Below are 144,179 nucleotides of genomic sequence, written 5' to 3'. Positions count from 1 at the left end.
ATTTAATACGACTCCAAGTGTTATGCCCCAACGCGCAACTATAAGTGTTGCAACGTGACGCGCAACTGCAAGTTTGGTAACCTGACATGTAACTGCAGATGTTGTACCTTGATATGCAACTGCAAGTGTTGTAACCCGGCGCGCAACTGCAAGTGTTTTAACTTGACGCGCAACTGCGAGTGTTATAACTCGACATGCAACTGCAAGTGTTGTAACCCGACACGCAACTTCAAGAGTTGTAACCCGACGCGCAACAGAAACTGATTTAATACGACTCCAAGTGTTATGCCCCAACGCGCAACTATAAGTGTTGCAACGTGACGCGCAACTGCAAGTTTGGTAACCTGACATGTAACTGCAGATGCTGTACCCTGATATGCAACTGCAAGTGTTGTAACCCGGCGCGCAACTGCAAGTGTTTTAACTTGACGCGCAACTGCGAGTGTTATAACTCGACATGCAACTGCAAGTGTTGTAACCCGACACGCAACTTCAAGAGTTGTAACCCGACGCGCAACAGAAACTGATTTAATGAGACTCCAAGTGTTATGCCCCAACGCGCAACTATAAGTGTTGCAACGTGACGCGCAACTGCAAGTTTGGTAACCTGACATGTAACTGCAGATGCTGTACCCTGATATGCAACTGCAAGTGTTGTAACCCGGCGCGCAACTGCAAGTGTTTTAACTTGACGCGCAACTGCGAGTGTTATAACTCGACATGCAACTGCAAGTGTTGTAACCCGACACGCAACTTCAAGAGTTGTAACCCGACGCGCAACAGAAACTGATTTAATACGACTCCAAGTGTTATGCCCCAACGCGCAACTATAAGTGTTGCAACGTGACGCGCAACTGCAAGTTTGGTAACCTGACATGTAACTGCAGATGCTGTACCCTGATATGCAACTGCAAGTGTTGTAACCCGGCGCGCAACTGCAACTGTTTTAACTTGACGTGCAACTGCGAGTGTTATAACTCGACATGCAACTTGAAGTGTTGTAACCCGACACGCAACTTCAAGAGTTGTAACCCGACGCGCAACAGAATCTGATTTAATACGACTCCAAGTGTTATGCCCCAACGCGCAACTATAAGTGTTGCAACGTGACGCGCAACTGCATGTTTGGTAACTTGACATGTAACTGCAGATGCTGTACCCTGATATGCAACTGCAAGTGTTGTATCCCGGCGCGCAACTGCAAGTGTTTTAACTTGACGCGCAACTGCGAGTGTTATAACTCGACATGCAACTGCAAGTGTTGTAACCCGACACGCAACTTCAAGAGTTGTAACCCGACGCGCAACATAAACTGATTTAATACGACTCCAAGTGTTATGTCCCAACGTGCAACTATAACTGTTGCAACGTGACGCGCAACTGCAAGTTTGGTAACCTGACATGTAACTGCAGATGTTGTACCCTGATATGCAACTGCAAGTGTTGTATCCCGGCGCGAAACTTTAACTGTTTTAACTTGACGCGCAACTGCGAGTGTTATAACTCGACATGCAACTGCAAGTGTTGTAACCGGACACGCAACTTCAAGAGTTGTAACCCGACGCGCAACAGAAACTGATTTAATACGACTCCAAGTGTTATGCCCCAACGCGCAACTATAAATGTTGCAACGTGACGCGCAACTGCAAGTTTGGTAACCTGACATGTAACTGCAGATGTTGTACCTTGATATGCAACTGCAAGTGTTGTAACCCGGCGCGCAACTGCAAGTATTTTAACTTGACGCGCAACTGCGAGTGTTATAACTCGACATGCAACTGCAAGTGTTGTAACCCGACACGCAACTTCAAGAGTTGTAACCCGACGCGCAACAGAAACTGATTTAATACGACTCCAAGTGTTATGCCCCAACGCGCAACTATAAGTGTTGTAACGTCACGCGCAACTGCAAGTTTGGTAACCTGACATGTAACTGCAGATGCTGTACCCTGATATGCAACTGCAAGTGTTGTATCCCGGCGCGCAACTGCAACTGTTTTAACTTGACGCGCAACTGCGAGTGTTATAACTCGACATGCAACTGCAAGTGTTGTAACCCGACACGCAACTTCAAGAGTTGTAACCCGACGCGCAACATAAACTGATTTAATACGACTCCAAGTGTTATGTCCCAACGCGCAACTATAACTGTTGCAACGTGACGCGCAACTGCAAGTTTGGTAACCTGACATGTAACTGCAGATGTTGTACCCTGATATGCAACTGCAAGTGTTGTATCCCGGCGCGAAACTTTAACTGTTTTAACTTGACGCGCAACTGCGAGTGTTATAACTCGACATGCAACTGCAAGTGTTGTAACCCGACACGCAACTTCAAGAGTTGTAACCCGACGCGCAACAGAAACTGATTTAATACGACACCAAGTGTTATGCCCCAACGCGCAACTATAAGTGTTGCAACGTGACGCGCAACTTCAAGTTTGGTAACCTGACATGTAACTGCAGATGCTGTACCCTGATATGCAACTGCAAGTGTTGTAACCCGGCGCGCAACTGCAAGTGTTTTAACTTGACGCGCAACTGCGAGTGTTATAACTCGACATGCAACTGCAAGTGTTGTAACCCGACACGCAACTTCAAGAGTTGTAACCCGACGCGCAACAGAAACGGATTTAATACGACTCCAAGTGTTATGCCCCAACGCGCAACTATAAGTGTTGCAACGTGACGCGCAACTGCAAGTTTGGTAACCTGACATGTAACTGCAGATGCTGTACCTTGATATGCAACTGCAAGTGTTGTAACCCGGCGCGCAACTGCAAGTGTTTTAACTTGACGCGCAACTGCGAGTGTTATAACTCGACATGCAACTGCAAGTGTTGTAACCGGACACGCAACTTCAAGAGTTGTAACCCGACGCGCAACAGAAACTGATTTAATACGACTCCAAGTGTTATGCCCCAACGCGCAACTATAAGTGTTGCAACGTGACGCGCAACTGCATGTTTGGTAACCTGACATGTAACTGCAGATGCTGTACCCTGATATGCAACTGCAAGTGTTGTATCCCGGCGCGCAACTGCAAGTGTTTTAACTTGACGCGCAACTGCGAGTGTTATAACTCGACATGCAACTTCAAGTGTTGTAACCCGACACGCAACTTCAAGAGTTGTAACCCGACGCGCAACAGAAACTGATTTAATACGACTCCAAGTGTTATGCCCCAACGCGCAACTATAAGTGTTGCAACGTGACGCGCAACTGCATGTTTGGTAACTTGACATGTAACTGCAGATGCTGTACCCTGATATGCAACTGCAAGTGTTGTATCCCGGCGCGCAACTGCAAGTGTTTTAACTTGACGCGCAACTGCGAGTGTTATAACTCGACATGCAACTGCAAGTGTTGTAACCCGACACGCAACCTCAAGAGTTGTAACCCGACGCGCAACATAAACTGATTTAATACGACTCCAAGTGTTATGTTCCAACGCGCAACTATAACTGTTGCAACGTGACGCGCAACTGCAAGTTTGGTAACCTGACATGTAACTGCAGATGTTGTACCCTGATATGCAACTGCAAGTGTTGTATCCCGGCGCGAAACTTTAACTGTTTTAACTTGACGCGCAACTGCGAGTGTTATAACTCGACATGCAACTGCAAGTGTTGTAACCCGACACGCAACTTCAAGAGTTGTAACCCGACGCGCAACAGAAACTGATTTAATACGACTCCAAGTGTTATGCCCCAACGCGCAACTATAAGTGTTGCAACGTGACGCGCAACTGCAAGTTTGGTAACCTGACATGTAACTGCAGATGTTGTACCTTGATATGCAACTGCAAGTGTTGTAACCCGGCGCGCAACTGCAAGTGTTTTAACTTGACGCGCAACTGCGAGTGTTATAACTCGACATGCAACTGCAAGTGTTGTAACCCGACACGCAACTTCAAGAGTTGTAACCCGACGCGCAACAGAAACTGATTTAATACGACTCCAAGTGTTATGCCCCAACGCGCAACTATAAGTGTTGTAACGTGACGCGCAACTGCAAGTTTGGTAACCTGACATGTAACTGCAGATGCTGTACCCTGATATGCAACTGCAAGTGTTGTATCCCGGCGCGCAACTGCAACTGTTTTAACTTGACGCGCAACTGCGAGTGTTATAACTCGACATGCAACTGCAAGTGTTGTAACCCGACACGCAACTTCAAGAGTTGTAACCCGACGCGCAACATAAACTGATTTAATACGACTCCAAGTGTTATGTCCCAACGCGCAACTATAACTGTTGCAACGTGACGCGCAACTGCAAGTTTGGTAACCTGACATGTAACTGCAGATGTTGTACCCTGATATGCAACTGCAAGTGTTGTATCCCGGCGCGAAACTTTAACTGTTTTAACTTGACGCGCAACTGCGAGTGTTATAACTCGACATGCAACTGCAAGTGTTGTAACCCGACACGCAACTTCAAGAGTTGTAACCCGACGCGCAACAGAAACTGATTTAATACGACACCAAGTGTTATGCCCCAACGCGCAACTATAAGTGTTGCAACGTGACGCGCAACTGCAAGTTTGGTAACCTGACATGTAACTGCAGATGCTGTACCCTGATATGCAACTGCAAGTGTTGTAACCCGGCGCGCAACTGCAAGTGTTTTAACTTGACGCGCAACTGCGAGTGTTATAACTCGACATGCAACTGCAAGTGTTGTAACCCGACACGCAACTTCAAGAGTTGTAACCCGACGCGCAACAGAAACTGATTTAATACGACTCCAAGTGTTATGCCCCAACGCGCAACTATAAGTGTTGCAACGTGACGCGCAACTGCATGTTTGGTAACCTGACATGTAACTGCAGATGCTGTACCCTGATATGCAACTGCAAGTGTTGTATCCCGGCGCGCAACTGCAAGTGTTTTAACTTGACGCGCAACTGCGAGTGTTATAACTCGACATGCAACTTCAAGTGTTGTAACCCGACACGCAACTTCAAGAGTTGTAACCCGACGCGCAACAGAAACTGATTTAATACGACTCCAAGTGTTATGCCCCAACGCGCAACTATAAGTGTTGCAACGTGACGCGCAACTGCATGTTTGGTAACTTGACATGTAACTGCAGATGCTGTACCCTGATATGCAACTGCAAGTGTTGTATCCCGGCGCGCAACTGCAAGTGTTTTAACTTGACGCGCAACTGCGAGTGTTATAACTCGACATGCAACTTCAAGTGTTGTAACCCGACACGCAACTTCAAGAGTTGTAACCCGACGCGCAACAGAAACTGATTTAATACGACTCCAAGTGTTATGCCCCAACGCGCAACTATAAGTGTTGTAACGTGACGCGCAACTGCAAGTTTGGTAACCTGACATGTAACTGCAGATGCTGTACCCTGATATGCAACTGCAAGTGTTGTATCCCGGCGCGCAACTGCAACTGTTTTAACTTGACGCGCAACTGCGAGTGTTATAACTCGACATGCAGCTGCAAGTGTTGTAACCCGACACGCAACTTCAAGAGTTGTAACCCGACGCGCAACAGAAACTGATTTAATACGACTCCAAGTGTTATGCCCAACGCGCAACTATAAGTGTTGTAACGTGACGCGCAACTGCAAGTTTGGTAACCTGACATGTAACTGCAGATGCTGTACCCTGATATGCAACTGCAAGTGTTGTATCCCGGCGCGCAACTGCAACTGTTTTAACTTGACGCGCAACTGCGAGTGTTATAACTCGACATGCAACTGCAAGTGTTGTAACCCGACACGCAACTTCAAGAGTTGTAACCCGACGCGCAACATAAACTGATTTAATACGACTCCAAGTGTTATGTCCCAACGCGCAACTATAACTGTTGCAACGTGACGCGCAACTGCAAGTTTGGTAACCTGACATGTAACTGCAGATGTTGTACCCTGATATGCAACTGCAAGTGTTGTATCCCGGCGCGAAACTTTAACTGTTTTAACTTGACGCGCAACTGCGAGTGTTATAACTCGACATGCAACTGCAAGTGTTGTAACCCGACACGCAACTTCAAGAGTTGTAACCCGACGCGCAACAGAAACTGATTTAATACGACACCAAGTGTTATGCCCCAACGCGCAACTATAAGTGTTGCAACGTGACGCGCAACTGCAAGTTTGGTAACCTGACATGTAACTGCAGATGCTGTACCCTGATATGCAACTGCAAGTGTTGTAACCCGGCGCGCAACTGCAAGTGTTTTAACTTGACGCGCAACTGCGAGTGTTATAACTCGACATGCAACTGCAAGTGTTGTAACCCGACACGCAACTTCAAGAGTTGTAACCCGACGCGCAACAGAAACTGATTTAATACGACTCCAAGTGTTATGCCCCAATGCGCAACTATAAGTGTTGCAACGTGACGCGCAACTGCATGTTTGGTAACCTGACATGTAACTGCAGATGCTGTACCCTGATATGCAACTGCAAGTGTTGTATCCCGGCGCGCAACTGCAAGTGTTTTAACTTGACGCGCAACTGCGAGTGTTATAACTCGACATGCAACTTCAAGTGTTGTAACCCGACACGCAACTTCAAGAGTTGTAACCAGACGCGCAACAGAAACTGATTTAATACGACTCCAAGTGTTATGCCCCAACGCGCAACTATAAGTGTTGCAACGTGACGCGCAACTGCATGTTTGGTAACTTGACATGTAACTGCAGATGCTGTACCCTGATATGCAACTGCAAGTGTTGTATCCCGGCGCGCAACTGCAAGTGTTTTAACTTGACGCGCAACTGCGAGTGTTATAACTCGACATGCAACTGCAAGTGTTGTAACCCGACACGCAACTTCAAGAGTTGTAACCCGACGCGCAACAGAAACTGATTTAATACGACTCCAAGTGTTATGCCCCAACGCGCAACTATAAGTGTTGTAACGTGACGCGCAACTGCAAGTTTGGTAACCTGAGATGTAACTGCAGATGCTGTACCCTGATATGCAACTGCAAGTGTTGTATCCCGGCGCGCAACTGCAACTGTTTTAACTTGACGCGCAACTGCGAGTGTTATAACTCGACATGCAACTGCAAGTGTTGTAACCCGACACGCAACTTCAAGAGTTGTAACCCGACGCGCAACATAAACTGATTTAATACGACTCCAAGTGTTATGTCCCAACGCGCAACTATAACTGTTGCAACGTGACGCGCAACTGCAAGTTTGGTAACCTGACATGTAACTGCAGATGTTGTACCCTGATATGCAACTGCAAGTGTTGTATCCCGGCGCGAAACTTTAACTGTTTTAACTTGACGCGCAACTGCGAGTGTTATAACTCGACATGCAACTGCAAGTGTTGTAACCCGACACGCAACTTCAAGAGTTGTAACCCGACGCGCAACAGAAACTGATTTAATACGACTCCAAGTGTTATGCCCCAACGCGCAACTATAAGTGTTGCAACGTGACGCGCAACTGCAAGTTTGGTAACCTGACATGTAACTGCAGATGTTGTACCTTGATATGCAACTGCAAGTGTTGTAACCCGGCGCGCAACTGCAAGTGTTTTAACTTGACGCGCAACTGCGAGTGTTATAACTCGACATGCAACTGCAAGTGTTGTAACCCGACACGCAACTTCAAGAGTTGTAACCCGACGCGCAACAGAAACTGATTTAATACGACTCCAAGTGTTATGCCCCAACGCGCAACTATAAGTGTTGTAACGTGACGCGCAACTGCAAGTTTGGTAACCTGACATGTAACTGCAGATGCTGTACCCTGATATGCAACTGCAAGTGTTGTATCCCGGCGCGCAACTGCAACTGTTTTAACTTGACGCGCAACTGCGAGTGTTATAACTCGACATGCAACTGCAAGTGTTGTAACCCGACACGCAACTTCAAGAGTTGTAACCCGACGCGCAACATAAACTGATTTAATACGACTCCAAGTGTTATGTCCCAACGCGCAACTATAACTGTTGCAACATGACGCGCAACTGCAAGTTTGGTAACCTGACATGTAACTGCAGATGTTGTACCCTGATATGCAACTGCAAGTGTTGTATCCCGGCGCGAAACTTTAACTGTTTTAACTTGACGCGCAACTGCGAGTGTTATAACTCGACATGCAACTGCAAGTGTTGTAACCCGACACGCAACTTCAAGAGTTGTAACCCGACGCGCAACAGAAACTGATTTAATACGACTCCAAGTGTTATGCCCCAACGCGCAACTATAAGTGTTGCAACGTGACGCGCAACTGCAAGTTTGGTAACCTGACATGTAACTGCAGATGCTGTACCCTGATATGCAACTGCAAGTGCTGTAACCCGGCGCGCAACTGCAAGTGTTTTAACTTGACGCGCAACTGCGAGTGTTATAACTCGACATGCAACTGCAAGTGTTGTAACCCGACACGCAACTTCAAGAGTTGTAACCCGACGCGCAACAGAAAATGATTTAATACGACTCCAAGTGTTATGCCCCAATGCGCAACTATAAGTGTTGTAACGTGACGCGCAACTGCAAGTTTGGTAACCTGACATGTAACTGCAGATGCTGTACCCTGATATGCAACTGCAAGTGTTGTAACCCGGCGCGCAACTGCAAGTGTTTTAACTTGACGCGCAACTGTGAGTGTTGTAACTCGACAGGCAACTGCAAGTGTTGTAACCCGACACGCAACTTCAAGAGTTGTAACCCGACGCGCAACAGAAACTGATTTAATACGACTCCAAGTGTTATGCCCCAACGCGCAACTATAAGTGTTGTAACGTGACGCGCAACTGCAAGTTTGGTAACCTGACATGTAACTGCAGATGCTGTACCCTGATATGCAACTGCAAGTGTTGTATCCCGGCGCGCAACTGCAACTGTTTTAACTTGACGCGCAACTGCGAGTGTTATAACTCGACATGCAACTGCAAGTGTTGTAACCCGACACGCAACTTCAAGAGTTGTAACCCGACGCGCAACAGAAACTGATTTAATACGACTCCAAGTGTTATGCCCCAACGCGCAACTATAAGTGTTGCAACGTGACGCGCAACTGCAAGTTTGGTAACCTGACATGTAACTACAGATGCTGTACCCTGATATGCAACTGCAAGTGTTGTAACCCGGCGCGCAACTGCAAGTGTTTTAACTTGACGCGCAACTGCGAGTGTTATAACTCGACATGCAACTGCAAGTGTTATAACCGGACACGCAACTTCAAGAGTTGTAACCCGACGCGCAACAGAAACTGATTTAATACGACTCCAAGTGTTATGCCCCAACGCGCAACTATAAGTGTTGCAACGTGACGCGCAACTGCATGTTTGGTAACTTGACATGTAACTGCAGATGCTGTACCCTGATATGCAACTGCAAGTGTTGTATCCCGGCGCGCAACTGCAAGTGTTTTAACTTGACGCGCAACTGCGAGTGTTATAACTCGACATGCAACTTCAAGTGTTGTAACCCGACACGCAACTTCAAGAGTTATAACCCGACGCGCAACAGAAACTGATTTAATACGACTCCAAGTGTTATGCCCCAACGCGCAACTATAAGTGTTGTAACGTGACGCGCAACTGCAAGTTTGGTAACCTGACATGTAACTGCAGATGCTGTACCCTGATATGCAACTGCAAGTGTTGTATCCCGGCGCGCAACTGCAACTGTTTTAACTTGACGCGCAACTGCGAGTGTTATAACTCGACATGCAACTGCAAGTGTTGTAACCCGACACGCAACTTCAAGAGTTGTAACCCGACGCGCAACATAAACTGATTTAATACGACTCCAAGTGTTATGTCCCAACGCGCAACTATAACTGTTGCAACGTGACGCGCAACTGCAAGTTTGGTAACCTGACATGTAACTGCAGATGTTGTACCCTGATATGCAACTGCAAGTGTTGTATCCCGGCGCGAAACTTTAACTGTTTTAACATGACGCGCAACTGCGAGTGTTATAACTCGACATGCAACTGCAAGTGTTGTAACCCGACACGCAACTTCAAGAGTTGTAACCCGACGCGCAACATAAACTGATTTAATACGACTCCAAGTGTTATGTCCCAACGCGCAACTATAACTGTTGCAACGTGACGCGCAACTGCAAGTTTGGTAACCTGACATGTAACTGCAGATGTTGTACCCTGATATGCAACTGCAAGTGTTGTATCCCGGCGCGAAACTTTAACTGTTTTAACTTGACGCGCAACTGCGAGTGTTATAACTCGACATGCAACTGCAAGTGTTGTAACCCGACACGCAACTTCAAGAGTTGTAACCCGACGCGCAACAGAAACTGATTTAATACGACTCCAAGTGTTATGCCCCAACGCGCAACTATAAGTGTTGCAACATGACGCGCAACTGCAAGTTTGGTAACCTGACATGTAACTGCAGATGTTGTACCTTGATATGCAACTGCAAGTGTTGTAACCCGGCGCGCAACTGCAAGTGTTTTAACTTGACGCGCAACTGCGAGTGTTATAACTCGACATGCAACTGCAAGTGTTGTAACCCGACACGCAACTTCAAGAGTTGTAACCCGACGCGCAACAGAAACTGATTTAATACGACTCCAAGTGTTATGCCCCAACGCGCAACTATAAGTGTTGTAACGTGACGCGCAACTGCAAGTTTGGTAACCTGACATGTAACTGCAGATGCTGTACCCTGATATGCAACTGCAAGTGTTGTATCCCGGCGCGCAACTGCAACTGTTTTAACTTGACGCGCAACTGCGAGTGTTATAACTCGACATGCAACTGCAAGTGTTGTAACCCGACACGCAACTTCAAGAGTTGTAACCCGACGCGCAACATAAACTGATTTAATACGACTCCAAGTGTTATGTCCCAACGCGCAACTATAACTGTTGCAACGTGACGCGCAACTGCAAGTTTGGTAACCTGACATGTAACTGCAGATGTTGTACCCTGATATGCAACTGCAAGTGTTGTATCCCGGCGCGAAACTTTAACTGTTTTAACTTGACGCGCAACTGCGAGTGTTATAACTCGACATGCAACTGCAAGTGTTGTAACCCGACACGCAACTTCAAGAGTTGTAACCCGACGCGCAACAGAAACTGATTTAATATGACTCCAAGTGTTATGCCCCAACGCGCAACTATAAGTGTTGCAACGTGACGCGCAACTGCAAGTTTGGTAACCTGACATGTAACTGCAGATGCTGTACCCTGATATGCAACTGCAAGTGTTGTAACCCGGCGCGCAACTGCAAGTGTTTTAACTTGACGCGCAACTGCGAGTGTTATAACTCGACATGCAACTGCAAGTGTTGTAACCCGACACGCAACTTCAAGAGTTGTAACCCGACGCGCAACAGAAACTGATTTAATACGACTCCAAGTGTTATGCCCCAATGCGCAACTATAAGTGTTGTAACGTGACGCGCAACTGCAAGTTTGGTAACCTGACATGTAACTGCAGATGCTGTACCCTGATATGCAACTGCAAGTGTTGTAACCCGGCGCGCAACTGCAAGTGTTTTAACTTGACGCGCAACTGTGAGTGTTGTAACTCGACAGGCAACTGCAAGTGTTGTAACCCGACACGCAACTTCAAGAGTTGTAACCCGACGCGCAACAAAAACTGATTTAATACGACTCCAAGTGTTATGCCCCAACGCGCAACTATAAGTGTTGTAACGTGACGCGCAACTGCAAGTTTGGTAACCTGACATGTAACTGCAGATGCTGTACCCTGATATGCAACTGCAAGTGTTGTATCCCGGCGCGCAACTGCAACTGTTTTAACTTGACGCGCAACTGCGAGTGTTATAACTCGACATGCAACTGCAAGTGTTGTAACCCGACACGCAACTTCAAGAGTTGTAACCCGACGCGCAACAGAAACTGATTTAATACGACTCCAAGTGTTATGCCCCAACGCGCAACTATAAGTGTTGCAACGTGACGCGCAACTGCAAGTTTGGTAACCTGACATGTAACTGCAGATGCTGTACCCTGATATGCAACTGCAAGTGTTGTATCCCGGCGCGCAACTGCAACTGTTTTAACTTGACGCGCAACTGCGAGTGTTATAACTCGACATGCAACTGCAAGTGTTGTAACCGGACACGCAACTTCAAGAGTTGTAACCCGACGCGCAACATAAACTGATTTAATACGACTCCAAGTGTTATGTCCCAACGCGCAACTATAAGTGTTGCAACGTGACGCGCAACTGCATGTTTGGTAACCTGACATGTAACTGCAGATGCTGTACCCTGATATGCAACTGCAAGTGTTGTATCCCGGCGCGAAACTTTAACTGTTTTAACTTGACGCGCAACTGCGAGTGTTATAACTCGACATGCAACTGCAAGTGTTGTAACCCGACACGCAACTTCAAGAGTTGTAACCCGACGCGCAACAGAAACTGATTTAATATGACTCCAAGTGTTATGCCCCAACGCGCAACTATAAGTGTTGCAACGTGACGCGCAACTGCAAGTTTGGTAACCTGACATGTAACTGCAGATGCTGTACCCTGATATGCAACTGCAAGTGTTGTAACCCGGCGCGCAACTGCAAGTGTTTTAACTTGACGCGCAACTGCGAGTGTTATAACTCGACATGCAACTGCAAGTGTTGTAACCCGACACGCAACTTCAAGAGTTGTAACCCGACGCGCAACAGAAACTGATTTAATACGACTCCAAGTGTTATGCCCCAATGCGCAACTATAAGTGTTGTAACGTGACGCGCAACTGCAAGTTTGGTAACCTGACATGTAACTGCAGATGCTGTACCCTGATATGCAACTGCAAGTGTTGTAACCCGGCGCGCAACTGCAAGTGTTTTAACTTGACGCGCAACTGTGAGTGTTGTAACTCGACAGGCAACTGCAAGTGTTGTAACCCGACACGCAACTTCAAGAGTTGTAACCCGACGCGCAACAAAAACTGATTTAATACGACTCCAAGTGTTATGCCCCAACGCGCAACTATAAGTGTTGTAACGTGACGCGCAACTGCAAGTTTGGTAACCTGACATGTAACTGCAGATGCTGTACCCTGATATCCAACTGCAAGTGTTGTATCCCGGCGCGCAACTGCAACTGTTTTAACTTGACGCGCAACTGCGAGTGTTATAACTCGACATGCAACTGCAAGTGTTGTAACCCGACACGCAACTTCAAGAGTTGTAACCCGACGCGCAACAGAAACTGATTTAATACGACTCCAAGTGTTATGCCCCAACGCGCAACTATAAGTGTTGCAACGTGACGCGCAACTGCAAGTTTGGTAACCTGACATGTAACTGCAGATGCTGTACCCTGATATGCAACTTCAATTGTGGTATCCCGGCGCGCAACTGCAAGTGTTTTAACTTGACGCGCAACTGCGAGTGTTATAACTCGACATGCAACTGCAAGTGTTGTAACCGGACACGCAACTTCAAGAGTTGTAACCCGACGCGCAACAGAAACTGATTTAATACGACTCCAAGTGTTATGCCCCAACGCGCAACTATAAGTGTTGCAACGTGACGCGCAACTGCATGTTTGGTAACTTGACATGTAACTGCAGATGCTGTACCCTGATATGCAACTGCAAGTGTTGTATCCCGGCGCGCAACTGCAAGTGTTTTAACTTGACGCGCAACTGCGAGTGTTATAACTCGACATGCAACTTCAAGTGTTGTAACCCGACACGCAACTTCAAGAGTTATAACCCGACGCGCAACAGAAACTGATTTAATACGACTCCAAGTGTTATGCCCCAACGCACAACTATAAGTGTTGTAACGTGACGCGCAACTGCAAGTTTGGTAAGCTGACATGTAACTGCAGATGCTGTACCCTGATATGCAACTGCAAGTGTTGTATCCCGGCGCGCAACTGCAAGTGTTTTAACTTGACGCGCAACTGCGAGTGTTATAACTCGACATGCAACTGCAAGTGTTGTAACCGGACACGCAACTTCAAGAGTTGTAACCCGACGCGCAACATAAACTGATTTAATACGACTCCAAGTGTTATGTCCCAACGCGCAACTATAACTGTTGCAACGTGACGCGCAACTGCAAGTTTGGTAACCTGACATGTAACTGCAGATGCTGTACCCTGATATGCAACTGCAAGTGTTGTATCCCGGCGCGCAACTGCAACTGTTTTAACTTGACGCGCAACTGCGAGTGTTATAACTCGACATGCAACTGCAAGTGTTGTAACCCGACACGCAACTTCAAGAGTTGTAACCCGACGCGCAACATAAACTGATTTAATACGACTCCAAGTGTTATGTCCCAACACGCAACTATAACTGTTGCAACGTGACGCGCAACTGCAAGTTTGGTAACCTGACATGTAACTGCAGATGTTGTACCTTGATATGCAACTGCAAGTGTTGTAACCCGGCACGCAACTGCAAGTGTTTTAACTTGACGCGCAACTGCGAGTGTTATAACTCGACATGCAACTGCAAGTGTTGTAACCCGACACGCAACTTCAAGAGTTGTAACACGACGCGCAACAGAAACTGATTTAATACGACTCCAAGTGTTATGCCCCAACGCGCAACTATAAGTGTTGCAACGTGACGCGCAACTGCATGTTTGGTAACCTGACATGTAACTGCAGATGCTGTACCCTGATATGCAACTGCAAGTGTTGTATCCCGGCGCGCAACTGCAAGTGTTTTAACTTGACGCGCAACTGCGAGTGTTATAACTCGACATGCAACTTCAAGTGTTGTAACCCGACACGCAACTTCAAGAGTTGTAACCCGACGCGCAACAGAAACTGATTTAATACGACTCCAAGTGTTATGCCCCAACGCGCAACTATAAGTGTTGCAACGTGACGCGCAACTGCATGTTTGGTAACTTGACATGTAACTGCAGATGCTGTACCCTGATATGCAACTGCAAGTGTTGTATCCCGGCGCGCAACTGCAAGTGTTTTAACTTGACGCGCAACTGCGAGTGTTATAACTCGACATGCAACTGCAAGTGTTGTAACCGGACACGCAACTTCAAGAGTTGTAACCCGACGCGCAACAGAAACTGATTTAATACGACTCCAAGTGTTATGCCCCAACGCGCAACTATAAGTGTTGCAACGTGACGCGCAACTGCATGTTTGGTAACTTGACATGTAACTGCAGATGCTGTACCCTGATATGCAACTGCAAGTGTTGTATCCCGGCGCGCAACTGCAAGTGTTTTAACTTGACGCGCAACTGCGAGTGTTATAACTCGACATGCAACTGCAAGTGTTGTAACCGGACACGCAACTTCAAGAGTTGTAACCCGACGCGCAACATAAACTGATTTAATACGACTCCAAGTGTTATGTCCCAACGCGCAACTATAACTGTTGTAACGTGACGCGCAACTGCAAGTTTGGTAACCTGACATGTAACTGCAGATGCTGTACCCTGATATGCAACTGCAAGTGTTGTATCCCGGCGCGCAACTGCAACTGTTTTAACTTGACGCGCAACTGCGAGTGTTATAACTCGACATGCAACTGCAAGTGTTGTAACCCGACACGCAACTTCAAGAGTTGTAACCCGACGCGCAACATAAACTGATTTAATACGACTCCAAGTGTTATGTCCCAACGCGCAACTATAACTGTTGCAACGTGACGCGCAACTGCAAGTTTGGTAACCTGACATGTAACTGCAGATGTTGTACCCTGATATGCAACTGCAAGTGTTGTATCCCGGCGCGAAACTTTAACTGTTTTAACTTGACGCGCAACTGCGAGTGTTATAACTCGACATGCAACTGCAAGTGTTGTAACCCGACACGCAACTTCAAGAGTTGTAACCCGACGCGCAACAGAAACTGATTTAATACGACTCCAAGTGTTATGCCCCAACGTGCAACTATAAGTGTTGCAACGTGACGCGCAACTGCAAGTTTGGTAACCTGACATGTAACTGCAGATGTTGTACCGTGATATGCAACTGCAAGTGTTGTAACCCGGCGCGCAACTGCAAGTGTTTTAACTTGACGCGCAACTGCGAGTGTTATAACTCGACATGCAACTGCAAGTGTTGTAACCCGACACGCAACTTCAAGAGTTGTAACACGACGCGCAACAGAAACTGATTTAATACGACTCCAAGTGTTATGCCCCAACGCGCAACTATAAGTGTTGCAACGTGACGCGCAACTGCATGTTTGGTAACCTGACATGTAACTGCAGATGCTGTACCCTGATATGCAACTGCAAGTGTTGTATCCCGGCGCGCAACTGCAAGTGTTTTAACTTGACGCGCAACTGCGAGTGTTATAACTCGACATGCAACTTCAAGTGTTGTAACCCGACACGCAACTTCAAGAGTTGTAACCCGACGCGCAACAGAAACTGATTTAATACGACTCCAAGTGTTATGCCCCAACGCGCAACTATAAGTGTTGCAACGTGACGCGCAACTGCATGTTTGGTAACTTGACATGGAACTGCAGATGCTGTACCCTGATATGCAACTGCAAGTGTTGTATCCCGGCGCGCAACTGCAAGTGTTTTAACTTGACGCGCAACTGCGAGTGTTATAACTCGACATGCAACTTCAAGTGTTGTAACCCGACACGCAACTTCAAGAGTTATAACCCGACGCGCAACAGAAACTGATTTAATACGACTCCAAGTGTTATGCCCCAACGCGCAACTATAAGTGTTGTAACGTGACGCGCAACTGCAAGTTTGGTAACCTGACATGTAACTGCAGATGCTGTACCCTGATATGCAACTGCAAGTGTTGTATCCCGGCGCGCAACTGCAACTGTTTTAACTTGACGCGCAACTGCGAGTGTTATAACTCGACATGCAACTGCAAGTGTTGTAACCCGACACGCAACTTCAAGAGTTGTAACCCGACGCGCAACATAAACTGATTTAATACGACTCCAAGTGTTATGTCCCAACGCGCAACTATAACTGTTGCAACGTGACGCGCAACTGCAAGTTTGGTAACCTGACATGTAACTGCAGATGTTGTACCCTGATATGCAACTGCAAGTGTTGTATCCCGGCGCGAAACTTTAACTGTTTTAACTTGACGCGCAACTGCGAGTGTTATAACTCGACATGCAACTGCAAGTGTTGTAACCCGACACGCAACTTCAAGAGTTGTAACCCGACGCGCAACAGAAACTGATTTAATACGACTCCAAGTGTTATGCCCCAACGTGCAACTATAAGTGTTGCAACGTGACGCGCAACTGCAAGTTTGGTAACCTGACATGTAACTGCAGATGCTGTACCTTGATATGCAACTGCAAGTGTTGTAACCCGGCGCGCAACTGCAAGTGTTTTAACTTGACGCGCAACTGCGAGTGTTATAACTCGACATGCAACTGCAAGTGTTGTAACCCGACACGCAACTTCAAGAGTTGTAACACGACGCGCAACAGAAACTGATTTAATATGACTCCAAGTGTTATGCCCCAACGCGCAACTATAAGTGTTGCAACGTGACGCGCAACTGCATGTTTGGTAACCTGACATGTAACTGCAGATGCTGTACCCTGATATGCAACTGCAAGTGTTGTATCCCGGCGCGCAACTGCAAGTGTTTTAACTTGACGCGCAACTGCGAGTGTTATAACTCGACATGCAACTTCAAGTGTTGTAACCCGACACGCAACTTCAAGAGTTGTAACCCGACGCGCAACAGAAACTGATTTAATACGACTCCAAGTGTTATGCCCCAACGCGCAACTATAAGTGTTGCAACGTGACGCGCAACTGCATGTTTGGTAACTTGACATGGAACTGCAGATGCTGTACCCTGATATGCAACTGCAAGTGTTGTATCCCGGCGCGCAACTGCAAGTGTTTTAACTTGACGCGCAACTGCGAGTGTTATAACTCGACATGCAACTTCAAGTGTTGTAACCCGACACGCAACTTCAAGAGTTATAACCCGACGCGCAACAGAAACTGATTTAATACGACTCCAAGTGTTATGCCCCAACGCGCAACTATAAGTGTTGTAACGTGACGCGCAACTGCAAGTTTGGTAACCTGACATGTAACTGCAGATGTTGTACCCTGATATGCAACTGCAAGTGTTGTATCCCGGCGCGCAACTGCAACTGTTTTAACTTGACGCGCAACTGCGAGTGTTATAACTCGACATGCAACTGCAAGTGTTGTAACCCGACACGCAACTTCAAGAGTTGTAACCCGACGCGCAACATAAACTGATTTAATACGACTCCAAGTGTTATGTCCCAACGCGCAACTATAACTGTTGCAACGTGACGCGCAACTGCAAGTTTGGTAACCTGACATGTAACTGCAGATGTTGTACCCTGATATGCAACTGCAAGTGTTGTATCCCGGCGCGAAACTTTAACTGTTTTAACTTGACGCGCAACTGCGAGTGTTATAACTCGACATGCAACTGCAAGTGTTGTAACCCGACACGCAACTTCAAGAGTTGTAACCCGACGCGCAACAGAAACTGATTTAATACGACTCCAAGTGTTATGCCCCAACGCGCAACTATAAGTGTTGCAACGTGACGCGCAACTGCAAGTTTGGTAACCTGACATGTAACTGCAGATGCTGTACCTTGATATGCAACTGCAAGTGTTGTAACCCGGCGCGCAACTGCAAGTGTTTTAACTTGACGCGCAACTGCGAGTGTTATAACTCGACATGCAACTGCAAGTGTTGTAACCCGACACGCAACTTCAAGAGTTGTAACCCGACGCGCAACAGAAACTGATTTAATACGACTCCAAGTGTTATGCCCCAACGCGCAACTATAAGTGTTGCAACGTGACGCGCAACTGCAAGTTTGGTAACCTGACATGTAACTGCAGATGCTGTACCCTGATATGCAACTGCAAGTGTTGTATCCCGGCGCGCAACTGCAAGTGTTTTAACTTGACGCGCAACTGCGAGTGTTATAACTCGACATGCAACTGCAAGTGTTGTAACCCGACACGCAACTTCAAGAGTTGTAACCCGACGCGCAACATAAACTGATTTAATACGACTCCAAGTGTTATGCCCCAACGCGCAACTATAAGTGTTGCAACGTGACGCGCAACTGCATGTTTGGTAACTTGACATGTAACTGCAGATGTTGTACCCTGATATGCAACTGCAAGTGTTGTATCCCGGCGCGAAACTTTAACTGTTTTAACTTGACGCGCAACTGTGAGTGTTATAACTCGACATGCAACTGCAAGTGTTGTAACCCGACACGCAACTTCAAGAGTTATAACCCGACGCGCAACAGAAACTGATTTAATACGACTCCAAGTGTTATGCCCCAACGCGCAACTATAAGTGTTGTAACGTGACGCGCAACTGCAAGTTTGGTAACCTGACATGTAACTGCAGATGTTGTACCTTGATATGCAACTGCAAGTGTTGTAACCCGGCGCGCAACTGCAAGTGTTTTAACTTGACGCGCAACTGCGAGTGTTATAACCCGACATGCAACTGCAAGTGTTGTAACCCGACACGCAACTTCAAGAGTTGTAACCCGACGCGCAACAGAAACTGATTTAATACGACTCCAAGTGTTATGCCCCAACGCGCAACTATAAGTGTTGCAACGTGACGCGCAACTGCATGTTTGGTAACCTGACATGTAACTGCAGATGCTGTACCCTGATATGCAACTGCAAGTGTTGTAACCCGGCGCGCAACTGCAAGTGTTTTAACTTGACGCGCAACTGTGAGTGTTGTAACTCGACAGGCAACTGCAAGTGTTGTAACCCGACACGCAACTTCAAGAGTTGTAACCCGACGCGCAACAGAAACTGATTTAATACGACTCCAAGTGTTATGCCCCAACGCGCAACTATAAGTGTTGTAACGTGACGCGCAACTGCAAGTTTGGTAACCTGACATGTAACTGCAGATGCTGTACCCTGATATGCAACTGCAAGTGTTGTATCCCGGCGCGCAACTGCAAGTGTTTTAACTTGACGCGCAACTGCGAGTGTTATAACTCGACATGCAACTTCAAGTGTTGTAACCCGACACGCAACTTCAAGAGTTGTAACCCGACACGCAACATAAACTGATTTAATACGACTCCAAGTGTTATGCCCCAACGCGCAACTATAAGTGTTGCAACGTGACGCGCAACTGCATGTTTGGTAACTTGACATGTAACTGCAGATCCTGTACCCTGATATGCAACTGCAAGTGTTGTATCCCGGCGCGCAACTGCAAGTGTTTTAACTTGACGCGCAACTGCGAGTGTTATAACTCGACATGCAACTTCAAGTGTTGTAACCCGACACGCAACTTCAAGAGTTATAACCCGACGCGCAACAGAAACTGATTTAATACGACTCCAAGTGTTATGCCCCAACGCGCAACTATAAGTGTTGTAACGTGACGCGCAACTGCAAGTTTGGTAACCTGACATGTAACTGCAGATGCTGTACCCTGATATGCAACTGCAAGTGTTGTATCCCGGCGCGCAACTGCAACTGTTTTAACTTGACGCGCAACTGCGAGTGTTATAACTCGACATGCAACTGCAAGTGTTGTAACCCGACACGCAACTTCAAGAGTTGTAACCCGACGCGCAACATAAACTGATTTAATACGACTCCAAGTGTTATGTCCCAACGCGCAACTATAACTGTTGCAACGTGACGCGCAACTGCAAGTTTGGTAACCTGACATGTAACTGCAGATGTTGTACCCTGATATGCAACTGCAAGTGTTGTATCCCGGCGCGAAACTTTAACTGTTTTAACTTGACGCGCAACTGCGAGTGTTATAACTCGACATGCAACTGCAAGTGTTGTAACCCGACACGCAACTTCAAGAGTTGTAACCCGACGCGCAACAGAAACTGATTTAATACGACTCCAAGTGTTATGCCCCAACGCGCAACTATAAGTGTTGCAACGTGACGCGCAACTGCAAGTTTGGTAACCTGACATGTAACTGCAGATGTTGTACCTTGATATGCAACTGCAAGTGTTGTAACCCGGCGCGCAACTGCAAGTGTTTTAACTTGACGCGCAACTGCGAGTGTTATAACTCGACATGCAACTGCAAGTGTTGTAACCCGACACGCAACTTCAAGAGTTGTAACACGACGCGCAACAGAAACTGATTTAATACGACTCCAAGTGTTATGCCCCAACGTGCAACTATAAGTGTTGTAACGTGACGCGCAACTGCAAGTTTGGTAACCTGACATGTAACTGCAGATGCTGTACCCTGATATGCAACTGCAAGTGTTGTATCCCGGCGCGCAACTGCAACTGTTTTAACTTGACGCGCAACTGCGAGTGTTATAACTCGACATGCAACTGCAAGTGTTGTAACCCGACACGCAACTTCAAGAGTTGTAACCCGACGCGCAACATAAACTGATTTAATACGACTCCAAGTGTTATGTCCCAACGCGCAACTATAACTGTTGCAACATGACGCGCAACTGCAAGTTTGGTAACCTGACATGTAACTGCAGATGTTGTACCCTGATATGCAACTGCAAGTGTTGTATCCCGGTGCGAAACTTTAACTGTTTTAACTTGACGCGCAACTGCGAGTGTTATAACTCGACATGCAACTGCAAGTGTTGTAACCCGACACGCAACTTCAAGAGTTGTAACCCGACGCGCAACAGAAACTGATTTAATACGACTCCAAGTGTTATGCCCCAACGCGCAACTATAAGTGTTGCAACGTGACGCGCAAGTGCAAGTTTGGTAACCTGACATGTAACTGCAGATGTTGTACCTTGATATGCAACTGCAAGTGTTGTAACCCGGCGCGCAACTGCAAGTGTTTTAACTTGACGCGCAACTGCGAGTGTTATAACCCGACATGCAACTGCAAGTGTTGTAACCCGACACGCAACTTCAAGAGTTGTAACCCGACGCGCAACAGAAACTGATTTAATACGACTCCAAGTGTTATGCCCCAACGCGCAACTATAAGTGTTGCAACGTGACGCGCAACTGCATGTTTGGTAACCTGACATGTAACTGCAGATGCTGTACCCTGATATGCAACTGCAAGTGTTGTAACCCGGCGCGCAACTTCAAGTGTTTTAACTTGACGCGCAACTGTGAGTGTTGTAACTCGACAGGCAACTGCAAGTGTTGTAACCCGACACGCAACTTCAAGAGTTGTAACCCGACGCGCAACAGAAACTGATTTAATACGACTCCAAGTGTTATGCCCCAACGCGCAACTATAAGTGTTGTAACGTGACGCGCAACTGCAAGTTTGGTAACCTGACATGTAACTGCAGATGCTGTACCCTGATATGCAACTGCAAGTGTTGTATCCCGGCGCGCAACTGCAAGTGTTTTAACTTGACGCGCAACTGCGAGTGTTATAACTCGACATGCAACTTCAAGTGTTGTAACCCGACACGCAACTTCAAGAGTTATAACCCGACGCGCAACAGAAACTGATTTAATACGACTCCAAGTGTTATGCCCCAACGCGCAACTATAAGTGTTGTAACGTGACGCGCAACTGCAAGTTTGGTAACCTGACATGTAACTGCAGATGCTGTACCCTGATATGCAACTGCAAGTGTTGTATCCCGGCGCGCAACTGCAACTGTTTTAACTTGACGCGCAACTGCGAGTGTTATAACTCGACATGCAACTGCAAGTGTTGTAACCCGACACGCAACTTCAAGAGTTGTAACCCGACGCGCAACATAAACTGATTTAATACGACTCCAAGTGTTATGTCCCAACGCGCAACTATAACTGTTGCAACGTGACACGCAACTGCAACTTTGGTAACCTGACATGTAACTGCAGATGTTGTACCCTGATATGCAACTGCAAGTGTTGTATCCCGGCGCGAAACTTTAACTGTTTTAACTTGACGCGCAACTGCGAGTGTTATAACTCGACATGCAACTGCAAGTGTTGTAACCCGACACGCAACTTCAAGAGTTGTAACCCGACGCGCAACAGAAACTGATTTAATACGACTCCAAGTGTTATGCCCCAACGCGCAACTATAAGTGTTGCAACGTGACGCGCAACTGCAAGTTTGGTAACCTGACATGTAACTGCAGATGACGTACCCTGATATGCAACTGCAAGTGTTGTAACCCGGCGCGCAACTGCAAGTGTTTTAACTTGACGCGCAACTGCGAGTGTTATAACTCGACATGCAACTGCAAGTGTTGTAACCCGACACGCAACTTCAAGAGTTGTAACCCGACGCGCAACAGAAACTGATTTAATACGACTCCAAGTGTTATGCCCCAATGCGCAACTATAAGTGTTGTAACGTGACGCGCAACTGCAAGTTTGGTAACCTAACATGTAACTGCAGATGCTGTACCCTGATATGCAACTGCAAGTGTTGTAACCCGGCGCGCAACTGCAAGTGTTTTAACTTGACGCGCAACTGTGAGTGTTGTAACTCGACAGGCAACTGCAAGTGTTGTAACCCGACACGCAACTTCAAGAGTTGTAACCCGACGCGCAACAGAAACTGATTTAATACGACTCCAAGTGTTATGCCCCAACGCGCAACTATAAGTGTTGTAACGTGACGCGCAACTGCAAGTTTGGTAACCTGACATGTAACTGCAGATGATGTACCCTGATATGCAACTGCAAGTGTTGTATCCCGGCGCGCAACTGCAACTGTTTTAACTTGACGCGCAACTGCGAGTGTTATAACTCGACATGCAACTGCAAGTGTTGTAACCCGACACGCAACTTCAAGAGTTGTAACCCGACGCGCAACAGAAACTGATTTAATACGACTCCAAGTGTTATGCCCCAACGCGCAACTATAAGTGTTGCAACGTGACGCGCAACTGCAAGTTTGGTAACCTGACATGTAACTGCAGATGTTGTACCCTGATATGCAACTGCAAGTGTTGTAACCCGGCGCGCAACTGCAAGTGTTTTAAGTTGACGCGCAACTGCGAGTGTTATAACTCGACAGGCAACTGCAAGTGTTGTAACCCGACACGCAACTTCAAGAGTTGTAACCCGACGCGCAACAGAAACTGATTTAATACGACTCCAAGTGTTATGCCCAACGCGCAACTATAATTGTTGTAACGTGACGCGCAACTGCAAGTTTGGTAACCTGACATGTAACTGCAGATGTTGTACCCTGATATGCAACTGCAAGTGTTGTAACCCGGCGCGCAACTGCAAGTGTTTTAAGTTGACGTGCAACTGCGAGTGTTATAACTCGACAGGCAACTGCAAGTGTTGTAACCCGACACGCAACTTCAAGAGTTGTAACCCGACGTGCAACAGAAACTGATTTAATATGACTCCAAGTGTTATGCCCAACGCGCAACTATAATTGTTGTAACGTGACGCGCAACTGCAAGTTTGGTAACCTGACATGTAACTGCAGATGCTGTACCCTGATATGCAACTGCAAGTGTTGTAACCCGGCGCGCAACTGCAAGTGTTTTAACTTGACGCGCAACTGCGAGTGTTATAACTCGACATGCAACTGCAAGTGTTGTAACCCGACACGCAACTTCAAGAGTTGTAACCCGACGCGCAACAGAAACTGATTTAATACGACTCCAAGTGTTATGCCCCAACGCGCAACTATAAGTGTTGTAACGTGACGCGCAACTGCAAGTTTGGTAACCTGACATGTAACTGCAGATGCTGTACCCTGATATGCAACTTCAAGTGTTGTAACCCGGCGCGCAACTACAAGTGTTTTAACTTGACGCGCAACTGCGAGTGTTATAACTCGACATGCAACTGCAAGTGTTGTTACCCGACACGCAACTTCAAGAGTTGTAACCCGACGCGCAACAGAAACTGATTTAATACGACTCCAAGTGTTATGCCCCAACGCGCAACTATAATTGTTGCAACGTGACGCGCAACTGCATGTTTGGTAACCTGACATGTAACTGCAGATGCTGTACCCTGATATGCAACTGCAAGTGTTGTATCCCGGCGCGCAACTGCAAGTGTTTTAACTTGACGCGCAACTGCGAGTGTTATAACTCGACATGCAACTTCAAGTGTTGTAACCCGACACGCAACTTCAAGAGTTGTAACCCGACGCGCAACAGAAACTGATTTAATACGACTCCAAGTGTTATGCCCCAACGCGCAACTATAAGTGTTGTAACGTGACGCGCAACTGCAACTTTGGTAACCTGACATGTAACTGCAGATGCTGTACCCTAATATGCAACTGCAAGTGTTGTAACCCGGCGCGCAACTGCAAGTGTTTTAACTTGACGCGCAACTGCGAGTGTTATAACTCGACATGCAACTGCAAGTGTTGTAACCCGACACGCAACTTCAAGAGTTGTAACCCGACGCGCAACAGAAACTGATTTAATACGACTCCAAGTGTTATGTCCCAACGCGCAACTATAACTGTTGCAACGTGACGCGCAACTGCAAGTTTGGTAACCTGACATGTAACTGCAGATGTTGTACCCTGATATGCAACTGCAAGTGTTGTATCCCGGCGCGCAACTTTAACTGTTTTAACTTGACGCGCAACTGCGAGTGTTATAACTCGACATGCAACTGCAAGTGTTGTAACCCGACACGCAACTTCAAGAGTTGTAACCCGACGCGCAACAGAAACTGATTTAATACGACTCCAAGTGTTATGCCCCAACGCGCAACTATAAGTGTTGCAACGTGACGCGCAACTGCAAGTTTGGTAACCTGACATGTAACTGCAGATGTTGTACCCTGATATGCAACTGCAAGTGTTGTAACCCGGCGCGCAACTACAAGTGTTTTAACTTGACGCGCAACTGTGAGTGTTGTAACTCGACAGGAAACTGCAAGTGTTGTAACCCGACACGCAACTTCAAGAGTTGTAACCCGACGCGCAACAGAAACTGATTTAATACGTCTCCAAGTGTTATGCCCCAACGCGCAACTATAAGTGTTGTAACGTGACGCGCAACTGCAAGTTTGGTAACCTGACATGTAACTGCAGATGTTGTACCCTGATATGCAACTGCAAGTGTTGTATCCCGGCGCGCAACTGCAACTGTTTTAACTTGACGCGCAACTGCGAGTGTTGTAACTCGACATGCAACTGCAAGTGTTGTAACCCGACACGCAACTTCAAGAGTTGTAACCCGACGCGCAACAGAAACTGATTTAATACGACTCCAAGTGTTATGCCCCAACGCGCAACTATAAGTGTTGCAACGTGACGCGCAACTGCAAGTTTGGTAACCTGACATGTAACTGCAGATGCTGTACCCTGATATGCAACTGCAAGTGTTGTAACCTGGCGCGCAACTGCAAGTGTTTTAAGTTGACGCGCAACTGCGAGTGTTATAACTCGACAGGCAACTGCAAGTGTTGTAACCCGACACGCAATTTCAAGAGTTGTAACCCGACGCGCAACAGAAACTGATTTAATACGACTCCAAGTGTTATGCCCCAACGCGCAACTATAAGTGTTGCAACGTGACGCGCAACTGCAAGTTTGGTAACCTGACATGTAACTGCAGATGCTGTACCCTGATATGCAACTGCAAGTGTTGTAACCCGGCGCGCAACTGCAAGTGTTTTAAGTTGACGCGCAACTGCGAGTGTTATAACTCGACAGGCAACTGCAAGTGTTGTAACCCGACACGCAACTTCAAGAGTTGTAACCCGACGCGCAACAGAAACTGATTTAATACGACTCCAAGTGTTATGCCCAACGCGCAACTATAATTGTTGTAACGTGACGCGCAACTGCAAGTTTGGTAACCTGACATGTAACTGCAGATGTTGTACCCTGATATGCAACTGCAAGTGTTGTAACCCGGCGCGCAACTGCAAGTGTTTTAAGTTGACGCGCAACTGCGAGTGTTATAACTCGACAGGCAACTGCAAGTGTTGTAACCCGACACGCAACTTCAAGAGTTGTAACCCGACGTGCAACAGAAACTGATTTAATACGACTCCAAGTGTTATGCCCCAACGCGCAACTATAAGTGTTGCAACGTGACGCGCAACTGCAAGTTTGGTAACCTGACATGTAACTGCAGATGCTGTACCCTGATATGCAACTGCAAGTGTTTTAACCCGGCGCGCAACTGCAAGTGTTTTAAGTTGACGCGCAACTGCGAGTGTTATAACTCGACAGGCAACTGCAAGTGTTGTAACCCGACACGCAACTTCAAGAGTTGTAACCCGACGCGCAACAGAAACTGATTTAATACGACTCCAAGTGTTATGCCCCAACGCGCAACTATAAGTGTTGTAACGTGACGCGCAACTGCAAGTTTGGTAACCTGACATGTAACTGCAGATGCTGTACCCTGATATGCAACTTCAAGTGTTGTAACCCGGCGCGCAACTACAAGTGTTTTAACTTGACGCGCAACTGCGAGTGTTATAACTCGACATGCAACTGCAAGTGTTGTTACCCGACACGCAACTTCAAGAGTTGTAACCCGACGCGCAACAGAAACTGATTTAATACGACTCCAAGTGTTATGCCCCAACGCGCAACTATAAGTGTTGCAACGTGACGCGCAACTGCATGTTTGGTAACCTGACATGTAACTGCAGATGCTGTACCCTGATATGCAACTGCAAGTGTTATATCCCGGCGCACAACTGCAAGTGTTTTAACTTGACGCGCAACTGCGAGTGTTATAACTCGACATGCAACTTCAAGTGTTGTAACCCGACACGCAACTTCAAGAGTTGTAACCCGACGCGTAACAGAAACTGATTTAATACGACTCCAAGTGTTATGCCCCAACGCGCAACTATAAGTGTTGTAACGTGACGCGCAACTGCAAGTTTGGTAACTTGACATGTAACTGCAGATGCTGTACCCTGATATGCAACTGCACGTGTTGTATCCCGGCGCGCAACTTCAAGTGTTTTAACTTGACGCGCAACTGCGAGTGTTATAACTCGACATGCAACTGCAAGTGTTGTAACCCGACACGCAACTTCAAGAGTTGTAACCCGACGCGCAACAGAAACTGATTTAATACGACTCCAAGTGTTATGTCCCAACGCGCAACTATAACTGTTGCAACGTGACGCGCAACTGCAAGTTTGGTAACCTGACATGTAACTGCAGATGTTGTACCCTGATATGCAACTGCAAGTGTTGTATCCCGGCGCGCAACTTTAACTGTTTTAACTTGACGCGCAACTGCGAGTGTTATAACTCGACATGCAACTGCAAGTGTTGTAACCCGACATGCAACTTCAAGAGTTGTAACCCGACGCGCAACAGAAACTGATTTAATACGACTCCAAGTGTTATGCCCCAACGCGCAACTATAAGTGTTGCAACGTGACGCGCAACTGCAAGTTTGGTAACCTGACATGTAACTACAGATGCTGTACCCTGATATGCAACTGCAAGTGTTGTAACCCGGCGCGCAACTACAAGTGTTTTAACTTGACGCGCAACTGTGAGTGTTGTAACTCGACAGGCAACTGCAAGTGTTGTAACCTGACACGCAACTTCAAGAGTTGTAACCCGACGCGCAACAGAAACTGATTTAATACGTCTCCAAGTGTTATGCCCCAACGCGCAACTATAAGTGTTGTAACGTGACGCGCAACTGCAAGTTTGGTATCCTGACATGTAACTGCAGATGTTGTACCCTGATATGCAACTGCAAGTGTTGTATCCCGGCGCGCAACTGCAACTGTTTTAACTTGACGCGCAACTGCGAGTGTTGTAACTCGACATGCAACTGCAAGTGTTGTAACCCGACACGCAACTTCAAGAGTTGTAACCCGACGCGCAACAGAAACTGATTTAATACGACTCCAAGTGTTATGCCCCAACGCGCAACTATAAGTGTTGCAACGTGACGCGCAACTGCAAGTTTGGTAACCTGACATGTAACTGCAGATGCTGTACCCTGATATGCAACTGCAAGTGTTGTAACCTGGCACGCAACTGCAAGTGTTTTAAGTTGACGCGCAACTGCGAGTGTTATAACTCGACAGGCAACTGCAAGTGTTGTAACCCGACACGCAATTTCAAGAGTTGTAACCCGACGCGCAACAGAAACTGATTTAATACGACTCCAAGTGTTATGCCCAACGCGCAACTATAATTGTTGTAACGTGACGCGCAACTGCAAGTTTGGTAACCTGACATGTAACTGCAGATGTTGTACCCTGATATGCAACTGCAAGTGTTGTAACCCGGCGCGCAACTGCAAGTGTTTTAACTTGACGCGCAACTGCGAGTGTTATAACTCGACATGCAACTGCCAGTGTTGTAACCCGACACGCAACTTCAAGAGTTGTAACCCGACGCGCAACAGAAACTGATTTAATACGACTCCAAGTGTTATGCCCCAACGCGCAACTATAAGTGTTGTAACGTGACGCGCAACTGCAAGTTTGGTAACCTGACATGTAACTGCAGATGCTGTACCCTGATATGCAACTGCAAGTGTTGTAACCCGGCGCGCAACTACAAGTGTTTTAACTTGACGCGCAACTGTGAGTGTTGTAACTCGACAGGCAACTGCAAGTGTTGTAACCCGACACGCAACTTCAAGAGTTGTAACCCGACGCGCAACAGAAACTGATTTAATACGACTCCAAGTGTTATGCCCCAACGCGCAACTATAAGTGTTGTAACGTGACGCGCAACTGCAAGTTTGGTAACCTGACATGTAACTGCAGATGTTGTACCCTGATATGCAACTGCAAGTGTTGTATCCCGGCGCGAAACTTTAACTGTTTTAACTCGACGCGCAACTGCGAGTGTTGTAACTCGACATGCAACTGCAAGTGTTGTAACCCGACACGCAACTTCAAGAGTTGTAACCCGACGCGCAACAGAAACTGATTTAATACGACTCCAAGTGTTATGCCCCAACGCGCAACTATAAGTGTTGCAACGTGACGCGCAACTGCAAGTTTGGTAACCTGACATGTAACTGCAGATGCTGTACCCTGATATGCAACTGCAAGTGTTGTAACCTGGCGCGCAACTGCAAGTGTTTTAAGTTGACGCGCAACTGCGAGTGTTATAACTCGACAGGCAACTGCAAGTGTTGTAACCCGACACGCAATTTCAAGAGTTGTAACCCGACGCGCAACAGAAACTGATTTAATACGACTCCAAGTGTTATGCCCAACGCGCAACTATAATTGTTGTCACGTGACGCGCAACTGCAAGTTTGGTAACCTGACATGTAACTGCAGATGCTGTACCCTGATATGCAACTGCAAGTGTCGTAACCCGGCGCGCAACTGCAAGTGTTTTAACTTGACGCGCAACTGCGAGTGTTATAACTCGACATGCAACTGCAAGTGTTGTAACCCGACAGGCAACTTCAAGAGTTGTAACCCGACGCGCAACAGAAACTGATTTAATACGACTCCAAGTGTTATGCCCCAACGCGCAACTATAATTGTTGTAACGTGACGCGCAACTGCAAGTTTGGTAACCTGACATGTAACTGCAGATGCTGTACCCTGATATGCAACTGCAAGTGTTGTAACCCGGCGCGCAACTGCAAGTGTTTTAACTTGACGCGCAACTGCGAGTGTTATAACTCGACATGCAACTGCAAGTGTTGTAACCCGACACGCAACTTCAAGAGTTGTAACCCGACGCGCAACATAAACTGATTTAATACGACTCCAAGTGTTATATCCCAACGCGCAACTATAACTGTTGCAACGTGACGCGCAACTGCAAGTTTGGTAACCTGACATGTAACTGCAGATGTTGTACCCTGATATGCAACTGCAAGTGTTGTATCCCGGCGCGCAACTTTAACTGTTTTAACTTGACGCGCAACTGCGAGTGTTATAACTCGACATGCAACTGCAAGTGTTGTAACCCGACACGCAACTTCAAGAGTTGTAACCCGACGCACAACAGAAACTGATTTAATACGACTCCAAGTGTTATGCCCCAACGCGCAACTATAAGTGTTGCAACGTGACGCGCAACTGCAAGTTTGGTAACCTGACATGTAACTGCAGATGTTGTACCCTCATATGCAACTGCAAGTGTTGTAACCCGGCGCGCAACTGCAAGTGTTTTAACTTGACGCGCAACTGCGAGTGTTATAACTTGACATGCAACTGCAAGTGTTGTAACCCGACACGCAACTTCAAGAGTTGTAACCCGACGCGCAACAGAAACTGATTTAATACGACTCCAAGTGTTATGCCCCAACGCGCAACTATAAGTGTTGTAACGTGACGCGCAACTGCAAGTTTGGTAACCTGACATGTAACTGCAGATGCTGTACCCTGATATGCAACTGCAAGTGTTGTAACCCGGCGCGCAACTGCAAGTGTTTTAACTTGACGCGCAACTGTGAGTGTTGTAACTCGACAGGCAACTGCAAGTGTTGTAACCCGACACGCAACTTCAAGAGTTGTAACCCGACGCGCAACAGAAACTGATTTAATACGACTCCAAGTGTTATGCCCCAACGCGCAACTATAAGTGTTGCAACGTGACGCGCAACTGCAAGTTTGGTAACCTGACATGTAACTGCAGATGCTGTACCCTGATATGCAACTGCAAGTGTTGTAACCCGGCGCGCAACTACAAGTGTTTTAACTTGACGCGCAACTGTGAGTGTTGTAACTCGACAGGCAACTGCAAGTGTTGTAACCCGACACGCAACTTCAAGAGTTGTAACCCGACGCGCAACAGAAACTGATTTAATATGTCTCCAAGTGTTATGCCCCAACGCGCAACTATAAGTGTTGTAACGTGACGCGCAACTGCAAGTTTGGTAACCTGACATGTAACTGCAGATGTTGTACCCTGATATGCAACTGCAAGTGTTGTATCCCGGCGCGCAACTGCAACTGTTTTAACTTGACGCGCAACTGCGAGTGTTGTAACTCGACATGCAACTGCAAGTGTTGTAACCCGACACGCAACTTCAAGAGTTGTAACCCGACGCGCAACAGAAACTGATTTAATACGACTCCAAGTGTTATGCCCCAACGCGCAACTATAAGTGTTGCAACGTGACGCGCAACTGCAAGTTTGGTAACCTGACATGTAACTGCAGATGCTGTACCCTGATATGCAACTGCAAGTGTTGTAACCTGGCGCGCAACTGCAAGTGTTTTAAGTTGACGCGCAACTGCGAGTGTTATAACTCGACAGGCAACTGCAAGTGTTGTAACCCGACACGCAATTTCAAGAGTTGTAACCCGACGCGCAACAGAAACTGATTTAATACGACTCCAAGTGTTATGCCCAACGCGCAACTATAATTGTTGTAACGTGACGCGCAACTGCAAGTTTGGTAACCTGACATGTAACTGCAGATGTTGTACCCTGATATGCAACTGCAAGTGTTGTAACCCGGCGCGCAACTGCAAGTGTTTTAACTTGACGCGCAACTGCGAGTGTTATAACTCGACATGCAACTGCAAGTGTTGTAACCCGACACGCAACTTCAAGAGTTGTAACCCGACGCGCAATAGAAACTGATTTAATACGACTCCAAGTGTTATGCCCCAACGCGCAACTATAAGTGTTGTAACGTGACGCGCAACTGCAAGTTTGGTAACCTGACAAGTAACTGCAGATGCTGTACCCTGATATGCAACTGCAAGTGTTGTAACCCGGCGCGCAACTACAAGTGTTTTAACTTGACGCGCAACTGTGAGTGTTGTAACTCGACAGGCAACTGCAAGTGTTGTAACCCGACACGCAACTTCAAGAGTTGTAACCCGACGCGCAACAGAAACTGATTTAATACGACTCCAAGTGTTATGCCCCAACGCGCAACTATAAGTGTTGTAACGTGACGCGCAACTGCAAGTTTGGTAACCTGACATGTAACTGCAGATGTTGTACCCTGATATGCAACTGCAAGTGTTGTATCCCGGCGCGAAACTTTAACTGTTTTAACATGACGCGCAACTGCGAGTGTTGTAACTCGACATGCAACTGCAAGTGTTGTAACCCGACACGCAACTTCAAGAGTTGTAACCCGACGCGCAACAGAAACTGATTTAATACGACTCCAAGTGTTATGCCCCAACGCGCAACTATAAGTGTTGCAACGTGACGCGCAACTGCAAGTTTGGTAACCTGACATGTAACTGCAGATGCTGTACCCTGATATGCAACTGCAAGTGTTGTAACCTGGCGCGCAACTGCAAGTGTTTTAAGTTGACGCGCAACTGCGAGTGTTATAACTCGACAGGCAACTGCAAGTGTTGTAACCCGACACGCAACTTCAAGAGTTGTAACCCGACGCGCAACAGAAACTGATTTAATACGACTCCAAGTGTTATGCCCAACGCACAACTATAATTGTTGTGACGTGACGCGCAACTGCAAGTTTGGTAACCTGACATGTAACTGCAGATGCTGTACCCTGATATGCAACTGCAAGTGTTGTAACCCGGCGCGCAACTGCAAGTGTTTTAACTTGACGCGCAACTGCGAGTGTTATAACTCGACATGCAACTGCAAGTGTTGTAACCCGACACGCAACTTCAAGAGTTGTAACCCGACGCGCAACATAAACTGATTTAATACGACTCCAAGTGTTATGCCCCAACGCGCAACTATAAGTGTTGTAACGTGACGCGCAACTGCAAGTTTGGTAACATGACATGTAACTGCAGATGCTGTACCCTGATATGCAACTGCAAGTGTTGTAACCCGGCGCGCAACTGCAAGTGTTTTAACTTGACGCGCAACTGCGAGTGTTATAACTCGACATGCAACTGCCAGTGTTGTAACCCGACACGCAACTTCAAGAGTTGTAACCCGACGCGCAACAGAAACTGATTTAATACGACTCCAAGTGTTATGCCCCAACGCGCAACTATAAGTGTTGTAACGTGACGCGCAACTGCAAGTTTGGTAACCTGACAAGTAACTGCAGATGCTGTACCCTGATATGCAACTGCAAGTGTTGTAACCCGGCGCGCAACTACAAGTGTTTTAACTTGACGCGCAACTGTGAGTGTTGTAACTCGACAGGCAATTGCAAGTGTTGTAACCCGACACGCAACTTCAAGAGTTGTAACCCGACGCGCAACAGAAACTGATTTAATATGTCTCCAAGTGTTATGCCCCAACGCGCAACTATAAGTGTTGTAACGTGACGCGCAACTGCAAGTTTGGTAACCTGACATGTAATTGCAGATGTTGTACCCTGATATGCAACTGCAAGTGTTGTATCCCGGCGCGCAACTGCAACTGTTTTAACTTGACGCGCAACTACGAGTGTTGTAACTCGACATGCAACTGCAAGTGTTGTAACCCGACACGCAACTTCAAGAGTTGTAACCCGACGCGCAACAGAAACTGATTTAATACGACTCCAAGTGTTATGCCCCAACGCGCAACTATAAGTGTTGCAACGTGACGCGCAACTGCAAGTTTGGTAACCTGACATGTAACTGCAGATGCTGTACCCTGATATGCAACTGCAAGTGTTGTAACCTGGCGCGCAACTGCAAGTGTTTTAAGTTGACGCGCAACTGCGAGTGTTATAACTCGACAGGCAACTGCAAGTGTTGTAACCCGACACGCAATTTCAAGAGTTGTAACCCGACGCGCAACAGAAACTGATTTAATACGACTCCAAGTGTTATGCCCAACGCGCAACTATAATTGTTGTAACGTGACGCGCAACTGCAAGTTTGGTAACCTGACATGTAACTGCAGATGTTGTACCCTGATATGCAACTGCAAGTGTTGTAACCCGGCGCGCAACTGCAAGTGTTTTAACTTGACGCGCAACTGCGAGTGTTATAACTCGACATGCAACTGCAAGTGTTGTAACCCGACACGCAACTTCAAGAGTTGTAACCCGACGCGCAACAGAAACTGATTTAATACGACTCCAAGTGTTATGCCCCAACGCGCAACTATAAGTGTTGTAACGTGACGCGCAACTGCAAGTTTGGTAACCTGACAAGTAACTGCAGATGTTGTACCCTGATATGCAACTGCAAGTGTTGTAACCCGGCGCGCAACTACAAGTGTTTTAACTTGACGCGCAACTGTGAGTGTTGTAACTCGACAGGCAACTGCAAGTGTTGTAACCCGACACGCAACTTCAAGAGTTGTAACCCGACGCGCAACAGAAACTGATTTAATACGACTCCAAGTGTTATGCCCCAACGCGCAACTATAAGTGTTGTAACGTGACGCGCAACTGCAAGTTTGGTAACCTGACATGTAACTGCAGATGTTGTACCCTGATATGCAACTGCAAGTGTTGTATCCCGGCGCGAAACTTTAACTGTTTTAACTTGACGCGCAACTGCGAGTGTTGTAACTCGACATGCAACTGCAAGTGTTGTAACCCGACACGCAACTTCAAGAGTTGTAACCCGACGCGCAACAGAAACTGATTTAATACGACTCCAAGTGTTATGCCCCAACGCGCAACTATAAGTGTTGCAACGTGACGCGCAACTGCAAGTTTGGTAACCTGACATGTAACTACAGATGCTGTACCCTGATATGCAACTGCAAGTGTTGTAACCTGGCGCGCAACTGCAAGTGTTTTAAGTTGACGCGCAACTGCGAGTGTTATAACTCGACAGGCAACTGCAAGTGTTGTAACCCGACACGCAACTTCAAGAGTTGTAACCCGACGCGCAACAGAAACTGATTTAATACGACTCCAAGTGTTATGCCCAACGCGCAACTATAATTGTTGTGACGTGACGCGCAACTGCAAGTTTGGTAACCTGACATGTAACTGCAGATGCTGTACCCTGATATGCAACTGCAAGTGTTGTAACCCGGCGCGCAACTGCAAGTGTTTTAACTTGACGCGCAACTGCGAGTGTTATAACTCGACATGCAACTGCAAGTGTTGTAACCCGACACGCAACTTCAAGAGTTGTAACCCGACGCGCAACAGAAACTGATTTAATACGACTCCAAGTGTTATGCCCCAACGCGCAACTATAAGTGTTGTAACGTGATGCGCAACTGCAAGTTTGGTAACCTGACATGTAACTGCAGATGCTGTACCCTGATATGCAACTGCAAGTGTTGTAACCCGGCGCGCAACTGCAAGTGTTTTAACTTGACGCGCAACTGCGAGTGTTATAACTCGACATGCAACTGCAAGTGTTGTAACCCGACACGCAACTTCAAGAGTTGTAACCCGACGCGCAACAGAAACTGATTTAATACGACTCCAAGTGTTATGCCCCAACGCGCAACTATAAGTGTTGTAACGTGACGCGCAACTGCAAGTTTGGTAACCTGACATGTAACTGCAGATGTTGTACCCTGATATGCAACTGCAAGTGTTGTATCCCGGCGCGCAACTTTAACTGTTTTAACTTGACGCGCAACTGCGAGTGTTATAACTCGACATACAACTGCAAGTGTTGTAACCCGACACGCAACTTCAAGAGTTGTAACCCGACGCGCAACAGAAACTGAATTAATACGACTCCAAGTGTTATGCCCCAACGCGCAACTATAAGTGTTGCAACGTGACGCGCAACTGCAAGTTTGGTAACCTGACATGTAACTGCAGATGTTGTACCCTGATATGCAACTGCAAGTGTTGTAACCCGGCGCGCAACTGCAAGTGTTTTAACTTGACGCGCAACTGCGAGTGTTATAACTCGACATGCAACTGCAAGTGTTGTAACCCGACACGCAACTTCATGAGTTGTAACCCGACGCGCAACAGAAACTGATTTAATACGACTCCAAGTGTTATGCCCCAACGCGCAACTATAAGTGTTGTAACGTGACGCGCAACTGCAAGTTTGGTAACCTGACATGTAACTGCAGATGCTGTACCCTGATATGCAACTGCAAGTGTTGTAACCCGGCGCGCAACTGCAAGTGTTTTAACTTGACGCGCAACTGTGAGTGTTGTAACTCGACAGGCAACTGCAAGTGTTGTAACCCGACACGCAACTTCAAGAGTTGTAACCCGACGCGCAACAGAAACTGATTTAATACGACTCCAAGTGTTATGCCCCAACGCGCAACTATAAGTGTTGTAACGTGACGCGCAACTGCAAGTTTGGTAACCTGACATGTAACTGCAGATGCTGTACCCTGATATGCAACTTCAAGTGTTGTAACCCGGCGCGCAACTACAAGTGTTTTAACTTGACGCGCAACTGCGAGTGTTATAACTCGACATGCAACTACAAGTGTTGTTACCCGACACGCAACTTCAAGAGTTGTAACCCGACGCGCAACAGAAACTGATTTAATACGACTCCAAGTGTTATGCCCCAACGCGCAACTATAAGTGTTGCAACGTGACGCGCAACTGCATGTTTGGTAACCTGACATGTAACTGCAGATGCTGTACCCTGATATGCAACTGCAAGTGTTGTATCCCGGCGCGCAACTGCAAGTGTTTTAACTTGACGCGCAACTGCGAGTGTTATAACTCGACATGCAACTTCAAGTGTTGTAACCCGACACGCAACTTCAAGAGTTGTAACCCGACGCGCAACAGAAACTGATTTAATACGACTCCAAGTGTTATGCCCCAACGCGCAACTATAAGTGTTGTAACGTGACGCGCAACTGCAAGTTTGGTAACCTGACATGTAACTGCAGATGCTGTACCCTGATATGCAACTGCACGTGTTGTATCCCGGCGCGCAACTACAAGTGTTTTAACTTGACGCGCAACTGCGAGTGTTATAACTCGACATGCAACTGCAAGTGTTGTAACCCGACACGCAACTTCAAGAGTTGTAACCCGACGCGCAACAGAAACTGATTTAATACGACTCCAAGTGTTATGTCCCAACGCGCAACTATAACTGTTGCAACGTGACGCGCAACTGCAAGTTTGGTAACCTGACATGTAACTGCAGATGTTGTACCCTGATATGCAACTGCAAGTGTTGTATCCCGGCGCGCAACTTTAACTGTTTTAACTTGACGCGCAACTGCGAGTGTTATAACTTGACATGCAACTGCAAGTGTTGTAACCCGACACGCAACTTCAAGAGTTGTAACCCGACGCGCAACAGAAACTGATTTAATACGACTCCAAGTGTTATGCCCCAACGCGCAACTATAAGTGTTGCAACGTGACGCGCAACTGCAAGTTTGGTAACCTGACATGTAACTGCAGATGTTGTACCCTGATATGCAACTGCAAGTGTTGTAACCCGGCGCGCAACTACAAGTGTTTTAACTTGACGCGCAACTGTGAGTGTTGTAACTCGACAGGCAACTGCAAGTGTTGTAACCCGACACGCAACTTCAAGAGTTGTAACCCGACGCGCAACAGAAACTGATTTAATACGACTCCAAGTGTTATGCCCCAACGCGCAACTATAAGTGTTGTAACGTGACGCGCAACTGCAAGTTTGGTAACCTGACATGTAACTGCAGATGTTGTACCCTGATATGCAACTGCAAGTGTTGTATCCCGGCGCGCAACTGCAACTGTTTTAACTTGACGCGCAACTGCGAGTGTTGTAACTCGACATGCAACTGCAAGTGTTGTAACCCGACACGCAACTTCAAGAGTTGTAACCCGACGCGCAACAGAAACTGATTTAATACGACTCCAAGTGTTATGCCCCAACGCGCAACTATAAGTGTTGCAACGTGACGCGCAACTGCAAGTTTGGTAACCTGACATGTAACTGCAGATGCTGTACCCTGATATGCAACTGCAAGTGTTGTAACCTGGCGCGCAACTGCAAGTGTTTTAAGTTGACGCGCAACTGCGAGTGTTATAACTCGACAGGCAACTGCAAGTGTTGTAACCCGACACGCAACTTCAAGAGTTGTAACCCGACGCGCAACAGAAACTGATTTAATACGACTCCAAGTGTTATGCCCAACGCGCAACTATAAGTGTTGTGACGTGACGCGCAACTGCAAGTTTGGTAACCTGACATGTAACTGCAGATGCTGTACCCTGATATGCAACTGCAAGTGTTGTAACCCGGCGCGCAACTGCAAGTGTTTTAACTTGACGCGCAACTGCGAGTGTTATAACTCGACATGCAACTGCAAGTGTTGTAACCCGACACGCAACTTCAAGAGTTGTAACCCGACGCGCAACAGAAACTGATTTAATACGACTCCAAGTGTTATGCCCCAACGCGCAACTATAAGTGTTGTAACGTGACGCGCAACTACAAGTTTGGTAACCTGACATGTAACTGCAGATGCTGTACCCTGATATGCAACTGCAAGTGTTGTAACCCGGCGCGCAACTGCAAGTGTTTTAACTTGACGCGCAACTGCGAGTGTTATAACTCGACATGCAACTGCAAGTGTTGTAACCCGACACGCAACTTCAAGAGTTGTAACCCGACGCGCAACATAAACTGATTTAATACGACTCCAAGTGTTATGTCCCAACGCGCAACTATAACTGTTGCAACGTGACGCGCAACTGCAAGTTTGGTAACCTGACATGTAACTGCAGATGTTGTACCCTGATATGCAACTGCAAGTGTTGTATCCCGGCGCGAAACTTTAACTGTTTTAACTTGACGCGCAACTGCGAGTGTTGTAACTCGACATGCAACTGCAAGTGTTGTAACCCGACACGCAACTTCAAGAGTTGTAACCCGACGCGCAACAGAAACTGATTTAATACGACTCCAAGTGTTATGCCCCAACGCGCAACTATAAGTGTTGCAACGTGACGCGCAACTGCAAGTTTGGTAACCTGACATGTAACTGCAGATGTTGTACCCTGATATGCAACTGCAAGTGTTGTAACCTGGCGCGCAACTGCAAGTGTTTTAAGTTGACGCGCAACTGCGAGTGTTATAACTCGACAGGCAACTGCAAGTGTTGTAACCCGACACGCAACTTCAAGAGTTGTAACCCGACGCGCAACAGAAACTGATTTAATACGACTCCAAGTGTTATGCCCAACGCGCAACTATAATTGTTGTGACGTGACGCGCAACTGCAAGTTTGGTAACCTGACATGTAACTGCAGATGCTGTACCCTGATATGCAACTGCAAGTGTTGTAACCCGGCGCGCAACTGCAAGTGTTTTAACTTGACGCGCAACTGCGAGTGTTATAACTCGACATGCAACTGCAAGTGTTGTAACCCGACACGCAACTTCAAGAGTTGTAACCCGACGCGCAACAGAAACTGATTTAATACGACTCCAAGTGTTATGCCCCAACGCGCAACTATAAGTGTTGTAACGTGATGCGCAACTGCAAGTTTGGTAACCTGACATGTAACTGCAGATGCTGTACCCTGATATGCAACTGCAAGTGTTGTAACCCGGCGCGCAACTGCAAGTGTTTTAACTTGACGCGCAACTGCGAGTGTTATAACTCGACATGCAACTGCAAGTGTTGTAACCCGACACGCAACTTCAAGAGTTGTAACCCGACGCGCAACATAAACTGATTTAATACGACTCCAAGTGTTATGTCCCAACGCGCAACTATAACTGTTGCAACGTGACGCGCAACTGCAAGTTTGGTAACCTGACATGTAACTGCAGATGTTGTACCCTGATATGCAACTGCAAGTGTTGTATCCCGGCGCGCAACTTTAACTGTTTTAACTTGACGCGCAACTGCGAGTGTTATAACTCGACATACAACTGCAAGTGTTGTAACCCGACACGCAACTTCAAGAGTTGTAACCCGACGCGCAACAGAAACTGATTTAATACGACTCCAAGTGTTATGCCCCAACGCGCAACTATAAGTGTTGCAACGTGACGCGCAACTGCAAGTTTGGTAACCTGACATGTAACTGCAGATGTTGTACCCTGATATGCAACTGCAAGTGTTGTAACCCGGCGCGCAACTGCAAGTGTTTTAACTTGACGCGCAACTGCGAGTGTTATAACTCGACATGCAACTGCAAGTGTTGTAACCCGACACGCAACTTCAAGAGTTGTAACCCGACGCGCAACAGAAACTGATTTAATACGACTCCAAGTGTTATGCCCCAACGCGCAACTATAAGTGTTGTAACGTGACGCGCAACTGCAAGTTTGGTAACCTGACATGTAACTGCAGATGCTGTACCCTGATATGCAACTGCAAGTGTTGTAACCCGGCGCGCAACTGCAAGTGTTTTAACTTGACGCGCAACTGTGAGTGTTGTAACTCGACAGGCAACTGCAAGTGTTGTAACCCGACACGCAACTTCAAGAGTTGTAACCCGACGCGCAACAGAAACTGATTTAATACGACTCCAAGTGTTATGCCCCAACGCGCAACTATAAGTGTTGTAACGTGACGCGCAACTGCAAGTTTGGTAACCTGACATGTAACTGCAGATGCTGTACCCTGATATGCAACTGCAAGTGTTGTATCCCGGCGCGCAACTGCAAGTGTTTTAACTTGACGCGCAACTGCGAGTGTTATAACTCGACATGCAACTGCAAGTGTTGTAACCCGACACGCAACTTCAAGAGTTGTAACCCGACGCGCAACAGAAACTGATTTAATACGACTCCAAGTGTTATGCCCCAACGCGCAACTATAAGTGTTGTAACGTGATGCGCAACTGCAAGTTTGGTAACCTGACATGTAACTGCAGATGCTGTACCCTGATATGCAACTGCAAGTGTTGTAACCCGGCGCGCAACTGCAAGTGTTTTAACTTGACGCGCAACTGCGAGTGTTATAACTCGACATGCAACTGCAAGTGTTGTAACCCGACACGCAACTTCAAGAGTTGTAACCCGACGCGCAACATAAACTGATTTAATACGACTCCAAGTGTTATGTCCCAACGCGCAACTATAACTGTTGCAACGTGACGCGCAACTGCAAGTTTGGTAACCTGACATGTAACTGCAGATGTTGTACCCTGATATGCAACTGCAAGTGTTGTATCCCGGCGCGCAACTTTAACTGTTTTAACTTGACGCGCAACTGCGAGTGTTATAACTCGACATACAACTGCAAGTGTTGTAACCCGACACGCAACTTCAAGAGTTGTAACCCGACGCGCAACAGAAACTGATTTAATACGACTCCAAGTGTTATGCCCCAACGCGCAACTATAAGTGTTGCAACGTGACGCGCAACTGCAAGTTTGGTAACCTGACATGTAACTGCAGATGTTGTACCCTGATATGCAACTGCAAGTGTTGTAACCCGGCGCGCAACTGCAAGTGTTTTAACTTGACGCGCAACTGCGAGTGTTATAACTCGACATGCAACTGCAAGTGTTGTAACCCGACACGCAACTTCAAGAGTTGTAACCCGACGCGCAACAGAAACTGATTTAATACGACTCCAAGTGTTATGCCCCAACGCGCAACTATAAGTGTTGTAACGTGACGCGCAACTGCAAGTTTGGTAACCTGACATGTAACTGCAGATGCTGTACCCTGATATGCAACTGCAAGTGTTGTAACCCGGCGCGCAACTGCAAGTGTTTTAACTTGACGCGCAACTGTGAGTGTTGTAACTCGACAGGCAACTGCAAGTGTTGTAACCCGACACGCAACTTCAAGAGTTGTAACCCGACGCGCAACAGAAACTGATTTAATACGACTCCAAGTGTTATGCCCCAACGCGCAACTATAAGTGTTGTAACGTGATGCGCAACTGCAAGTTTGGTAACCTGACATGTAACTGCAGATGCTGTACCCTGATATGCAACTTCAAGTGTTGTAACCCGGCGCACAACTACAAGTGTTTTAACTTGACGCGCAACTGCGAGTGTTATAACTCGACATGCAACTGCAAGTGTTGTTACCCGACACGCAACTTCAAGAGTTGTAACCCGACGCGCAACAGAAACTGATTTAATACGACTCCAAGTGTTATGCCCCAACGCGCAACTATAAGTGTTGCAACGTGACGCGCAACTGCATGTTTGGTAACCTGACATGTAACTGCAGATGCTGTACCCTGATATGCAACTGCAAGTGTTGTATCCCGGCGCGCAACTGCAAGTGTTTTAACTTGACGCGCAACTGCGAGTGTTATAACTCGACATGCAACTTCAAGTGTTGTAACCCGACACGCAACTTCAAGAGTTGTAACCCGACGCGCAACAGAAACTGATTTAATACGACTCCAAGTGTTATGCCCCAACGCGCAACTATAAGTGTTGTAACGTGACGCGCAACTGCAAGTTTGGTAACCTGACATGTAACTGCAGATGTTGTACCCTGATATGCAACTGCACGTGTTGTATCCCGGCGCGCAACTACAAGTGTTTTAACTTGACGCGCAACTGCGAGTGTTATAACTCGACATGCAACTGCAAGTGTTGTAACCCGACACGCAACTTCAAGAGTTGTAACCCGACGCGCAACAGAAACTGATTTAATACGACTCCAAGTGTTATGTCCCAACGCGCAACTATAACTGTTGCAACGTGACGCGCAACTGCAAGTTTGGTAACCTGACATGTAACTGCAGATGTTGTACCCTGATATGCAACTGCAAGTGTTGTATCCCGGCGCGCAACTTTAACTGTTTTAACTTGACGCGCAACTGCGAGTGTTATAACTCGACATGCAACTGCAAGTGTTGTAACCCGACACGCAACTTCAAGAGTTGTAACCCGACGCGCAACAGAAACTGATTTAATACGACTCCAAGTGTTATGCCCCAACGCGCAACTATAAGTGTTGCAACGTGACGCGCAACTGCAAGTTTGGTAACCTGACATGTAACTGCAGATGCTGTACCCTGATATGCAACTGCAAGTGTTGTAACCCGGCGCGCAACTACAAGTGTTTTAACTTGACGCGCAACTGTGAGTGTTGTAACTCGACAGGCAACTGCAAGTGTTGTAACCCGACACGCAACTTCAAGAGTTGTAACCCGACGCGCAACAGAAACTGATTTAATACGACTCCAAGTGTTATGCCCCAACGCGCAACTATAAGTGTTGTAACGTGACGCGCAACTGCAAGTTTGGTAACCTGACATGTAACTGCAGATGTTGTACCCTGATATGCAACTGCAAGTGTTGTATCCCGGCGCGCAACTGCAACTGTTTTAACTTGACGCGCAACTGCGAGTGTTGTAACTCGACATGCAACTGCAAGTGTTGTAACCCGACACGCAACTTCAAGAGTTGTAACCCGACGCGCAACAGAAACTGATTTAATACGACTCCAAGTGTTATGCCCCAACGCGCAACTATAAGTGTTGCAACGTGACGCGCAACTGCAAGTTTGGTAACCTGACATGTAACTGCAGATGCTGTACCCTGATATGCAACTGCAAGTGTTGTAACCTGGCGCGCAACTGCAAGTGTTTTAAGTTGACGCGCAACTGCGAGTGTTATAACTCGACAGGCAACTGCAAGTGTTGTAACCCGACACGCAACTTCAAGAGTTGTAACCCGACGCGCAACAGAAACTGATTTAATACGACTCCAAGTGTTATGCCCAACGCGCAACTATAAGTGTTGTGACGTGACGCGCAACTGCAAGTTTGGTAACCTGACATGTAACTGCAGATGCTGTACCCTGATATGCAACTGCAAGTGTTGTAACCCGGCGCGCAACTGCAAGTGTTTTAACTTGACGCGCAACTGCGAGTGTTATAACTCGACATGCAACTGCAAGTGTTGTAACCCGACACGCAACTTCAAGAGTTGTAACCCGACGCGCAACAGAAACTAATTTAATACGACTCCAAGTGTTATGCCCCAACGCGCAACTATAAGTGTTGTAACGTGACGCGCAACTACAAGTTTGGTAACCTGACATGTAACTGCAGATGCTGTACCCTGATATGCAACAGCAAGTGTTGTAACCCGGCGCGCAACTGCAAGTGTTTTAACTTGACGCGCAACTGCGAGTGTTATAACTCGACATGCAACTGCAAGTGTTGTAACCCGACACGCAACTTCAAGAGTTGTAACCCGACGCGCAACAGAAACTGATTTAATATGACTCCAAGTGTTATGCCCCAACGCGCAACTATAAGTGTTGCAACGTGACGCGCAACTGCATGTTTGGTAACCTGACATGTAACTGCAGATGCTGTACCCTGATATGCAACTGCAAGTGTTGTATCCCGGCGCGCAACTGCAAGTGTTTTAACTTGACGCGCAACTGCGAGTGTTATAACTCGACATGCAACTTCAAGTGTTGTAACCCGACACGCAACTTCAAGAGTTGTAACCCGACGCGCAACAGAAACTGATTTAATACGACTCCAAGTGTTATGCCCCAACGCGCAACTATAAGTGTTGTAACGTGACGCGCAACTGCAAGTTTGGTAACCTGACATGTAACTGCAGATGCTGTACCCTGATAAGCAACTGCACGTGTTGTATCCCGGCGCGCAACTGCAAGTGTTTTAACTTGACGCGCAACTGCGAGTGTTATAACTCGACATGCAACTGCAAGTGTTGTAACCCGACACGCAACTTCAAGAGTTGTAACCCGACGCGCAACAGAAACTGATTTAATACGACTCCAAGTGTTATGTCCCAACGCGCAACTATAACTATTGCAACGTGACGCGCAACTGCAAGTTTGGTAACCTGACATGTAACTGCAGATGTTGTACCCTGATATGCAACTGCAAGTGTTGTATCCCGGCGCGCAACTTTAACTGTTTTAACTTGACGCGCAACTGCGAGTGTTATAACTCGACATGCAACTGCAAGTGTTGTAACCCGACACGCAACTTCAAGAGTTGTAACCCGACGCGCAACAGAAACTGATTTAATACGACTCCAAGTGTTATGCCCCAACGCGCAACTATAAGTGTTGCAACGTGACGCGCAACTGCAAGTTTGGTAACCTGACATGTAACTGCAGATGCTGTACCCTGATATGCAACTGCAAGTGTTGTAACCCCGCGCGCAACTACAAGTGTTTTAACTTGACGCGCAACTGTGAGTGTTGTAACTCGACAGGCAACTGCAAGTGTTGTAACCCGACACGCAACTTCAAGAGTTGTAACCCGACGCGCAACAGAAACTGATTTAATACGACTCCAAGTGTTATGCCCCAACGCGCAACTATAAGTGTTGTAACGTGACGCGCAACTGCAAGTTTGGTAACCTGACATGTAACTGCAGATGTTGTACCCTGATATGCAACTGCAAGTGTTGTATCCCGGCGCGCAACTGCAACTGTTTTAACTTGACGCGCAACTGCGAGTGTTGTAACTCGACATGCAACTGCAAGTGTTGTAACCCGACACGCAACTTCAAGAGTTGTAACCCGACGCGCAACAGAAACTGATTTAATACGACTCCAAGTGTTATGCCCCAACGCGCAACTATAAGTGTTGCAACGTGACGCGCAACTGCAAGTTTGGTAACCTGACATGTAACTGCAGATGTTGTACCCTGATATGCAACTGCAAGTGTTGTAACCTGGCGCGCAACTGCAAGTGTTTTAAGTTGACGCGCAACTGCGAGTGTTATAACTCGACAGGCAACTGCAAGTGTTGTAACCCGACACGCAACTTCAAGAGTTGTAACCCGACGCGCAACAGAAACTGATTTAATACGACTCCAAGTGTTATGCCCCAACGCGCAACTATAAGTGTTGTAACGTGACGCGCAACTGCAAGTTTGGTAACCTGACATGTAACTGCAGATGCTGTACCCTGATATGCAACTGCACGTGTTGTATCCCGGCGCGCAACTGCAAGTGTTTTAACTTGACGCGCAACTGCGAGTGTTATAACTCGACATGCAACTGCAAGTGTTGTAACCCGACACGCAACTTCAAGAGTTGTAACCCGACGCGCAACAGAAACTGATTTAATACGACTCCAAGTGTTATGTCCCAACGCGCAACTATAACTATTGCAACGTGACGCGCAACTGCAAGTTTGGTAACCTGACATGTAACTGCAGATGTTGTACCCTGATATGCAACTGCAAGTGTTGTATCCCGGCGCGCAACTTTAACTGTTTTAACTTGACGCGCAACTGCGAGTGTTATAACTCGACATGCAACTGCAAGTGTTGTAACCCGACACGCAACTTCAAGAGTTGTAACCCGACGCGCAACAGAAACTGATTTAATACGACTCCAAGTGTTATGCCCCAACGCGCAACTATAAGTGTTGCAACGTGACGCGCAACTGCAAGTTTGGTAACCTGACATGTAACTGCAGATGCTGTACCCTGATATGCAACTGCAAGTGTTGTAACCCCGCGCGCAACTACAAGTGTTTTAACTTGACGCGCAACTGTGAGTGTTGTAACTCGACAGGCAACTGCAAGTGTTGTAACCCGACACGCAACTTCAAGAGTTGTAACCCGACGCGCAACAGAAACTGATTTAATACGACTCCAAGTGTTATGCCCCAACGCGCAACTATAAGTGTTGTAACGTGACGCGCAACTGCAAGTTTGGTAACCTGACATGTAACTGCAGATGTTGTACCCTGATATGCAACTGCAAGTGTTGTATCCCGGCGCGCAACTGCAACTGTTTTAACTTGACGCGCAACTGCGAGTGTTGTAACTCGACATGCAACTGCAAGTGTTGTAACCCGACACGCAACTTCAAGAGTTGTAACCCGACGCGCAACAGAAACTGATTTAATACGACTCCAAGTGTTATGCCCCAACGCGCAACTATAAGTGTTGCAACGTGACGCGCAACTGCAAGTTTGGTAACCTGACATGTAACTGCAGATGTTGTACCCTGATATGCAACTGCAAGTGTTGTAACCTGGCGCGCAACTGCAAGTGTTTTAAGTTGACGCGCAACTGCGAGTGTTATAACTCGACAGGCAACTGCAAGTGTTGTAACCCGACACGCAACTTCAAGAGTTGTAACCCGACGCGCAACAGAAACTGATTTAATACGACTCCAAGTGTTATGCCCAACGCGCAACTATAAGTCTTGTGACGTGACGCGCAACTGCAAGTTTGGTAACCTGACATGTAACTGCAGATGCTGTACCCTGATATGCAACTGCAAGTGTTGTAACCCGGCGCGCAACTGCAAGTGTTTTAACTTGACGCGCAACTGCGAGTGTTATAACTCGACATGCAACTGCAATTGTTGTAACCCGACACGCAACTTCAAGAGTTGTAACCCGACGCGCAACAGAAACTGATTTAATACGACTCCAAGTGTTATGCCCCAACGCGCAACTATAAGTGTTGTAACGTGACGCGCAACTGCAAGTTTGGTAACCTGACATGTAACTGCAGATGCTGTACCCTGATATGCAACTGCAAGTGTTGTAACCCGGCGCGCAACTGCAAGTGTTTTAACTTGACGCGCAACTGCGAGTGTTATAACTCGACATGCAACTGCAAGTGTTGTAACCCGACACGCAACTTCAAGAGTTGTAACCCGACGCGCAACAGAAACTGATTTAATACGACTCCAAGTGTTATGTCCCAACGCGCAACTATAACTATTGCAACGTGACGCGCAACTGCAAGTTTGGTAACCTGACATGTAACTGCAGATGTTGTACCCTGATATGCAACTGCAAGTGTTGTATCCCGGTGCGCAACTTTAACTGTTTTAACTTGACGCGCAACTGCGAGTGTTATAACTCGACATGCAACTGCAAGTGTTGTAACCCGACACGCAACTTCAAGAGTTGTAACCCGACGCGCAACAGAAACTGATTTAATACGACTCCAAGTGTTATGCCCCAACGCGCAACTATAAGTGTTGCAACGTGACGCGCAACTGCAAGTTTGGTAACCTGACATGTAACTGCAGATGTTGTACCCTGATATGCAACTGCAAGTGTTGTAACCCCGCGCGCAACTACAAGTGTTTTAACTTGACGCGCAACTGTGAGTGTTGTAACTCGACAGGCAACTGCAAGTGTTGTAACCCGACACGCAACTTCAAGAGTTGTAACCCGACGCGCAACAGAAACTGATTTAATACGACTCCAAGTGTTATGCCCCAACGCGCAACTATAAGTGTTGTAACGTGACGCGCAACTGCAAGTTTGGTAACCTGACATGTAACTGCAGATGTTGTACCCTGATATGCAACTGCAAGTGTTGTATCCCGGCGCGCAACTGCAACTGTTTTAACTTGACGCGCAACTGCGAGTGTTGTAACTCGACATGCAACTGCAAGTGTTGTAACCCGACACGCAACTTCAAGAGTTGTAACCCGACGCGCAACAGAAACTGATTTAATACGACTCCAAGTGTTATGCCCCAACGCGCAACTATAAGTGTTGCAACGTGACGCGCAACTGCAAGTTTGGTAACCTGACATGTAACTGCAGATGTTGTACCCTGATATGCAACTGCAAGTGTTGTAACCTGGCGCGCAACTGCAAGTGTTTTAAGTTGACGCGCAACTGCGAGTGTTATAACTCGACAGGCAACTGCAAGTGTTGTAACCCGACACGCAACTTCAAGAGTTGTAACCCGACGCGCAACAGAAACTGATTTAATACGACTCCAAGTGTTATGCCCAACGCGCAACTATAAGTGTTGTGACGTGACGCGCAACTGCAAGTTTGGTAACCTGACATGTAACTGCAGATGCTGTACCCTGATATGCAACTGCAAGTGTTGTAACCCGGCGCGCAACTGCAAGTGTTTTAACTTGACGCGCAACTGCGAGTGTTATAACTCGACATGCAACTGCAATTGTTGTAACCCGACACGCAACTTCAAGAGTTGTAACCCGACGCGCAACAGAAACTGATTTAATACGACTCCAAGTGTTATGCCCCAACGCGCAACTATAAGTGTTGTAACGTGACGCGCAACTGCAAGTTTGGTAACCTGACATGTAACTGCAGATGCTGTACCCTGATATGCAACTGCAAGTGTTGTAACCCGGCGCGCAACTGCAAGTGTTTTAACTTGACGCGCAACTGCGAGTGTTATAACTCGACATGCAACTGCAAGTGTTGTAACCCGACACGCAACTTCAAGAGTTGTAACCCGACGCGCAACATAAACTGATTTAATACGACTCCAAGTGTTATGTCCCAACGCGCAACTATAACTGTTGCAACGTGACGCGCAACTGCAAGTTTGGTAACCTGACATGTAACTGCAGATGTTGTACCCTGATATGCAACTGCAAGTGTTGTATCCCGGCGCGCAACTTTAACTGTTTTAACTTGACGCGCAACTGCGAGTGTTATAACTCGACATGCAACTGCAAGTGTTGTAACCCGACACGCAACTTCAAGAGTTGAAACCGACGCGCAACAGAAACTGATTTAATACGACTCCAAGTGTTATGCCCCAACGCGCAACTATAAGTGTTGCAACGTGACGCGCAACTGCAAGTTTGGTAACCTGACATGTAACTGCAGATGTTGTACCCTGATATGCAACTGCAAGTGTTGTAACCCGGCGCGCAACTGCAAGTGTTTTAACTTGACGCGCAACTGCGAGTGTTATAACTCGACATGCAACTGCAAGTGTTGTAACCCGACACGCAACTTCAAGAGTTGTAACCCGACGCGCAACAGAAACTGATTTAATACGACTCCAAGTGTTATGCCCCAACGCGCAACTATAAGTGTTGTAACGTGACGCGCAACTGCAAGTTTGGTAACCTGACATGTAACTGCAGATGCTGTACCCTGATATGCAACTGCAAGTGTTGTAACCCGGCGCGCAACTACAAGTGTTTTAACTTGACGCGCAACTGTGAGTGTTGTAACTCGACAGGCAACTGCAAGTGTTGTAACCCGACACGCAACTTCAAGAGTTGTAACCCGACGCGCAACAGAAACTGATTTAATACGACTCCAAGTGTTATGCCCCAACGCGCAACTATAAGTGTTGTAACGTGACGCGCAACTGCAAGTTTGGTAACCTGACATGTAACTGCAGATGTTGTACCCTGATATGCAACTGCAAGTGTTGTATCCCGGCGCGCAACTGCAACTGTTTTAACTTGACGCGCAACTGCGAGTGTTGTAACTCGACATGCAACTGCAAGTGTTGTAACCCGACACGCAACTTCAAGAGTTGTAACCCGACGCGCAACAGAAACTGATTTAATACGACTCCAAGTGTTATGCCCCAACGCGCAACTATAAGTGTTGCAACGTGACGCGCAACTGCAAGTTTGGTAACCTGACATGTAACTGCAGATGCTGTACCCTGATATGCAACTGCAAGTGTTGTAACCTGGCGCGCAACTGCAAGTGTTTTAAGTTGACGCGCAACTGCGAGTGTTATAACTCGACAGGCAACTGCAAGTGTTGTAACCCGACACGCAATTTCAAGAGTTGTAACCCGACGCGCAACAGAAACTGATTTAATACGACTCCAAGTGTTATGCCCAACGCGCAACTATAATTGTTGTAACGTGACGCGCAACTGCAAGTTTGGTAACCTGACATGTAACTGCAGATGTTGTACCCTGATATGCAACTGCAAGTGTTGTAACCCGGCGCGCAACTGCAAGTGTTTTAACTTGACGCGCAACTGCGAGTGTCATAACTCGACATGCAACTGCAAGTGTTGTAACCCGACACGCAACTTCAAGAGTTGTAACCCGACGCGCAACAGAAACTGATTTAATACGACTCCAAGTGTTATGCCCCAACGCGCAACTATAAGTGTTGTAACGTGACGCGCAACTGCAAGTTTGGTAACCTGACATGTAACTGCAGATGTTGTACCCTGATATGCAACTGCAAGTGTTGTAACCCGGCGCGCAACTGCAAGTGTTTTAACTTGACGCGCAACTGCGAGTGTTATAACTCGACATGCAACTGCAAGTGTTGTAACCCGACACGCAACTTCAAGAGTTGTAACCCGACGCGCAACAGAAACTGATTTAATACGACTCCAAGTGTTATGCCCCAACGCGCAACTATAAGTGTTGTAACGTGACGCGCAACTGCAAGTTTGGTAACCTGACATGTAACTGCAGATGCTGTACCCTGATATGCAACTGCAAGTGTTGTAACCCGGCGCGCAACTGCAAGTGTTTTAACTTGACGCGCAACTGCGAGTGTTATAACTCGACATGCAACTGCAAGTGTTGTAACCCGACACGCAACTTCAAGAGTTGTAACCCGACGCGCAACATAAACTGATTTAATACGACTCCAAGTGTTATGTCCCAACGCGCAACTATAACTGTTGCAACGTGACGCGCAACTGCAAGTTTGGTAACCTGACATGTAACTGTAGATGTTGTACCCTGATATGCAACTGCAAGTGTTGTATCCCGGCGCGCAACTTTAACTGTTTTAACTTGACGCGCAACTGCGAGTGTTATAACTCGACATGCAACTGCAAGTGTTGTAACCCGACACGCAACTTCAAGAGTTGTAACCCGACGCGCAACAGAAACTGATTTAATACGACTCCAAGTGTTATGCCCCAACGCGCAACTATAAGTGTTGCAACGTGACGCGCAACTGCAAGTTTGGTAACCTGACATGTAACTGCAGATGTTGTACCCTGATATGCAACTGCAAGTGTTGTAACCCGGCGCGCAACTGCAAGTGTTTTAACTTGACGCGCAACTGCGAGTGTTATAACTCGACATGCAACTGCAAGTGTTGTAACCCGACACGCAACTTCAAGAGTTGTAACCCGACGCGCAACAGAAACTGATTTAATACGACTCCAAGTGTTATGCCCCAACGCGCAACTATAAGTGTTGTAACATGACGCGCAACTGCAAGTTTGGTAACCTGACATGTAACTGCAGATGCTGTACCCTGATATGCAACTGCAAGTGTTGTAACCCGGCGCGCAACTGCAAGTGTTTTAACTTGACGCGCAACTGTGAGTGTTGTAACTCGACAGGCAACTGCAAGTGTTGTAACCCGACACGCAACTTCAAGAGTTGTAACCCGACGCGCAACAGAAACTGATTTAATACGACTCCAAGTGTTATGCCCCAACGCGCAACTATAAGTGTTGTAACGTGACGCGCAACTGCAAGTTTGGTAACCTGACATGTAACTGCAGATGTTGTACCCTGATATGCAACTGCAAGTGTTGTATCCCGGCGCGCAACTGCAACTGTTTTAACTTGACGCGCAACTGCGAGTGTTGTAACTCGACATGCAACTGCAAGTGTTGTAACCCGACACGCAACTTCAAGAGTTGTAACCCGACGCGCAACAGAAACTGATTTAATACGACTCCAAGTGTTATGCCCCAACGCGCAACTATAAGTGTTGCAACGTGACGCGCAACTGCAAGTTTGGTAACCTGACATGTAACTGCAGATGCTGTACCCTGATATGCAACTGCAAGTGTTGTAACCTGGCGCGCAACTGCAAGTGTTTTAAGTTGACGCGCAACTGCGAGTGTTATAACTCGACAGGCAACTGCAAGTGTTGTAACCCGACACGCAATTTCAAGAGTTGTAACCCGACGCGCAACAGAAACTGATTTAATACGACTCCAAGTGTTATGCCCAACGCGCAACTATAATTGTTGTAACGTGACGCGCAACTGCAAGTTTGGTAACCTGACATGTAACTGCAGATGTTGTACCCTGATATGCAACTGCAAGTGTTGTAACCCGGCGCGCAACTGCAAGTGTTTTAACTTGACGCGCAACTGCGAGTGTTATAACTCGACATGCAACTGCAAGTGTTGTAACCCGACACGCAACTTCAAGAGTTGTAACCCGACGCGCAACAGAAACTGATTTAATACGACTCCAAGTGTTATGCCCCAACGCGCAACTATAAGTGTTGTAACGTGACGCGCAACTGCAAGTTTGGTAACCTGACATGTAACTGCAGATGTTGTACCCTGATATGCAACTGCAAGTGTTGTAACCCGGCGCGCAACTGCAAGTGTTTTAACTTGACGCGCAACTGCGAGTGTTATAACTCGACATGCAACTGCAAGTGTTGTAACCCGACACGCAACTTCAAGAGTTGTAACCCGACGCGCAACAGAAACTGATTTAATACGACTCCAAGTGTTATGCCCCAACGCGCAACTATAAGTGTTGTAACGTGACGCGCAACTGCAAGTTTGGTAACCTGACATGTAACTGCAGATGCTGTACCCTGATATGCAACTGCAAGTGTTGTAACCCGGCGCGCAACTGCAAGTGTTTTAACTTGACGCGCAACTGCGAGTGTTATAACTCGACATGCAACTGCAAGTGTTGTAACCCGACACGCAACTTCAAGAGTTGTAACCCGACGCGCAACATAAACTGATTTAATACGACTCCAAGTGTTATGTCCCAACGCGCAACTATAACTGTTGCAACGTGACGCGCAACTGCAAGTTTGGTAACCTGACATGTAACTGTAGATGTTGTACCCTGATATGCAACTGCAAGTGTTGTATCCCGGCGTGCAACTTTAACTGTTTTAACTTGACGCGCAACTGCGAGTGTTATAACACGACATGCAACTGCAAGTGTTGTAACCCGACACGCAACTTCAAGAGTTGTAACCCGACGCGCAACAGAAACTGATTTAATACGACTCCAAGTGTTATGCCCCAACGCGCAACTATAAGTGTTGCAACGTGACGCGCAACTGCAAGTTTGGTAACCTGACATGTAACTGCAGATGTTGTACCCTGATATGCAACTGCAAGTGTTGTAACCCGGCGCGCAACTGCAAGTGTTTTAACTTGACGCGCAACTGCGAGTGTTATAACTCGACATGCAACTGCAAGTGTTGTAACCCGACACGCAACTTCAAGAGTTGTAACCCGACGCGCAACAGAAACTGATTTAATACGACTCCAAGTGTTATGCCCCAACGCGCAACTATAAGTGTTGTAACATGACGCGCAACTGCAAGTTTGGTAACCTGACATGTAACTGCAGATGCTGTACCCTGATATGCAACTGCAAGTGTTGTAACCCGGCGCGCAACTGCAAGTGTTTTAACTTGACGCGCAACTGTGAGTGTTGTAACTCGACAGGCAACTGCAAGTGTTGTAACCCGACACGCAACTTCAAGAGTTGTAACCCGACGCGCAACAGAAACTGATTTAATACGACTCCAAGTGTTATGCCCCAACGCGCAACTATAAGTGTTGTAACGTGACGCGCAACTGCAAGTTTGGTAACCTGACATGTAACTGCAGATGTTGTACCCTGATATGCAACTGCAAGTGTTGTATCCCGGCGCGCAACTGCAACTGTTTTAACTTGACGCGCAACTGCGAGTGTTGTAACTCGACATGCAACTGCAAGTGTTGTAACCCGACACGCAACTTCAAGAGTTGTAACCCGACGCGCAACAGAAACTGATTTAATACGACTCCAAGTGTTATGCCCTAACGCGCAACTATAAGTGTTGCAACGTGACGCGCAACTGCAAGTTTGGTAACCTGACATGTAACTGCAGATGCTGTACCCTGATATGCAACTGCAAGTGTTGTAACCTGGCGCGCAACTGCAAGTGTTTTAAGTTGACGCGCAACTGCGAGTGTTATAACTCGACAGGCAACTGCAAGTGTTGTAACCCGACACGCAATTTCAAGAGTTGTAACCCGACGCGCAACAGAAACTGATTTAATACGACTCCAAGTGTTATGCCCAACGCGCAACTATAATTGTTGTAACGTGACGCGCAACTGCAAGTTTGGTAACCTGACATGTAACTTCAGATGCAGTACCCTGATATGCAACTGCAAGTGTTGTAACCCGGCGCGCAACTGCAAGTGTTTTAACTTGACCCGCAACTGCGAGTGTTATAACTCGACATGCAACTGCAAGTGTTGTAACCCGAGACGCAACTTCAAGAGTTGTAACCCGACGCGCAACAGAAACTGATTTAATACGACTCCAAGTGTTATGCCCCAACGCGCAACTATAAGTGTTGTAACGTGACGCGCAACTGCAAGTTTGGTAACCTGACATGTAACTGCAGATGCTGTACCCTGATATGCAACTGCAAGTGTTGTAACCCGGCGCGCAACTGCAAGTGTTTTAACTTGACGCGCAACTGCGAGTGTTATAACTCGACATGCAACTGCAAGTGTTGTAACCCGACACGCAACTTCAAGAGTTGTAACCCGACGCGCAACATAAACTGATTTAATACGACTCCAAGTGTTATGTCCCAACGCGCAACTATAACTGTTGCAACGTGACGCGCAACTGCAAGTTTGGTAACCTTACATGTAACTGTAGATGTTGTACCCTGATATGCAACTGCAAGTGTTGTATCCCGGCGCGCAACTTTAACTGTTTTAACTTGACGCGCAACTGCGAGTGTTATAACTCGACATGCAACTGCAAGTGTTGTAACCCGACACGCAACTTCAAGAGTTGTAACCCGACGCGCAACAGAAACTGATTTAATACGACTCCAAGTGTTATGCCCCAACGCGCAACTATAAGTGTTGCAACGTGACGCGCAACTGCAAGTTTGGTAACCTGACATGTAACTGCAGATGTTGTACCCTGATATGCAACTGCAAGTGTTGTAACCCGGCGCGCAACTGCAAGTGTTTTAACTTGACGCGCAACTGCGAGTGTTATAACTCGACATGCAACTGCAAGTGTTGTAACCCGACACGCAACTTCAAGAGTTGTAACCCGACGCGCAACAGAAACTGATTTAATACGACTCCAAGTGTTATGCCCCAACGCGCAACTATAAGTGTTGTAACATGACGCGCAACTGCAAGTTTGGTAACCTGACATGTAACTGCAGATGCTGTACCCTGATATGCAACTGCAAGTGTTGTAACCCGGCGCGCAACTGCAAGTGTTTTAACTTGACGCGCAACTGTGAGTGTTGTAACTCGACAGGCAACTGCAAGTGTTGTAACCCGACACGCAACTTCAAGAGTTGTAACCCGACGCGCAACAGAAACTGATTTAATACGACTCCAAGTGTTATGCCCCAACGCGCAACTATAAGTGTTGTAACGTGACGCGCAACTGCAAGTTTGGTAACCTGACATGTAACTGCAGATGTTGTACCCTGATATGCAACTGCAAGTGTTGTATCCCGGCGCGCAACTGCAACTGTTTTAACTTGACGCGCAACTGCGAGTGTTGTAACTCGACATGCAACTGCAAGTGTTGTAACCCGACACGCAACTTCAAGAGTTGTAACCCGACGCGCAACAGAAACTGATTTAATACGACTCCAAGTGTTATGCCCTAACGCGCAACTATAAGTGTTGCAACGTGACGCGCAACTGCAAGTTTGGTAACCTGACATGTAACTGCAGATGCTGTACCCTGATATGCAACTGCAAGTGTTGTAACCTGGCGCGCAACTGCAAGTGTTTTAAGTTGACGCGCAACTGCGAGTGTTATAACTCGACAGGCAACTGCAAGTGTTGTAACCCGACACGCAATTTCAAGAGTTGTAACCCGACGCGCAACAGAAACTGATTTAATACGACTCCAAGTGTTATGCCCAACGCGCAACTATAATTGTTGTAACGTGACGCGCAACTGCAAGTTTGGTAACCTGACATGTAACTTCAGATGCAGTACCCTGATATGCAACTGCAAGTGTTGTAACCCGGCGCGCAACTGCAAGTGTTTTAACTTGACCCGCAACTGCGAGTGTTATAACTCGACATGCAACTGCAAGTGTTGTAACCCGACACGCAACTTCAAGAGTTGTAACCCGACGCGCAACAGAAACTGATTTAATACGACTCCAAGTGTTATGCCCCAACGCGCAACTATAAGTGTTGTAACGTGACGCGCAACTGCAAGTTTGGTAACCTGACATGTAACTGCAGATGCTGTACCCTGATATGCAACTGCAAGTGTTGTAACCCGGCGCGCAACTGCAAGTGTTTTAACTTGACGCGCAACTGCGAGTGTTATAACTCGACATGCAACTGCAAGTGTTGTAACCCGACACGCAACTTCAAGAGTTGTAACCCGACGCGCAACATAAACTGATTTAATACGACTCCAAGTTTTATGTCCCAACGCGCAACTATAAGTGTTGTAACGTGACGCGCAACTGCAAGTTTGGTAACCTGACATGTAACTGCAGATGTTGTACCCTGATATGCAACTGCAAGTGTTGTAACCCGGCGCGCAACTGCAAGTGTTTTAACTTGACGCGCAACTGCGAGTGTTATAACTCGACATGCAACTGCAAGTGTTGTAACCCGACACGCAACTTCAAGAGTTGTAACCCGACGCGCAACATAAACTGATTTAATACGACTCCAAGTGTTATGTCCCAACGCGCAACTATAACTGTTGCAACGTGACGCGCAACTGCAAGTTTGGTAACCTGACATGTAACTGTAGATGTTGTACCCTGATATGCAACTGCAAGTGTTGTATCCCGGCGCGCAACTTTAACTGTTTTAACTTGACGCGCAACTGCGAGTGTTATAACTCGACATGCAACTGCAAGTGTTGTAACCCGACACGCAACTTCAAGAGTTGTAACCCGACGCGCAACAGAAACTGATTTAATACGACTCCAAGTGTTATGCCCCAACGCGCAACTATAAGTGTTGCAACGTGACGCGCAACTGCAAGTTTGGTAACCTGACATGTAACTGCAGATGTTGTACCCTGATATGCAACTGCAAGTGTTGTAACCCGGCGCGCAACTGCAAGTGTTTTAACTTGACGCGCAACTGCGAGTGTTATAACTCGACATGCAACTGCAAGTGTTGTAACCCGACACGCAACTTCAAGAGTTGTAACCCGACGCGCAACAGAAACTGATTTAATACGACTCCAAGTGTTATGCCCCAACGCGCAACTATAAGTGTTGTAACATGACGCGCAACTGCAAGTTTGGTAACCTGACATGTAACTGCAGATGCTGTACCCTGATATGCAACTGCAAGTGTTGTAACCCGGCGCGCAACTGCAAGTGTTTTAACTTGACGCGCAACTGTGAGTGTTGTAACTCGACAGGCAACTGCAAGTGTTGTAACCCGACACGCAACTTCAAGAGTTGTAACCCGACGCGCAACAGAAACTGATTTAATACGACTCCAAGTGTTATGCCCCAACGCGCAACTATAAGTGTTGTAACGTGACGCGCAACTGCAAGTTTGGTAACCTGACATGTAACTGCAGATGTTGTACCCTGATATGCAACTGCAAGTGTTGTATCCCGGCGCGCAACTGCAACTGTTTTAACTTGACGCGCAACTGCGAGTGTTGTAACTCGACATGCAACTGCAAGTGTTGTAACCCGACACGCAACTTCAAGAGTTGTAACCCGACGCGCAACAGAAACTGATTTAATACGACTCCAAGTGTTATGCCCTAACGCGCAACTATAAGTGTTGCAACGTGACGCGCAACTGCAAGTTTGGTAACCTGACATGTAACTGCAGATGCTGTACCCTGATATGCAACTGCAAGTGTTGTAACCTGGCGCGCAACTGCAAGTGTTTTAAGTTGACGCGCAACTGCGAGTGTTATAACTCGACAGGCAACTGCAAGTGTTGTAACCCGACACGCAATTTCAAGAGTTGTAACCCGACGCGCAACAGAAACTGATTTAATACGACTCCAAGTGTTATGCCCAACGCGCAACTATAATTGTTGTAACGTGACGCGCAACTGCAAGTTTGGTAACCTGACATGTAACTTCAGATGCAGTACCCTGATATGCAACTGCAAGTGTTGTAACCCGGCGCGCAACTGCAAGTGTTTTAACTTGACGCGCAACTGCGAGTGTTATAACTCGACATGCAACTGCAAGTGTTGTAACCCGACACGCAACTTCAAGAGTTGTAACCCGACGCGCAACAGAAACTGATTTAATACGACTCCAAGTGTTATGCCCCAACGCGCAACTATAAGTGTTGTAACGTGACGCGCAACTGCAAGTTTGGTAACGTGACATGTAACTGCAGATGCTGTACCCTGATATGCAACTGCAAGTGTTGTAACCCGGCGCGCAACTGCAAGTGTTTTAACTTGACGCGCAACTGCGAGTGTTATAACTCGACATGCAACTGCAAGTGTTGTAACCCGACACGCAACTTCAAGAGTTGTAACCCGACGCGCAACATAAACTGATTTAATACGACTCCAAGTGTTATGTCCCAACGCGCAACTATAAGTGTTGTAACGTGACGCGCAACTGCAAGTTTGGTAACCTGACATGTAACTGCAGATGCTGTACCCTGATATGCAACTGCAAGTGTTGTATCCCGGCGCGCAACTTTAACTGTTTTAACTTGACGCGCAACTGCGAGTGTTATAACTCGACATGCAACTGCAAGTGTTGTAACCCGACACGCAACTTCAAGAGTTGTAACCCGACGCGCAACAGAAACTGATTTAATACGACTCCAAGTGTTATGCCCCAACGCGCAACTATAAGTGTTGCAACGTGACGCGCAACTGCAAGTTTGGTAACCTGACATGTAACTGCAGATGTTGTACCCTGATATGCAACTGCAAGTGTTGTAACCCGGCGCGCAACTGCAAGTGTTTTAACTTGACGCGCAACTGCGAGTGTTATAACTCGACATGCAACTGCAAGTGTTGTAACCCGACACGCAATTTCAAGAGTTGTAACCCGACGCGCAACAGAAACTGATTTAATACGACTCCAAGTGTTATGCCCAACGCGCAACTATAAGTGTTGCAACGTGACGCACAACTGCAAGTTTGGTAACCTGACATGTAACTGCAGATGTTGTACCCTGATATGCAACTGCAAGTGTTGTAACCCGGCGCGCAACTGCAAGTGTTTTAACTTGACGCGCAACTGCGAGTGTTGTAACTCGACATGCAACTGCAAGTGTTGTAACCCGACACGCAACTTCAAGAGTTGTAACCCGACGCGCAACAGAAACTGATTTAATACGACTCCAAGTGTTATGCCCCAACGCGCAACTATAAGTGTTGTAACGTGACGCGCAACTGCAAGTTTGGTAACCTGACATGTAACTGCAGATGTTGTACCCTGATATGCAACTGCAAGTGTTGTATCCCGGCGCGCAACTGCAACTGTTTTAACTTGACGCGCAACTGCGAGTGTTGTAACTCGACAGGCAACTGCAAGTGTTGTAACCCGACACGCAACTTCAAGAGTTGTAACCCGACGCGCAACATAAACTGATTTAATACGACTCCAAGTGTTATGCCCCAACGCGCAACTATAAGTGTTGCAACGTGACGCGCAACTGCAAGTTTGGTAACCTGACATGTAACTGCAGATGTTGTACCCTGATATGCAACTGCAAGTGTTGTAACCTGGCGCGCAACTGCAACTGTTTTAACTTGACGCGCAACTGCGAGTGTTATAACTCGACATGCAACTGCAAGTGTTGTAAACCGACACGCAACTTCAAGAGTTGTAACCCGACGCGCAACAGAAACTGATTTAATACGACTCCAAGTGTTATGCCCCAACGCGCAACTATAAGTGTTGCAACGTGACGCGCAACTGCAAGTTTGGTAACCTGACATGTAACTGCAGATGCTGTACCCTGATATGCAACTGCAAGTGTTGTAACCCGGCGCGCAACTGCAAGTGTTTTAAGTTAACACGCAACTGCGAGTGTTATAACTCGACAGGCAACTGCAAGTGTTGTAACCCGACACGCAATTTCAAGAGTTGTAACCCGACGCGCAACAGAAACTGATTTAATACGACTCCAAGTGTTATGCCCAACGCGCAACTATAATTGTTGTAACGTGACGCGCAACTGCAAGTTTGGTAACCTGACATGTAACTGCAGATGCTATACCCTGATATGCAACTGCAAGTGTTGTAACCCGGCGCGCAACTGCAAGTGTTTTAACTTGACGCGCAACTGCGAGTGTTATAACTCGACATGCAACTGCAAGTGTTGTAACCCGACACGCAACTTCAAGAGTTGTAACCCGACGCGCAACATAAACTGATTTAATACGACTCCAAGTGTTATTCCCCAACGCGCAACTATAAGTGTTGTAACGTGACGCGCAACTGCAAGTTTGGTAACCTGACATGTAACTGCAGATGCTGTACCCTGATATGCAACTGCAAGTGTTGTAACCCGGCGCGCAACTGCAAGTGTTTTAACTTGACGCGCAACTGCGAGTGTTATAACTCGACATGCAACTGCAAGTGTTGTAACCCGACACGCAACTTCAAGAGTTGTAACCCGACGTGCAACATAAACTGATTTAATACGACTCCAAGTGTTATGTCCCAACGCGCAACTATAAGTGTTGCAACGTGACGCGCAACTGCATGTTTGGTAACCTGACATGTAACTGCAGATGTTGTACCCTGATATGCAACTGCAAGTGTTGTAACCTGGCGCGCAACTGCAACTGTTTTAACTTGACGCGCAACTGCGAGTGTTATAACTCGACATGCAACTGCAAGTGTTGTAAACCGACACGCAACTTCAAGAGTTGTAACCCGACGCGCAACAGAAACTGATTTAATACGACTCCAAGTGTTATGCCCCAACGCGCAACTATAAGTGTTGCAACGTGACGCGCAACTGCAAGTTTGGTAACCTGACATGTAACTGCAGATGCTGTACCCTGATATGCAACTGCAAGTGTTGTAACCCGGCGCGCAACTGCAAGTGTTTTAAGTTAACACGCAACTGCGAGTGTTATAACTCGACAGGCAACTGCAAGTGTTGTAACCCGACACGCAATTTCAAGAGTTGTAACCCGACGCGCAACAGAAACTGATTTAATACGACTCCAAGTGTTATGCCCAACGCGCAACTATAATTGTTGTAACGTGACGCGCAACTGCAAGTTTGGTAACCTGACATGTAACTGCAGATGCTATACCCTGATATGCAACTGCAAGTGTTGTAACCCGGCGCGCAACTGCAAGTGTTTTAACTTGACGCGCAACTGCGAGTGTTATAACTCGACATGCAACTGCAAGTGTTGTAACCCGACACGCAACTTCAAGAGTTGTAACCCGACGCGCAACATAAACTGATTTAATACGACTCCAAGTGTTATTCCCCAACGCGCAACTATAAGTGTTGTAACGTGACGCGCAACTGCAAGTTTGGTAACCTGACATGTAACTGCAGATGCTGTATCCTGATATGCAACTGCAAGTGTTGTAACCCGGCGCGCAACTGCAAGTGTTTTAACTTGACGCGCAACTGCGAGTGTTATAACTCGACATGCAACTGCAAGTGTTGTAACCCGACACGCAACTTCAAGAGTTGTAACCCGACGTGCAACATAAACTGATTTAATACGACTCCAAGTGTTATGTCCCAACGCGCAACTATAAGTGTTGCAACGTGACGCGCAACTGCATGTTTGGTAACCTGACATGTAACTGCAGATGTTGTACCCTGATATGCAACTGCAAGTGTTGTATCCCGGCGCGCAACTGCAAGTGTTTTAACTTGACGCGCAACTGCGAGTGTTATAACTCGACATGCAACTGCAAGTGTTGTAACCCGACACGCAATTTCAAGAGTTGTAACCCGACGCGCAACAGAAACTGATTTAATACGACTCCAAGTGTTATGCCCAACGCGCAACTATAATTGTTGTAACGTGAGGCGCAACTGCAAGTTTGGTAACCTGACATGTAACTGCAGATGCTGTACCCTGATATGCAACTGCAAGTGTTGTAACCCGGCGCGCAACTGCAAGTGTTTTAACTTGACGCGCAACTGCGAGTGTTATAACTCGACATGCAACTGCAAGTGTTGTAACCCGACACGCAACTTCAAGAGTTGTAACCCGACGCGCAACAGAAACTGATTTAATACGACTCCAAGTGTTATGACCCAACGCGCAACTATAAGTGTTGTGACGTGACGCGCAACTGCAAGTTTGGTAACCTGACATGTAACTGCAGATGCTGTACCCTGATATGCAACTGCAAGTGTTGTAACCCGGCGCGCAACTGCAAGTGTTTTAACTTGACGCGCAACTGTGAGTGTTGTAACTCGACAGGCAACTGCAAGTGTTGTAACCCGACACGCAACTTCAAGAGTTGTAACCCGACGCGCAACAGAAACTGATTTAATACGACTCCAAGTGTTATGCCCCAACGCGCAACTATAAGTGTTGTAACGTGACGCGCAACTGCAAGTTTGGTAACCTGACATGTAACTGCAGATGTTGTACCCTGATATGCAACTGCAAGTGTTGTATCCCGGCGCGCAACTGCAACTGTTTTAACTTGACGCGCAACTGCGAGTGTTATAACTCGACATGCAACTGCAAGTGTTGTAAACCGACACGCAACTTCAAGAGTTGTAACCCGACGCGCAACAGAAACTGATTTAATACGACTCCAAGTGTTATGCCCCAACGCGCAACTATAAGTGTTGCAACGTGACGCGCAACTGCAAGTTTGGTAACCTGACATGTAACTGCAGATGCTGTACCCTGATATGCAACTGCAAGTGTTGTAACCTGGCGCGCAACTGCAAGTGTTTTAAGTTAACACGCAACTGCGAGTGTTATAACTCGACAGGCAACTGCAAGTGTTGTAACCCGACACGCAATTTCAAGAGTTGTAACCCGACGCGCAACAAAAACTGATTTAATACGACTCCAAGTGTTATGCCCAACGCGCAACTATAATTGTTGTAACGTGACGCGCAACTGCAAGTTTGGTAACCTGACATGTAACTGCAGATGCTATACCCTGATATGCAACTGCAAGTGTTGTAACCCGGCGCGCAACTGCAAGTGTTTTAACTTGACGCGCAACTGCGAGTGTTATAACTCGACATGCAACTGCAAGTGTTGTAACCCGACACGCAACTTCAAGAGTTGTAACCCGACGCGCAACATAAACTGATTTAATACGACTCCAAGTGTTATTCCCCAACGCGCAACTATAAGTGTTGTAACGTGACGCGCAACTGCAAGTTTGGTAACCTGACATGTAACTGCAGATGCTGTACCCTGATATGCAACTGCAAGTGTTGTAACCCGGCGCGCAACTGCAAGTGTTTTAACTTGACGCGCAACTGCAAGTGTTATAACTCGACATGCAACTGCAAGTGTTGTAACCCGACACGCAACTTCAAGAGTTGTAACCCGACGTGCAACATAAACTGATTTAATACGACTCCAAGTGTTATGTCCCAACGCGCAACTATAACTGTTGCAACGTGACGCGCAACTGCAAGTTTGGTAACCTGACATGTAACTGCAGATGTTGTACCCTGATATGCAACTGCAAGTGTTGTATCCCGGCGCGCAACTTTAACTGTTTTAACTTGACGCGCAACTGCGAGTGTTATAACTCGACATGCAACTGCAAGTGTTGTAACCCGACACGCAACTTCAAGAGTTGTAACCCGACGCGCAACAGAAACTGATTTAATACGACTCCAAGTGTTATGCCCCAACGCGCAACTATAAGTGTTGCAACGTGACGCGCAACTGCAAGTTTGGTAACCTGACATGTAACTGCAGATGTTGTACCCTGATATGCAACTGCAAGTGTTGTAACCCGGCGCGCAACTGCAAGTGTTTTAACTTGACGCGCAACTGCGAGTGTTATAACTCGACATGCAACTGCAAGTGTTGTAACCCGACACGCAACTTCAAGAGTTGTAACCCGACGCGCAACAGAAACTGATTTAATACGACTCCAAGTGTTATGCCCCAACGCGCAACTATAAGTGTTGTGACGTGACGCACAACTGCAAGTTTGGTAACCTGACATGTAACTGCAGATGCTGTACCCTGATATGCAACTGCAAGTGTTGTAACCCGGCGCGCAACTGCAAGTGTTTTAACTTGACGCGCAACTGTGAGTGTTGTAACTCGACAGGCAACTGCAAGTGTTGTAACCCGACACGCAACTTCAAGAGTTGTAACCCGACGCGCAACAGAAACTGATTTAATACGACTCCAAGTGTTATGCCCCAACGCGCAACTATAAGTGTTGTAACGTGACGCGCAACTGCAAGTTTGGTAACCTGACATGTAACTGCAGATGTTGTACCCTGATATGCAACTGCAAGTGTTGTATCCCGGCGCGCAACTGCAACTGTTTTAACTTGACGCGCAACTGCGAGTGTTATAACTCGACATGCAACTGCAAGTGTTGTAACCCGACACGCAACTTCAAGAGTTGTAACCCGACGCGCAACAGAAACTGATTTAATACGACTCCAAGTGTTATGCCCCAACGCGCAACTATAAGTGTTGCAACGTGACGCGCAACTGCAAGTTTGGTAACCTGACATGTAACTGCAGATGTTGTACCCTGATATGCAACTGCAAGTGTTGTATCCCGGCGCGCAACTTTAACTGTTTTAACTTGACGCGCAACTGCGAGTGTTATAACTCGACATGCAACTGCAAGTGTTGTAACCCGACACGCAACTTCAAGAGTTGTAACCCGACGCGCAACAGAAACTGATTTAATACGACTCCAAGTGTTATGCCCCAACGCGCAACTATAAGTGTTGCAACATGACGCGCAACTGCAAGTTTGGTAACCTGACATGTAACTGCAGATGTTGTACCCTGATATGCAACTGCAAGTGTTGTAACCCGGCGCGCAACTGCAAGTGTTTTAACTTGACGCGCAACTGCGAGTGTTATAACTCGACATGCAACTACAAGTGTTGTAACCCGACACGCAACTTCAAGAGTTGTAACCCGACGCGCAACAGAAACTGATTTAATACGACTCCAAGTGTTATGCCCCAACGCGCAACTATAAGTGTTGCAACGTGACGCGCAACTGCATGTTTGGTAACCTGACATGTAACTGCAGATGCTGTACCCTGATATGCAACTGCAAGTGTTGTAACCCGGCGCGCAACTGCAAGTGTTTTAACTTGACGCGCAACTGTGAGTGTTGTAACTCGACAGGCAACTGCAAGTGTTGTAACCCGACACGCAACTTCAAGAGTTGTAACCCGACGCGCAACAGAAACTGATTTAATACGACTCCAAGTGTTATGCCCCAACGCGCAACTATAAGTGTTGTAACGTGACGCGCAACTGCAAGTTTGGTAACCTGACATGTAACTGCAGATGTTGTACCCTGATATGCAACTGCAAGTGTTGTATCCCGGCGCGCAACTGCAACTGTTTTAACTTGACGCGCAACTGCGAGTGTTATAACTCGACATGCAACTGCAAGTGTTGTAACCCGACACGCAACTTCAAGAGTTGTAACCCGACGCGCAACAGAAACTGATTTAATACGACTCCAAGTGTTATGCCCCAACGCGCAACTATAAGTGTTGCAACATGACGCGCAACTGCAAGTTTGGTAACCTGACATGTAACTGCAGATGCTGTACCCTGATATGCAACTGCAAGTGTTGTAACCTGGCGCGCAACTGCAAGTGTTTTAAGTTAACGCGCAAGTGCGAGTGTTATAACTCGACAGGCAACTGCAAGTGTTGTAACCCGACACGCAATTTCAAGAGTTGTAACCCGACGCGCAACAGAAACTGATTTAATACGACTCCAAGTGTTATGCCCAACGCGCAACTATAATTGCTGTAACGTGACGCGCAACTGCAAGTTTGGTAACCTGACATGTAACTGCAGATGCTATACCCTGATATGCAACTGCAAGTGTTGTAACCCGGCGCGCAACTGCAAGTGTTTTAACTTGACGCGCAACTGCGAGTGTTATAACTCGACATGCAACTGCAAGTGTTGTAACCCGACACGCAACTTCAAGAGTTGTAACCCGACGCGCAACAGAAACTGATTTAATACGACTCCAAGTGTTATGCCCCAACGCGCAACTATAAGTGTTGTGACGTGACGCACAACTGCAAGTTTGGTAACCTGACATGTAACTGCAGATGCTGTACCCTGATATGCAACTGCAAGTGTTGTAACCCGGCGCGCAACTGCAAGTGTTTTAACTTGACGCGCAACTGTGAGTGTTGTAACTCGACAGGCAACTGCAAGTGTTGTAACCCGACACGCAACTTCAAGAGTTGTAACCCGACGCGCAACAGAAACTGATTTAATACGACTCCAAGTGTTATGCCCCAACGCGCAACTATAAGTGTTGTAACGTGACGCGCAACTGCAAGTTTGGTAACCTGACATGTAACTGCAGATGTTGTACCCTGATATGCAACTGCAAGTGTTGTATCCCGGCGCGCAACTGCAACTGTTTTAACTTGACGCGCAACTGCGAGTGTTATAACTCGACATGCAACTGCAAGTGTTGTAACCCGACACGCAACTTCAAGAGTTGTAACCCGACGCGCAACAGAAACTGATTTAATACGACTCCAAGTGTTATGCCCCAACGCGCAACTATAAGTGTTGCAACGTGACGCGCAACTGCAAGTTTGGTAACCTGACATGTAACTGCAGATGTTGTACCCTGATATGCAACTGCAAGTGTTGTATCCCGGCGCGCAACTTTAACTGTTTTAACTTGACGCGCAACTGCGAGCGTTATAACTCGACATGCAACTGCAAGTGTTGTAACCCGACACGCAACTTCAAGAGTTGTAACCCGACGCGCAACAGAAACTGATTTAATACGACTCCAAGTGTTATGCCCCAACGCGCAACTATAAGTGTTGCAACATGACGCGCAACTGCAAGTTTGGTAACCTGACATGTAACTGCAGATGTTGTACCCTGATATGCAACTGCAAGTGTTGTAACCCGGCGCGCAACTGCAAGTGTTTTAACTTGACGCGCAACTGCGAGTGTTATAACTCGACATGCAACTACAAGTGTTGTAACCCGACACGCAACTTCAAGAGTTGTAACCCGACGCGCAACAGAAACTGATTTAATACGACTCCAAGTGTTATGCCCCAACGCGCAACTATAAGTGTTGCAACGTGACGCGCAACTGCATGTTTGGTAACCTGACATGTAACTGCAGATGCTGTACCCTGATATGCAACTGCAAGTGTTGTAACCCGGCGCGCAACTGCAAGTGTTTTAACTTGACGCGCAACTGTGAGTGTTGTAACTCGACAGGCAACTGCAAGTGTTGTAACCCGACACGCAACTTCAAGAGTTGTAACCCGACGCGCAACAGAAACTGATTTAATACGACTCCAAGTGTTATGCCCCAACGCGCAACTATAAGTGTTGTAACGTGACGCGCAACTGCAAGTTTGGTAACCTGACATGTAACTGCAGATGTTGTACCCTGATATGCAACTGCAAGTGTTGTATCCCGGCGCGCAACTGCAACTGTTTTAACTTGACGCGCAACTGCGAGTGTTATAACTCGACATGCAACTGCAAGTGTTGTAACCCGACACGCAACTTCAAGAGTTGTAACCCGACGCGCAACAGAAACTGATTTAATACGACTCCAAGTGTTATGCCCCAACGCGCAACTATAAGTGTTGCAACATGACGCGCAACTGCAAGTTTGGTAACCTGACATGTAACTGCAGATGCTGTACCCTGATATGCAACTGCAAGTGTTGTAACCTGGCGCGCAACTGCAAGTGTTTTAAGTTAACGCGCAAGTGCGAGTGTTATAACTCGACAGGCAACTGCAAGTGTTGTAACCCGACACGCAATTTCAAGAGTTGTAACCCGACGCGCAACAGAAACTGATTTAATACGACTCCAAGTGTTATGCCCAACGCGCAACTATAATTGCTGTAACGTGACGCGCAACTGCAAGTTTGGTAACCTGACATGTAACTGCAGATGCTATACCCTGATATGCAACTGCAAGTGTTGTAACCCGGCGCGCAACTGCAAGTGTTTTAACTTGACGCGCAACTGCGAGTGTTATAACTCGACATGCAACTGCAAGTGTTGTAACCCGACACGCAACTTCAAGAGTTGTAACCCGACGCGCAACAGAAACTGATTTAATACGACTCCAAGTGTTATGCCCCAACGCGCAACTATAAGTGTTGTAACGTGACGCGCAACTGCAAGTTTGGTAACCTGACATGTAACTGCAGATGTTGTACCCTGATATGCAACTGCAAGTGTTGTATCCCGGCGCGCAACTGCAACTGTTTTAACTTGACGCGCAACTGCGAGTGTTATAACTCGACATGCAACTGCAAGTGTTGTAACCCGACACGCAACTTCAAGAGTTGTAACCCGACGCGCAACAGAAACTGATTTAATACGACTCCAAGTGTTATGCCCCAACGCGCAACTATAAGTGTTGCAACATGACGCGCAACTGCAAGTTTGGTAACCTGACATGTAACTGCAGATGCTGTACCCTGATATGCAACTGCAAGTGTTGTAACCTGGCGCGCAACTGCAAGTGTTTTAAGTTAACGCGCAAGTGCGAGTGTTATAACTCGACAGGCAACTGCAAGTGTTGTAACCCGACACGCAATTTCAAGAGTTGTAACCCGACGCGCAACAGAAACTGATTTAATACGACTCCAAGTGTTATGCCCAACGCGCAACTATAATTGCTGTAACGTGACGCGCAACTGCAAGTTTGGTAACCTGACATGTAACTGCAGATGCTATACCCTGATATGCAACTGCAAGTGTTGTAACCCGGCGCGCAACTGCAAGTGTTTTAACTTGACGCGCAACTGCGAGTGTTATAACTCGACATGCAACTGCAAGTGTTGTAACCCGACACGCAACTTCAAGAGTTGTAACCCGACGCGCAACAGAAACTGATTTAATACGACTCCAAGTGTTATGCCCCAACGCGCAACTATAAGTGTTGTGACGTGACGCACAACTGCAAGTTTGGTAACCTGACATGTAACTGCAGATGCTGTACCCTGATATGCAACTGCAAGTGTTGTAACCCGGCGCGCAACTGCAAGTGTTTTAACTTGACGCGCAACTGTGAGTGTTGTAACTCGACAGGCAACTGCAAGTGTTGTAACCCGACACGCAACTTCAAGAGTTGTAACCCGACGCGCAACAGAAACTGATTTAATACGACTCCAAGTGTTATGCCCCAACGCGCAACTATAAGTGTTGTAACGTGACGCGCAACTGCAAGTTTGGTAACCTGACATGTAACTGCAGATGTTGTACCCTGATATGCAACTGCAAGTGTTGTATCCCGGCGCGCAACTGCAACTGTTTTAACTTGACGCGCAACTGCGAGTGTTATAACTCGACATGCAACTGCAAGTGTTGTAACCCGACACGCAACTTCAAGAGTTGTAACCCGACGCGCAACAGAAACTGATTTAATACGACTCCAAGTGTTATGCCCCAACGCGCAACTATAAGTGTTGCAACGTGACGCGCAACTGCAAGTTTGGTAACCTGACATGTAACTGCAGATGTTGTACCCTGATATGCAACTGCAAGTGTTGTATCCCGGCGCGCAACTTTAACTGTTTTAACTTGACGCGCAACTGCGAGTGTTATAACTCGACATGCAACTGCAAGTGTTGTAACCCGACACGCAACTTCAAGAGTTGTAACCCGACGCGCAACAGAAACTGATTTAATACGACTCCAAGTGTTATGCCCCAACGCGCAACTATAAGTGTTGCAACATGACGCGCAACTGCAAGTTTGGTAACCTGACATGTAACTGCAGATGTTGTACCCTGATATGCAACTGCAAGTGTTGTAACCCGGCGCGCAACTGCAAGTGTTTTAACTTGACGCGCAACTGCGAGTGTTATAACTCGACATGCAACTGCAAGTGTTGTAACCCGACACGCAACTTCAAGAGTTGTAACCCGACGCGCAACAGAAACTGATTTAATACGACTCCAAGTGTTATGCCCCAACGCGCAACTATAAGTGTTGCAACGTGACGCGCAACTGCATGTTTGGTAACCTGACATGTAACTGCAGATGCTGTACCCTGATATGCAACTGCAAGTGTTGTAACCCGGCGCGCAACTGCAAGTGTTTTAACTTGACGCGCAACTGTGAGTGTTGTAACTCGACAGGCAACTGCAAGTGTTGTAACCCGACACGCAACTTCAAGAGTTGTAACCCGACGCGCAACAGAAACTGATTTAATACGACTCCAAGTGTTATGCCCCAACGCGCAACTATAAGTGTTGTAACGTGACGCGCAACTGCAAGTTTGGTAACCTGACATGTAACTGCAGATGTTGTACCCTGATATGCAACTGCAAGTGTTGTATCCCGGCGCGCAACTGCAACTGTTTTAACTTGACGCGCAACTGCGAGTGTTATAACTCGACATGCAACTGCAAGTGTTGTAACCTGACACGCAACTTCAAGAGTTGTAACCCGACGCGCAACAGAAACTGATTTAATACGACTCCAAGTGTTATGCCCCAACGCGCAACTATAAGTGTTGCAACGTGACGCGCAACTGCAAGTTTGGTAACCTGACATGTAACTGCAGATGCTGTACCCTGATATGCAACTGCAAGTGTTGTAACCTGGCGCGCAACTGCAAGTGTTTTAAGTTAACGCGCAAGTGCGAGTGTTATAACTCGACAGGCAACTGCAAGTGTTGTAACCCGACACGCAATTTCAAGAGTTGTAACCCGACGCGCAACAGAAACTGATTTAATACGACTCCAAGTGTTATGCCCAACGCGCAACTATAATTGTTGTAACGTGACGCGCAACTGCAAGTTTGGTAACCTGACATGTAACTGCAGATGCTATACCCTGATATGCAACTGCAAGTGTTGTAACCCGGCGCGCAACTGCAAGTGTTTTAACTTGACGCGCAACTGCGAGTGTTATAACTCGACATGCAACTGCAAGTGTTGTAACCCGACACGCAACTTCAAGAGTTGTAACCCGACGCGCAACAGAAACTGATTTAATACGACTCCAAGTGTTATTCCCCAACGCGCAACTATAAGTGTTGTAACGTGACGCGCAACTGCAAGTTTGGTAACCTGACATGTAACTGCAGATGCTGTACCCTGATATGCAACTGCAAGTGTTGTAACCCGGCGCGCAACTGCAAGTGTTTTAACTTGACGCGCAACTGCGAGTGTTATAACTCGACATGCAACTGCAAGTGTTGTAACCCGACACGCAACTTCAAGAGTTGTAACCCGACGCGTAACATAAACTGATTTAATACGACTCCAAGTGTTATGTCCCAACGCGCAACTATAACTGTTGCAACGTGACGCGCAACTGCAAGTTTGGTAACCTGACATGTAACTGCAGATGTTGTACCCTGATATGCAACTGCAAGTGTTGTATCCCGGCGCGCAACTTTAACTGTTTTAACTTGACGCGCAACTGCGAGTGTTATAACTCGACATGCAACTGCAAGTGTTGTAACCCGACACGCAACTTCAAGAGTTGTAACCCGACGCGCAACAGAAACTGATTTAATACGACTCCAAGTGTTATTCCCCAACGCGCAACTATAAGTGTTGTAACGTGACGCGCAACTGCAAGTTTGGTAACCTGACATGTAACTGCAGATGCTGTACCCTGATATGCAACTGCAAGTGTTGTAACCCGGCGCGCAACTGCAAGTGTTTTAACTTGACGCGCAACTGCGAGTGTTATAACTCGACATGCAACTGCAAGTGTTGTAACCCGACACGCAACTTCAAGAGTTGTAACCCGACGCGCAACATAAACTGATTTAATACGACTCCAAGTGTTATGTCCCAACGCGCAACTATAACTGTTGCAACGTGACGCGCAACTGCAAGTTTGGTAACCTGACATGTAACTGCAGATGTTGTACCCTGATATGCAACTGCAAGTGTTGTATCCCGGCGCGCAACTTTGACTGTTTTAACTTGACGCGCAACTGCGAGTGTTATAACTCGACATGCAACTTCAAGTGTTGTAACCCGACACGCAACTTCAAGAGTTGTAACCCGACGCGCAACAGAAACTGATTTAATACGACTCCAAGTGTTATGCCCCAACGCGCAACTATAAGTGTTGTGACGTGACGCGCAACTGCAAGTTTGGTAACCTGACATGTAACTGCAGATGCTGTACCCTGATATGCAACTGCAAGTGTTGTAACCCGGCGCGCAACTGCAAGTGTTTTAACTTGACGCGCAACTGTGAGTGTTGTAACTCGACAGGCAACTGCAAGTGTTGTAACCCGACACGCAACTTCAAGAGTTGTAACCCGACGCGCAACAGAAACTGATTTAATACGACTCCAAGTGTTATGCCCCAACGCGCAACTATAAGTGTTGTAACGTGACGCGCAACTGCAAGTTTGGTAACCTGACATGTAACTGCAGATGTTGTACCCTGATATGCAACTGCAAGTGTTGTATCCCGGCGCGCAACTGCAACTGTTTTAACTTGACGCGCAACTGCGAGTGTTATAACTCGACATGCAACTGCAAGTGTTGTAACCCGACACGCAACTTCAAGAGTTGTAACCCGACGCGCAACAGAAACTGATTTAATACGACTCCAAGTGTTATGCCCCAACGCGCAACTATAAGTGTTGCAACGTGACGCGCAACTGCAAGTTTGGTAACCTGACATGTAACTGCAGATGCTGTACCCTGATATGCAACTGCAAGTGTTGTAACCTGGCGCGCAACTGCAAGTGTTTTAAGTTGACGCGCAACTGCGAGTGTTATAACTCGACAGGCAACTGCAAGTGTTGTAACCCGACACGCAATTTCAAGAGTTGTAACCCGAGGCGCAACAGAAACTGATTTAATACGACTCCAAGTGTTACGCCCAACGCGCAACTATAATTGTTGTAACGTGACGCGCAACTGCAAGTTTGGTAACCTGACATGTAACTGCAGATGCTGTACCCTGATATGCAACTGCAAGTGTTGTAACCCGGCGCGCAACTGCAAGTGTTTTAACTTGACGCGCAACTGTGAGTGTTGTAACTCGACAGGCAACTGCAAGTGTTGTAACCCGACACGCAACTTCAAGAGTTGTAACCCGACGCGCAACAGAAACTGATTTAATACGACTCCAAGTGTTATGCCCCAACGCGCAACTATAAGTGTTGTAACGTGACGCGCAACTGCAAGTTTGGTAACCTGACATGTAACTGCAGATGTTGTACCCTGATATGCAACTGCAAGTGTTGTATCCCGGCGCGCAACTGCAACTGTTTTAACTTGACGCGCAACTGCGAGTGTTATAACTCGACATGCAACTGCAAGTGTTGTAACCCGACACGCAACTTCAAGAGTTGTAACCCGACGCGCAACAGAAACTGATTTAATACGACTCCAAGTGTTATGCCCCAACGCGCAACTATAAGTGTTGCAACGTGACGCGCAACTGCAAGTTTGGTAACCTGACATGTAACTGCAGATGCTGTACCCTGATATGCAACTGCAAGTGTTGTAACCTGGCGCGCAACTGCAAGTGTTTTAAGTTGACGCGCAACTGCGAGTGTTATAACTCGACAGGCAACTGCAAGTGTTGTAACCCGACACGCAATTTCAAGAGTTGTAACCCGAGGCGCAACAGAAACTGATTTAATACGACTCCAAGTGTTACGCCCAACGCGCAACTATAATTGTTGTAACGTGACGCGCAACTGCAAGTTTGGTAACCTGACATGTAACTGCAGATGCTGTACCCTGATATGCAACTGCAAGTGTTGTAACCCGGCGCGCAACTGCAAGTGTTTTAACTTGACGCGCAACTGCGAGTGTTATAACTCGACATGCAACTTCAAGTGTTGTAACCCGACACGCAACTTCAAGAGTTGTAACCCGACGCGCAACAGAAACTGATTTAATACGACTCCAAGTGTTATGCCCCAACGCGCAACTATAAGTGTTGTAACGTGACGCGCAACTGCAAGTTTGGTAACCTGACATGTAACTGCAGATGCTGTACCCTGATATGCAACTGCAAGTGTTGTAACCCGGCGCGCAACTGCAAGTGTTTTAACTTGACGCGCAACTGCGAGTGTTATAACTCGACATGCAACTGCAAGTGTTGTAACCCGACACGCAACTTCAAGAGTTGTAACCCGACGCGCAACAGAAACTGATTTAATACGACTCCAAGTGTTATGCCCCAACGCGCAACTATAAGTGTTGCAACGTGACGCACAACTGCAAGTTTGGTAACCTGACATGTAACTGAAGATGCTGTTCCCTGATATGCAACTGCAAGTTTGGTAACCTGACATGTAACTGCAGATGATGTTCCCTGATATGCAACTGCAAGTGTTGTATCCCGGCGCGCAACTGCAAGTGTTTTAACTTGACGCGCAACTGCGAGTGTTATAACTCGACATGCAACTTCAAGTGTTGTAACCCGACACGCAACTTCAAGAGTTGTAACCCGACGCGCAACTGAAACTGATTTAATACGACTCCAAGTGTTATGCCCCAACGCGCAACTATAAGTGTTGTGACGTGACGCGCAACTGCAAGTTTGGTAACCTGACATGTAACTGCAGATGCTGTACCCTGATATGCAACTGCAAGTGTTGTAACCCGGCGCGCAACTGCAAGTGTTTTAACTTGACGCGCAACTGTGAGTGTTGTAACTCGACAGGCAACTGCAAGTGTTGTAACCCGACACGCAACTTCAAGAGTTGTAACCCGACGCGCAACAGAAACTGATTTAATACGACTCCAAGTGTTATGCCCCAACGCGCAACTATAAGTGTTGTAACGTGACGCGCAACTGCAAGTTTGGTAACCTGACATGTAACTGCAGATGTTGTACCCTGATATGCAACTGCAAGTGTTGTATCCCGGCGCGCAACTGCAACTGTTTTAACTTGACGCGCAACTGCGAGTGTTATAACTCGACATGCAACTGCAAGTGTTGTAACCCGACACGCAACTTCAAGAGTTGTAACCCGACGCGCAACAGAAACTGATTTAATACGACTCCAAGTGTTATGCCCCAACGCGCAACTATAAGTGTTGCAACGTGACGCGCAACTGCAAGTTTGGTAACCTGACATGTAACTGCAGATGCTGTACCCTGATATGCAACTGCAAGTGTTGTAACCCGGCGCGCAACTGCAAGTGTTTTAAGTTGACGCGCAACTGCGAGTGTTATAACTCGACAGGCAACTGCAAGTGTTGTAACCCGACACGCAATTTCAAGAGTTGTAACCCGAGGCGCAACAGAAACTGATTTAATACGACTCCAAGTGTTATGTCCCAACGCGCAACTATAACTGTTGCAACGTGACGCGCAACTGCAAGTTTGGTAACCTGACATGTAACTGCAGATGCTGTACCCTGATATGCAACTGCAAGTGTTGTAACCCGGCGCGCAACTGCAAGTGTTTTAACTTGACGCGCAACTGCGAGTGTTATAACTCGACATGCAACTTCAAGTGTTGTAACCCGACACGCAACTTCAAGAGTTGTAACCCGACGCGCAACAGAAACTGATTTAATACGACTCCAAGTGTTATGCCCCAACGCGCAACTATAAGTGTTGTAACGTGACGCGCAACTGCAAGTTTGGTAACCTGACATGTAACTGCAGATGCTGTACCCTGATATGCAACTGCAAGTGTTGTAACCCGGCGCGCAACTGCAAGTGTTTTAACTTGACGCGCAACTGCGAGTGTTATAACTCGACATGCAACTGCAAGTGTTGTAACCCGACACGCAACTTCAAGAGTTGTAACCCGACGCGCAACAGAAACTGATTTAATACGACTCCAAGTGTTATGCCCCAACGCGCAACTATAAGTGTTGCAACGTGACGCGCAACTGCAAGTTTGGTAACCTGACATGTAACTGCAGATGCTGTTCCCTGATATGCAACTGCAAGTGTTGTATCCCGGCGCGCAACTGCAAGTGTTTTAACTTGACGCGCAACTGCGAGTGTTATAACTCGACATGCAACTTCAAGTGTTGTAACCCGACACGCAACTTCAAGAGTTGTAACCCGACGCGCAACAGAAACTGATTTAATACGACTCCAAGTGTTATGCCCCAACGCGCAACTATAAGTGTTGTGACGTGACGCGCAACTGCAAGTTTGGTAACCTGACATGTAACTGCAGATGCTGTACCCTGATATGCAACTGCAAGTGTTGTAACCCGGCGCGCAACTGCAAGTGTTTTAACTTGACGCGCAACTGTGAGTGTTGTAACTCGACAGGCAACTGCAAGTGTTGTAACCCGACACGCAACTTCAAGAGTTGTAACCCGACGCGCAACAGAAACTGATTTAATACGACTCCAAGTGTTATGCCCCAACGCGCAACTATAAGTGTTGTAACGTGACGCGCAACTGCAAGTTTGGTAACCTGACATGTAACTGCAGATGTTGTACCCTGATATGCAACTGCAAGTGTTGTATCCCGGCGCGCAACTGCAACTGTTTTAACTTGACGCGCAACTGCGAGTGTTATAACTCGACATGCAACTGCAAGTGTTGTAACCCGACACGCAACTTCAAGAGTTGTAACCCGACGCGCAACAGAAACTGATTTAATACGACTCCAAGTGTTATGCCCCAACGCGCAACTATAAGTGTTGCAACGTGACGCGCAACTGCAAGTTTGGTAACCTGACATGTAACTGCAGATGCTGTACCCTGATATGCAACTGCAAGTGTTGTAACCTGGCGCGCAACTGCAAGTGTTTTAAGTTGACGCGCAACTGCGAGTGTTATAACTCGACAGGCAACTGCAAGTGTTGTAACCCGACACGCAATTTCAAGAGTTGTAACCCGAGGCGCAACAGAAACTGATTTAATACGACTCCAAGTGTTACGCCCAACGCGCAACTATAATTGTTGTAACGTGACGCGCAACTGCAAGTTTGGTAACCTGACATGTAACTGCAGATGCTGTACCCTGATATGCAACTGCAAGTGTTGTAACCCGGCGCGCAACTGCAAGTGTTTTAACTTGACGCGCAACTGCGAGTGTTATAACTCGACATGCAACTTCAAGTGTTGTAACCCGACACGCAACTTCAAGAGTTGTAACCCGACGCGCAACAGAAACTGATTTAATACGACTCCAAGTGTTATGCCCCAACGCGCAACTATAAGTGTTGTAACGTGACGCGCAACTGCAAGTTTGGTAACCTGACATGTAACTGCAGATGCTGTACCCTGATATGCAACTGCAAGTGTTGTAACCCGGCGCGCAACTGCAAGTGTTTTAACTTGACGCGCAACTGCGAGTGTTATAACTCGACATGCAACTGCAAGTGTTGTAACCCGACACGCAACTTCAAGAGTTGTAACCCGACGCGCAACAGAAACTGATTTAATACGACTCCAAGTGTTATGCCCCAACGCGCAACTATAAGTGTTGCAACATGACGCGCAACTGCAAGTTTGGTAACCTGACATGTAACTGCAGATGCTGTTCCCTGATATGCAACTGCAAGTGTTGTATCCCGGCGCGCAACTGCAAGTGTTTTAACTTGACGCGCAACTGCGAGTGTTATAACTCGACATGCAACTTCAAGTGTTGTAACCCGACACGCAACTTCAAGAGTTGTAACCCGACGCGCAACAGAAACTGATTTAATACGACTCCAAGTGTTATGCCCCAACGCGCAACTACAAGTGTTGCAACGTGACGCGCAACTGCAAGTTTGGTAACCTGACATGTAACTGCAGATGTTGTTGTTGGAATTATGCCCTAGAGGCAATAATGAATGTATAGTTATTATTATAATTCCTGTATCAAGATAATAGTTTATTATCCATGCTATAATTGTATTGAATGAAGACTCATTTACATGTGTGGATACATAGACAAAACACCGTCCCTAGCATGCCTCTAGTTGGCTAGCCAGTTGATCGATGATAGTCAGTGTCTTCTGATTATGAACAAAGTGTTGTTGCTTGATAACTGGATCACGTCATTGGGAGAATCACGTGATGGACTAGACCCAAACTAATAGACGTAGCATGTTGATCGTGTCATTTTGTTGCTACTGTTTTCTGCGTGTCAAGTATTTATTTCTATGACCATGAGATCATATAACTCACTGACACCGGAGGAATGCTTTGTGTGTATCAAACGTCGCAACGTAACTGGGTGACTATAAAGATGCTCTACAGGTATCTCCGAGGGTGGTAGTTGAGTTAGTATGGATTGAGACTGGGATTTGTCACTCCGTGTGACGGAGAGGTATCTCGGGGCCCACTCGGTAATACAACATCACACACAAGCCTTGCAAGCAATGTAACTTAGTGTAAGTTGCGGGATCTTGTATTACGGAACGAGTAAAGAGACTTGCCGGTAAACGAGGTTGAAATAGGTATACGGATACTGACGATCGAATCTCGGGCAAGTAACATACCGAAGGACAAAGGGAATGACATACGGGGTTATACGAATCCTTGGCACTGAGGTTCAAACGATAAGATCTTCGTAGAAAATGTAGGATCCAATATGGGCATCCAGGTCCCGCTGTTGGATATTGACCGAGGAGTCTCTCGGGTCATGTCTACATAGTTCTCGAACCCGCAGGGTCTGCACACTTAAGGTTCGACGTTGTTTTATGCGTATTTGAGTTATATGGTTGGTTACCGAATGTTGTTCGGAGTCCCGGATGAGATCACGGACGTCACGAGGGTTTCCGGAATGGTCCGGAAACGAAGATTGATATATAGGATGACCTCATTTGATTACCGGAAGGTTTTTCGGAGTTACCGGGAATGTACCGGGAATGACGAATGGGTTCCGGGAGTTCACCGGAGGGGGGCAACCCACTCCGGGGAAGCCCATAGGTATTTGTGGGGGTCACACCAGCCCTTAGTGGGCTGGTGGGACAGCCCACCAAATCCTATGCGCCAAGGAAGAAAAAATCAAAGGAAGAAAAAAAAAGAGGAAGAAGTGGGAAGGGGGAAGGACTCCCTCCCATCAAACCAAGTAGGACTCGGTTTGGGGGGGGAGAGTCCTCCCCCCTGGCTCGGCCGACCCCTTGGGGTTCCCTTGGACCCCAAGGCAAGGTCCCCCTCCCTCCTCCTATATATATGGGGCTTTTAGGGAAGATTTGAGACGACTTTCTCACGGCTGCCCGACCACATACCTCCATAGTTTTTCTTCTAGATCGTGTTTCTGCGGAGCTCGGGCGGAGCCCTGCTGAGACAAGATCATCACCAACCTCCGGAGCGCCGTCACGCTGCCGGAGAACTCTTCTACCTCTCCGTCTCTCTTGCTGGATCAAGAAGGCCGAGATCATCGTCGAGCTGTACGTGTGCTGAATGCGGAGGTGCCGTCCGTTCGGTACTAGATCGTGGGACTGATCGTGGGATTGTTCGCGGGGCGGATCGAGGGACGTGAGGACGTTCCACTACATCAACCACGATCTCTAATCGCTTCTGCTGTATGTTCTACAAGGGTACGTAGATCACTCATCCCCTCTCGTAGATGGACATCACCATGATAGGTCTTCGTGCGCGTAGGAAAATTTTTGTTTCCCATGCGACGTTCTCCAACAGTGGCATCATGAGCTAGGTTCATGCGTAGATGTCTTCTCGAGTAGAACACAAAAGGTTTTTTGGGCGGTGATGTACGTTTTGCTGCCCTCCTTAGTCTTTTCTTGATTCCGCGGTATTGTTGGATTGAAGCGGCTTGGACCAACATTACTCGTACGCTTACGAGAGACTGGTTTCATCGTTACGAGTAACCCCCTTTGCTCAAAGATGACTGGCAAGTGACGGTTTCTCCAACTTTAGTTGAATCGGATTTGACCGAGGAGGTCCTTGGATGAGGTTAAATAGCAACTCATATATCTCCGTTGTGGTGTTTGCATAAGTAAGATGCAATCCTACTAGATACCCTTGGTCACCACGTAAAACATGCAACAACAAAATTAGAGGACGTCTAACTTGTTTTTGCAGGGTATGACTGTGATGTGATATGGCCTATGATGTGATGTGATATATTGGATGTATGAGATGATCATGTTGTAATAGAAATATCGACTTGCACGTCGATGGTACGGCAACCGGCAGGAGCCATAGGGTTGTCTTTATACTAACATATTTGTGCTTGCAGATGCGTTTACTATTTTGCTAGGGTGTAGCTTTAGTAGTAATAGCATAAGTAGCACGACAACCCCGATGGCGACACATTGATGGATGATCATGGTGTGGCGCCGGTGACAAGAAGATCGTGCCGGTGCTTTGGTGATGGAGATCAAGAAGCACGTGTTGATGGCCATATCATGTCACTTATGAATTGCATGTGATGTTAATCCTTTTATGCACCTTATTTTGCTTAGAACGACGGTAGCATTATGAGGTGATCTCTCACTAAAATTTCAAGACGAAATTGTGTTCTCCCCGACTGTGCACCGTTGCTACAGTTCGTCGTTTCGAGACACCACGTGATGATCGGGTGTGATAGACTCAACGTTCACATACAACGGGTGCAAAACAGTTGCGCACGCGGAACACTCGGGTTAAGCTTGACGAGCCTAGCATGTGCAGACATGGCCTCGGAACACATGAGACCGAAAGATCGATCGTGAATCATATAGTTGATATGATTAGCATAGGGATGCTTACCACTAAAACTACTCTCGACTCACGTGATGATCGGACTTGGGATAGTGTAAGTGGATCATGAACCACTCAAATGACTAGAGAGATCTACTTTTTGAGTGGGAGTTTAGCATATAATTTGATTAAGTTGAACTCTAATTATCTTGAACATAGTCTAAGTCCACTTTGAATATATTTGTGTTGTAGATCATGGCTCACGCAAGTGTCATCCTCAATTTTAATACGTTCCTAGAGAAAGCTAAGTTGAAAGATGATGGAAGCAACTTTGTAGACTGGGCTCGTAATCTTAAGCTAATCTTACAAGCTGGAAAGAAGGATTATGTCCTTAATGCTGCGCTAGGAGATGAACCACCCGCTACGGCTGATCAGGATGTTAAGAACGCTTGGTTAGCGCGTAAGGAGGACTACTCAATAGTTCAATGTGCAGTCTTGTATGGCTTAGAACCGGGACTTCAACGTCGCTTTGAGCGTCATGGAGCATTTGAGATGTTCCAGGAGTTGAAGTTTATCTTTCAGAAGAACGCCCGGATCGATAGGTATGAGACCTCCGATAAATTCTATGCTTGCAAGATGGAGGAAAACTCGTCTGTCAGTGAACATGTGCTCAAAATGTCTGGGTACTCAAACCGTCTAGCTGAACTGGGGATTGAACTCCCGCAAGAAGCTATCACTGACAGAATCCTCCAATCACTGCCGCCAAGCTATAAAGGCTTTGTGTTGAACTACAACATGCAAGGGATGAACAAGTCTCCCGGGGAGTTGTTTGCGATGCTGAAAGTCGCAGAGTCTGAACTCCGTAAAGAACATCAAGTGTTGATGGTAAGCAAGACCACTAGTTTCAAGAGAAACGGCAAAGGCAAGAAGGGCAATTCGAAGAAGAGCGGCAAGCCTGTTGCCAATCCGCCGAATAAACCCAAGGCTGGACCTAAGCCTGAAACAGAGTGCTTCTATTGCAAGGGTATGGGTCACTGGAAGCGCAATTGCCCCAAGTATCTGGCAGATAAGAAGGCGGGCAAAGAAAAATCAGGTATATTTGATATACATGTTATTGATGTGTACTTAACCAGCTCTCGTAGTAGTGCCTGGGTATTCGATACCGGTTCTGTTGCTCACATTTGCAACTCGAAGCAGGAACTGCGGAATAGACGAAGGCTGGCGAAAGACGAAGTGACGATGCGCGTAGGAAACGGTTCCAAGGTTGATGCAATCGCCGTCGGCACCGTATCACTTCAACTACCATCGGGATTAGTGATGAACTTAAATCATTGTTATTTAGTGCCTGCGTTGAGCATGAACATTATATCTGGATCTTGTTTATTGCGAGACGGTTACTCTTTTAAGTCTGAGAATAATGGTTGTTCCATTTCTATGAGTAACATCTTTTATGGTCATGCACCGAATGTGAGAGGATTGTTCATATTGAATCTCGATAGTGATACACATATACATAACATTGAGACCAAAAGAGTTAGAGTAAACAATGATAGCGCCATATTTTTGTGGCACTGCCGCTTAGGTCATATTGGTGTAAAGCGCATGAAGAAACTCCATGCTGATGGACTTTTGGAGTCACTTGACTTTGATTCACTTGACACGTGCGAACCATGCCTCATGGGCAAGATGACTAAGACTCCGTTCTCCGGAACAATGGAGCGTGCAAGTGACTTGTTGGAAATCATACATACCGATGTGTGTGGTCCAATGAGCGTGGAGGCACGCGGCGGATATCGTTATTTTCTCACCTTCACTGACGATCTAAGTAGATATGGTTATGTCTACTTGATGAAGCACAAGTCTGAAACATTTGAAAAGTTCAAGCAATTTCAGAGTGAAGTGGAAAATCATCGTAACAAGAAGATCAAGTTCCTACGGTCTGATCGTGGGGGTGAGTATCTGAGTTTCGAGTTTGGTACTCACTTAAGACAATGTGGAATTGTTTCGCAGTTAACACCGCCTGGAACACCACAGCGTAATGGTGTGTCCGAATGTCGTAATCGTACTTTGTTAGAGATGGTGCGATCTATGATGTCTCTTACTGATTTGCCATTATCATTTTGGGGTTATGCATTAGAAACAGCTGCATTCACTTTAAATAGGGCACCATCAAAATCCGTTGAGACGACACCATACGAACTGTGGTATGGCAAAAGACCAAAGTTGTCGTTTCTTAAAGTTTGGGGATGTGATGCTTATGTCAAAAAGCTTCAGCCTGAAAAGCTGGAACCCAAAGCGGAAAAATGCGTCTTCATAGGTTACCCAAAAGAGACAGTTGGGTACACCTTCTATCTCAAATCCGAAGGCAAAGTGTTTGTTGCTAAGAACGGAACTTTTTTCGAGAAGGAGTTTCTCTCGAGAGAATTGAGTGGGAGGAAGATAGAACTTGACGAGGTTGTCAAACCTCTCATCCCTCTGGATGGTGGCGCAGGGCAAGGGGAAACCTGTGTCATTGCAACGCCGGTTGAGGAGGAAGTTAATGATGATGATCATGAAACTCTAGTTCAAGTTTCTGTTGAACCACGTAGGTCGACGAGATCACGCGCTGCTCCAGAGTGGTACGGTAATCCCGTCTTATCAATCATGTTGTTAGACAACAATGAACCTGCAAATTATGAAGAAGCAATGGTGGGGCCAGATTCCAACAAATGGCTAGAAGCCATGAAATCCGAGATAGGATCCATGTATGAGAACAAAGTGTGGACTTTGGAGATACTACCTGAGGGCCGCAAGGCTATTCAGAACAAATGGATCTTTAAGAAGAAGACGGACGCTGACGGTAATGTGACCGTTTATAAAGCTCGACTTGTGGCAAAGGGTTTTTCACAAGTTCCAGGAATTGACTACGATGAGACTTTCTCTCCCGTAGCGATGCTTAAGTCCATCAGAATCATGTTAGCAATAGCTGCATTTTTCGATTATGAAATCTGGCAGATGGATGTCAAAACGGCGTTCCTTAACGGTTTCCTTAAGGAAGAGTTGTATATGATGCAACCCGAAGGTTTTGTCGATCCTAAAAATGCTGACAAAGTGTGCAAGCTCCAGCGATCCATTTATGGACTGGTGCAAGCATCTCGGAGTTGGAACAAGCGCTTTGATGAGGTGATCAAAGCATTTGGGTTTATACAAGTGGTTGGAGAATCTTGTATTTACAAGAAAGTGAGTGGGAGCTCTGTGGCGTTTCTAATATTATATGTGGATGACATATTACTGATTGGAAACAACGTAGAGCTTTTGGAGAGCATAAAAGGTTACTTGAATAAAAGTTTCTCTATGAAGGACCTAGGAGAAGCTGCTTACATTCTAGGCATTAAGATCTATAGGGATAGATCAAAACGCCTGATAGGACTTTCACAAAGCACATACCTTGATAAAGTTTTGAAGAGGTTCAAAATGGAACAGTCCAAGAAAGGGTTCTTGCCAGTGTTACAAGGTACGAGATTGAGTAAGACTCAGTGCCCAGCAACTGATGAAGATAGAGAGCATATGCGCTCCGTCCCCTATGCTTCAGCCATAGGTTCTATCATGTATGCGATGCTGTGCACTAGACCGGATGTTAGCCTGGCCATAAGTATGGCAGGTAGGTTCCAGAGTAATCCAGGAGTGGATCACTGGACGGCGGTCAAGAATATCCTGAAGTACCTGAAAAGGACTAAGGAGATGTTTCTCGTGTATGGAGGTGACGAAGAGCTCGCCGTAAAAGGTTACGTCGATGCAAGCTTTGACACAGATCCGGACGACTCTAAGTCGCAAACCGGATACGTATTTATTCTTAATGGGGGTGCAGTAAGCTGGTGCAGTTCCAAGCAAAGCGTCGTAGCAGATTCTACATGTGAAGCAGAGTACATGGCTGCCTCGAAGGCGGCTAAGGAGGGTGTCTGGATGAAGCAGTTCATGACGGATCTTGGAGTGGTGCCAAGTGCACTGGATCCAATAACCTTGTTCTGTGACAACACTGGTACCATTGCCCTGGCAAAGGAACCAAGGTTTCACAAGAAGACCAGACACATCAAACGACGCTTCAACCTCATCCGCGACTACGTCGAGGAGGAGGACGTAAATATATGAAAAGTGCACACGGATCTGAATGTAGCAGACCCGCTGACTAAACCTCTTCCACGGCCAAAACATGATCGACACCAGAACTGTATGGGTGTTAGATTTATTACAATGTAATTCACATGGTGATGTGAGGGCTAGATTATTGACTCTAGTGCAAGTGGGAGACTGTTGTAATTATGCCCTAGAGGCAATAATGAATGTATAGTTATTATTATAATTCCTGTATCAAGATAATAGTTTATTATCCATGCTATAATTGTATTGAATGAAGACTCATTTACATGTGTGGATACATAGACAAAACACCGTCCCTAGCATGCCTCTAGTTGGCTAGCCAGTTGATCGATGATAGTCAGTGTCTTCTGATTATGAACAAAGTGTTGTTGCTTGATAACTGGATCACGTCATTGGGAGAATCACGTGATGGACTAGACCCAAACTAATAGACGTAGCATGTTGATCGTGTCATTTTGTTGCTACTATTTTCTGCGTGTCAAGTATTTATTCCTATGACCATGGGATCATATAACTCACTGACACCGGAGGAATGCTTTGTGTGTATCAAACGTCGCAACGTAACTGGGTGACTATAAAGATGCTCTACAGGTATCTCCGAGGGTGGTAGTTGAGTTAGTATGGATCGAGACTGGGATTTGTCACTCCGTGTGACGGAGAGGTATCTCGGGGCCCACTCGGTAATACAACATCACACACAAGCCTTGCAAGCAATGTAACTTAGTGTAAGTTGCGGGATCTTGTATTACGGAACGAGTAAAGAGACTTGCCGGTAAACGAGGTTGAAATAGGTATACGGATACTGACGATCGAATCTCGGGCAAGTAACATACCGAAGGACAAAGGGAATGACATACGGGGTTATACGAATCCTTGGCACTGAGGTTCAAACGATAAGATCTTCGTAGAAAATGTAGGATCCAATATGGGCATCCAGGTCCAGCTGTTGGATATTGACCGAGGAGTCTCTCGGGTCATGTCTACATAGTTCTCGAACCCGCAGGGTCTGCACACTTAAGGTTCGACGTTGTTTTATGCGTATTTGAGTTATATGGTTGGTTACCGAATGTTGTTCGGAGTCCCGGATGAGATCACGGACGTCACGAGGGTTTCCGGAATGGTCCGGAAACGAAGATTGATATATAGGATGACCTCATTTGATTACCGGAAGGTTTTTCGGAGTTACCGGGAATGTACCGGGAATGACGAATGGGTTCCGGGAGTTCACCGGAGGGGGGCAACCCACTCCGGGGAAGCCCATAGGTATTTGTGGGGGGTCACACCAGCCCTTAGTGGGCTGGTGGGACAGCCCACCAAATCCTATGCGCCAAGGAAGAAAAAATCAAAGGAAGAAAAAAAAAGAGGAAGAAGTGGGAAGGGGGAAGGACTCCCTCCCACCAAACCAAGTAGGACTCGGTTTGGGGGGGAGAGTCCTCCCCCCTGGCTCGGCCGACCCCTTGGGGTTCCCTTGGACCCCAAGGCAAGGTCCCCCTCCCTCCTCCTATATATATGGGGCTTTTAGGGCAGATTTGAGACGACTTTCTCACGGCTGCCCGACCACATACCTCCATAGTTTTTCCTCTAGATCGTGTTTCTGCGGAGCTCGGGCGGAGCCCTGCTGAGACAAGATCATCACCAACCTCCGGAGCGCTGTCACGCTGCCGGAGAACTCTTCTACCTCTCCGTCTCTCTTGCTGGATCAAGAAGGCCGAGATCATCGTCGAGCTGTACGTGTGCTGAACGCGGAGGTGCCGTCCGTTCGGTACTAGATCGTGGGACTGATCGCGGGATTGTTCGCGGGGCGGATCGAGGGACGTGAGGACGTTCCACTACATCAACCGCGATCTCTAATCTCTTCTGCTGTACGATCTACAAGGGTACGTAGATCACTCATCCCCTCTCGTAGATGGACATCACCATGATAGGTCTTCGTGCGCGTAGGAAAATTTTTGTTTCCCATGCGACGTTCTCCAACAGTTGTACCCTGATATGCAACTGCAAGTGTTGTAACCCGGCGCGCAACTGCAATTGTTTTAACTTGACGCGCAACTGCGAGCGTTATAACTCGACATGCAACTGCAAGTGTTGTAACCCGACACGCAACTTCAAGAGTTGTAACCCGACGCGCAACAGAAACTGATTTAATACGACTCCAAGTGTTATGCCCCAACGCGCAACTATAACTGTTGCAACGTGACGCGCAACTACAAGTTTGGTAACCTGACATGTAACTGCAGATGCTGTACCCTGATATGCAACTGCAAGTGTTGTAACCCGGCGCGCAACTGCAAGTGTTTTAACTTGACGTGCAACTGCGACTGTTATAACTCGACATGCAACTTCAAGTGTTGTAACCCGACACGCAACTTCAAGAGTTGTAACCCGACGCGCAACAGAAACTGATTTAATACGACTCCAAGTGTTATGCCCCAACGCGCAACTACAAGTGTTGCAATGTGACGCGCAACTGCATGTTTGGTAACCTGACATGTAACTGCAGATGCTGTACCCTGATATGCAACTGCAAGTGTTGTATCCCGGCGCGCAACTGCAACTGTTTTAACTTGACGCGCAACTGCGAGCGTTATAACTCGACATGCAACTGCAAGTGTTGTAACCCGACACACAACTTCAAGAGTTGTAACCCGACGCGCAACAGAAACTGATTTAATACGACTCCAAGTGTTATGCCCCAACGCGCAACTATAAGTGTTGCAACGTGACGCGCAACTGCAAGTTTGGTAACCTGACATGTAACTGCAGATGATGTACCCTGATATGCAACTGCAAGTGTTGTAACCCGGCGCGCAACTTCAACTGTTTTAACTTGACGCGCAACTGCGAGTGTTATAACTCGACATGCAACTGCAAGTGTTGTAACCCGACACGCAACTTCAAGAGTTGTAACCCGACGCGCAACAGAAACTGATTTAATACGACTCCAAGTGTTATGCCCCAACGCGCAACTATAAGTGTTGCAACGTGACGCGCAACTGCAAGTTTGGTAACCTGACATGTAACTGCAGATGATGTACCCTGATATGCAACTGCAAGAGTTGTAACCCGGCGCGCAACTTCAAGTGTTTTAACTTGACGCGCAACTACGAGTGTTATAACTCGACATGCAACTGCAAGTGTTGTAACCCGACACGCAACTTCAAGATTTGTAACCCGACGCGCATCAGAAACTGATTAAATACGAGTCCAAGTGTTATGCCCCAACACGCAACTATAAGTGTTGCAACATGACGCGCAACTGCAAGTTTGGTAACCTGACATGTAACTGCAGAAGCTGTACCCTGATATGCAACTGCAAGTGTTGTAACCCGGCGCGCAACTGCAATTGTTTTAACTTGACGCGCAACTGCGAGTGTTATAACTCGACATGCAACTGCAAGTGTTGTAACCCGACACGCAACTTCAAGAGTTGTAACCCGACGCGCAACAGAAACTGATTTAATACGACTCCAAGTGTTATGCCCCAACGCGCAACTATAAGTGTTGCAACGTGACGCGCAACTGCAAGTTTGGTAACCTGACATGTAACTGCAGATGCTGTACCCTGATATGCAACTACAAGTGTTGTAACCCGGCGCGCAACTGCAAGTGTTTTAACTTGACGCGCAACTGCGAGTGTTATAACGCGACATGCAACTTCAAGTGTTGTAACCCGACACGCAACTTCAAGAGTTGTAACCCGACGCGCAACAGAAACTGATTTAATACGACTCCAAGTGTTATGCCCCAACGCGCAACTATAAGTGTTGCAACGTGACGCGCAACTGCATGTTTGGTAACCTGACATGTAACTGCAGATGCTGTACCCTGATATGCAACTGCAAGTGTTGTATCCCGGCGCGCAACTGCAGGTGTTTTAACTTGACGCGCAACTGCGACTGTTATAACTCGACATGCAACTGCAAGTGTTGTAACCCGACACGCAACTTCAAGAGTTGTAACCCGACGGGCAACAGAAACTGATTTAATACGACTCCAAGTGTTATGCCCCAACGCGCAAATATAAGTGTTGCAACGTGACGCGCAACTGCAAGTTTGGTAACCTGACATGTAAATGCAGATGCTGAACCCTGATATGCAACTGCAAGTGTTGTATCCCGGCGCGCAACTGCAAGTGTTTTAACTTGACGCACAACTGCGAGTGTTATAACTCGACATGCAACTGCAAGTGTTGTAACCCGACACGCAACTTCAAGAGTTGTAACCCGACGCGCAACAGAAACTGATTTAATACGACTCCAAGTGTTATGCCCCAATGCGCAACTATAAGTGTTGCAACGTGACGCGCAACTGCATGTTTGGTAACATGACATGTAACTGCAGATGCTGTACCCTGATATGCAACTGCAAGTGTTGTATCCCGGCGCGCAACTGCAAGTGTTTTAACTTGACGCGCAACTGCGAGTGTTATAACTCGACATGCAACTGCAAGTGTTGTAACCCGACACGCAACTTCAAGAGTTGTAACCCGGCACGCAACAGAAACTGATTTAATACGACTCCAAGTGTTATGCCCCAACGCGCAACTATAAGTGTTGCAACGTGACGCGCAACTGCAAATTTGGTAACCTGACATGTAACTGCAGATGCTGTACCCTGATATGCAACTGCAAGTGTTGTAACCCGGCACGCAACTGCAAGTGTTTTAACTTGACGCGCAACTGCGAGTGTTATAACTCGACAGGCAACTGCAAGTGTTGTAACCCGACACGCAACTTCAAGAGTTGTAACCCGACGCGCAACAGAAACTGATTTAATACGACTCCAAGTGTTATGCCCAACGCGCAACTATAATTGTTGTAACGTGGCGCGCAACTGCAAGTTTGGTAACCTGACATGTAACTGCAGATGCTGTACCCTGATATGCAACTGCAAGTGTTGTAACCCGGCGCGCAACTGTACGTGTTTTAACTTGACGCGCAACTGCGAGTGTTATAACTCGACATGCAACTGCAAGTGTTGTAACCCAACACGCAACTTCAAGAGTTGTAACCCGACGCGCAACAGAAACTGATTTAATACGACTCCAAGTGTTATGCCCCAACGCGCAACTATAATTGTTGTAACGTGACGCGCAACTGTAAGTTTGGTAACCTGACATGTAACTGCAGATGATGTACCCTGATATGCAACTGCAAGTGTTGTAACCCGGCGCGCAACTGCGAGTGTTTTAACTTGACGCGCAACTGCGAGTGTTATAACTCGACATGCAACTGCAAGTGTTGTAACCCGACACGCAACTTCAAGAGTTGTAACCCGACGCGCAACAGAAACTGATTTAATACGACTCCAAGTGTTATGCCCCAACGCGCAACTATAAGTGTTGCAACGTGACGCGCAACTGCAAGTTTGGTAACCTGACATGTAACTGCAGATGCTGTACCCTGATATGCAACTGCAAGTGTTGTATCCCGGCGCGCAACTGTACGTGTTTTAACTTGACGCGCAACTGCGAGTGTTATAACTCGACATGCAACTGCAAGTGTTGTAACCCGACACGCAACTTCAAGAGTTGTAACCCGACGCGCAACAGAAACTGATTTAATACGACTCCAAGTGTTATGCCCCAACGCGCAATTATCAGTGTTGTAACGTGACGCGCAACTGCATGTTTGTTAACCTGACATGTAACTGCAGATGCTGTACCCTGATATGCAATTGCAAGTGTTGTATCCCGGCGCAACTGCAAGTGTTTTAACTTGACGCGCAACTGCGAGTGTTATAACTCGACATGCAACTTCAAGTGTTGTAACCCGACACGCAACTTCTAGAGTTGTAACCCGACGCGCAACAAAAACTGATTTAATACGACTCCAAGTGTTATGCCCCAATGCGCAACTATAAGTGTTGCAACGTGACGCGCAACTGCAAGTTTGGTAACCTGACATGTAACTGCAGATGCTGTATCCTGATATGCAACTGCAAGTGTTGTATCCCAGCGCGCAACTTCAACTGTTTTAACTTGACGCGCAACTGCGAGTGTTATAACTCGACATGCAACTGCAAGTGTTGTAACCCGACACGCAACTTCAAGAGTTGTAACCCGACGCGCAACAGAAACTGATTTAATACGACTCCAAGTGTTATGCCCCAACGCGCAACTATAAGTGTTGCAACGTGACGCGCAACTGCATGTTTGGTAACATGACATGTAACTGCAGATGTTGTACCTTGATATGCAACTGCAAGTGTTGTATCCCGGCGCGCAACTGCAAGTGTTTTAACTTGACGCGCAACTGCGAGTGTTATAACTCGACATGCAACTTCAAGTGTTGTAACCCGACACGCAACTTCAAGAGTTGTAACCCGGCGCGCAACAGAAACTGATTTAATACGACTCCAAGTGTTATGCCCCAACGCGCAACTATAAATGTTGTAACGTGACGCGCAACTGCAAGTTTGGTAACCTGACATGTAACTGCAGATGCTGTACCCTGATATGCAACTGCAAGTGTTGTATCCCGGCGCGCAACTGCAACTGTTTTAACTTGACGCGCAACTGCGAGTGTTATAACTCGACATGCAACTTCAAGTGTTGTAACCCGACACGCAACTTCAAGAGTTGTAACCCGACGCGCAACATAAACTGATTTAATACGACTCCAAGTGTTATGCCCCAATGCGCAACTATAAGTGTTGAAACGTGACGCGCAACTGCAAGTTTGGTAACCTGACATGTAACTTCAGATGCTGTACCCTGATATGCAACTGCAAGTGTTGTATCCAGGCGCGCAACTTTAACTGTTTTAACTTGACGCGCAACTGCGAGTGTTATAACTCGACATGCAACTGCAAGTGTTGTAACCTGACACGCAACTTCAAGAGTTGTAACCCGACGCGCAACAGAAACTGATTTAATACGACTCCAAGTGTTATGCCCAACGCGCAACTATAAGTGTTGCAACGTGACGCGCAACTGCAAGTTTGGTAACCTGACATGTAACTGCAGATGTTGTACCCTGATATGCAACTGCAAGTGTTGTAACCCGGCGCGCAACTGCAAGTGTTTTAACTTGACGCGCAACTGCGAGTGTTATAACTCGACATGCAACTGCAAGTGTTGTAACCCGACACGCAACTTTAAGAGTTGTAACCCGACGCGCAACAGAAACTGATTTAATACGACTCCAAGTGTTATGCGCAACGCGCAACTATAATTGTTGTAACGTGACGCGCAACTGCAAGTTTGGTAACCTGACATGTAACTGCAGATGCTGTACCCTGATATGCAACTGCAAGTGTTGTAACCCGGCGCGCAACTGCAAGTGTTTTAACTTGACGCGCAACTGCGAGTGTTATAACTCGACAGGCAACTGCAAGTGTTGTAACCCGACACGCAACTTCAAGAGTTGTAACCCGACGCGCAACAGAAACTGATTTAATACGACTCCAAGTGTTATGCCCAACGCGCAACTATAATTGTTGTAACGTGACGCGTAACTGCAAGTTTGGTAACCTGACATGTAACTGCAGATGTTGTACCCTGATATGCAACTGCAAGTGTTGTAACCCGGCGCGCAACTGCAAGTGTTTTAACTTGACGCGCAACTGCGAGTGTTATAACTCGACATGCAACTGCAAGTGTTGTAACCCGACACGCAACTTCAAGAGTTGTAACCCGACGCGCAACAGAAACTGATTTAATACGACTCCAAGTGTTATGCCCCAACGCGCAACTATAAGTGTTGTAACGTGACGCGCAACTGCAAGTTTGGTAACCTGACATGTAACTGCAGATGCTGTACCCTGATATGCAACTGCAAGTGTTGTATCCCGGCGCGCAACTGCAACTGTTTTAACTTGACGCGCAACTGCGAGTGTTATAACTCGACATGCAACTTCAAGTGTTGTAACCCGACACGCAACTTCAAGAGTTGTAACCCGACGCGCAACATAAACTGATTTAATACGACTCCAAGTGTTATGTCCCAACGCACAACTATAACTGTTGCAACGTGACGCGCAACTGCAAGTTTGGTAACCTGACATGTAACTGCAGATGTTGTACCCTGATATGCAACTGCAAGTGTTGTATCCCGGCGCGCAACTTTAACTGTTTTAACTTGACGCGCAACTGCGAGTGTTATAACTCGACATGCAACTGCAAGTGTTGTAACCCGACACGCAACTTCAAGAGTTGTAACCCGACGCGCAACAGAAACTGATTTAATACGACTCCAAGTGTTATGCCCCAACGCGCAACTATAAGTGTTGCAACGTGACGCGCAACTGCAAGTTTGGTAACCTGACATGTAACTGCAGATGTTGTACCCTGATATGCAACTGCAAGTGTTGTAACCCGGCGCGCAACTGCAAGTGTTTTAACTTGACGTGCAACTGCGAGTGTTATAACTCGACATGCAACTGCAAGTGTTGTAACCCGACACGCAACTTCAAGAGTTGTAACCCGACGCGCAACAGAAACTGATTTAATACGACTCCAAGTGTTATGCCCCAACGCGCAACTATAACTGTTGCAACGTGACGCGCAACTGCAAGTTTGGTAACCTGACATGTAACTGCAGATGCTGTACCCTGATATGCAACTGCAAGAGTTGTAACCCGGCGCGCAACTGCAGGTGTTTTAACTTGACGCGCAACTACGAGTGTTATAACTCGACATGCAACTGCAAGTTTTGTAACCCGACACGCAACTTCAAGAGTTGTAACCCGACGCGCAACAGAAACTGATTTAATACGACTCCAAGTGTTATGCCCCAACGCGCAACTATAAGTGTTGCAACGTGACGCGCAACTGCAAGTTTGGTAACCTGACATGTAACTGCAGATGCTGTACCCTGATATGCAACTGCAAGTGTTCTATCCCGGCGCGCAACTGCAAGTGTTTTAACTTGACGCGCAACTGCGAGTGTTATAACTCGACATGCAACTGCAAGTGTTGTAACCCGACACGCAACTTCAAGAGTTGTAACCCGACGCGCAACAGAAACTGATTTAATACGACTCCAAGTGTTATGCCCCAACGCGCAACTATAAGTGTTGTAACGTGACGCGCAACTGCAAGTTTGGTAACCTGACATGTAACTGCAGATGCTGTACCCTGATATGCAACTGCAAGTGTTGTATCCCGGCGCACAACTGCAACTGTTTTAACTTGACGCGCAACTGCGAGTGTTATAACTCGACATGCAACTTCAAGTGTTGTAACCCGACACGCAACTTCAAGAGTTGTAACCCGACGCGCAACATAAACTGATTTAATACGACTCCAAGTGTTATGCCCCAATGCGCAACTATAAGTGTTGAAACGTGACGCGCAACTGCATGTTTGGTAACCTGACATGTAACTGCAGATGCTGTACCCTGATATGCAACTGCAAGTGTTGTATCCCGGCGCGCAACTTTAACTGTTTTAACTTGACGCGCAACTGCGAGTGTTATAACTCGACATGCAACTGCAAGTGTTGTAACCCGACACGCAACTTCAAAGGTTGTAACCCGACGCGCAACAGAAACTGATTTAATACGACTCCAAGTGTTATGCCCAACGCGCAACTATAAGTGTTGCAACGTGACGCGCAACTGCAAGTTTGGTAACCTGACATGTAACTGCAGATGTTGTACCCTGATATGCAACTGCAAGTGTTGTAACCCGGCGCGCAACTGCAAGTGTTTTAACTTGACGCGCAACTGCGAGTGTTATAACTCGACATGCAACTGCAAGTGTTGTAACCCGACACGCAACTTTAAGAGTTGTAACCCGACGCGCAACAGAAACTGATTTAATACGACTCCAAGTGTTATGCGCAACGCGCAACTATAATTGTTGTAACGTGACGCGCAACTGCAAGTTTGGTAACCTGACATGTAACTGCAGATGCTGTACCCTGATATGCAACTGCAAGTGTTGTAACCCGGCGCGCAACTGCAAGTGTTTTAACTTGACGCGCAACTGCGAGTGTTATAACTCGACAGGCAACTACAAGTGTTGTAACCCGACACGCAACTTCAAGAGTTGTAACCCGACGCGCAACAGAAACTGATTTAATACGACTCCAAGTGTTATGCCCAACGCGCAACTATAATTGTTGTAACGTGACGCGCAACTGCAAGTTTGGTAACCTGACATGTAACTGCAGATGTTGTACCCTGATATGCAACTGCAAGTGTTGTAACCCGGCGCGCAACTGCAAGTGTTTTAACTTGACGCGCAACTGCGAGTGTTATAACTCGACATGCAACTGCAAGTGTTGTAACCCGACACGCAACTTCAAGAGTTGTAACCCGACGCGCAACAGAAACTGATTTAATACGACTCCAAGTGTTATGCCCCAACGCGCAACTATAAGTGTTGTAACGTGACGCGCAACTGCAAGTTTGGTAACCTGACATGTAACTGCAGATGCTGTACCCTGATATGCAACTGCAAGTGTTGTATCCCGGCGCGCAACTGCAACTGTTTTAACTTGACGCGCAACTGCGAGTGTTATAACTCGACATGCAACTTCAAGTGTTGTAACCCGACACGCAACTTCAAGAGTTGTAACCCGACGCGCAACATAAACTGATTTAATACGACTCCAAGTGTTATGTCCCAACGCGCAACTATAACTGTTGCAACGTGACGCGCAACTGCAAGTTTGGTAACCTGACATGTAACTGCAGATGTTGTACCCTGATATGCAACTGCAAGTGTTGTATCCCGGCGCGCAACTTTAACTGTTTTAACTTGACGCGCAACTGCGAGTGTTATAACTCGACATGCAACTGCAAGTGTTGTAACCCGACACGCAACTTCAAGAGTTGTAACCCGACGCGCAACAGAAACTGATTTAATACGACTCCAAGTGTTATGCCCCAACGCGCAACTATAAGTGTTGCAACGTGACGCGCAACTGCAAGTTTGGTAACCTGACATGTAACTGCAGATGTTGTACCCTGATATGCAACTGCAAGTGTTGTAACCCGGCGCGCAACTACAAGTGTTTTAACTTGACGCGCAACTGCGAGTGTTATAACTCGACATGCAACTGCAAGTGTTGTAACCCGACACGCAACTTCAAGAGTTGTAACCCGACGCGCAACAGAAACTGATTTAATACGACTCCAAGTGTTATGCCCCAACGCGCAACTATAACTGTTGCAACGTGACGCGCAACTGCAAGTTTGGTAACCTGACATGTAACTGCAGATGCTGTACCCTGATATGCAACTGCAAGAGTTGTAACCCGGCGCGCAACTGCAGGTGTTTTAACTTGACGCGCAACTACGAGTGTTATAACTCGACATGCAACTGCAAGTTTTGTAACCCGACACGCAACTTCAAGAGTTGTAACCCGACGCGCAACAGAAACTGATTTAATACGACTCCAAGTGTTATGCCCCAACGCGCAACTATAAGTGTTGCAACGTGACGCGCAACTGCAAGTTTGGTAACCTAACATGTAACTGCAGATGCTGTACCCTGATATGCAACTGCAAGTGTTCTATCCCGGCGCGCAACTGCAAGTGTTTTAACTTGACGCGCAACTGCGAGTGTTATAACTCGACATGCAACTGCAAGTCTTGTAACCCGACACGCAACTTCAAGAGTTGTAACCCGACGCGCAACAGAAACTGATTTAATACGACTCCAAGTGTTATGCCCCAACGCGCAACTATAAGTGTTGTAACGTGACGCGCAACTGCAAGTTTGGTAACCTGACATGTAACTGCAGATGCTGTACCCTGATATGCAACTGCAAGTGTTGTATCCCGGCGCGCAACTGCAACTGTTTTAACTTGACGCGCAACTGCGAGTGTTATAACTCGACATGCAACTTCAAGTGTTGTAACCCGACACGCAACTTCAAGAGTTGTAACCCGACGCGCAACATAAACTGATTTAATACAACTCCAAGTGTTATGTCCCAACGCGCAACTATAACTGTTGCAACGTGACGCGCAACTGCAAGTTTGGTAACCTGACATGTAACTGCAGATGTTGTACCCTGATATGCAACTGCAAGTGTTGTATCCCGGCGCGCAACTTTAACTGTTTTAACTTGACGCGCAACTGCGAGTGTTATAACTCGACATGCAACTGCAAGTGTTGTAACCCGACGCGCAACTTCAAGAGTTGTAACCCGACGCGCAACAGAAACTGATTTAATACGACTCCAAGTGTTATGCCCCAACGCGCAACTATAAGTGTTGCAGCGTGACGCGCAACTGCAAGTTTGGTAACCTGACATGTAAATGCAGATGTTGTACCCTGATATGCAACTGCAAGTGTTGTAACCCGGCGCGCAACTGCAAGTGTTTTAACTTGACGCGCAACTGCGAGTGTTATAACTCGACATGCAACTGCAAGTGTTGTAACCCGACACGCAACTTCAAGAGTTGTAACCCGACGCGCAACAGAAACTGATTTAATACGACTCCAAGTGTTATGCCCCAACGCGCAACTATAACTGTTGCAACGTGACGCGCAACTGCAAGTTTGGTAACCTGACATGTAACTGCAGATGCTGTACCCTGATATGCAACTGCAAGAGTTGTAACCCGGCGCGCAACTGCAGGTGTTTTAACTTGACGCGCAACTACGAGTGTTATAACTCGACATGCAACTGCAAGTGTTGTAACCCGACACGCAACTTCAAGAGTTGTAACCCGACGCGCAACAGAAACTGATTTAATACGACTCCAAGTGTTATGCCCCAACGCGCAACTATAAGTGTTGCAACGTGACGCGCAACTGCAAGTTTGGTAACCTGACATGTAACTGCAGATGCTGTACCCTGATATGCAACTGCAAGTGTTGTATCCCGGCGCGCAACTGCAAGTGTTTTAACTTGACGCGCAACTGCGAGTGTTATAACTCGACATGCAACTGCAAGTGTTGTAACCCGACACGCAACTTCAAGAGGTGTAACCCGACGCGCAACAGAAACTGATTTAATACGACTCCAAGTGTTATGCCCCAACGCGCAACTATAAGTGTTGTAACGTGACGCGCAACTGCAAGTTTTGTAACCTAACATGTAACTGCAGATGTTGTACCCTGATATGCAACTGCAAGTGTTGTATCCCGGCGCGCAACTGCAACTGTTTTAACTTGACGCGCAACTGCGAGTGTTATAACTCGACATGCAACTTCAAGTGTTGTAACCCGACACGCAACTTCAAGAGTTGTAACCCGACGCGCAACATAAACTGATTTAATACGACTCCAAGTGTTATGTCCCAACGCGCAACTATAACTGTTGCAACGTGACGCGCAACTGCAAGTTTGGTAACCTGACATGTAACTGCAGATGTTGTACCCTGATATGCAACTGCAAGTGTTGTATCCCGGCGCGCAACTTTAACTGTTTTAACTTGACGCGCAACTGCGAGTGTTATAACTCGACATGCAACTGCAAGTGTTGTAACCCGACACGCAACTTCAAGAGTTGTAACCCGACGCGCAACAGAAACTGATTTAATACGACTCCAAGTGTTATGCCCCAACGCGCAACTATAAGTGTTGCAACGTGACGCGCAACTGCAAGTTTGGTAACCTGACATGTAACTGCAGATGTTGTACCCTGATATGCAACTGCAAGTGTTGTAACCCGGCGCGCAACTGCAAGTGTTTTAACTTGACGCGCAACTGCGAGTGTTATAACTCGACATGCAACTGCAAGTGTTGTAACCCGACACGCAACTTCAAGAGTTGTAACCCGACGCGCAACAGAAACTGATTTAATACGACTCCAAGTGTTATGCCCCAACGCGCAACTATAACTGTTGCAACGTGACGCGCAACTGCAAGTTTGGTAACCTGACATGTAACTGCAGATGCTGTATCCTGATATGCAACTGCAAGAGTTGTAACCCGGCGCGCAACTGCAGGTGTTTTAACTTGACGCGCAACTACGAGTGTTATAACTCGACATGCAACTGCAAGTGTTGTAACCCGACACGCAACTTCAAGATTTGTAACCCGACGCGCAACATAAACTGATTTATTACGACTCCAAGTGTTATGCCCCAACGCGCAACTATAACTGTTGCAACGTGACGCGCAACTGCAAGTTTGGTAACCTGACATGTAACTGCAGATGCTGTACCCTGATATGCAACTGCAAGTGTTGTAACCCGGCGCGCAACTGCAAGTGTTTTAACTTGACGCGCAACTACGAGTGTTGTAACTCGACAGGCAACTGCAAGTGTTGTAACCCGACACGCAACTTCAAGAGTTGTAACCCGACGCGCAACAGAAACTGATTTAATACGACTCCAAGTGTTATGCCCCAACGCGCAACTATAACTGTTGCAACGTGACGCGCAACTGCAAGTTTGGTAACCTGACATGTAACTGCAGATGCTGTATCCTGATATGCAACTGCAAGAGTTGTAACCCGGCGCGCAACTGCAACTGTTTTAACTTGACGCGCAACTACGAGTGTTATAACTCGACATGCAACTGCAAGTGTTGTAACCCGACACGCAACTTCAAGATTTGTAACCCGACGCGCAACAGAAACTGATTTAATACGACTCCAAGTGTTATGCCCCAACGCGCAACTATAACTGTTGCAACGTGACGCGCAACTGCAAGTTTGGTAACCTGACATGTAACTGCAGATGCTGTACCCTGATATGCAACTGCAAGTGTTGTAACCCGGCGCGCAACTGCAAGTGTTTTAACTTGACGCGCAACTACGAGTGTTGTAACTCGACAGGCAACTGCAAGTGTTGTAACCCGACACGCAACTTCAAGAGTTGTAACCCGACGCGCAACAGAAACTGATTTAATACGACTCCAAGTGTTATGCCCCAACGCGCAACTATAAGTGTTGTAACGTGACGCGCAACTGCAAGTTTGGTAACCTGACATGTAACTGCAGATGTTGTACCCTGATATGCAACTGCAAGTGTTGTATCCCGGCGCGCAACTGCAACTGTTTTAACTTGACGCGCAACTGCGAGTGTTATAACTCGACATGCAACTGCAAGTGTTGTAACCCGACACGCAACTTCAAGAGTTGTAACCCGACGCGCAACAGAAACTGATTTAATACGACTCCAAGTGTTATGCCCCAACGCGCAACTATAAGTGTTGCAACGTGACGCGCAACTGCAAGTTTGGTAACCTGACATGTAACTGCAGATGTTGTACCCTGATATGCAACTGCAAGTGTTGTAACCCGGCGCGCAACTGCAAGTGTTTTAAGTTGACGCGCAACTGCGAGTGTTATAACTCGACAGGCAACTGCAAGTGTTGTAACCCGACACGCAACTTCAAGAGTTGTAACCCGACGCGCAACAGAAACTGATTTAATACGACTCCAAGTGTTATGCCCAACGCGCAACTATAATTGTTGTAACGTGACGCGCAACTGCAAGTTTGGTAACCTGACATGTAACTGCAGATGCTGTACCCTGATATGCAACTGCAAGTGTTGTAACCCGGCGCGCAACTGCAAGTGTTTTAACTTGACGCGCAACTGCGAGTGTTATAACTCGACATGCAACTGCAAGTGTTGTAACTCGACACGCAACTTCAAGAGTTGTAACCCGACGCGCAACAGAAACTGATTTAATACGACTCCAAGTGTTATGCCCCAACGCGCAACTATAAGTGTTGTAACGTGACGCGCAACTGCAAGTTTGGTAACCTGACATGTAACTGCAGATGCTGTACCCTGATATGCAACTGCAAGTGTTGTAACCCGGCGCGCAACTGCAGGTGTTTTAACTTGACGCGCAACTGCGAGTGTTGTAACTCGACAGGCAACTGCAAGTGTTGTAACCCGACACGCAACTTCAAGAGTTGTAACCCGACGCGCAACAGAAACTGATTTAATACGACTCCAAGTGTTATGCCCCAACGCGCAACTATAAGTGTTGTAACGTGACGCGCAACTGCAAGTTTGGTAACCTGACATGTAACTGCAGATGCTGTACCCTGATATGCAACTGCAAGTGTTGTATCCCGGCGCGCAACTGCAACTGTTTTAACTTGACGCGCAACTGCGAGTGTTATAACTCGACATGCAACTGCAAGTGTTGTAACCCGACACGCAACTTCAAGAGTTGTAACCCGACGCGCAACAGAAACTGATTTAATACGACTCCAAGTGTTATGCCCCAACGCGCAACTATAAGTGTTGCAACGTGACGCGCAACTGCAAGTTTGGTAACCTGACATGTAACTGCAGATGTTGTACCCTGATATGCAACTGCAAGTGTTGTAACCCGGCGCGCAACTGCAGGTGTTTTAAGTTGACGCGCAACTGCGAGTGTTATAACTCGACAGGCAACTGCAAGTGTTGTAACCCGACACGCAACTTCAAGAGTTGTAACCCGACGCGCAACAGAAACTGATTTAATACGACTCCAAGTGTTATGCCCAACGCGCAACTATAATTGTTGTAACGTGACGCGCAACTGCAAGTTTGGAAACATGACATGTAACTGCAGATGCTGTACCCTGATATGCAACTGCAAGTGTTGTAACCCGGCGCGCAACTGCAAGTGTTTTAACTTGACGCGCAACTGCGAGTGTTATAACTCGACATGCAACTGCAAGTGTTGTAACTCGACACGCAACTTCAAGAGTTGTAACCCGACGCGCAACAGAAACTGATTTAATACAACTCCAAGTGTTATGACCCAACGCGCAACTATAAGTGTTGTAACGTGACGCGCAACTGCAAGTTTGGTAACCTGACATGTAACTGCAGATGCTGTACCCTGATATGCAACTGCAAGTGTTGTAACCCGGCGCGCAACTGCAAGTGTTTTAACTTGACGCGCAACTGCGAGTGTTATAACTCGACATGCAACTGCAAGTGTTGTAACCCGACACGCAACTTCAAGAGGTGTAACCCGACGCGCAACAGAAAGTGATTTAATACGACTCCAAGTGTTATGCCCCAACGCGCAACTATAAGTGTTGTAACGTGACGCGCAACTGCAAGTTTGGTAACCTGACATGTAACTGCAGATGCTGTACCCTGATATGCAACTGCAAGTGTTGTATCCCGGCGCGCAACTGCAACTGTTTTAACTTGACGCGCAACTGCGAGTGTTATAACTCGACATGCAACTTCAAGTGTTGTAACCCGACACGCAACTTCAAGAGTTGTAACCCGACGCGCAACATAAACTGATTTAATACGACTCCAAGTGTTATGTCCCAACGCGCAACTATAACTGTTGCAACGTGACGCGCAACTGCAAGTTTGGTAACCTGACATGTAACTGCAGATGTTGTACCCTGATATGCAACTGCAAGTGTTGTAACCCGGCGCGCAACTGCAAGTATTTTAACTTGACGCGCAACTGCGAGTGTTATAACTCGACATGCAACTGCAAGTGTTGTAACCCGACACGCAACTTCAAGAGTTGTAACCCGACGCGCAACAGAAACTGATTTAATACGACTCCAAGTGTTATGCCCCAACGCGCAACTATAACTGTTGCAACGTGACGCGCAACTGCAAGTTTGGTAACCTGACATGTAACTGCAGATGCTGTATCCTGATATGCAACTGCAAGAGTTGTAACCCGGCGCGCAACTGCAGGTGTTTTAACTTGACGCGCAACTACGAGTGTTATAACTCGACATGCAACTGCAAGTGTTGTAACCCAACACGCAACTTCAAGAGTTGTAACCCGACGCGCAACAGAAACTGATTTATTACGACTCCAAGTGTTATGCCCCAACGCGCAACTATAACTGTTGCAACGTGACGCGCAACTGCAAGTTTGGTAACCTGACATGTAACTGCAGATGCTGTATCCTGATATGCAACTGCAAGAGTTGTAACCCGGCGCGCAACTGCAGGTGTTTTAACTTGACGCGCAACTACGAGTGTTATAACTCGACATGCAACTGCAAGTATTGTATCCCGACACGCAACTTCAAGAGTTGTAACCCGACGCGCAACATAAACTGATTTATTACGACTCCAAGTGTTATGCCCCAACGCGCAACTATAACTGTTGCAACGTGACGCGCAACTGCAAGTTTGGTAACCTGACATGTAACTGCAGATGCTGTACCCTGATATGCAACTGCAAATGTTGTAACCCGGCGCGCAACTGCAAGTGTTTTAACTTGACGCGCAACTACGAGTGTTGTAACTCGACAGGCAACTGCAAGTGTTGTAACCCGACACGCAACTTCAAGAGTTGTAACCCGACGCGCAACAGAAACTGATTTAATACGACTCCAAGTGTTATGCCCCAACGCGCAACTATAAGTGTTGTAACGTGACGCGCAACTGCAAGTTTGGTAACCTGACATGTAACTGCAGATGCTGTACCCTGATATGCAACTGCAAGTGTTGTATCCCGGCGCGCAACTGCAACTGTTTTAACTTGACGCGCAACTGCGAGTGTTATAACTCGACATGCAACTGCAAGTGTTGTAACCCGACACGCAACTTCAAGAGTTGTAACCCGACGCGCAACAGAAACTGATTTAATACGACTCCAAGTGTTATGCCCCAACGCGCAACTATAAGTGTTGCAACGTGACGCGCAACTGCAAGTTTGGTAACCTGACATGTAACTGCAGATGTTGTACCCTGATATGCAACTGCAAGTGTTGTAACCCGGCGCGCAACTGCAAGTGTTTTAAGTTGACGCGCAACTGCGAGTGTTATAACTCGACAGGCAACTGCAAGTGTTGTAACCCGACACGCAACTTCAAGAGTTGTAACCCGACGCGCAACAGAAACTGATTTAATACGACTCCAAGTGTTATGCCCAACGCGCAACTATAATTGTTGTAACGTGACGCGCAACTGCAAGTTTGGAAACATGACATGTAACTGCAGATGCTGTACCCTGATATGCAACTGCAAGTGTTGTAACCCGGCGCGCAACTGCAAGTGTTTTAACTTGACGCGCAACTGCGAGTGTTATAACTCGACATGCAACTGCAAGTGTTGTAACTCGACACGCAACTTCAAGAGTTGTAACCCGACGCGCAACAGAAACTGATTTAATACAACTCCAAGTGTTATGACCCAACGCGCAACTATAAGTGTTGTAACGTGACGCGCAACTGCAAGTTTGGTAACCTGACATGTAACTGCAGATGCTGTACCCTGATATGCAACTGCAAGTGTTGTAACCCGGCGCGCAACTGCAAGTGTTTTAACTTGACGCGCAACTGCGAGTGTTATAACTCGACATGCAACTGCAAGTGTTGTAACCCGACACGCAACTTCAAGAGTTGTAACCCGACGCGCAACAGAAACTGATTTAATACGACTCCAAGTGTTATGCCCCAACGCGCAACTATAAGTGTTGTAACGTGACGCGCAACTGCAAGTTTGGTAACCTGACATGTAACTGCAGATGCTGTACCCTGATATGCAACTGCAAGTGTTGTATCCCGGCGCACAACTGCAACTGTTTTAACTTGACGCGCAACTGCGAGTGTTATAACTCGACATGCAACTGCAAGTGTTGTAACCCGACACGCAACTTCAAGAGTTGTAACCCGACGCGCAACAGAAACTGATTTAATACGACTCCAAGTGTTATGCCCCAACGCGCAACTATAAGTGTTGCAACGTGACGCGCAACTGCAAGTTTGGTAACCTGACATGTAACTGCAGATGCTGTACCCTGATATGCAACTGCAAGTGTTGTATCCCGGCGCGCAACTGCAAGTGTTTTAACTTGACGCGCAACTGCGAGTGTTATAACTCGACATGCAACTGCAAGTGTTGTAACCCGACACGCAACTTCAAGAGGTGTAACCCGACGCGCAACAGAAAGTGATTTAATACGACTCCAAGTGTTATGCCCCAACGCGCAACTATAAGTGTTGTAACGTGACGCGCAACTGCAAGTTTGGTAACCTGACATGTAACTGCAGATGCTGTACCCTGATATGCAACTGCAAGTGTTGTATCCCGGCGCGCAACTGCAACTGTTTTAACTTGACGCGCAACTGCGAGTGTTATAACTCGACATGCAACTTCAAGTGTTGTAACCCGATACGCAACTTCAAGAGTTGTAACCCGACGCGCAACATAAACTGATTTAATACGACTCCAAGTGTTATGTCCCAACGCGCAACTATAACTGTTGCAACGTGACGCGCAACTGCAAGTTTGGTAACCTGACATGTAACTGCAGATGTTGTACCCTGATATGCAACTGCAAGTGTTGTATCCCGGCGCGCAACTTTAACTGTTTTAACTTGACGCGCAACTGCGAGTGTTATAACTCGACATGCAACTGCAAGTGTTGTAACCCGACACGCAACTTCAAGAGTTGTAACCCGACGCGCAACAGAAACTGATTTAATACGACTCCAAGTGTTATGCCCCAACGCGCAACTATAAGTGTTGCAACGTGACGCGCAACTGCAAGTTTGGTAACCTGACATGTAACTGCAGATGTTGTACCCTGATATGCAACTGCAAGTGTTGTAACCCGGCGCGCAACTGCAAGTATTTTAACTTGACGCGCAACTGCGAGTGTTATAACTCGACATGCAACTGCAAGTGTTGTAACCCGACACGCAACTTCAAGAGTTGTAACCCGACGCGCAACAGAAACTGATTTAATACGACTCCAAGTGTTATGCCCCAATGCGCAACTATAACTGTTGCAACGTGACGCGCAACTGCAAGTTTGGTAACCTGACATGTAACTGCAGATGCTGTATCCTGATATGCAACTGCAAGAGTTGTAACCCGGCGCGCAACTGCAGGTGTTTTAACTTGACGCGCAACTACGAGTGTTATAACTCGACATGCAACTGCAAGTGTTGTAACCCAACACGCAACTTCAAGAGTTGTAACCCGACGCGCAACAGAAACTGATTTATTACGACTCCAAGTGTTATGCCCCAACGCGCAACTATAACTGTTGCAACGTGACGCGCAACTGCAAGTTTGGTAACCTGACATGTAACTGCAGATGCTGTATCCTGATATGCAACTGCAAGAGTTGTAACCCGGCGCGCAACTGCAGGTGTTTTAACTTGACGCGCAACTACGAGTGTTATAACTCGACATGCAACTGCAAGTGTTGTATCCCGACACGCAACTTCAAGAGTTGTAACCCGACGCGCAACATAAACTGATTTATTACGACTCCAAGTGTTATGCCCCAACGCGCAACTATAACTGTTGCAACGTGACGCGCAACTGCAAGTTTGGTAACCTGACATGTAACTGCAGATGCTGTACCCTGATATGCAACTGCAAATGTTGTAACCCGGCGCGCAACTGCAAGTGTTTTAACTTGACGCGCAACTACGAGTGTTGTAACTCGACAGGCAACTGCAAGTGTTGTAACCCGACACGCAACTTCAAGAGTTGTAACCCGACGCGCAACAGAAACTGATTTAATACGACTCCAAGTGTTATGCCCCAACGCGCAACTATAAGTGTTGTAACGTGACGCGCAACTGCAAGTTTGGTAACCTGACATGTAACTGCAGATGCTGTACCCTGATATGCAACTGCAAGTGTTGTATCCCGGCGCGCAACTGCAACTGTTTTAACTTGACGCGCAACTGCGAGTGTTATAACTCGACATGCAACTGCAAGTGTTGTAACCCGACACGCAACTTCAAGAGTTGTAACCCGACGCGCAACAGAAACTGATTTAATACGACTCCAAGTGTTATGCCCCAACGCGCAACTATAAGTGTTGCAACGTGACGCGCAACTGCAAGTTTGGTAACCTGACATGTAACTGCAGATGTTGTACCCTGATATGCAACTGCAAGTGTTGTAACCCGGCGCGCAACTGCAAGTGTTTTAAGTTGACGCGCAACTGCGAGTGTTATAACTCGACAGGCAACTGCAAGTGTTGTAACCCGACACGCAACTTCAAGAGTTGTAACCCGACGCGCAACAGAAACTGATTTAATACGACTCCAAGTGTTATGCCCAACGCGCAACTATAATTGTTGTAACGTGACGCGCAACTGCAAGTTTGGAAACATGACATGTAACTGCAGATGCTGTACCCTGATATGCAACTGCAAGTGTTGTAACCCGGCGCGCAACTGCAAGTGTTTTAACTTGACGCGCAACTGCGAGTGTTATAACTCGACATGCAACTGCAAGTGTTGTAACTCGACACGCAACTTCAAGAGTTGTAACCCGACGCGCAACAGAAACTGATTTAATACAACTCCAAGTGTTATGACCCAACGCGCAACTATAAGTGTTGTAACGTGACGCGCAACTGCAAGTTTGGTAACCTGACATGTAACTGCAGATGCTGTACCCTGATATGCAACTGCAAGTGTTGTAACCCGGCGCGCAACTGCAAGTGTTTTAACTTGACGCGCAACTGCGAGTGTTATAACTCGACATGCAACTGCAAGTGTTGTAACCCGACACGCAACTTCAAGAGTTGTAACCCGACGCGCAACAGAAACTGATTTAATACGACTCCAAGTGTTATGCCCCAACGCGCAACTATAAGTGTTGTAACATGACGCGCAACTGCAAGTTTGGTAACCTGACATGTAACTGCAGATGCTGTACCCTGATATGCAACTGCAAGTGTTGTATCCCGGCGCACAACTGCAACTGTTTTAACTTGACGCGCAACTGCGAGTGTTATAACTCGACATGCAACTGCAAGTGTTGTAACCCGACACGCAACTTCAAGAGTTGTAACCCGACGCGCAACAGAAACTGATTTAATACGACTCCAAGTGTTATGCCCCAACGCGCAACTATAAGTGTTGCAACGTGACGCGCAACTGCAAGTTTGGTAACCTGACATGTAACTGCAGATGCTGTACCCTGATATGCAACTGCAAGTGTTGTATCCCGGCGCGCAACTGCAAGTGTTTTAACTTGACGCGCAACTGCGAGTGTTATAACTCGACATGCAACTGCAAGTGTTGTAACCCGACACGCAACTTCAAGAGTTGTAACCCGACGCGCAACAGAAACTGATTTAATACGACTCCAAGTGTTATGCCCCAACGCGCAACTATAAGTGTTGTAACGTGACGCGCAACTGCAAGTTTGGTAACCTGACATGTAACTGCAGATGCTGTACCCTGATATGCAACTGCAAGTGTTGTATCCCGGCGCACAACTGCAACTGTTTTAACTTGACGCGCAACTGCGAGTGTTATAACTCGACATGCAACTGCAAGTGTTGTAACCCGACACGCAACTTCAAGAGTTGTAACCCGACGCGCAACAGAAACTGATTTAATACGACTCCAAGTGTTATGCCCCAACGCGCAACTATAAGTGTTGCAACGTGACGCGCAACTGCAAGTTTGGTAACCTGACATGTAACTGCAGATGCTGTACCCTGATATGCAACTGCAAGTGTTGTATCCCGGCGCGCAACTGCAAGTGTTTTAACTTGACGCGCAACTGCGAGTGTTATAACTCGACATGCAACTGCAAGTGTTGTAACCCGACACGCAACTTCAAGAGGTGTAACCCGACGCGCAACAGAAAGTGATTTAATACGACTCCAAGTGTTATGCCCCAACGCGCAACTATAAGTGTTGTAACGTGACGCGCAACTGCAAGTTTGGTAACCTGACATGTAACTGCAGATGCTGTACCCTGATATGCAACTGCAAGTGTTGTATCCCGGCGCGCAACTGCAACTGTTTTAACTTGACGCGCAACTGCGAGTGTTATAACTCGACATGCAACTTCAAGTGTTGTAACCCGATACGCAACTTCAAGAGTTGTAACCCGACGCGCAACATAAACTGATTTAATACGACTCCAAGTGTTATGTCCCAACGCGCAACTATAACTGTTGCAACGTGACGCGCAACTGCAAGTTTGGTAACCTGACATGTAACTGCAGATGTTGTACCCTGATATGCAACTGCAAGTGTTGTATCCCGGCGCGCAACTTTAACTGTTTTAACTTGACGCGCAACTGCGAGTGTTATAACTCGACATGCAACTGCAAGTGTTGTAACCCGACACGCAACTTCAAGAGTTGTAACCCGACGCGCAACAGAAACTGATTTAATACGACTCCAAGTGTTATGCCCCAACGCGCAACTATAAGTGTTGCAACGTGACGCGCAACTGCAAGTTTGGTAACCTGACATGTAACTGCAGATGTTGTACCCTGATATGCAACTGCAAGTGTTGTAACCCGGCGCGCAACTGCAAGTATTTTAACTTGACGCGCAACTGCGAGTGTTATAACTCGACATGCAACTGCAAGTGTTGTAACCCGACACGCAACTTCAAGAGTTGTAACCCGACGCGCAACAGAAACTGATTTAATACGACTCCAAGTGTTATGCCCCAATGCGCAACTATAACTGTTGCAACGTGACGCGCAACTGCAAGTTTGGTAACCTGACATGTAACTGCAGATGCTGTATCCTGATATGCAACTGCAAGAGTTGTAACCCGGCGCGCAACTGCAGGTGTTTTAACTTGACGCGCAACTACGAGTGTTATAACTCGACATGCAACTGCAAGTGTTGTAACCCAACACGCAACTTCAAGAGTTGTAACCCGACGCGCAACAGAAACTGATTTATTACGACTCCAAGTGTTATGCCCCAACGCGCAACTATAACTGTTGCAACGTGACGCGCAACTGCAAGTTTGGTAACCTGACATGTAACTGCAGATGCTGTATCCTGATATGCAACTGCAAGAGTTGTAACCCGGCGCGCAACTGCAGGTGTTTTAACTTGACGCGCAACTACGAGTGTTATAACTCGACATGCAACTGCAAGTGTTGTATCCCGACACGCAACTTCAAGAGTTGTAACCCGACGCGCAACATAAACTGATTTATTACGACTCCAAGTGTTATGCCCCAACGCGCAACTATAACTGTTGCAACGTGACGCGCAACTGCAAGTTTGGTAACCTGACATGTAACTGCAGATGCTGTACCCTGATATGCAACTGCAAATGTTGTAACCCGGCGCGCAACTGCAAGTGTTTTAACTTGACGCGCAACTACGAGTGTTGTAACTCGACAGGCAACTGCAAGTGTTGTAACCCGACACGCAACTTCAAGAGTTGTAACCCGACGCGCAACAGAAACTGATTTAATACGACTCCAAGTGTTATGCCCCAACGCGCAACTATAAGTGTTGTAACGTGACGCGCAACTGCAAGTTTGGTAACCTGACATGTAACTGCAGATGCTGTACCCTGATATGCAACTGCAAGTGTTGTATCCCGGCGCGCAACTGCAACTGTTTTAACTTGACGCGCAACTGCGAGTGTTATAACTCGACATGCAACTGCAAGTGTTGTAACCCGACACGCAACTTCAAGAGTTGTAACCCGACGCGCAACAGAAACTGATTTAATACGACTCCAAGTGTTATGCCCCAACGCGCAACTATAAGTGTTGCAACGTGACGCGCAACTGCAAGTTTGGTAACCTGACATGTAACTGCAGATGTTGTACCCTGATATGCAACTGCAAGTGTTGTAACCCGGCGCGCAACTGCAAGTGTTTTAAGTTGACGCGCAACTGCGAGTGTTATAACTCGACAGGCAACTGCAAGTGTTGTAACCCGACACGCAACTTCAAGAGTTGTAACCCGACGCGCAACAGAAACTGATTTAATACGACTCCAAGTGTTATGCCCAACGCGCAACTATAATTGTTGTAACGTGACGCGCAACTGCAAGTTTGGAAACATGACATGTAACTGCAGATGCTGTACCCTGATATGCAACTGCAAGTGTTGTAACCCGGCGCGCAACTGCAAGTGTTTTAACTTGACGCGCAACTGCGAGTGTTATAACTCGACATGCAACTGCAAGTGTTGTAACTCGACACGCAACTTCAAGAGTTGTAACCCGACGCGCAACAGAAACTGATTTAATACAACTCCAAGTGTTATGACCCAACGCGCAACTATAAGTGTTGTAACGTGACGCGCAACTGCAAGTTTGGTAACCTGACATGTAACTGCAGATGCTGTACCCTGATATGCAACTGCAAGTGTTGTAACCCGGCGCGCAACTGCAAGTGTTTTAACTTGACGCGCAACTGCGAGTGTTATAACTCGACATGCAACTGCAAGTGTTGTAACCCGACACGCAACTTCAAGAGTTGTAACCCGACGCGCAACAGAAACTGATTTAATACGACTCCAAGTGTTATGCCCCAACGCGCAACTATAAGTGTTGTAACATGACGCGCAACTGCAAGTTTGGTAACCTGACATGTAACTGCAGATGCTGTACCCTGATATGCAACTGCAAGTGTTGTATCCCGGCGCACAACTGCAACTGTTTTAACTTGACGCGCAACTGCGAGTGTTATAACTCGACATGCAACTGCAAGTGTTGTAACCCGACACGCAACTTCAAGAGTTGTAACCCGACGCGCAACAGAAACTGATTTAATACGACTCCAAGTGTTATGCCCCAACGCGCAACTATAAGTGTTGCAACGTGACGCGCAACTGCAAGTTTGGTAACCTGACATGTAACTGCAGATGCTGTACCCTGATATGCAACTGCAAGTGTTGTATCCCGGCGCGCAACTGCAAGTGTTTTAACTTGACGCGCAACTGCGAGTGTTATAACTCGACATGCAACTGCAAGTGTTGTAACCCGACACGCAACTTCAAGAGGTGTAACCCGACGCGCAACAGAAAGTGATTTAATACGACTCCAAGTGTTATGCCCCAACGCGCAACTATAAGTGTTGTAACGTGACGCGCAACTGCAAGTTTGGTAACCTGACATGTAACTGCAGATGCTGTACCCTGATATGCAACTGCAAGTGTTGTATCCCGGCGCGCAACTGCAACTGTTTTAACTTGACGCGCAACTGCGAGTGTTATAACTCGACATGCAACTTCAAGTGTTGTAACCCGATACGCAACTTCAAGAGTTGTAACCCGACGCGCAACATAAACTGATTTAATACGACTCCAAGTGTTATGTCCCAACGCGCAACTATAACTGTTGCAACGTGACGCGCAACTGCAAGTTTGGTAACCTGACATGTAACTGCAGATGTTGTACCCTGATATGCAACTGCAAGTGTTGTATCCCGGCGCGCAACTTTAACTGTTTTAACTTGACGCGCAACTGCGAGTGTTATAACTCGACATGCAACTGCAAGTGTTGTAACCCGACACGCAACTTCAAGAGTTGTAACCCGACGCGCAACAGAAACTGATTTAATACGACTCCAAGTGTTATGCCCCAACGCGCAACTATAAGTGTTGCAACGTGACGCGCAACTGCAAGTTTGGTAACCTGACATGTAACTGCAGATGTTGTACCCTGATATGCAACTGCAAGTGTTGTAACCCGGCGCGCAACTGCAAGTATTTTAACTTGACGCGCAACTGCGAGTGTTATAACTCGACATGCAACTGCAAGTGTTGTAACCCGACACGCAACTTCAAGAGTTGTAACCCGACGCGCAACAGAAACTGATTTAATACGACTCCAAGTGTTATGCCCCAATGCGCAACTATAACTGTTGCAACGTGACGCGCAACTGCAAGTTTGGTAACCTGACATGTAACTGCAGATGCTGTATCCTGATATGCAACTGCAAGAGTTGTAACCCGGCGCGCAACTGCAGGTGTTTTAACTTGACGCGCAACTACGAGTGTTATAACTCGACATGCAACTGCAAGTGTTGTAACCCAACACGCAACTTCAAGAGTTGTAACCCGACGCGCAACAGAAACTGATTTATTACGACTCCAAGTGTTATGCCCCAACGCGCAACTATAACTGTTGCAACGTGACGCGCAACTGCAAGTTTGGTAACCTGACATGTACCTGCAGATGCTGTATCCTGATATGCAACTGCAAGAGTTGTAACCCGGCGCGCAACTGCAGGTGTTTTAACTTGACGCGCAACTACGAGTGTTATAACTCGACATGCAACTGCAAGTGTTGTATCCCGACACGCAACTTCAAGAGTTGTAACCCGACGCGCAACATAAACTGATTTATTACGACTCCAAGTGTTATGCCCCAACGCGCAACTATAACTGTTGCAACGTGACGCGCAACTGCAAGTTTGGTAACCTGACATGTAACTGCAGATGCTGTACCCTGATATGCAACTGCAAATGTTGTAACCCGGCGCGCAACTGCAAGTGTTTTAACTTGACGCGCAACTACGAGTGTTGTAACTCGACAGGCAACTGCAAGTGTTGTAACCCGACACGCAACTTCAAGAGTTGTAACCCGACGCGCAACAGAAACTGATTTAATACGACTCCAAGTGTTATGCCCCAACGCGCAACTATAAGTGTTGTAACGTGACGCGCAACTGCAAGTTTGGTAACCTGACATGTAACTGCAGATGCTGTACCCTGATATGCAACTGCAAGTGTTGTATCCCGGCGCGCAACTGCAACTGTTTTAACTTGACGCGCAACTGCGAGTGTTATAACTCGACATGCAACTGCAAGTGTTGTAACCCGACACGCAACTTCAAGAGTTGTAACCCGACGCGCAACAGAAACTGATTTAATACGACTCCAAGTGTTATGCCCCAACGCGCAACTATAAGTGTTGCAACGTGACGCGCAACTGCAAGTTTGGTAACCTGACATGTAACTGCAGATGTTGTACCCTGATATGCAACTGCAAGTGTTGTAACCCGGCGCGCAACTGCAAGTGTTTTAAGTTGACGCGCAACTGCGAGTGTTATAACTCGACAGGCAACTGCAAGTGTTGTAACCCGACACGCAACTTCAAGAGTTGTAACCCGACGCGCAACAGAAACTGATTTAATACGACTCCAAGTGTTATGCCCAACGCGCAACTATAATTGTTGTAACGTGACGCGCAACTGCAAGTTTGGAAACATGACATGTAACTGCAGATGCTGTACCCTGATATGCAACTGCAAGTGTTGTAACCCGGCGCGCAACTGCAAGTGTTTTAACTTGACGCGCAACTGCGAGTGTTATAACTCGACATGCAACTGCAAGTGTTGTAACTCGACACGCAACTTCAAGAGTTGTAACCCGACGCGCAACAGAAACTGATTTAATACAACTCCAAGTGTTATGACCCAACGCGCAACTATAAGTGTTGTAACGTGACGCGCAACTGCAAGTTTGGTAACCTGACATGTAACTGCAGATGCTGTACCCTGATATGCAACTGCAAGTGTTGTAACCCGGCGCGCAACTGCAAGTGTTTTAACTTGACGCGCAACTGCGAGTGTTATAACTCGACATGCAACTGCAAGTGTTGTAACCCGACACGCAACTTCAAGAGTTGTAACCCGACGCGCAACAGAAACTGATTTAATACGACTCCAAGTGTTATGCCCCAACGCGCAACTATAAGTGTTGTAACGTGACGCGCAACTGCAAGTTTGGTAACCTGACATGTAACTGCAGATGCTGTACCCTGATATGCAACTGCAAGTTTTGTATCCCGGCGCACAACTGCAACTGTTTTAACTTGACGCGCAACTGCGAGTGTTATAACTCGACATGCAACTGCAAGTGTTGTAACCCGACACGCAACTTCAAGAGTTGTAACCCGACGCGCAACAGAAACTGATTTAATACGACTCCAAGTGTTATGCCCCAACGCGCAACTATAAGTGTTGCAACGTGACGCGCAACTGCAAGTTTGGTAACATGACATGTAACTGCAGATGTTGTACCCTGATATGCAACTGCAAGTGTTGTATCCCGGCGCGCAACTTTAACTGTTTTAACTTGACGCGCAACTGCGACTGTTATAACTCGACATGCAACTGCGAGTGTTGTAACCCTTCACGCAACTTCAAGAGTTGTAACCCGACGCGCAACACAAACTGATTTAATACGCCTCCAAGTGTTATGCCCCAACGCGCAACTATAAGTGTTGCAACGTGACGCGCAACTGCAAGTTTGGTAACCTGACATGTAACTGCAGATGCTGTACCCTGATATGCAACTGCAAGAGTTGTAACCCGGCGCGCAACTGCAGGTGTTTTAACTTGACGCACAACTACGAGTGTTATAACTCGACATGCAACTGCAAGTGTTGTAACCCGACACGCAACTTCAAGAGTTGTAACCCGACGCGCAACAGAAACTGATTAAATACGACTCCAAGTGTTATGCCCAACGCGCAACTATAACTGTTGTAACGTGACGCGCAACTGCAAATTTGGTAACCTGACATGTAACTGCAGATGTTGTACCCTGATATGCAACTTCAAGTGTTGTAACCCGGCGCGCAACTGCAAGTGTTTTAACTTGACGCGCAACTGCGAGTGTTATAACTCGACATGCAACTGCAAGTGTTGTAACCCGGCACGCAACTTCAAGAGTTGTAACCCGACGCGCAACAGAAACTTATTTAATACGACTCCAAGTGTTATGCCCCAACGCGCAACTATAAGTGTTGTAACGTGACTCGCAACTGCAAGTTTGGTAACCTGACATGTAACTGCAGATGCTGTACCCTGATATGCAACTGCAAGTGTTGTATCCCGGCGCGCAACTGCAAGTGTTTTAACTTGACGCGCAACTGCGAGTGTTATAACTCGACATGCAACTGCAAGTGTTGTAACCCGACACGCAACTTCAAGAGTTGTAACCCGACGCGCAACAGAAACTGATTTAATACGACTCCAAGTGTTATGCCCCAACGCGCAACTATAAGTGTTGCAACGTGACGCGCAACTGCATGTTTGGTAACCTGACATGTAACTGCAGATGCTGTACCCTGATATGCAACTGCAAGTGTTGTATCCCGGCGCGCAACTGCAAGTGTTTTAACTTGACGCGCAACTGCGAGTGTTATAACTCTACATGCAACTGCAAGTGTTGTAACCCGACACGCAACATCAAGAGTTGTAACCCGACGCGCAACAGAAACTGATTTAATACGACTCCAAGTGTTATGCCCCAACGCGCAACTATAAGTGTTGTAACGTGACGCGCAACTGCAAGTTTGGTAACCTGACATGTAACTGCAGATGCTGTACCCTGATATGCAACTGCAAGTGTTGTATCCCGGCGCGCAACTGCAACTGTTTTAACTTGACGCGCAACTGCGAGTGTTATAACTCGACATGCAACTGCAAGTGTTGTAACCCGACACGCAACTTCAAGAGTTGTAACCCGACGCGCAACAGAAACTGATTTAATACGACTCCAAGTGTTATGCCCCAACGCGCAACTATAAGTGTTGCAACGTGACGCGCAACTGCAAGTTTGGTAACCTGACATGTAACTGCAGATGCTGTACCCTGATATGCAACTGCAAGTGTTGTAACCCGGCGCGCAACTGCAAGTGTTTTAAGTTGACGCGCAACTGCGAGTGTTATAACTCGACAGGCAACTGCAAGTGTTGTAACCCGACACGCAACTTCAAGAGTTGTAACCCGACGCGCAACAGAAACTGATTTAATACGACTCCAAGTGTTATGCCCAACGCGCAACTATAATTGTTGTAACGTGACGCGCAACTGCAAGTTTGGTAACCTGACATGTAACTGCAGATGGTGTACCCTGATATGCAACTGCAAGTGTTGTAACCCGGCGCGCAACTGCAAGTGTTTTAACTTGACGCGCAACTGCGAGTGTTATAACTCGACATGCAACTGCAAGTGTTGTAACCCGACACGCAACTTCAAGAGTTGTAACCCGACGCGCAACAGAAACTGATTTAATACGACTCCAAGTGTTATGCCCCAACGCGCAACTATAAGTGTTGCAACGTGACGCGCAACTGCAAGTTTGGTAACCTGACATGTAACTGCAGATGCTGTACCCTGATATGCAACTGCAAGTGTTGTAACCCGGCGCGCAACTGCAAGTGTTTTAAGTTGACGCGCAACTGCGAGTGTTATAACTCGACAGGCAACTGCAAGTGTTGTAACCCGACACGCAACTTCAAGAGTTGTAACCCGACGCGCAACAGAAACTGATTTAATACGACTCCAAGTGTTATGCCCAACGCGCAACTATAATTGTTGTAACGTGACGCGCAACTGCAAGTTTGGAAACATGACATGTAACTGCAGATGCTGTACCCTGATATGCAACTGCAAGTGTTGTAACCCGGCGCGCAACTGCAAGTGTTTTAACTTGACGCGCAACTGCGAGTGTTATAACTCGACATGCAACTGCAAGTGTTGTAACTCGACACGCAACTTCAAGAGTTGTAACCCGACGCGCAACAGAAACTGATTTAATACGACTCCAAGTGTTATGACCCAACGCGCAACTATAAGTGTTGTAACGTGACGCGCAACTGCAAGTTTGGTAACCTGACATGTAACTGCAGATGCTGTACCCTGATATGCAACTGCAAGTGTTGTAACCCGGCGCGCAACTGCAAGTGTTTTAACTTGACGGGCAACTGCGAGTGTTATAACTCGACATGCAACTGCAAGTGTTGTAACCCGACACGCAACTTCAAGAGTTGTAACCCGACGCGCAACAGAAACTGATTTAATACGACTCCAAGTGTTATGCCCCAACGCGCAACTATAAGTGTTGTAACGTGATGCGCAACTGCAAGTTTGGTAACCTGACATGTAACTGCAGATGCTGTACCCTGATATGCAACTGCAAGTGTTGTATCCCGGCGCACAACTGCAACTGTTTTAACTTGACGCGCAACTGCGAGTGTTATAACTCGACATGCAACTGCAAGTGTTGTAACCCGACACGCAACTTCAAGAGTTGTAACCCGACGCGCAACAGAAACTGATTTAATACGACTCCAAGTGTTATGCCCCAACGCGCAACTATAAGTGTTGCAACGTGACGCGCAACTGCAAGTTTGGTAACCTGACATGTAACTGCAGATGCTGTACCCTGATATGCAACTGCAAGAGTTGTAACCCGGCGCGCAACTGCAGGTGTTTTAACTTGACGCGCAACTACGAGTGTTATAACTCGACATGCAACTGCAAGTGTTGTAACCCGACACGCAACTTCAAGAGTTGTAACCCGACGCGCAACAGAAACTGATTAAATACGACTCCAAGTGTTATGCCCAACGCGCAACTATAACTGTTGTAACGTGACGCGCAACTGCAAATTTGGTAACCTGACATGTAACTGCAGATGTTGTACCCTGATATGCAACTGCAAGTGTTGTAACCCGGCGCGCAACTGCAAGTGTTTTAACTTGACGCGCAACTGCGAGTGTTATAACTCGACATGCAACTGCAAGTGTTGTAACCCGGCACGCAACTTCAAGAGTTGTAACCCGACGCGCAACAGAAACTTATTTAATACGACTCCAAGTGTTATGCCCCAACGCGCAACTATAAGTGTTGTAACGTGACTCGCAACTGCAAGTTTGGTAACCTGACATGTAACTGCAGATGCTGTACCCTGATATGCAACTGCAAGTGTTGTAACCCGGCGCGCAACTGCAAGTGTTTTAACTTGACGCGCAACTGCGAGTGTTATAACTCGACATGCAACTGCAAGTGTTGTAACCCGACACGCAACTTCAAGAGTTGTAACCCGACGCGCAACAGAAACTGATTTAATACGACTCCAAGTGTTATGCCCCAACGCGCAACTATAAGTGTTGTAACGTGACGCGCAACTGCAAGTTTGGTAACCTGACATGTAACTGCAGATGCTGTACCCTGATATGCAACTGAAAGTGTTGTAACCCGGCGCGCAACTGCAGGTGTTTTAACTTGACACGCAACTGTGAGTGTTGTAACTCGACATGCAACTGCAAGTGTTGTAACCCGACACGCAACTTCAAGAGTTGTAACCCGACGCGCAACAGAAACTGATTAAATACGACTCCAAGTGTTATGCCCCAATGCGCAACTATAACTGTTGCAACGTGACGCGCAACTGCAAGTTTGGTAACCTGACATGTAACTGCAGATGCTGTACCCTGATATGCAACTGCAAGTGTTGTAACCCGGCGCGCAACTGCAAGTGTTTTAACTTGACGAGCAACTGCGAGTGTTATAACTCGACATGCAACTTCAAGTGTTGTAACCCGATACGCAACTTCAAGAGTTGTAACCCGACGCGCAACAGAAACTGATTTAATACGACTCCAAATGTTATGCCCCAACGCGCAACTATAAGTGTTGTAACGTGACGCGCAACTGCAAGTTTGGTAACCTGACATGTAACTGCAGATGCTGTACCCTGATATGCAACTGCAAGTGTTGTAACCCGGCGCGCAACTGCAAGTGTTTTAACTTGACGCGCAACTACGAGTGTTATAACTCGACATGCAACTGCAAGTGTTGTAAACCGACACGCAACTTCAAGAGATGTAACCCGACGCGCAACAGAAACTGATTTAATACGACTCCAAGTGTTATGCCCCCAACAAGCAACTATAAGTGTTGTAACGTGACGCGCAACTGCAAGTTTGGTAACCTGACATGTAACTGCAGATGCTGTACCCTGATATGCAACTGCAAGTGTTGTAACCCGGCGCGCAACTGCAAGTGTTTTAACTTGACGCGCAACTGCGAGTGTTATAACTCGACATGCAACTGCAAGTGTTGTAACCCGACGCGCAACTTCAAGAGTTGTAACCCGACGCGCAACAGAAACTGATTTAATACGACTCCAAGTGTTATGCCCCAACGCGCAACTATAAGTGTTGTAACGTGACGCGCAACTGCAAGTTTGGTAACCTGACATGTAACTGCAGATGCTGTACCCTGATATGCAACTGCAAGTGTTGTAACCCGGCGCGCAACTGCAGGTGTTTTAACTTGACACGCAACTGCGAGTGTTGTAACTCGACATGCAACTGCAAGTGTTGTAACCCGACACGCAACTTCAAGAGTTGTAACCCGACGCGCAACAGAAACTGATTTAATACGACTCCAAGTGTTATGCCCCCAACAAGCAACTATAAGTGTTGTGACGTGACGCGCAACTGCAAGTTTGGTAACCTGACATGTAACTGCAGATGTTGTACCCTGATATGCAACTGCAAGAGTTGTAACCCGGCGCGCAACTGCAGGTGTTTTAACTTGACGCGCAACTACGAGTGTTATAACTCGACATGCAACTGCAAGTGTTGTAACCCGACACGCAACTTCAAGAGTTGTAACCCGACGCGCAACAGAAACTGATTTAATACGACTCCAAGTGTTATGCCCCAACGCGCAACTATAACTGTTGCAACGTGACGCGCAACTGCAAGTTTGGTAACCTGACATGTAACTGCAGATGTTGTACCCTGATATGCAACTGCAAGAGTTGTAACCCGGCGTGCAACTTCAAGTGTTTTAACTTGACGCGCAACTACGAGTGTTATAACTCGACATGCAACTGCAAGTGTTGTAAACCGACACGCAACTTCAAGAGATGTAACCCGACGCGCAACAGAAACTGATTTAATACGACTCCAAGTGTTATGCCCCCAACAAGCAACTATAAGTGTTGTAACGTGACGCGCAACTGCAAGTTTGGTAACCTGACATGTAACTGCAGATGCTGTACCCTGATATGCAACTGCAAGTGTTGTAACCCGGCGCGCAACTGCAAGTGTTTTAACTTGACGCGCAACTGCGAGTGTTATAACTCGACATGCAACTGCAAGTGTTGTAACCCGACACGCAACTTCAAGAGTTGTAACCCGACGCGCAACAGAAACTGATTTAATACGACTCCAAGTGTTATGCCCCAACGCGCAACTATAACTGTTGCAACGTGACGCGCAACTGCAAGTTTGGTAATCTGACATGTAACTGCAGATGCTGTACCCTGATATGCAACTGCAAGTGTTGTAACCCAGCGCACAACTTTAACTGTTTTAACTTGACGCGCAACTGCGACTGTTATAACTCGACATGCAACTGCAAGTGTTGTAACCCTTCACGCAACTTCAAGAGTTGTAACCCGACGCGCAACAGAAACTGATTTAATACGACTCCAAGTGTTATGCCCCAACGCGCAACTATAAGTGTTGCAACGTGACGCGCAACTGCAAGTTTGGTAACCTGACATGTAACTGCAGATGTTGTACCCTGATATGCAACTGCAAGAGTTGTAACCCGGCGCGCAACTGCAGGTGTTTTAACTTGACGCGCAACTGCGAGTGTTATAACTCGACATGCAAATGCAAGTGTTGTAACCCGACACGCAACTTCAAGAGTTGTAACCCGACGCGCAACAGAAACTGATTAAATACGACTCCAAGTGTTATGCCCCAACGCGCAACTATAAGTGTTGTAACGTGACGCGCAACTGCAAGTTTGGTAACCTGACATGTAACTGCAGATGTTGTACCCTGATATGCAACTACAACTGTTGTATCCCGGCGCGCAACTGCAGGTGATTTTACTTGACGCGCAACTGCGAGTGTTATAACTCGACATGCAACTGCAAGTGTTGTAACCCGACACGCAACTTCAAGAGTTGTAACCCGACGCGCAACAGAAACTGATTTAATACGACTCCAAGTGTTATGCCCCAACGCGCAACTATAAGTGTTGCAACGTGACGCGCAACTACACGTTTGGTAACCTGACATGTAACTGCAGATGCTGTACCCTGATATGCAACTGCAAGTGTTGTAACCCGGCGCGCAACTTCAAGTGTTTTAACTTGACGCGCAACTGCGAGTGTTATAACTCGACATGCAAATGCAAGTGTTGTAACCCGACACGCAACTTCAAGAGTTGTAACCCGACGCGCAACAGAAACTGATTAAATACGACTCCAAGTGTTATGCCCCAACGCGCAACTATAAGTGTTGTAACGTGACGCGCAACTGCAAGTTTGGTAACCTGACATGTAACTGCAGATGTTGTACCCTGATATGCAACTACAACTGTTGTATCCCGGCGCGCAACTGCAGGTGATTTTACTTGACGCGCAACTGCGAGTGTTATAACTCGACATGCAACTGCAAGTGTTGTAACCCGACACGCAACTTCAAGAGTTGTAACCCGACGCGCAACAGAAACTGATTTAATACGACTCCAAGTGTTATGCCCCAACGCGCAACTATAAGTGTTGCAACGTGACGCGCAACTGCAAGTTTGGTAACCTGACATGTAACTGCAGATGTTGTACCCTGATATGCAACTGCAAGTGTTGTAACCCGTCGCGCAACTGCAAGTGTTTTAACTTGACGCGCAACTGCGAGTGTTATAACTCGACATGCAACTGCAAGTGTTGTAACCCGACACGCAACTTCAAGAGTTGTAACCCGACGCGCAACAGAAACTGATTTAATACGACTCCAAGTGTTATGCCCCAACGCGCAACTATAAGTGTTGTAACGTGACGCGCAACTGCAAGTTTGGTAACCTGACATGTAACTGCAGATGCTGTACCCTGATATGCAACTGCAAGTGTTGTAACCCGGCGCGCAACTGCAGGTGTTTTAACTTGACACGCAACTGCGAGTGTTGTAACTCGACATGCAACTGCAAGTGTTGTAACCCGACACGCAACTTCAAGAGTTGTAACCCGACGCGCAACAGAAACTGATTAAATACGACTCCAAGTGTTATGCCCCAACGCGCAACTATAAGTGTTGTAACGTGACGCGCAACTGCAAGTTTGGTAACCTGACATGTAACTGCAGATGATGTACCCTGATATGCAACTGCAAGTGTTGTAACCCGGCGCGCAACTACAACTGTTTTAACTTGACGCGCAACTGCGACTGTTATAACTCGACATGCAACTGCAAGTGTAGTAACCCGACACGCAACTTCAAGAGTTGTAACCCGACGCGCAACAGAAACTGATTTAATACGACTCCAAGTGTTATGCCCCAACGCGCAACTATAAGTGTTGCAACGTGACGCGCAACTGCAAGTTTGGTAACCTGACATGTAACTGCAGATGTTGTACCCTGATATGCAACTGCAGGAGTTGTAACCCGGCGCGCAACTGCAGGTGTTTTAACTTGACGCGCAACTACGAGTGTTATAACTCGACATGCAACTGCAAGTGTTGTAACCCGACACGCAACTTCAAGAGTTGTAACCCGACGCGCAACAGAAACTGATTAAATACGACTCCAAGTGTTATGCCCCAACGCGCAACTATAAGTGTTGTAACATGACGCGCAACTTCAAGTTTGGTAACCTGACATGTAACTGCAGATGCTGTACCCTGATATGCAACTACAACTGTTGTATCCCGGCGCGCAACTGCAGGTGTTTTTACTTGACGCGCAACTGCGAGTGTTCTAACTCGACATGCAACTGCAAGTGTTGTAACCCGACACGCAACTTCAAGAGTTGTAACCCGACGCGCAACAGAAACTGATTTAATACGACTCCAAGTGTTATGCCCCAACGCGCAACTATAAGTGTTGCAACGTGACGCGCAACTGCAAGTTTGGTAACCTGACATGTAACTGCAGATGCTGTACCCTGATATGCAACTGCAAGTGTTGTAACCCGGCGCGCAACTGCAAGTGTTTTAACTTGACGCGCAACTGCGACTGTTATAACTCGACATGCAACTGCAAGTGTTGTAACCCGACACGCAACTTCAAGAGTTGTAACCCGACGCGCAACAGAAACTGATTTAATACGACTCCAAGTGTTATGCCCCAACGCGCAACTATAAGTGTTGTAACGTGACGCGCAACTGCAAGTTTGGTAACCTGACATGTAACTGCAGATGCTGTACCCTGATATGCAACTGCAAGTGTTGTAACCCGACGTGCAACTGCATGTGTTTTAACTTGACACGCAACTGCGAGTGTTGTAACTCGACATGCAACTGCAAGTGTTGTAACCCGACACGCAACTTCAAGAGTTGTAACCCGACGCGCAACAGAAACTGATTAAATACGACTCCAAGTGTTATGCCCCAACGCGCAACTATAAGTGTTGTAACGTGACGCGCAACTGCAAGTTTGGTAACCTGACATGTAACTGCAGATGATGTACCCTGATATGCAACTGCAAGTGTTGTAACCCGGCGCGCAACTACAACTGTTTTAACTTGACGCGCAACTGCGACTGTTATAACTCGACATGCAACTGCAAGTGTAGTAACCCGACACGCAACTTCAAGAGTTGTAACCCGACGCGCAACAGAAACTGATTTAATATGACTCCAAGTGTTATGCCCCAACGCGCAACTATAAGTGTTGCAACGTGACGCGCAACTGCAAGTTTGGTAACCTGACATGTAACTGCAGATGCTGTACCCTGATATGCAACTGCAAGTGTTGTAACCCGGCGCGCAACTGCAAGTGTTTTAACTTGACGAGCAACTGCGAGTGTTATAACTCGACATGCAACTTCAAGTGTTGTAACCCGATACGCAACTTCAAGAGTTGTAACCCGACGCGCAACAGAAACTGATTTAATACGACTCCAAGTGTTATGCCCCAACGCGCAACTATAAGTGTTGCAACGTGACGCGCAACTGCAAGTTTGGTAACCTGACATGTAACTGCAGATGCTGTACCCTGATATGCAACTGCAAGTGTTGTAACCCGGCGCGCAACTTCAAGTGTTTTAACTTGACGCGCAACTACGAGTGTTATAACTCGACATGCAACTGCAAGTGTTGTAAACCGACACGCAACTTCAAGAGATGTAACCCGACGCGCAACAGAAACTGATTTAATACGACTCCAAGTGTTATGCCCCCAACAAGCAACTATAAGTGTTGTAACGTGACGCGCAACTGCAAGTTTGGTAACCTGACATGTAACTGCAGATGATGTACCATGATATGCAACTGCAAGTGTTGTATCCCGGCGCGCAACTTCAAGTGTTTTAACTTGACGCGCAACTGCGAGTGTTATAACTCGACATGCAACTTCAAGTGTTGTAACCCGACACGCAACTTCAAGAGTTGTAACCCGACGCGCAACAGAAACTGATTTAATACGACTCCAAGTGTTATGCCCCAACGCGCAACTATAAGTGTTGCAACGTGACACGCAACTACACGTTTGGTAACCTGACATGTAACTGCAGATGCTGTACCCTGATATGCAACTGCAAGTGTTGTAACCCGGCGCGCAACTGCAAGTGTTTTAACTTGACGCGCAACTGCGACTGTTATAACTCGACATGCAACTGCAAGTGTTGTAACCCGACACGCAACTTCAAGAGTTGTAACCCGACGCGCAACAGAAACTGATTTAATACGACTCCAAGTGTTATGCCCCAACGCGCAACTATAAGTGTCGTAACGTGACGCGCAACTGCAAGTTTGGTAACCTGACATGTAACTGCACATGTTGTACCCTGATATGCAACTTCAAGTGTTGTAACCCGGCGCGCAACTGCAGGTGTTTTAACTTGACGCGCAACTGCGAGTGTTATAACTCGACATGCAACTGCAAGTGTTGTAACCCGATACGCAACTTCAAGAGTTGTAACCCGACGCGCAACAGAAACTGATTTAATACGACTCCAAGTGTTATGCCCCAACGCGCAACTATAAGTGTTGCAACGTGACGCGCAACTGCAAGTTTGGTAACCTGACATGTAACTGCAGATGCTGTACCCTGATATGCAACTGCAAGTGTTGTATCCCGGCGCGCAACTGCAAGTGTTTTAACTTGACGAGCAACTGCGAGTGTTATAACTCGACATGCAACTGCAAGTGTTGTAACCCGACACGCAACTTCAAGAGTTGTAACCCGGCGCGCAACAGAAACTGATTTAATACGAGTCCAAGTGTTATGCCCAACGCGCAACTATAAGTGTTGCAACGTGACGCGCAACTGCAAGTTTGGTAACCTGACATGTAACTGCAGATGCTGTACCCTGATATGCAACTGCAAGTGTTGTAACCCGGCGTGCAACTGCAAGTGTTTTAACTTGACGCGCAACTACGAGTGTTATAACTCGACATGCAACTGCAAGTGTTGTAAACCGACACGCAACTTCAAGAGATGTAACCCGACGCGCAACAAAAACTGATTTAATACGACTCCAAGTGTTATGCCCCCAACAAGCAACTATAAGTGTTGTAACGTGACGCGCAACTGCAAGTTTGGTAACCTGACATGTAACTGCAGATGCTGTACCCTGATATGCAACTGCAAGTGTTGTAACCCGGCGCGCAACTGCAGGTGTTTTAACTTGACGCGCAACTGCGAGTGTTATAACTCGACATGCAACTGCAAGTGTTGTAACCCGACACGCAACTTCAAGAGTTGTAACCCGACGCGCAACAGAAACTGATTTAATACGACTCCAAGTGTTATGCCCCAATGCGCAACTATAAGTGTTGTAACGTGACGCGCAACTGCAAGTTTGGTAACCTGACATGTAACTTCAGATGATGTACCCTGATATGCAACTGCAAGTGTTGTAACCCGGCGCGCAACTTCAAGTGTTTTAACTTGACGCGCAACTACGAGTGTTATAACTCGACATGCAACTGCAAGTGTTGTAACCCGACACACAACTTCAAGAGATGTAACCCGACGCGCAACATAAACTAATTTAATACGACTCCAAGTGTTATGCCCCAACGCGCAACTATAACTGTTGCAACGTGACGCGCAACTGCAAGTTTGGTAACCTGACATGTAACTGCAGATGCTGTACCCTGATATGCAACTGCAAGTATTGTATCCCGGCGCGCAACTTTAACTGTTTTAACTTGACGCGCAACTGCGAGTGTTATAACTCGACATGCAACTGCAAGTATTGTAACCCGACACGCAACTTCAAGAGTTGTAACCCGACGCGCAACACAAACTGATTTAATACGACTCCAAGTGTTATGCCCCAACGCGCAACTATAAGTGTTGCAACGTGACGCGCAACTGCAAGTTTGGTAACCTGACATGTAACTACAGATGTTGTACCCTCATATGCAACTGCAAGAGTTGTAACCCATCGCGCAACTTCAAGTGTTTTAACTTGACGCGCAACTACGAGTGTTATAACTCGACATGCAACTGCAAGTGTTGTAACCCGACACGCAACTTCAAGAGTTGTAACCCGACGCGCAACAGAAACTGATTTAATACGACTCCAAGTGTTATGCCCCAACGCGCAACTATAAGTGTTGCAACGTGACGCGCAACTGCAAGTTTGGTAACCTGACATGTAACTGCAGATGCTGTACCCTGATATGCAACTGCAAGTGTTGTAACCCGGCGCGCAACTGCAAGTGTTTTAACTTGACGAGCAACTGCGAGTGTTATAACTCGACATGCAACTTCAAGTGTTGTAACCCGATACGCAACTTCAAGAGTTGTAACCCGACGCGCAACAGAAACTGATTTAATACGACTCCAAGTGTTATGCCCCAACGCGCAACTATAAGTGTTGCAACGTGACGCGCAACTGCAAGTTTGGTAACCTGACATGTAACTGCAGATGCTGTACCCTGATATGCAACTGCAAGTGTTGTAACCCGGCGCGCAACTTCAAGTGTTTTAACTTGACGCGCAACTACGAGTGTTATAACTCGACATGCAACTGCAAGTGTTGTAAACCGACACGCAACTTCAAGAGATGTAACCCGACGCGCAACAGAAACTGATTTAATACGACTCCAAGTGTTATGCCCCCAACAAGCAACTATAAGTGTTGTAACGTGACGCGCAACTGCAAGTTTGGTAACCTGACATGTAACTACAGATGTTGTACCCTCATATGCAACTGCAAGAGTTGTAACCCGTCGCGCAACTTCAAGTGTTTTAACTTGACGCGCAACTACGAGTGTTATAACTCGACATGCAACTGCAAGTGTTGTAACCCGACACGCAACTTCAAGAGTTGTAACCCGACGCGCAACAGAAACTGATTTAATACGACTCCAAGTGTTATGCCCCAACGCGCAACTATAAGTGTTGCAACGTGACGCGCAACTACACGTTTGGTAACCTGACATGTAACTGCAGATGCTGTACCCTGATATGCAACTGCAAGTGTTGTAACCCGGCGCGCAACTTCAAGTGTTTTAACTTGACGCGCAACTGCGACTGTTATAACTCGACATGCAACTGCAAGTGTTGTAACCCGACACGCAACTTCAAGAGTTGTAACCCGACGCGCAACAGAAACTGATTTAATACGACTCCGAGTGTTATGCCCCAACGCGCAACTATAAGTGTCGTAACGTGACGCGCAACTGCAAGTTTGGTAACCTGACATGTAACTGCACATGCTGTACCCTGATATGCAACTGCAAGTGTTGTAACCCGGCGCGCAACTGCAGGTGTTTTAACTTGACGCGCAACTGCGAGTGTTATAACTCGACATGCAACTGCAAGTGTTGTAACCCTTCACGCAACTTCAAGAGTTGTAACCCGACTCGCAACAGAAACTGATTTAATACGACTCCAAGTGTTATGCCCCAACGCGCAACTATAAGTGTTGCAACGTGACGCGCAACTGCAAGTTTGGTAACCTGACATGTAACTGCAGATGTTGTACCCTGATATGCAACTGCAAGAGTTGTAACCCGGCGCGCAACTGCAGGTGTTTTAACTTGACGCGCAACTGCGAGTGTTATAACTCGACATGCAAATGCAAGTGTTGTAACCCGACACGCAACTTCAAGAGTTGTAACCCGACGCGCAACAGAAACTGATTAAATACGACTCCAAGTGTTATGCCCCAACGCGCAACTATAAGTGTTGTAACGTGACGCGCAACTGCATGTTTGGTAACCTGACATGTAACTGCAGATGTTGTACCCTGATATGCAACTACAACTGTTGTATCCCGGCGCGCAACTGCAGGTGATTTTACTTGACGCGCAACTGCGAGTGTTATAACTCGACATGCAACTGCAAGTGTTGTAACCCGACACGCAACTTCAAGAGTTGTAACCCGACGCGCAACAGAAACTGATTTAATACGACTCCAAGTGTTATGCCCCAACGCGCAACTATAAGTGTTGCAACGTGACGCGCAACTGCAAGTTTGGTAACCTGACATGTAACTGCAGATGTTGTACCCTGATATGCAACTGCAAGTGTTGTAACCCGGCGCGCAACTGCAAGTGTTTTAACTTGACGCGCAACTGCGAGTGTTATAACTCGACATGCAACTGCAAGTGTTGTAACCCGACACGCAACTTCAAGAGTTGTAACCCGGCGCGCAACAGAAACTGATTTAATACGAGTCCAAGTGTTATGCCCAACGCGCAACTATAAGTGTTGCAACGTGACGCGCAACTGCAAGTTTGGTAACCTGACATGTAACTGCAGATGCTGTACCCTGATATGCAACTGCAAGTGTTGTAACCCGGCGTGCAACTGCAAGTGTTTTAACTTGACGCGCAACTACGAGTGTTATAACTCGACATGCAACTGCAAGTGTTGTAAACCGACACGCAACTTCAAGAGATGTAACCCGACGCGCAACAAAAACTGATTTAATACGACTCCAAGTGTTATGCCCCCAACAAGCAACTATAAGTGTTGTAACGTGACGCGCAACTGCAAGTTTGGTAACCTGACATGTAACTGCAGATGCTGTACCCTGATATGCAACTGCAAGTGTTGTAACCCGGCGCGCAACTGCAGGTGTTTTAACTTGACGCGCAACTGCGAGTGTTATAACTCGACATGCAACTGCAAGTGTTGTAACCCGACACGCAACTTCAAGAGTTGTAATCCAACGCGCAACAGAAACTGATTTAATACGACTCCAAGTGTTATGCCCCAATGCGCAACTATAAGTGTTGTAACGTGACGCGCAACTGCATGTTTGGTAACCTGACATGTAACTGCAGATGATGTACCCTGATATGCAACTGCAAGTGTTGTAACCCGGCGCGCAACTTCAAGTGTTTTAACTTGACGCGCAACTACGAGTGTTATAACTCGACATGCAACTGCAAGTGTTGTAACCCGACACACAACTTCAAGAGATGTAACCCGACGCGCAACATAAACTAATTTAATACGACTCCAAGTGTTATGCCCCAACGCGCAACTATAACTGTTGCAACGTGACGCGCAACTGCAAGTTTGGTAACCTGACATGTAACTGCAGATGCTGTACCCTGATATGCAACTGCAAGTATTGTATCCCGGCGCGCAACTTTAACTGTTTTAACTTGACGCGCAACTGCGAGTGTTATAACTCGACATGCAACTGCAAGTATTGTAACCCGACACACAACTTCAAGAGTTGTAACCCGACGCGCAACACAAACTGATTTAATACGACTCCAAGTGTTATGCCCCAACGCGCAACTATAAGTGTTGCAACGTGACGCGCAACTGCAAGTTTGGTAACCTGACATGTAACTACAGATGTTGTACCCTCATATGCAACTGCAAGAGTTGTAACCCGTCGCGCAACTTCAAGTGTTTTAACTTGACGCGCAACTACGAGTGTTATAACTCGACATGCAACTGCAAGTGTTGTAACCCGACACGCAACTTCAAGAGTTGTAACCCGACGCGCAACAGAAACTGATTTAATACGACTCCAAGTGTTATGCCCCAACGCGCAACTATAAGTGTTGCAACGTGACGCGCAACTGCAAGTTTGGTAACCTGACATGTAACTGCAGATGCTGTACCCTGATATGCAACTGCAAGTGTTGTAACCCGGCGCGCAACTGCAAGTGTTTTAACTTGACGAGCAACTGCGAGTGTTATAACTCGACATGCAACTTCAAGTGTTGTAACCCGATACGCAACTTCAACAGTTGTAACCCGACGCGCAACAGAAACTGATTTAATACGACTCCAAGTGTTATGCCCCAACGCGCAACTATAAGTGTTGCAACGTGACGCGCAACTGCAAGTTTGGTAACCTGACATGTAACTGCAGATGCTGTACCCTGATATGCAACTGCAAGTGTTGTAACCCGGCGCGCAACTTCAAGTGTTTTAACTTGACGCGCAACTACGAGTGTTATAACTCGACATGCAACTGCAAGTGTTGTAAACCGACACGCAACTTCAAGAGATGTAACCCGACGCGCAACAGAAACTGATTTAATACGACTCCAAGTGTTATGCCCCCAACAAGCAACTATAAGTGTTGTAACGTGACGCGCAACTGCAAGTTTGGTAACCTGACATGTAACTGCAGATGATGTACCATGATATGCAACTGCAAGTGTTGTATCCCGGCGCGCAACTTCAAGTGTTTTAACTTGACGCGCAACTGCGAGTGTTATAACTCGACATGCAACTTCAAGTGTTGTAACCCGACACGCAACTTCAAGAGTTGTAACCCGACGCGCAACAGAAACTGATTTAATACGACTCCAAGTGTTATGCCCCAACGCGCAACTATAAGTGTTGCAACGTGACGCGCAACTACACGTTTGGTAACCTGACATGTAACTGCAGATGCTGTACCCTGATATGCAACTGCAAGTGTTGTAACCCGGCGCGCAACTTCAAGTGTTTTAACTTGACGCGCAACTGCGACTGTTATAACTCGACATGCAACTACAAGTGTTGTAACCCGACACGCAACTTCAAGAGTTGTAACCCGACGCGCAACAGAAACTGATTTAATACGACTCCGAGTGTTATGCCCCAACGCGCAACTATAAGTGTCGTAACGTGACGCGCAACTGCAAGTTTGGTAACCTGACATGTAACTGCACATGCTGTACCCTGATATGCAACTGCAAGTGTTGTAACCCGGCGCGCAACTGCAGGTGTTTTAACTTGACGCGCAACTGCGAGTGTTATAACTCGACATGCAACTGCAAGTGTTGTAACCCGATACGCAACTTCAAGAGTTGTAACCCGACGCGCAACAGAAACAGATTTAATACGACTCCAAGTGTTATGCCCCAACGCGCAACTATAAGTGTTGCAACGTGACGCGCAACTGCAAGTTTGGTAACCTGACATGTAACTGCAGATGTTGTACCCTGATATGCAACTGCAAGTGTTGTATCCCGGCGCGCAACTTCAAGTGTTTTAACTTGACGAGCAACTGCGAGTGTTATAACTCGACATGCAACTGCAAGTGTTGTAACCCGACACGCAACTTCAAGAGTTGTAACCCGGCGCGCAACAGAAACTGATTTAATACGAGTCCAAGTGTTATGCCCAACGCGCAACTATAAGTGTTGCAACGTGACGCGCAACTGCAAGTTTGGTAACCTGACATGTAACTGCAGATGCTGTACCCTGATATGCAACTGCAAGTGTCGTAACCCGGCGTGCAACTGCAAGTGTTTTAACTTGACGCGCAACTACGAGTGTTATAACTCGACATGCAACTGCAAGTGTTGTAAACCGACACGCAACTTCAAGAGATGTAACCCGACGCGCAACAGAAACTGATTTAATACGACTCCAAGTGTTATGCCCCCAACAAGCAACTATAAGTGTTGTAACGTGACGCGCAACTGCAAGTTTGGTAACCTGACATGTAACTGCAGATGCTGTACCCTGATATGCAACTGCAAGTGTTGTAACCCGGCGCGCAACTGCAGGTGTTTTAACTTGACGCGCAACTGCGAGTGTTATAACTCGACATGCAACTGCAAGTGTTGTAAGCCGACACGCAACTTCAAGACTTGTAACCCGACGCGCAACAGAAACTGATTTAATACGACTCCAAGTGTTATGCCCCAATGCGCAACTATAAGTGTTGTAACGTGACGCGCAACTGCAAGTTTGGTAACCTGACATGTAACTTCAGATGATGTACCCTGATATGCAACTGCAAGTGTTGTAACCCGGCGCGCAACTTCAAGTGTTTTAACTTGACGCGCAACTACGAGTGTTATAACTCGACATGCAACTGCAAGTGTTGTAACCCGACACACAACTTCAAGAGATGTAACCCGACGCGCAACATAAACTAATTTAATACGACTCCAAGTGTTATGCCCCAACGCGCAACTATAACTGTTGCAACGTGACGCGCAACTGCAAGTTTGGTAACCTGACATGTAACTTCAGATGTTGTACCCTGATATGCAACTGCAAGTGTTGTATCCCGGCGCGCAACTTTAACTGTTTTAACTTGACGCGCAACTGCGAGTGTTATAACTCGACATGCAACTGCAAGTATTGTAACCCGACACGCAACTTCAAGAGTTGTAACCCGACGCGCAACAGAAACTGATTTAATACGACTCCAAGTGTTATGCCCCAACAAGCAACTATAAGTGTTGCAACGTGACGCGCAACTGCAAGTTTGGTAACCTGACATGTAACTGCAGATGCTGTACCCTGATATGCAACTGCAAGTGTTGTATCCTGGCGCGCAACTGCAGGTGCTTTAGCTTGACGCGGAACTGCGAGTGTTATAACTCGACATGCAACTTTAAGTGTTGTAACCCGACACGCAACTTCAAGAGTTGTAACCCGACGCGCAACAGAAACTGATTTAATACGACTCCAAGTGTTATGCCCCAACGCGCAACTATAAGTGTTGCAACGTGACGCGCAATTGCAAGTTTGCTAACCTGACATGTAACTGCAGATGCTGTACCCTGATATGCAACTGCAAGTGTTGTAACCCGGCGTGCAACTGCAAGTGTTTTAACTTGACGCGCAACTGCGAGCGTTATAACTCGACAGGCAACTGCAAGTGTTGTAACCCGACACGCAACTTCAAGAGTTGTAACCCGACGCGCAACACAAACTGATTTAATACGACTCCAAGTGTTATGCCCAACGCGCAACTATAATTGTTGGAACGTGACGCGCAACTGCAAGTTTGGTAACCTGACATGTAACTGCAGATGTTGTACCCTGATATGCAACTGCAAGTGTTGTAACCCGGCGCGCAACTGCAGGTGTTTTAACTTGACGCGCAACTGCGAGTGTTATAACTCGACATGCAACTGCAAGTGTTGTAACCCGACACGCAACTTCAAGAGTTGTAACCCGACGCGCAACAGAAACTGATTTAATACGACTCCAAGTGTTATGCCCCAACGCGCAACTATAAGTGTTGCAACGTGACGCGCAACTGCAAGTTTGGTAACCTGACATGTAACTGCAGATGCTGTACCCTGATATGCAACTGCAAGTGTTGTAACCCGGCGCGCAACTGCAAGTGTTTTAACTTGACGCGCAACTGCGAGTGTTATAACTCGACATGCAACTGCAAGTGTAGTAACCCGACACGCAACTTCAAGAGTTGTAACCCGACGCGCAACAGAAACTGATTTAATACGACTCCAAGTGTTATGCCCCAACGCGCAATTATAACTGTTGCAACGTGACGCGCAACTGCAAGTTTAGTAACCTGACATGTAACTGCAGATGTTGTACCCTGATATGCAACTGCAAGTGTTGTATCCCGGCGCGCAACTTCAACTGTTTTAACTTGACGCGCAACTGCGAGTGTTATAACTCGACATGCAACTGCAAGTGTTGTAACCCGACACGCAACTTCAAGAGTGGTAACCCGATGCGCAACAGAAACTGATTTAATACGACTCCAAGTGTTATGACCCAACGCGGAACTATAAGTGTTGCAACGTGACGCGCAACTGCATGTTTGGTAACCTGACATGTAACTGCAGATGCTGTACCCTGATATGCAACTGCAAGTGTTGTATCCCGGCGTGCAACTTCAAGTGTTTTAACTTGACGCGCAACTGCGAGTGTTATAACTCGACATGCAACTTCAAGTGTTGTAACCCGACACGCAATTTCAAGAGTTGTAACCCGACGCGCAACAGAAACTGATTTAATACGACTCCAAGTGTTATGCCCCAACGCGCAACTACAAGTGTTGCAACGTGACGCGCAACTGCAAGTTTGGTAACCTGACATGTAACTGCAGATGCTGTACCCTGATATGCAACTGCAAGTGTTGTAACCCGGCGCGCAACTGCAAGTGTTTTAACTTGACGCGCAACTGCGAGCGTTATAACTCGACATGCAACTGCAAGTGTTGTAACCCGACACGCAACTTCAAGAGTTGTAACCCGACGCGCAACACAAACTGATTTAATACGACTCCAAGTGTTATGCCCCAACGCGCAACTGCAAGTTTGGTAACCTGACATGTAACTGCAGATGTTGTACCCTGATATGCAACTGCAAGTGTTGCAACGTGACGCGCAACTGCAAGTTTGGTAACCTGACATGTAACTGCAGATGTTGTACCCTGATATGCAACTGCAAGTGTTGTAACCCGGCGCGCAACTGCAGGTGTTTTAACTTGACGCGCAACTGCGACTGTTATAACTCGACATGCAACTGCAAGTGTTGTAACCCGATACGCAACTTCAAGAGTTGTAACCCGACGCGCAACAGAAACTGATTTAATACGACTCCAAGTGTTATGCCCCAACGCGCAACTATAAGTGTTGCAACGTGACGCGCAACTGCAAGTTTGGTAACCTGACATGTAACTGCAGATGTTGTACCCTGATATGCAACTGCAAGTGTTGTATCCCGGCGCGCAACTGCAAGTGTTTTAACTTGACGAGCAACTGCGAGTGTTATAACTCGACATGCAACTGCAAGTGTTGTAACCCGACACGCAACTTCAAGAAATGTAACCCGACGCGCAACAGAAACTGAGTTAATACGACTCCAAGTGTTATGCCCCAACAAGCAACTATAAGTGTTGCAACGTGACGCGCAACTGCAAGTTTGGTAACCTGACATGTAACTGCAGATGCTGTACCCTGATATGCAACTGCAAGTGTCGTAACCCGGCGTGCAACTGCAAGTGTTTTAACTTGACGCGCAACTACGAGTGTTATAACTCGACATGCAACTGCAAGTGTTGTAAACCGACACGCAACTTCAAGAGTTGTAACCCGACGCGCAACAGAAACTGATTTAATACGACTCCAAGTGTTATGCCCCAACGCGCAACTATAAGTGTTGCAACGTGACGCGCAACTGCAAGTTTGCTAACCTGACATGTAACTGCAGATGCTGTACCCTGATATGCAACTGCAAGTGTTGTAACCCGGCGTGCAACTGCAGGTGTTTTAACTTGACGCGCAACTGCGAGTGTTATAACTCGACAGGCAACTGCAAGTGTTGTAACCCGACACGCAACTTCAAGAGTTGTAACCCGACGCGCAACAGAAACTGATTTAATACGACTCCAAGTGTTATGCCCAACGCGCAACTATAATTGTTGGAACTTGACGCGCAACTGCAAGTTTGGTAACCTGACATGTAACTGCAGATGTTGTACCCTGATATGCAACTGCAAGTGTTGTAACCCGGCGCGCAACTGCAAGTGTTTTAACTTGACGCGCAACTGCGAGTGTTATAACTCGACATGCAACTTCAAGTGTTGTAACCCGACACGCAACTTCAAGAGTTGTAACCCGACGCGCAACAGAAACTGATTTAATACGACTCCAAGTGTTATGCCCAACGCGCAACTATAATTGTTGGAACTTGACGCGCAACTGCAAGTTTGGTAACCTGACATGTAACTGCAGATGTTGTACCCTGATATGCAACTGCAAGTGTTGTAACCCGGCGCGCAACTGCAAGTGTTTTAACTTGACGCGCAACTGCGAGTGTTATAACTCGACATGCAACTTCAAGTGTTGTAACCCGACACGCAACTTCAAGAGTTGTAACCCGACGCGCAACAGAAACTGATTTAATACGACTCCAAGTGTTATGCCCAACGCGCAACTATAATTGTTGCAACGTGACGCGCAACTGCAAGTTTGGTAACCTGACATGTAACTGCAGATGTTGTACCCTGATATGCAACTGCAAGTGTTGTAACCCGGCGCGCAACTGCAAGTGTTTTAACTTGACGCGCAACTGCGAGTGTTATAACTCGACATGCAACTGCAAGTGTAGTAACCCGACACGCAACTTCAAGAGTTGTAACCCGACGCGCAACAGAAACTGATTTAATACGACTCCAAGTGTTATGCCCCAACGTGCAATTATAACTGTTGCAACGTGACGCGCAACTGCAAGTTTAGTAACCTGACATGTAACTGCAGATGTTGTACCCTGATATGCAACTGCAAGTGTTGTATCCCGGCGCGCAACTTCAACTGTTTTAACTTGACGCGCAACTGCGAGTGTTATAACTCGACATGCAACTGCAAGTGTTGTAACCCGACACGCAACTTCAAGAGTGGTAACCCGATGCGCAACAGAAACTGATTTAATACGACTCCAAGTGTTATGCCCCAACGCGGAACTATAAGTGTTGCAACGTGACGCGCAACTGCATGTTTGGTAACCTGACATGTAACTGCAGATGCTGTACCCTGATATGCAACTGCAAGTGTTGTATCCCGGCGCGCAACTTTAAGTGTTTTAACTTGACGCGCAACTGCGAGTGTTATAACTCGACATGCAACTTCAAGTGTTGTAACCCGACACGCAACTTCAAGAGTTGTAACCCGACGCGCAACAGAAACTGATTTAATACGACTCCAAGTGTTATGCCCCATCGCGCAACTACAAGTGTTGCAACGTGACGCGCAACTGCAAGTTTGGTAACCTGACATGTAACTGCAGATGCTGTACCCTGATATGCAACTGCAAGTGTTGTAACCCGGCGCGCAACTGCAAGTGTTTTAACTTGACGCGCAACTGCGAGCGTTATAACTCGACATGCAACTGCAAGTGTTGTAACCCGACACGCAACTTCAAGAGTTGTAACCCGACGCGCAACACAAACTGATTTAATACGACTCCAAGTGTTATGCCCCAACGCGCAACTATAAGTGTTGCAACGTGACGCGCAACTGCAAGTTTGGTAACCTGACATGTAACTGCAGATGTTGTACCCTGATATGCAACTGCAAGTGTTGTAACCCGGCGCGCAACTTCAGGTGTTTTAACTTGACGCGCAACTGCGACTGTTATAACTCGACATGCAACTGCAAGTGTTGTATCCCGATACGCAACTTCAAGAGTTGTAACCCGACGCGCAACAGAAACTGATTTAATACGACTCCAAGTGTTATGCCCCAACGCGCAACTATAAGTGTTGCAACGTGACGCGCAACTGCAAGTTTGGTAACCTGACATGTAACTGCAGATGTTGTACCCTGATATGCAACTGCAAGTGTTGTATCCAGGCGCGCAACTGCAAGTGTTTTAACTTGACGAGCAACTGCGAGTGTTATAACTCGACATGCAACTGCAAGTGTTGTAACCCGACACGCAACTTCAAGAGTTGTAACCCGACGCGCAACAGAAACTGATTTAATACGACTCCAAGTGTTATGCCCCAACAAGCAACTATAAGTGTTGCAACGTGACGCGCAACTGCAAGTTTGGTAACCTGACATGTAACTGCAGATGCTGTACCCTGATATGCAACTGCAAGTGTTGTATCCTGGCGCGCAACTGCAGGTGCTTTAGCTTGACGCGGAACTGCGAGTGTTATAACTCGACATGCAACTGCAAGTGTTGTAACCCGACACGCAACTTCAAGAGTTGTCACCCGACGCGCAACAGAAACTGATTTAATACGACTCCAAGTGTTATGCCCCAACGCGCAACTATAAGTGTTGCAACGTGACGCGCAACTGCAAGTTTGCTAACCTGACATGTAACTGCAGATGCTGTACCCTGATATGCAACTGCAAGTGTTGTAACCCGGCGTGCAACTGCAGGTGTTTTAACTTGACGCGCAACTGCGAGTGTTATAACTCGACAGGCAACTGCAAGTCTTGTAACCCGACACGCAACTTCAAGAGTTGTAACCCGACGCGCAACAGAAACTGATTTAATACGACTCCAAGTGTTATGCCCAACGCGCAACTATAATTGTTGGAACTTGACGCGCAACTGCAAGTTTGGTAACCTGACATGTAACTGCAGATGTTGTACCCTGATATGCAACTGCAAGTGTTGTAACCCGGCGCGCAACTGCAGGTGTTTTAACTTGACGCGCAACTGCGACTGTTATAACTCGACATGCAACTGCAAGTGTTGTAACCCGACACGCAACTTCAAGAGTTGTAACCCGACGCGCAACAGAAACTGATTTAAGACGACTCCAAGTGTTATGCCCCAACGCGCAACTATAAGTGTTGCAACGTGACGCGCAACTGCAAGTTTGGTAACCTGACATGTAACTGCAGATTCTGTACCCTGATATGCAACTGCAAGTGTTGTAACCCGGCGCGCAACTGCAAGTGTTTTAACTTGACGCGCAACTGCGAGTGTTATAACTCGACATGCAACTGCAAGTGTAGTAACCCGACACGCAACTTCAAGAGTTGTAACCCGACGCGCAACAGAAACTGATTTAATACGACTCCAAGTGTTATGCCCCAACGCGCAATTATAACTGTTGCAACGTGACGCGCAACTGCAAGTTTAGTAACCTGACATGTAACTGCAGATGTTGTACCCTGATATGCAACTGCAAGTGTTGTATCCCGGCGCGCAACTTCAACTGTTTTAACTTGACGCGCAACTGCGAGTGTTATAACTGGACATGCAACTGCAAGTGTTGTAACCCGACACGCAACTTCAAGAGTTGTAACCCGATGCGCAACAGAAACTGATTTAATACGACTCCAAGTGTTATGCCCCAACGCGGAACTATAAGTGTTGCAACGTGACGCGCAACTGCATGTTTGGTAACCTGACATGTAACTGCAGATGCTGTACCCTGATATGCAACTGCAAGTGTTGTATCCCGGCGCGCAACTTCAAGTGTTTTAACTTGACGCGCAACTGCGAGTGTTATAACTCGACATGCAACTTCAAGTGTTGTAACCCGACACGCAACTTCAAGAGTTGTAACCCGACGCGCAACAGAAACTGATTTAATACGACTCCAAGTGTTATGCCCCAACGCGCAACTACAAGTGTTGCAACGTGACGCGCAACTGCAAGTTTGGTAACCTGACATGTAACTGCAGATGCTGTACCCTGATATGCAACTGCAAGTGTTGTAACCCGGCGCGCAACTGCAAGTGTTTTAACTTGACGCGCAACTGCGAGCGTTATAACTCGACATGCAACTGCAAGTGTTGTAACCCGACACGCAACTTCAAGAGTTGTAACCCGACGCGCAACACAAACTGATTTAATACGACTCCAAGTGTTATGCCCCAACGCGCAACTATAAGTGTTGCAACCTGACGCGCAACTGCAAGTTTGGTAACCTGACATGTAACTGCAGATGTTGTACCCTGATATGCAACTGCAAGTGTTGTAACCCGGCGCGCAACTGCAAGTGTTTTAACTTGACGCGCAACTGCGACTGTTATAACTCGACATGCAACTGCAAGTGTTGTAACCCGACACGCAACTTCAAGAGTTGTAACCCGACGCGCAACAGAAACTGATTTAATACGACTCCAAGTGTTATGCCCCAACGCGCAACTATAAGTGTTGCAACGTGACGCGCAACTGCAAGTTTGGTAACCTGACATGTAACTGCAGATGCTGTACCCTGATATGCAACTGCAAGTGTTGTATCCCGGCGCGCAACTTCAACTGTTTTAACTTGACGCGCAACTGCGAGTGTTATAACTCGACATGCAACTGCAAGTGTTGTAACCCGACACGCAACTTCAAGAGTTGTAACCCGACGCGCAACAGAAACTGATTTAATACGACTCCAAGTGTTATGCCCCAACAAGCAACTATAAGTGTTGCAACGTGACGCGCAACTGCAAGTTTGGTAACCTGACATGTAACTGCAGATGCTGTACCCTGATATGCAACTGCAAGTGTTGTATCCTGGCGCGCAACTGCAGGTGCTTTAGCTTGACGCGGAACTGCGAGTGTTATAACTCGACATGCAACTGCAAGTGTTGTAACCCGACACGCAACTTCAAGAGTTGTAACCCGACGCGCAACAGAAACTGATTTAATACGACTCCAAGTGTTATGCCCCAACGCGCAACTATAAGTGTTGCAACGTGACGCGCAACTGCAAGTTTGCTAACCTGACATGTAACTGCAGATGCTGTACCCTGATATGCAACTGCAAGTGTTGTAACCCGGCGTGCAACTGCAGGTGTTTTAACTTGACGCGCAACTGCGAGTGTTATAACTCGACAGGCAACTGCAAGTCTTGGAACCCGACACGCAACTTCAAGAGTTGTAACCCGACGCGCAACAGAAACTGATTTAATACGACTCCAAGTGTTATGCCCAACGCGCAACTATAATTGTTGGAACTTGACGCGCAACTGCAAGTTTGGTAACCTGACATGTAACTGCAGATGTTGTACCCTGATATGCAACTGCAAGTGTTGTAACCCGGCGCGCAACTGCAGGTGTTTTAACTTGACGCGCAACTGCGACTGTTATAACTCGACATGCAACTGCAAGTGTTGTAACCCGACACGCAACTTCAAGAGTTGTAACCCGACGTGCAACAGAAACTGATTTAAGACGACTCCAAGTGTTATGCCCCAACGCGCAACTATAAGTGTTGCAACGTGACGCGCAACTGCAAGTTTGGTAACCTGACATGTAACTGCAGATTCTGTACCCTGATATGCAACTGCAAGTGTTGTAACCCGGCGCGCAACTGCAAGTGTTTTAACTTGACGCGCAACTGCGAGTGTTATAACTCGACATGCAACTGCAAGTGTAGTAACCCGACACGCAACTTCAAGAGTTGTAACCCGACGCGCAACAGAAACTGATTTAATACGACTCCAAGTGTTATGCCCCAACGCGCAATTATAACTGTTGCAACGTGACGCGCAACTGCAAGTTTAGTAACCTGACATGTAACTGCAGATGTTGTACCCTGATATGCAACTGCAAGTGTTGTATCCCGGCGCGCAACTTCAACTGTTTTAACTTGACGCGCAACTGCGAGTGTTATAACTGGACATGCAACTGCAAGTGTTGTAACCCGACACGCAACTTCAAGAGTTGTAACCCGATGCGCAACAGAAACTGATTTAATACGACTCCAAGTGTTATGCCCCAACGCGGAACTATAAGTGTTGCAACGTGACGCGCAACTGCATGTTTGGTAACCTGACATGTAACTGCAGATGCTGTACCCTGATATGCAACTGCAAGTGTTGTATCCCGGCGCGCAACTTCAAGTGTTTTAACTTGACGCGCAACTGCGAGTGTTATAACTCGACATGCAACTTCAAGTGTTGTAACCCGACACGCAACTTCAAGAGTTGTAACCCGACGCGCAACAGAAACTGATTTAATACGACTCCAAGTGTTATGCCCCAACGCGCAACTACAAGTGTTGCAACGTGACGCGCAACTGCAAGTTTGGTAACCTGACATGTAACTGCAGATGCTGTACCCTGATATGCAACTGCAAGTGTTGTAACCCGGCGCGCAACTGCAAGTGTTTTAACTTGACGCGCAACTGCGAGCGTTATAACTCGACATGCAACTGCAAGTGTTGTAACCCGACACGCAACTTCAAGAGTTGTAACCCGACGCGCAACACAAACTGATTTAATACGACTCCAAGTGTTATGCCCCAACGCGCAACTATAAGTGTTGCAACCTGACGCGCAACTGCAAGTTTGGTAACCTGACATGTAACTGCAGATGTTGTACCCTGATATGCAACTGCAAGTGTTGTAACCCGGCGCGCAACTGCAAGTGTTTTAACTTGACGCGCAACTGCGACTGTTATAACTCGACATGCAACTGCAAGTGTTGTAACCCGACACGCAACTTCAAGAGTTGTAACCCGACGCGCAACAGAAACTGATTTAATACGACTCCAAGTGTTATGCCCCAACGCGCAACTATAAGTGTTGCAACGTGACGCGCAACTGCAAGTTTGGTAACCTGACATGTAACTGCAGATGCTGTACCCTGATATGCAACTGCAAGTGTTGTATCCCGGCGCGCAACTTCAACTGTTTTAACTTGACGCGCAACTGCGAGTGTTATAACTCGACATGCAACTGCAAGTGTTGTAACCCGACACGCAACTTCAAGAGTTGTAACCCGACGCGCAACAGAAACTGATTTAATACGACTCCAAGTGTTATGCCCCAACAAGCAACTATAAGTGTTGCAACGTGACGCGCAACTGCAAGTTTGGTAACCTGACATGTAACTGCAGATGCTGTACCCTGATATGCAACTGCAAGTGTTGTATCCTGGCGCGCAACTGCAGGTGCTTTAGCTTGACGCGGAACTGCGAGTGTTATAACTCGACATGCAACTGCAAGTGTTGTAACCCGACACGCAACTTCAAGAGTTGTAACCCGACGCGCAACAGAAACTGATTTAATACGACTCCAAGTGTTATGCCCCAACGCGCAACTATAAGTGTTGCAACGTGACGCGCAACTGCAAGTTTGCTAACCTGACATGTAACTGCAGATGCTGTACCCTGATATGCAACTGCAAGTGTTGTAACCCGGCGTGCAACTGCAGGTGTTTTAACTTGACGCGCAACTGCGAGTGTTATAACTCGACAGGCAACTGCAAGTCTTGTAACACGACACGCAACTTCAAGAGTTGTAACCCGACGCGCAACAGA

Source organism: Hordeum vulgare, chromosome 7H (genome assembly GCF_904849725.1).
Source record: "Hordeum vulgare subsp. vulgare chromosome 7H, MorexV3_pseudomolecules_assembly, whole genome shotgun sequence".
NCBI classification, from domain to species: Eukaryota; Viridiplantae; Streptophyta; class Magnoliopsida; order Poales; family Poaceae; genus Hordeum; species Hordeum vulgare.
This window is presented reverse-complemented; position numbering follows the sequence as displayed.